Source organism: Colias eurytheme, chromosome 11, assembly GCF_061535395.1.
Source record: "Colias eurytheme isolate Ceu_HAF_F1 chromosome 11, ilColEury1 Martin Lab GWU primary, whole genome shotgun sequence".
NCBI classification, from domain to species: Eukaryota; Metazoa; Arthropoda; class Insecta; order Lepidoptera; family Pieridae; genus Colias; species Colias eurytheme.
This window is the reverse complement of record NC_142990.1, coordinates 9,926,384-10,070,562: the sequence shown is the minus strand read 5'-3', so window position 1 is coordinate 10,070,562 and position 144,179 is coordinate 9,926,384. Positions and strand designations below refer to the sequence as shown.

General features: G+C 33.5%; 10 protein-coding genes, 3 long non-coding RNA genes and 2 other non-coding genes across 16 annotated transcripts in view; 9 read left to right on the top strand and 6 right to left on the bottom strand.

Moving 5' to 3' along the window:
* LOC149904825 (uncharacterized) overlaps nucleotides 1-3,592 on the top strand; it is a 7,471-nt gene extending 3,879 nt beyond the window's left edge. Inside the window, exons 2-4 of the mRNA XM_090107014.1 lie at nucleotides 2,450-2,663; nucleotides 2,791-2,852; nucleotides 2,927-3,592. Coding sequence (XP_089963140.1) covers nucleotides 2,450-2,663; nucleotides 2,791-2,852; nucleotides 2,927-2,967 — 317 coding nt within the window. The 3' untranslated portion in view covers nucleotides 2,968-3,592. The remainder of the gene's footprint in view (nucleotides 1-2,449; nucleotides 2,664-2,790; nucleotides 2,853-2,926) is intronic.
* A 1,127-nt stretch (nucleotides 3,593-4,719) lies between these two features.
* On the top strand, nucleotides 4,720-4,838 carry LOC149904824 (5S ribosomal RNA). Its single transcript, XR_016457290.1, has one exon. It is a non-coding gene; the product is annotated as a 5S ribosomal RNA (ribosomal RNA).
* A 24,017-nt stretch (nucleotides 4,839-28,855) lies between these two features.
* On the bottom strand, nucleotides 28,856-28,974 carry LOC149904823 (5S ribosomal RNA). The gene has a single exon (XR_016457289.1). It is a non-coding gene; the product is annotated as a 5S ribosomal RNA (ribosomal RNA).
* A 10,140-nt stretch (nucleotides 28,975-39,114) lies between these two features.
* On the top strand, nucleotides 39,115-51,396 carry Hakai (E3 ubiquitin-protein ligase Hakai). Its single transcript, XM_090106779.1, has 8 exons — nucleotides 39,115-39,553; nucleotides 39,889-40,076; nucleotides 40,433-40,507; nucleotides 40,729-40,830; nucleotides 41,074-41,175; nucleotides 47,480-47,632; nucleotides 50,494-50,626; nucleotides 51,167-51,396. The coding sequence occupies exons 1-8, from the start codon at nucleotides 39,343-39,345 to the stop codon at nucleotides 51,310-51,312; spliced, it is 1,110 nt and encodes a 369-aa protein (XP_089962905.1). The 5' UTR covers nucleotides 39,115-39,342; the 3' UTR covers nucleotides 51,313-51,396.
* Nucleotides 51,397-52,440: 1,044 nt separating this feature from the next.
* LOC149904819 (transmembrane protein 115) lies at nucleotides 52,441-62,165 on the bottom strand. The gene is made up of 4 exons (XM_090107297.1): nucleotides 61,626-62,165; nucleotides 61,140-61,335; nucleotides 54,176-54,352; nucleotides 52,441-53,928 (listed from the first exon to the last, which is right to left on the bottom strand). Exons 1-4 carry the CDS (start codon nucleotides 62,161-62,163, stop codon nucleotides 53,709-53,711), a joined length of 1,131 nt encoding a protein of 376 aa, XP_089963423.1. The 5' UTR covers nucleotides 62,164-62,165; the 3' UTR covers nucleotides 52,441-53,708.
* LOC149904821 (uncharacterized) lies at nucleotides 56,198-56,796 on the bottom strand. The gene is made up of 2 exons (XR_016457286.1): nucleotides 56,633-56,796; nucleotides 56,198-56,291 (listed from the first exon to the last, which is right to left on the bottom strand). It is a non-coding gene; the product is annotated as an uncharacterized LOC149904821 (long non-coding RNA).
* Nucleotides 57,203-58,379, top strand: LOC149904820 (uncharacterized). The gene is made up of 3 exons (XR_016457269.1): nucleotides 57,203-57,457; nucleotides 57,607-57,780; nucleotides 58,118-58,379. It is a non-coding gene; the product is annotated as an uncharacterized LOC149904820 (long non-coding RNA).
* A 1,755-nt stretch (nucleotides 62,166-63,920) lies between the features above and the next one.
* Nucleotides 63,921-65,989, top strand: Naxe (NAD(P)HX epimerase). Its single transcript, XM_090107142.1, has 4 exons — nucleotides 63,921-64,100; nucleotides 64,204-64,415; nucleotides 64,575-64,898; nucleotides 65,645-65,989. Exons 1-4 carry the CDS (start codon nucleotides 64,065-64,067, stop codon nucleotides 65,871-65,873), a joined length of 801 nt encoding a protein of 266 aa, XP_089963268.1. The 5' UTR covers nucleotides 63,921-64,064; the 3' UTR covers nucleotides 65,874-65,989.
* A 475-nt stretch (nucleotides 65,990-66,464) lies between these two features.
* Nucleotides 66,465-71,719, top strand: LOC149904817 (DNA sliding clamp PCNA). Its single transcript, XM_090107136.1, has 7 exons — nucleotides 66,465-66,605; nucleotides 66,854-66,978; nucleotides 67,253-67,359; nucleotides 67,743-67,900; nucleotides 68,307-68,423; nucleotides 68,956-69,131; nucleotides 71,520-71,719. Exons 2-7 carry the CDS (start codon nucleotides 66,865-66,867, stop codon nucleotides 71,628-71,630), a joined length of 783 nt encoding a protein of 260 aa, XP_089963262.1. The 5' UTR covers nucleotides 66,465-66,605; nucleotides 66,854-66,864; the 3' UTR covers nucleotides 71,631-71,719.
* A 1,309-nt stretch (nucleotides 71,720-73,028) lies between these two features.
* On the bottom strand, nucleotides 73,029-85,117 carry LOC149904816 (uncharacterized). The gene is made up of 10 exons (XM_090107364.1): nucleotides 84,913-85,117; nucleotides 84,049-84,364; nucleotides 83,176-83,422; nucleotides 82,523-82,848; nucleotides 80,828-80,994; nucleotides 79,910-80,038; nucleotides 77,207-77,318; nucleotides 75,799-75,939; nucleotides 75,024-75,182; nucleotides 73,029-74,536 (listed from the first exon to the last, which is right to left on the bottom strand). The coding sequence occupies exons 2-9, from the start codon at nucleotides 84,338-84,340 to the stop codon at nucleotides 75,043-75,045; spliced, it is 1,554 nt and encodes a 517-aa protein (XP_089963490.1). The 5' UTR covers nucleotides 84,341-84,364; nucleotides 84,913-85,117; the 3' UTR covers nucleotides 73,029-74,536; nucleotides 75,024-75,042.
* Nucleotides 85,118-89,440: 4,323 nt separating this feature from the next.
* Nucleotides 89,441-102,757, top strand: omd (integrator complex subunit 5 omd). Of its 2 annotated transcripts, none has more exons than XR_016457229.1 (17): nucleotides 89,441-89,714; nucleotides 89,981-90,128; nucleotides 90,502-90,612; nucleotides 90,908-91,080; nucleotides 91,409-91,529; nucleotides 91,838-92,014; nucleotides 92,321-92,479; nucleotides 92,787-93,105; nucleotides 93,415-93,592; nucleotides 93,874-93,988; nucleotides 94,790-95,013; nucleotides 95,563-95,721; nucleotides 96,296-96,412; nucleotides 99,431-100,809; nucleotides 101,429-101,568; nucleotides 101,866-101,950; nucleotides 102,560-102,614. XR_016457229.1 is itself a non-coding variant. In XM_090107174.1 (17 exons), exons 1-17 carry the CDS (start codon nucleotides 89,499-89,501, stop codon nucleotides 102,697-102,699), a joined length of 2,751 nt encoding a protein of 916 aa, XP_089963300.1. In that variant the 5' UTR covers nucleotides 89,441-89,498; the 3' UTR covers nucleotides 102,700-102,757. The 2 variants fall into 2 exon arrangements, 1 of the variants encoding a protein (XP_089963300.1); XM_090107174.1 differs by having other exon boundaries at nucleotides 99,431-99,599; nucleotides 102,560-102,757.
* Nucleotides 102,758-103,304: 547 nt separating this feature from the next.
* LOC149904813 (GPN-loop GTPase 1) lies at nucleotides 103,305-120,484 on the top strand. The gene is made up of 9 exons (XM_090107555.1): nucleotides 103,305-103,436; nucleotides 103,509-103,634; nucleotides 103,873-104,040; nucleotides 104,228-104,424; nucleotides 118,130-118,321; nucleotides 118,549-118,601; nucleotides 118,804-118,892; nucleotides 119,202-119,348; nucleotides 120,353-120,484. The coding sequence occupies exons 1-9, from the start codon at nucleotides 103,394-103,396 to the stop codon at nucleotides 120,433-120,435; spliced, it is 1,098 nt and encodes a 365-aa protein (XP_089963681.1). The 5' UTR covers nucleotides 103,305-103,393; the 3' UTR covers nucleotides 120,436-120,484.
* Nucleotides 104,450-105,617, top strand: LOC149904814 (uncharacterized). Its single transcript, XR_016457283.1, has 2 exons — nucleotides 104,450-104,979; nucleotides 105,082-105,617. It is a non-coding gene; the product is annotated as an uncharacterized LOC149904814 (long non-coding RNA).
* A 126-nt stretch (nucleotides 120,485-120,610) lies between the features above and the next one.
* On the bottom strand, nucleotides 120,611-123,892 carry LOC149904812 (bifunctional FAD diphosphatase/FAD synthase-like). The gene is made up of 4 exons (XM_090107557.1): nucleotides 123,820-123,892; nucleotides 123,205-123,561; nucleotides 122,820-122,941; nucleotides 120,611-122,575 (listed from the first exon to the last, which is right to left on the bottom strand). The coding sequence occupies exons 1-4, from the start codon at nucleotides 123,886-123,888 to the stop codon at nucleotides 122,374-122,376; spliced, it is 750 nt and encodes a 249-aa protein (XP_089963683.1). The 5' UTR covers nucleotides 123,889-123,892; the 3' UTR covers nucleotides 120,611-122,373.
* Nucleotides 123,893-129,215: 5,323 nt separating this feature from the next.
* On the bottom strand, nucleotides 129,216-130,855 carry LOC149904811 (tRNA (guanine(37)-N(1))-methyltransferase). The gene is made up of 2 exons (XM_090107554.1): nucleotides 130,680-130,855; nucleotides 129,216-130,602 (listed from the first exon to the last, which is right to left on the bottom strand). The coding sequence occupies exon 2, from the start codon at nucleotides 130,596-130,598 to the stop codon at nucleotides 129,297-129,299; it is 1,302 nt and encodes a 433-aa protein (XP_089963680.1). The 5' UTR covers nucleotides 130,599-130,602; nucleotides 130,680-130,855; the 3' UTR covers nucleotides 129,216-129,296.
* Nucleotides 130,856-144,179: the final 13,324 nt, after the last annotated feature.

The following is a 144,179-nucleotide window of genomic DNA, read 5'->3' as shown; positions in this document are numbered from 1 at the left end:
TCTTAAAGGATAGGTTGAATATAATGGGGCAACATTCATTATACGTACGTAAGTACTTTATATCAAATGCTATCAAATGCATTGGTATTTTGTTATGAAAACTATCAGTCCTTTACGGGCTTAATTATTTTATTCCAGAAACAAGTTCTACGAGTATGCATATGTATTATGCATTATTTTCAACATCCCAAAAATATACAAAGAAAATCTTCAAAAGTTGCAGCGCAACAGTAAAATAAGAAGGTGAACTAGAAATAGTAGTTTGAAAAGCTGTAAAACTCTCTGTAAGTTACACTTTGGCATATATGAAACTAGTGACCCGCCCCGGCTTCGCACGGGTGCAATGCTGATACTAAATACACTACAGAAAAACTGTGAACGTTGTATATGTCACGGCTAAAGGTAGGTGAGAACATAAACTTAAGATTAGCCGGCTAAACTTAGGTTTATTTTCGACGAGGTGTTAATGTTAGTTTGTTCTATCTTTAGCCGGCTAAACTTAAGTGTAACCGCAGGCCCGTGGCTAAAAATGTCGGGGTGGGTAGATTTGGTTAGCGCCGGGCCGGTGGAGGGCTTGAGGGGCCCGCACAGTGCCAGAAAACACTCGCCCTGTTCCTTACATGTATTATAGTAACCAAATCTACCCACCCCGACTCAGGGCAGAAAGCTGGTGGCTAGGTTAGGTTAGGTTAGAACTCTTAAGACCCGCACGAGCCGAGCGAGCGCAGCGAGCGTGCTGCGGCAGCAGCCGGCGAAGTGCCAGAAAACACTCGCCCTGTTCCTTACATATATTATAGTAACCAAATCTACCCACCCCGACATTTTTAGCCACGGGCCTGCGGTTACACTTAAGTTTAGCCGGCTAAAGATAGAACAAACTAACATTAACACCTCGTCGAAAATAAACCTAAGTTTAGCCGGCTAATCTTAAGTTTATGTTCTCACCTACCTTTAGCCGTAACATATATAAAAACATAGCGGCCCGGCCGGCCGGTACCGCCACAAATGCTACGTCCCGCAATTTTTAAATCTGTAATATCTTAGAAAATATTCACTTAAATCAAACGGTGTAAAGGGCCATATAGATCTATATTAAATGAACAATGTATTCAAGGTATTTAATTGGTTAAGGATTAATGCTGTATTGGTGAAAATCGCTTCGAAAATTAGCTATTATTTGTCGTAAAAAGTAAATGACAAAAAAATGTTATTGTGGGTTATCCATAAGAGATAGACATATACCATCGCGGACTTTTCTGTAGACCTTTTCAATGTGTATAATACTTAGTACATTATTTTGATAAAACTCGTAGGGTTCAGCCTGCGTTTGCAATATAAGCGGAAAAAATGTAATTTTTTACGACATCCCATTAGAAACCTCAAAAATAACAGTACTTCTCCACTATTTAATGGATGTTATTATACATATAAACCTTCCTCTTGAATCACTCTATCTATTAAAAAAAACCGCATCAAAATCCGTTGCGTAGTTTCAAAGATTTAAGCGTACAAAGGGACATAGGGACATAGGGACATAGGGACAGGAAAAGCGACTTTGTTTTATACTATGTAGTGAAGTAGTAAAGTATCTTCACGAATACATATTGTGTCAATTAGCATACTCAATCGATAACAGTGATCTTTCTGGATACAATTTGTCATATTTATAAAAGAACTGAAATTAGGTTAACCTGTAACAAATAAATAAATAAAGATATTACAATATACTAGCTTTCCGCCCACGGCTTCGCCCGCGTTTTTAACGAAAAACCCGCACAGGTCCACCGTCCAGTTCCCGTGGGATTTCCGGGATAAAATCTATCCTATGTGTTATATGCGTGCTAAATTTCATTGCAATCGGTTCAGTAGTATTTGCCTGAAAGAGTATAAAACCTACATACATACACATACATCCATCCTCACAAACGTAGGATAGGATAGGATTAAAAAAGTGGTTTAGAGGTGAAAAAGAAACTGACAGACAGTCGGACAAGCAGAAGCTGTGGGCATCAGCTACTAAAGAATAAATAAACAACTAAAATACGACCTCATCTTACAAATAGAAATGCATCGAACCATGATGTGTTAAGGTGATGAATTAATTTTTCTAACATTTACGGCCCTTTTTAAACCTTCGTAATTTTTATATTATTAAAGTTGTCGTGATGAAAATTCTTGACAAGAAAGTTCAATAGTAACACAATACGTCTACCGTTTTAGAAACATGATTCCATGATATTTTCTCGATAGAAAAAAAATACAAAGTTCTCATTGTTATTTTTTTTTAATCTCTGGCATCTTCAAAATAACAAACGTAAAGTTACGACTTTTTGGATATTAACTATAAAATATACAACCTATACGTCTACCGTGTTAGAATTTTGAAATATGCGATGGTTTTGAAATAAACAAGAAATACTTGAAATTAGCGCCTGACCAGCCAATATAGCGAGAGCCGCCCTGTACCTTCCTACCGCGATCGCTGCACGAGTCATTCCCGCTACGGCCGTCACACGGAGAACTTGTGTCGCTCGCGCAATCGTAAAAAAGGGTGACAACACGATAAGACAAAATGAGACAAATGGGGACAATAAAGAAAATAAGAAGAAGAAACATAAAGGTTGGAGGAAAAAGAATGCTTACAATTGGAACAAATTAATGAAGTAAGTTGGTTTTATTTTAAATTTGATGATAATTGTATTATAGACGATGTTTGATATGTACCCCTGTTTTAAGTACATAACGAATGTGTAAGATTTTTTTCATTTATAGCATAAATAATCTTTTCAGAAATCCGGAATCCAGTAGGAAAATAAACCCACTGATTGTTCACAATGTGAACCCACTCCTTCGTAAGTACCTTTATTCAGTCAAAAATGTATGTTATCAACGCTCTACTGGTTTTATCGCATGATTCCATTTTTAGCAAAAAGCAACAAAGTGCAAAGAAATAAAAAATCATGGTGAACTTAGTGGAAGTATGGTGGACGTAATATGGAATTATGGAACAGGAGCTCGTTGGAGTAGTATTATATTTTAAAAAAATACGAAAAAATTTCAAGAATTTCTTAGTAGGTGGTAGATAAGTATGTTGTATAAAGAATTTGATGTTGATATTTATTTCATTTATACTTACTACACCTGTGCGGGAAATTGCTTAGTACTAAAACCGGTTTATATTTATATTTACATAGTAATGTGAGTTTTCATTTCGAAAAATTTTGTGTAAGTATATTAAATTGAGTTCCTGGGTGATCTGGAAACACAATTGGGCCCGGAGGATGGCGCTGCAGTCACTCCTCCTAATCACATGAACCGATTTGGATGAATATTTGTGTGCACATTTCATTGTTGTGGGATGATTGGTTGATTCGTTTTCACATTAGCTAATATTATGTATTTTTGTTGTTAGAAAGTAAACTTAATTTAATGTTTATAATACATTATTATTGGTATAAATAAGCCAGTGTTCGTCTCACATTGCTGTACCTGCCTACCTATCCTACCAGGGCCTAACTTTGTTCTGGCTATTTTATTTTGATTATTTGTAATGAATAATTACAATTATAATAGAGTGCAAAAAATAAATACATGCGTCTTTTATTTAAAAATATATCATTCCGACCGCGGCTTTGCCCGCGTGGAATTAGGTTATATCGTGAATCCTGTTTTATCCCACAGAAGTGTTCAGTTCGGATAAAAAGTATCCTATGTGTAAATCCAGGCAATTAGCTATATTTTATCAAAATTGGTAATGTAGTCTTGACGTGATTAAGTAACAACTAACAAAAAAATATACAAATTAACATCCAAAGTTTCGCATCAGTTTTACTGTATTAGCGATATCTTCCACTCTTGACTTTGACTGAGAAGAATTAGGGTTTATAACTTCTTTCAGAAATAGTACCTTTCATTTCTGGGCATGATGTAATATCTACGTCAGCATCAAATTCTATCTAAATCAATTCAGTAGTCCGCGTAATTAGGTACCATTTCATTTTTTCAGAGTAACAATATTTTTTGTTATTTTAAAGATTATTTATAACCTGTATTAATTTGTAATAAAGTAAACATTACGAAATAATAATAATTTAATTATTATTAATAATGTCTAAGTAGTTGTTAAAAAGAAGATAATTTTGTGTTTATAAGCAAGAAAATAAAACCAATAAATCAACAATTAAATATATGTATAACAATATTATAACTGTATGACGACTCCATACATGTTTGTCCCGAGTCGGCCAGCGGCAGCGCGGCGAGTATGCAAGAATGACTTCGCGCACACCCGCGTTCGCGATAGCGAGCTATTAGACTCCGCCCGCCAAGCAGTGGATTTTTTTTTGTGTATCGTCTTAATTGAAATGTTTTCGTCGCTCTATGCTTATTGCTTTAGCGTACTTATATTTTTTATGGAATTTTTAGTATTTGCGCACTCATCTTGTTTACGTAAAGTAGAAGTTGTCCAGTTGTCTAAATTCGACCTTAATAATATCTAACTAGCTAGAAACATGAAATCAATATCAAGTCATAGACATTGTTCACTGCTGTATGTACATATGTTACTGTTTAATTTAGATGGACAGAAATGAAAATAAATCGTTAAATTTATATTTTTCATAGAATATCCACCATGAAAAAAATAAGTTGAGAGGATAAGTTTAGTCACGTGGTTTTATCAGAATGAAAAATCTGAACATTTTTTTAATACAGGTTGTCGCCAACGTCCATACCACGTTGAATACACCGGTTCTCGTCCGATCACCGAAGTTAAGCAACGTCGGGCGCGGTCAGTACTTGGATGGGTGACCGCCTGGGAACACCGCGTGATGTTGGCTTTTTGTTGTAAAATAAAATTGTAATGGGAGAGAAGAGAAAGTGAAGTTAATTTTATGTTATCACAATCTATACTAATAATATTATTAAGCTGAAGAGTTTGTTTGAACGCGCTAATCTCAGGAACTGCTGGTCCGATTTGAAAAATTATTTCGCTGTTAGATAGCTCATTCATCGAGGCTATAGGCTATATATCATCACGCTAAGACCAACAGGAGCGGAGCTACGCGGGTGAAACCGCGGAGCGCAGCTAGTTTTTAATAAAGTGTGTAAGTATTCGGTCTTACATTGAATTAACCCGGTGAATTAAATAATACATAGGTACTTTCAAAATATTTATACTGTATAATATAATTATTTATATAGTGACATCGACCTACAATATTTTAAAGTAGATTGTAGTTCTGCCTACTTCTACAATAGAATAAAATAATATTGTTTTATATATACATTAAGTAGGATACACCTGAAACTACTGTTCTCAATTATTTAACAACAATTTAATAAAGACATATTGAAAAACAAAATTTATAAATTCTACGTAATTGCATGGACTAATAAATATATGTAATTGCAAGTAAATGTTAAATAAAACCTCGAATCATCGAAATCCTAGGTCAATATGCAATTTATCGTTTCTTCTCAATAGATGAGTCCCCAACCCCATGCACAAAGCAAGCAGTCTCCCGAAGCAATTGCTGCGCGAAGCGTCTTAGACCTTAGTCAATAGTCAGTCTGGACTCAAGACCTGTGCTTGGAAGAGAAAATGTTATGTGATGCTGTCATTTTCCTTGACAATCTGATTATTGGACACGTTGATTATTTTCTCAAACTATTCATTTTTTAGTCCGCCACTTGAACAAGTCCTGGTAACAACAGTGACGGATTTATTGATTTTCTTTCTAGTCACACTTTTGCGTGTCACATATTGGATTGATTGGTAAATGATCATGGCATGCAAATTTTACCAATATTACCAATATTTTTCACACAACCGTTTAAGGCATTACATTGAATATCAGATATATTACTTAGAAGCAAGAATCATCTCGAAGCGATAATTTTACACAAATTACATTCTCAGACGTTTTGGCATCTTATTTTTGAATCAAAGGTTTACAGTTTACACACCTATAAATTCCTTTTAATTAATGATGTTTATCACATCTCGTATACTTTTATTTAAGCTTTTATCTGGCTTCAGATTTGTTTTAAAGTTAATTTTGTAAGTTTATTTTTAAGTCGGAACTATATTGGTACATTGGTCGACCGTGGACTAATAGATGCTAATAGGTATCCCGTCTGAACAAATTGAACTTGATGTGTTACTACATAATATAGTGAGATGTATAGTTTAAACTTTAACCGCCACAAATGAAAGCTTTTAAACTACCATAAAATCTCCAGCACCCTAGAGGCTAGAGCCAACATTCGTACACGTTGTTTCAAAAATGGCCAACTCTTCACGAATTTTACATCTGTTACACACCTGTACATACACACAAATAAAATGTAAATTAATAAATATGTTCATTCATTGTTTGTTCATAATGACTCATTTCGTGTCGCGGCACGGAATTGTAAATTGTAATCAAGTAACAGTCATTGTCCAATTTGAACACAATAGGAATTTGCATTCATTTTAGAATTCTAAATTTATGCTCCGAAAATTTCATGGTCTTTTGTCCGCTGCTTCATTACAAATTTCAATGAAAAATATAACGAGCCTTTTTAGCCAACTTAATTTTATACTTATTTTATTTTATTTTATGAAATAAGTACCCTTTGTAATTAAACGTAACTATATGCAACAAAATTAAATTTGTATTTCCATATTAAAAATTTGATTATAAGAACAATTTCTCATACACAAATCCGAAAAGCAAAACCTTGCTGTTTTCATTGAAGGACATGACCTATATTTCAACAACCGCCCATCACCTAATTGTGAGGAAACTTCACCATCATGAAGCATGGAGTTGGATAATACAATCAAAAACACATCGTATTAATTAGGCCACAGAATTAGGAACAGTTATTTTTAGAGTGGAGTATATTGAAAGTAAATGTTTGTTTTTATAGCTACCTATTTCGTGATCTATAACCACAAGCTAAATATTGTTATGAGGTAAGTAGATAGAGTAGAGGAGAGACCTGAGTCCTAAGTCAGCTATTAATTTACAAAAATGCTTCTTCTAAGAAAATACTGTTTATTACAGATTTATTAGGTTTAGAAATGCGACCCTGGCGGATAAAACAAAATATTATCACTAAAATATACAACTCTTAGGCACCCGTTACACGCTCAATCCAGATCACGATCCAAGTCAGGTGACGGATTGACGAGTCTTTATGTGGATCGTCGCGACATTAGATGGTCAATCCAGATCATATCAGTCCACTGTTCGACATTGTCAAATGCACACGCATTCACAACCACTAAATGGATCTGAATAAGAACAAAGCTTGTGCAGCAATAATTATTAGTCCATTGAAATGTTTTTCAGGCCTAATCTTGCGTTTTTAGAGGACGCAATTTTATTTTTTTTATATGTAGGGGGGTCAGTGTGAAGCTAAAACCAAGTTTGTGGGGTCGCCACCCTTGTCCCACGACCGCCATCTTGAAAATAGCGGTTGAAATGGTTTTTACGATATATCTCTTAAACTATTTATCCGATAAAAAAAATGTTAACATTATTTGTTGCAAATTAAATTCTCTACAACTTTGGTCCAGTAAGTTTTTGTTGTAGAACTATAAATAAAAAAGTTATAAGCGAAAATGTTCATTAATTAGACTTATTTATATTTTTCAATAAAACTTTTTTTATCATTTTACGAAGAAATGATAAAGACCATTTTTGTAGATTATTTTTCGAGGAACAACTTTTATTTACAACATTTTTTAGCTGCAAAGCTAGCCAGCACTTGTGGCCGGGCCGGAATATCGTCGTTATTGTCGTCCGACTCCATCGCGCTCCGAACGCAGACTGACGTAATTTGACAGCATGTTACATTACACGATCAATCTGGATCTCGATCAAAGGATCGAGATCGTTGATTTCAAAAAATCTAGATATTTTCTGATCAGATTTTACGATCCGTCAATCAAATACATTACACAGTCAATCTGGATTGAGATCAATGATCATGATCAAGGACAGTGTTGCCATATATACAGATTTATCTGTATCTATACAGATTTTAAGACCACTATACAGATTACAGATTTGGCTTTACTTTTATACAGATTTTAGGTAAAGGACACTAACTATGATAAAATAATTGATAAGCAAAGTAAATTTTATACATTTGTTAAAACCTTTTTTGGATAATGACACTACTATGATAAAATAATCCATTATCTAAGTATATTATTTTTATACAGTTGTTTAAATCCGGCAACATTCATGGCGTACATCGGGGATTTCCCTCAGAACAAACAAACAAATTGTATATTCTTCTGGGGATTTCCCGAGACATGTATTTTGTTAACGAATGAATGTATTTGTTTCTTTTTAATGTTTGCAAATCAATCATCCGTTCATTACGATGATTACGAGTCGACTACGTTTTCTGATTACATGAAAGGATTTTTTCATCTATTAATTTAATTAAAACAAAAACTAGGAACCATTAGGCACCGAAACGATGGAGGGGCTAATTTTGACAAAACAATTATTGAATAACGAGCCATGTTTTAAGCTCAATGTTCACAAGAAATTGATTAATAAAATGAATAAAAGTATGTATTTTTTTAATCAATAAAGTTTTAAGTACAATCCAATGTTTTCTTTAACAAACATACCATTCAGATTTTAAACAGCTTACGGTTTGATTTCATACAGATTTTATACAGATTTTTAGACTACTATATCCAGATTTATCGATTTGGCATGTGGCAACACTGATCAAGGATCACATTCTAGATTGAGCGTGTAACGGGTGCCTTACTCACAGTTCACAGATACAACTTTTTTATGTAGAATAGTTGTCAAAACTTGCACTATATGATACCTATATACTTCTTTATAAGGTAAATAAACAGTACTTATCGTGTCATTACTCTGGCAAGGGACACGCTAGTCTAGTTTTTATTGCAGGTCACGTGCAAATATGGCGACGGCCATGTTGGTTAATGCTAATACTGTTCGAGAATCTTCGAATGCTTAATCAAAATTGGTATAATTACAATGATGAACTAGAGATCGGTTATGTATACATATGTAAATCCATGTTACGGTTAGTGTGGTTAAATTTAAATTATTTATTCTCGTCATCGTTCATATTGATTTATCCGGTTATTTATTATACATATAGAGTCGATTCTTCAAAAACAACCATTTACATATTATTATTATTATAAATAGATCGCGTGGCCCAACACGTGGCACACTAGCTTCAAATAAAAATAATACCTACTCTGTTTGTCCATTATTTTACGTGTTCACGCCCTAAACCTAACCCATAAAATAATGTTTGTTACACAACATAATATGTAATTACTTACTGTCAGTTTTTGTGTGTTGATAGCCACGTCCACAATATATTTATTACTATAATTTATAACATATCTTTAAAATTCTTCATTACATTTCTAAAACCCAACCAGAATTGACTGAACAAAATCTACCTAAACAGGAAGATGAGTTGAATATTACCTAGGTAATTGCTGTGTATATTCTTCGTAACTACCAGATTCTGATACATCGTACTTGTAGAGTCCTTAGAACATTTTTTTAGGCGGTCCGTAATAAAAGAACCTGATAATTAGGCATAGGTACTATCCCGTCGAAAAAAAAGAAAGTCGAAAAAACTTACCAATGCGGCCGAGCGTTACGGAACCGAGGGTCGACAAGTGAAACTAGTTTCAATATACATATATTTTATAAAGCCTTGAGGTTCATAATATATTTGTTTCTAGGCACATTAACCGACATAAATATGCATAAATATTGAACGGTGCGGAAACAATCGAGTCTCCAAATATTGAATTAGATGTCCGTGTGTTGTTTGGCGTACGCCGTACTTTTCCACTTATCTCTTAATATGTACTTGAATTTCAATCTGTTTTCAATTGGTGAATTATGGTGATTGAGTATTTTTTACACACGATAATCAAATGTTAACTGTCTAGCAAATTTAATCACAAACGTAATAATATTTCATAGGTTTTACACAAGAACGATGACTAATATCTTTATTAATTGTAAAGACTGATAATTAATATCAAATCTTTAAAGTAATAACTAATAACTAATTAGTTTGCAATCAATTAGAATTTAATCGGTCATCAAAACTTTTCATTCGTCGCTTTTCAAGACTCAAGTCAAATGATGAAGTAAACCTAAATTTATAGAGCGTGATTATTTTAAACCGTTTTTAAACACGTTCCTTTTGATTGTAGGCATCTAAATAATGCGCACTTACACGTTTTGCAGAAATAAATCCGTAATGTTTTCGCAGTATTGCTTGGCAAGAGGTTAGTTGGCCTTACCATCGAGGCACACATGTATAACTAGCACATTTTTTTCAATACTCGCTGAACGATGAAGGTCGGAGTTAGATATACATATATCGATTCTTAAGAAATTGAGGTGAAACATTTGAAGAATCCAGAAGTTTCTGTGTTTTATGTTCTTGCAAAATGCGGTAAACTGTTACTGTTTGGAAAATTGTTTCATGTTTATACTATAGACAACGACGGGAAATTAATTTTAATTTACTTAGTAAAAAATGTAAAGAAATAAGACGTTGTAAAGAAATACATCAGAGATTAATAATTTAACTACCTAAGTAGGTACAATTATTGTACTTTCATTTAATTTTCTTGCGTATCTTAAAATCCTAAATAAAAAAGCAGTGAGCTAATTATTCAAACTTAAATATTCTGCAGAGGACTGCTTCATAGCTTTAATTTTTTAAACGTTTTACTGCAAGTGTAATTTAAATACCGACTTTAAATGAGAACGACTCCGTCTCAGTTTTATTTACACCTTCAAAGACTTCTATGCTATCTACAATGCATTTAAATTCATTGTCGTCATTATTTTGAAATAGGTACGCTATCAATAACCATTAAAATGACAAATTTTCAATAAAGCACTGATAACATCAGCTGTCTCGTTGTCAAGAGAATATATTATTTATCTGGTTATTATTTAATAATAAATAATTGTTTGTCTACTGCGCAGTTCGGTAGAATATTGGCTGAATGGCTGATAACACTGGCATTCGGGTTAATCGTTGTTAATCCACTCATTTGTTTTATGGCATTTAGTAATTCCAATCAGAATAGTAGATTACAAGAAAAACATTCTATAATATTATACCTACTACTTTGTATAGACGAAAACTACGACTTAATGTTTCTGATATAAATCCTTAATAATTCAAGGCATAGGAATTACCACAGAACATATAAAAGAGGAATTACAGTCACATAGACAGTTCAAGGATACATTATTTCAATTAACAATATGTGCATATTGTATACATATATATAGTATACATACATACAACTACATAATAATTATTTTATATATAAAATAAAATATTAAATTAATAAAACATTGTGTGTCTGTGCATTGTACAATAAAGTGTTTTTATTTAATTTATTTATTTAAAACATCAAAGAGATCACATTCTATTTTAGCACTGTAATCTTGAAACGCTTACAGTTCCAGAGTGAAAAAAAGCTTATAAATGTATAAGGACAAATTCGTCCATCTGTAGACTGTAATGACGTAAATACATACATACATAATGTGACAAGCATACACAGTTATATACCAGGCGATAACATTGACCTTATTTTAGCAAGTTCATGGCTGTTTTTCGCTGCCAATAAAATCAATAAAGTTTTATAGCTGGATATAAAGATTATAAGCGAAACATAATATTAAAATGTACACATGAAAAAAATTTAAATGTATTCAAGAGAACAGCGCCTGCTGTAGCCTGTAGCTCGCAATGAATGTAGAGCCGAGAGTTCTAAGTTTGCAGTAAGAAAGAGCCTTTAAAATTTTATTATTTTCATTTAACCCAGTAAATATGTAAATATACAATATTTTTCCACTTTTATCGTATTTCTTTATTTAGTGATATCAACTTCTGCTATAGCCTATATAAGTATATACCAACAAAATGAACAAACAAAAAATACGAAATAACGAACAAAATTGCATTAACGAAAGTACAATACTCGTTTAATATATAAATTGAATAAAATAAAACCTTTATTATTCAATTTATTTAATAAACAAGGTTTATTATGAAATAGGTTATTTATACCCCTAGTTTTAAAATAAATTATTTCACCACCACCTATCTAGTTGCAATGTCCCGTCACCGTTCGAATGACTCAACAACGTTGGAAAGAAATTAATTTTCTACTGTACAGGCTACAGCATGAGTCAAAAGTTAAAAAATGTGAGCATTATCACGCTATATTAAATTTTACTATGACTAACACTTTGATACACATTACACACATAGTTTTGGTTTTATTGATTTTTAAACATTTTTAATAAGTGATGCAATAAATCTGTAATTTCATTTATATCATTCCACAAATTCGTTCCATGCTTTCATATACATATAACAATTAACGAGGCAGTGTCCATTGTAATTTATATTAAATGCATGTCCAATAAATTATTTTACATTGCATTAAATTATTTGTAGTTTGTAGTTCGTAAGAATTTTGTACCTACTCATGAATATTATATAATGGTTATCTAACTAATCAAATTCAAATTCACTTCACTTATATTCTTTTTAATTTTATATGGGAGGCAAACAATACAATAATACGACATAAAAAAAAAAACATATATGTACTTATATCTATCACATCTCATATTTCGTTTACAAGACATTCACATGAAACGGTATGCAAAATTAGACGCTCAGTCAACTTAAACCGAATCGTGTAATTACTCAGTCGAGGTATTGAATAGTCATGTTCGAGTTCGCATGAATCGTCTAGCCGCCCACTTGTTTATATCCCAGCTCGTCTCATGAGTAGAGACAATGACCGTATGATGTCACAACTCACATGTAAGTAGGCTTCCTAGATAATTGTAAATTGTAATAAATTGTCAGTTTAATTAGTCATTTCCTTGAAACTGAAGTTTGGGTTAATCTTGCATGATGTAGCATAGATAAAATACATAAAGTACCTACCTTGAATTTTTGGTAGAAATAATATAAAAAAAATGAGCGTGTGTGCCGAGCACATCACGTGACGATATTGCCATGACGCTACCTTGAACCTAAAATTTTACTCTCAACGCGCCTAAAGAAGTATCAATTAAAAAAGAACTTAAATATTTGTTTAAAATTACAATAATCCCAGTAAAGGTTTTTAATTTCTAAATTAATGAAACAATTCAAGTCAACACATTGATTTTTGACAAAATCCTACCAGACAGTCATGTTTACATAACTTTCGTTTTGCGTCAGACTCGGTGTCGCCCGCGCCTACGCCGACTCAACATAAATTATGATCATCACACAAAAACAATTAAAATGTCGTGGATTATTTGCTAAAATTTGTTTGCATCGCATTGGGAAACAGGGATGATCACTCTCGAAGACCCAAGGAGATTTATTTATTATTTATTTCGAGTTTGGTCTTCCTACAGTGCGTTCTATCCATTTTCCCAAATCAAAACCAGGGCAAGCTCATCTACGTTGTATTGGCTCAGAGCCTGGGAGTGTCACGCGCCATCGAACTTCGAATTGTTATTGCTTTTTTTATAAGCAAATCAACGACGTAGAAAGCTATAATTAGGAAACATTTGTTATCTATAATTTTCTATTTTGCCAATCTTTACGCCGATTGTAAAAAAGAGTATTCAGCTATTATTTTACGAGGAATAAGAAGTGCGTTTGTTAATTTAGTTGATGGAAAATATAATAGGTGGTATCGGATCTGTGATAATTCGTTACTCAATTTACTTTCAATCACATCAAATTTTGATGATGCATTTCAATTAATATATCGGAACAATTGGTTTTAATAGGATGCTGGAATTTCAGTGTTAACTATGTAAGTATAAATCTAACTAGTTTTAAGTCGTTCGGACCCAATTTAACTGGTTAGAAACAAAGTCACGTCAATTTATTTGCTGCAAGGCTATAATCAATTGGTACCTACTGCCACAGCTACTAAACGTAAACTACTTACGTTAGAGCTAAATATGATTATAATGATTAATTTATATTACCTGAGAAAAAATCACCTTAAAGTTTAAACTAACTTAACTAATTGGTAAAGATTATATTTTTAAATAAAATTACGCACAGATGATCGAGCTAAACGTAACTCGTAAGTTCAGTTACTGGTACTTACCTGTATGTTTCCCTGTTCAAGCAGTTTCTGCAGAACTAAATGGACAATTTGGTTACAGAAAGTGTAGTACCTATTCTTATTAATAGAAGAATATTAAATTTAAGATAATATAAAACCTTAAAACCTCCATCTTGAATCACTCTATCTATTAAAAAAACCGCATCATAATCCGTTGCATAGTTTTAAAGATTTATGCATACAAAGGGACATAGGGACAGAGAAAGCAACTTTTGTTTTATACTATGTAGGTAGTAATAAGATAATATACGATCTATTTCCCATGCCTTCTGTCATTCCGCCTATCCATACTAATATTATAAATGCGAAAGTAACTCTGTCTGTCTGTCTGTTACTCAATCACGCCTTAACTACTGAACCAATTTGCATGAAATTTGGTATAGAGATATTTTGATACCCGAGAAAGGACATAGGATAGGTTTTATCCCGGAAATCCTACGGGAACGGGTTTTTCTTTGAAAACGCGGGCGAAGCCGCGGGCGGAAAGCTAGTCATCTATAAAAAATATATCATGTATAAAAAATGTGAATTTCTTTATACATATATTGGGTATCGTTGTAATGCGCTCTGTAGATACTGTCTTTTCTCTTGTATGAAGATATTAGAATTTAAAATACACATAACACGACAACAGGAATCGTGGACATTATGTCTCTTGTGTTATTTCAAATAAATATACATTAGACACACATAATATTGTACTAATCCTATTTTTTCCAAGAAACCAATAGACATCACAGAGCTTTGACCGAAGATTTGCGTCAGAGCATGTTCCGAAATAGACTTAAAACTTTGGCACCGAATATCGCTGCAGGAGATATGGAAAGTTTCTTTTTAGGAATAATTAAAATGTTTATTTTGTGGACAGTTGCTAAGACGTAAATAAGTACATTACTCCTTGATGTATGAACTTCGGAACTATTATAATATGATACGTAATACTTACACGTATTACCTACGCACAGAAAGTTGGCAACTTCTTTTTCTAAGAAAGTAGTGGTTCCTGCAACTCAATCTGGGTGCTGTTTACTCATCTGCTTCTTGTTAATGCTAATGAAACTTTGTCATTTCTTCGTAATTATTAGGATTTTTGACCATCTTGATCTTGCCCATGAAAACTGTTATTATAGAGTTTGTTAAATTGATCAGGCCCTTGATTACAAGTTATGAAATGGTTAACAAACCTAACCATTAGGTATGTTAACCATTTTATAAAGATAAGGTAATTTGTATTTTAAATTCATATATTAAATTAAAAGCATGTAAGATATATTTGATAGTATTTATTTTAATACATTTTTATTCTTCGTTCTTACCAATTCATATAGTTAAGAATACGTATGCGTTTTCATTGTAACTTTTAAATTAAAACCAATGCATATTATCACAGCTACAACAACCCAGAGATCCTTAACATGCATGCATCTAGGACGTACATAGATTACACAATACAGTTCATTGTATCAGGTCCATGACACACAGTCATCGACACATCTCAAATGAACTTACGTTAAAATAGATTTTTCTAACTGGTCTATTACAAAGTCGTTGATCCAGTGGCTTTCTGCCAATCGTTTCTGGAAATTGCAGGAAGTTGTTACTTTAACTGCTGATGTTTAAGTCATGTGGCAATACTGAGCTATATTGTTCATTGGAAAACTACATTCTTGTAAACACAATTATGATTTTATTCTGGTAATAATCGAGATCATGCTATCATCTCCTATCATGCCGAGATTTCATGCGCTTGATTTTGAGAGCTCAAAATATTTACAAAACAAATATTGTTTGTAACTTGAATATAAACGGATGGTAATTATCATGAACGATGAGTAGTAAACAGTAAACTATTTGAAATGTATCTTGTACGAATGTTAAACAAACCTCTGAAATGTTTTTTTGCGAGAAACACGATGTATATTTTGTATAAGGTATACAAATATTTATCAAATAGCGTGAAGTGTAAACCTCATGGTAAGGGAAATCCGGATAAATGCAATAAACACTTGGATTATTTGGAAGATACCCAATAGTCTTACTAAATATATTTTTCTTCTTCGAATCCGTGGGTTTTCATAACAAAGTGAACTGTTTGTATTTGCAACAGACACTCGATAGATTGGTATTGAACCAATATCAATATTAATGCACTGCATACAATTTTTAACGTACCATACCTACAAGACATGCTATGTGCCAAGTGCAAAAATAAATATTACAGTTTGCAAATATTTGACTCCCAATTCAAAATAACTAATTATAATTCATTGGTCTGATGAGTATTTTTTTTGCATTAAAACATTATTCAGTCTACTATTTTAGACTTCTTGCCTTCAGGTTCAGACCATGTCTTCATATTAAGGCAGACCAAATTCTGATGTTTACCACGAGAATATTGGATGGATTCCACGAGAGTCTACAGACAAACGGTCTGCAAGTATTCAGTAGGATATTGACACTTACAACGTAGGAAGATTTTCAAACCATTTATTATTATATTTTGGTGTAGCATCATCATACATATACCACGATGGATGGCAGATAGCAGATTACAGATGGAGAGGCGGTAGTAACAAATAAGAACAACAAATAACAAATTCTTATTGTATATTAGAATAGGTTGTAATATGTTTAAATGTAAAAGTATCTATAGGTACGTACTTACTATCTAACCGTATACAGAGTACTAATAAAACGTTTCGGTTTTAGTTTTTAGCATCTTTTATAATGTAATGAAAATATACTTTACAGAGTAAAAACACCACATGTAACTTAAACATTGAACAGGAAAAAAATTGAAAAATTATAATGTTCAGAGTATAAAAATCGGATTCATTTTAACATTGAAATGCGGATGGTGAAAGGGGGTGGAAATTTACGGGAAACGGCGTACGATAATATGAAAACAATCTAATTCCCTGGAGGAAAGTTTCTCAAACAATATTTTTATGATACCACGAGAGGCTCAACATATCCGTACACAAATGGATTTGACGCAAAATTGAAATTGGCTGGGCAAAGCTCCAAGCTCATCACTCAAACAAACATTAGAGGGAACGATGTGTATACGGAGACTAAATTACCATTTAATATTTATTAAACAAAAAGATTTTCCTAAACAGGTCACGTCTTCGAATTCTAGAACACTACCACTGAGTCTCAAACATTACCTATTGTCAATCACTTTTAATAACACAGTACATATTATACAAGCACACTAATATTGCAATGCAAGTGCAACAAGTGACAGTTCAGACAGGCTACATAATTCATTCTACTATTCTTGTGGTAATGTAATGCATAACGTGGACTGTGGACTTCAGGGTCTGTTGTGGAATGGGGATGCTTCTCTTGTAAAGTCTTGGGACTTGTTAGTTTTAAGACTCTTAAGATATCTTATGTTAAAAATGTAGCAGTAAACATCGGATAAGTTCTTGGACCTGGGTAACTAGGTACATGATCATAATCAGGTCAAGTACATTCCCTCGGTCATATAGGCATATTATGATGATATGATATAATCAGGCGATCGTTTTCTCATAGTGGAGGATTTTCTTTATTTTTGAAGTGAAACTTCTTTATCGGGGTTGGAAAAAAATTTAGTGCAACATTTCGTTACGCGTGACATTTTTCCGTTACGCGCCATCTTTTTCTTATCCCTACCACGCGTGATTCGACATATTTCTATAAAGTTGCATATAGTAAAAATAAGGTCATAAAGAAGTTTCACTTCTTACGTGTGTACACAATAACACTAGTACACGCGCAAATTTTTTTTTATTTCTCATTTTCTCACCAATCTTTATAAATTAAAATATTATGGAAATTTGTTCTGTCCTGGATTGATACGAAATTCCTAACATTTTAATAACAAATCGTAAATAATAAACCAAGACATGCTATTCTTCTTAACATTTTATTTTTCTTCAAAAAAAAGAAATGTTTTTGCCATCTCATCGTGCAATATATCTTTGAGGCCTGGCTATATCGAATAAATCAGATAGATTTTGGCAAGAACACGGTCGTTATTTACAAGATACCGTAAAACAAGCGTGTTTAACCTGAATTTCTGGTCCTTGTGACGTTCAATCTAAAATAGTATTCTGTAAACGCCCAGTTAAATTTTACAGATAGGTATAATATTTCCCTTACTTCGTTAGCATCGGTTTATTAATATGTTCACACGTGAAATAATTCATATTCACCCAGAACTAACATCAAAGTTAAAGAGGTGGTAGCACGCACTATACCTAGTCATCAAGTTTGTACAATGTACATATTATCGATCTATATGTTTCTTATCCTACTAATCCTACTCGTTAATATTCTTACAATTTATTGCTCTTTCAAGCAGAGTCTACAATGTATATTTGGCTGAGAATTGGTAAACAGATAAATTATACAATATCTCTTATTATATTTTCGAATAATAATAGGCCACAAATTACCATTGTAAAGAAACTCGGCTACAAAGGCTCTAGGCTAATTTCTTTATGAAATTTATATCTGCGAGAGTTTCACATTGTAAGCACTTATAATTTATTATATATTGACTCATGTTAGTCGATTGATATCCAACAATTATGTGATTATGTGATCTGTATTTACTCTGGCTTTCTCTATATTTTCCGAGTACCGAATCAAATAAATAGCTCATTATTATAACGGTAATTATTACCTACTTGGTATTTAACACCCAAACCCTATTTTGCTTTACAAAACGTTATAATTAAATACAATTTACAATCAAAACAAATAACTTTACCAAGTAGATTAGAGCTGGTTATTTCGTTCATTTGCAAATTATTTCACTTTATAATATTCCGTATTATAAATTATAAGAGCAATAATTCTGGGACAATGCCAAGCGCACCTCTGGTTTATGAATAAATCAAGATTCCTTAAGTTGTTGTCTTAGTTTTGTTTTAAATTAACATCTAAATGGAGTAATGTCGCAAAGTAAGTAAACATTTTTTCAAATTTATTTAAATTTAATTCTTTATTTATGTTTCATAAAAAACGGATATTGTTGTAGGGACTTTATATTATACGTAGGTATTATCTACCTACATAACTACATTTAAAATTTCATGATCTCAGGAAAGCTTATGAATATTAAGAAGTTTCTTCAGTGAACGCACCTCAAGAATCATTCGGATTCTAATAGTAATTTAATTTGGTGATAACCGAAAAAAAAAACATTTGATTCTTATGAAGGTTTAGGTCTTTTGTTTATACTTAATCCTTTTGTTTGAATCACGGGTGACTCTTCCTAGAACTTGTCATCTAAAAACCGTTCAAAATTGCATAGAATAACGTGATTGTAGAGGTTCGTTCTGATGCATTCTATAGTACACCTTCTTTGTCACCTACAGTCCTCCTAAGACTGTAGGTCATAGGTGGCATTGCACGGTGCACCCATTTTAGACAAATATTATGAATAGTTTCTTCATTATTACTTGACAGTATTTACACAGTTATTATTATGCACTACGAGCTACAGTTATTATTATAACTACGATGCTATACTAAAACGAATTCAACAGCTCGTTTATTATCATGACGAAAAATGACTTGCACGTTCCTCGAAATATTGGCTTACTATACGGGAAAATAAACATTGCAAAAAATACTTATGGATCGATCTGCGCGAGCGCTAACACGTAGATAAAAATCAAAATAGACTTGGCTAGGCGCCGCGCGGCGTACACATTTTAAACAATGTTAGAAATTGGGTCGACCATGTGTTACTGTGTCAAAAATGCGAACAAACCACTGTGAAGCGTTCATTGTTTAGAATCACGCAATGAAATCCGAGTCGCGGTACTGTATACAAAGGCTATCTCTCCCAATTTATTTTAGAATCCCTCTGAAAGCAAATGTTTCAAACAATAGGTTCAGGATCACCCCGTCAGACTATATAGTAAATCAAACCCTCTTTTATTACCAACTGTTCATAGAGACAGATAAATTTGAAATAATAAACCGTGCCAAATTTTGGTTTTAAAAAAAAAGTGAAAAACCTTACATGACCTCTTGTCCTTTGGCATAAATTTTATTATGCGTTCCTTGCACATGTATTACGAGTATGCTTATGTTATACATTTTAACATAAAGCCCATCAAAATAAATCTTTCTGTAGAGTCTGGGAATATGGATGTGCATGCCTCTGAAAATATGACAGCTACGTTTACAATGATGTAACATCGTACCCAAATAGCTAAGAACCCTTTTCAATTAAATGAATATGCGCAAGTATATGATATAAATACTAACTATATCCATGAAAATCGTAACAATTATTCATTTAATAGCGCAGCATTTAACATTCAATTAACTCCAATCGACACTAAACACATCCTACACTGCACAATTATCTACGAACAATGGAATCATTCATCTCGCTTTTTACACAGTAATAAATTCCCTTATTTATTGGTAATGTCAATTTTACACTTCATTATCACTATTCATATCCGTTTAAGGAGCCACATTTTTACATATGTACAAGCGATTAAAATAACGAAATTAAGCGTCCTCACAGCCGGCAGTCGATAAATATACAACACATTGCTTTTTGTCAATTGGCGCATCCTAAGTGTACTTCCTACAAGGAATCGGCGATAAAATAAACGACCACAGAGGGAGAAGTGACAATTATAGTAGACATAAAATCACAGTATTACAATATTATTTCCTACAGTAAGGAATCGCCTTTGATGTCGCGCGATGCCGCCGCCAGCGTAGGTACTTACGCTGCCACACGAAAATACGCTAGGGTTGCAACAAATGGGAAATAAAACAATTTTGATTATTAATATTATGATGAAATCATTTATTCATATGTACATTCAAAATAATTGCGATTATTAAATCTGATGTAATTATTTGTTCATAAATATATAATTACAGATATTGTACTGCTAAATATTATTTACGTGGACACTTTATTTTTGGATGTTCTTAATTGTATATTATACCATTTAACTAAGTAATGCATTCGCATTGGGATGTACAATCTGATTAGAAAATAATGAGGACAACATATACATAGCTTTGATTTTAAATTTTTAATTCAACAGATACAATTAATACAATCTTTCTGAAATATTGTTTCCTTCTGGGATTTCATTGTAGATTTACATCCGTAAACGGAACAGTTTTTGCGCGTCATAATAGAATATGTAAGTACCTATGTATAATAAAATTATTACACAAAAAATACGACTGCGTCGTCCTTTCGCGATAGTTAATGCAAACTCAGCGTGATTGCATTAAGCGGCCCGCGTCGCCCGACCCCCCGCCAGTTCCCCTCCGTTTCTCTGCACAAGTACATTCGTCGCCATACTGTAGGATGGTAATACTGTGCATAAAATATTGAACAGATTCTTGAAGTGAGTCAAATGAATCCTCAACTCCCACGGCCTACTTCCGCGAGAATGAGGCCGTTGGCATAATTTCGCTGCACACTTTACGGGATAGAAATAAGCTGACGGGTCACTAATGGTAGCGAGAAGTACTAGCCACTATCGTTTAAACTTTAAAGCTTTTTAAGCTATTGTTTATTATCAGTATTTATTGTACATACAAAAATTGCCTATAAATTGAACAAGTTTACAGATTCCACAGCTTACTAGAGTTGTCTGCTGTAGGTAACATCATTATTAACATTCTTATGATTGTATGCATGATATGCATCCTTTTAAGTGTATGTAATACTGTTAATAATAAAGGAAGTATGAAATAAGTTTCGAAAAATATAACACAAGTTTTCTGATTTCATCATCTCCGTATGAGGAAAAGTAAAAATGTCATATGTCTTTCTTCACAAAACAGTCATACGACATGAAAGTACGCTCTTACACATGCCTGCTGATGAAATAAACGATAATTTCATGAAAGCTTATCGTATTTCACAACAATTGTACGACTTTACATAAAAGTTATTGTTATAGTTACTAATCGAACGAAAAGAACCTATCGAAGAATACAAAAATATCTTCAGTCGTGTGAAATCTAAAGAATGAAGAATTACTATAAAATTTACCATAACAAAGTCTATTCTACTCAACGATAAAACATGTAAACAATCTAAAGACGTAGTTAAGAATATTTACTTTATATAAAAGGTGAATAATCAATTAACGTGAAGGTTACTAAGTAGAGTAAACTGGAAGTAAAACTGTTTCATCACGCCATTAGTCACTACATCACACCATATTATGGCCGAATACGGCATAGGTACATCATTAGCTGATGAAATATATGTGTATTTTTTTGTCATTAAATTATTCTAGACATTATTATGCAATATCCGAGATATATCGATCAATGATTCCGTGCCAAAAGCGGAACATGACAAAAAGAAAGGTGAGATAGGATTGTCAGTTAAAATTAGTTAAATTATCCTACCATTTTATAGTTATTTTAGTTGTATGTGTTAGTTTATATTCATCTTCAGTTAAATGCCTGTTGGACGTTGGTACATTATATATGTATACATATTACATTGCCTGGCCTGAAGGAATTACTGTGGCAAAGGGAAGGACTGTAATAAATATTTCAGAAACTGGAAAACCCTTACAGATGCGACATATAATCACGTCTTTAATTCAACTGGGAAAAAGTTGCGTCACTTTTCAAAATTTACGACTTTAGTAACCATACCACAAATATATAACAGCGACGAATATACGGTTTGGCGATTATGGGGCAAAAATAAACACGGAAATCCATTTTTTTTAATCTACCGATATTTTTTAGAGCTATTTATTTTGGCACACATGTCCTCCAAATCAAAATTTGTTGCGCAGCTTACCTACGCGTGAAATAAATTGTCGCCAAATTTCTGTGGGTTAAATAGAAATCTATTATTAGATAAATTGTTTCCGTATATTTTGCTATTTTATATAAATTATTCATTTGAGAATAATTTATAAATTTTATTAATGCGAGGTCATCGAAGGGCCGTGTTATGTTACCATCACACGCAATTTTCTGTTGTTCTTCGTATTTGTGCTGATTCATCATCATTTGTCATAATAGTACTTAACTATTACAGTACAAACGGGGCTATCAAAGTGATATTATTGCTGAAATTTAATATGATTATTCTTGGTTGTACGATTTACCTATACTTTCATACTCTTTTCGACAACATTTCTGAACTAGGTCAGTAGTATGAAAATATTAAAAAAATAAATGATCTCAAAACCTTTTTCACTCCTGATGGACAACATACTGTAAACAAAATGAATAAGAGAAATGCTCAAAGTAATATAGCCACTAATTATTGTGCAATGTATTTTCGTGTTCTACAGAAAGTCGCGTGAATTAGCATGTGCCATTCCTATTTTTACACTACGCTGTAAACTGTTTTCCCTCTATATCACGTTTGATCCGGCGTGGAATTAAAACTTTCGCATTGAAACCTACAAAACACTCTTGTGAAATGCTTGTGAAACGTTTTTATGATTTTTAATGACTTCTTTAACTATTATTTGTACCAATTATCCTCAAATTGCTGTGTTATTCTAGCCAAATTTTGTTATTGTGTTCGTAATCAATAATTGATATTGTGTTATAATTCATCGCGAAAATCTTAAATAAATGATTACAATATAAGTATTATCAGATTAGAAAATCCAATGTATTCAAAGGAGAAGTAATGAGGACTTAATACCTATTACCTCTAATGCTGAATCAAAAGAAAAAAAGAATCTAATGACAAAAAAATATACCAGCCGAATTGATAACCTCCTCCTTTTTTTGAAGTTGGTTTAAAAATTGATTCAAAACTAGATAATTTTTTTTTAATTTTCGCAAAACGTGTCAATGTATTAAACTAATTCATGACGTAGATAATATAGTTGCTTTAGTTGGCTAGACTGACCATTTTATGGCTTCTTAAATACCAGTGCGCGACAACAATAATGGCCGACAATCGGTTATCGGGTCAAGGAAGAAACGGGTTTAGATTCAAGGTGACCGTAATCGTAATGTGCTAGTACATGCTCCATGTACCCTGGGTGATCCTGTTTTTCCCTATTTTATTTCAAAATTATAAAAAATAAAAATATCTTGTTTTTCTTAAAAATAGGTGGAAAATGCAATGAGTAAATGCGTGTTCTAATAAAATTTACAAAAATTACACTAAAATGTATTATTTTAGTGTAATTTTTGTAAATGCATTTTTAAATTTTAATAAAGGAAACAAATTAGAAAGATATCGTGAAGAATTCGGCTAAGGAATATGCGTAAATCTAAGGCGTAAATTCAATACCTACATTTATTGTTCACTAGCTGTTGCCCGCAGCTTCGCTTGCGTGGAAAAGATAAATTTTCATGGTATAAGTTTTCATCCCCTATTTTACCCCTTTGGGGATGAATTTTCTAAAATCCTTTTTTAGGGGACGCCTAAGTTATGACATCTACCTGCATGCCAAATTTCAGCCCGATACGTCCAGTGGTTTGGGCTGTGCGTTGATAGATCACTATATCAGTCACCTTCGAGTTTTTAGCTGCTCCGCGCGGTTTCACCCCCGTGGCTCCACTCCTGTTGCCCGTAGCGTGATGAAATATAGCCTATAACCTTCCTCGATAAATGGGCTATCTAACACCGAAAGAATTTTTCAAATCGGACCAGTAGTTCCCGAGATTAGTGCGTTCAAACAAACAAACAAACAAACTCTACAGCTTTATAATATTAGTATAGATTTGAGTATTAGGTACCTATAATAAAACATTGTACTTAGATGTCTCATCATTATTCAATAATTCTTGAAAATAAGTAAATAAACATCAGAATAGTCTTTAATCTAGATTATTTAAGGAATATGGATAGAAAATAAAATAGTTATTATCTAATCTATTTACCTTTGTAAGTAAATTACGAATACGAAATTTTAACAATTACCTACCTACGTGCGCGTGCCTACCTAATCCCAATACTTGTGTTTATGTAAATAATCGGAATTCGAAAGTCAAGTGGGTCAATGTCGGTCGGATTATCGATTCAATATCGATCATTTCTGTAAACACAGACAAAGAATGATTAAATAAACTGGAAATTATCAAGTGCGTTATGAATGTGTTTTGTTTTTACGAGGCTTTTAGATTTTTCATTTGTTATCGTTGAGTTCTATTTGAGTAGAGTAGAGTTAAATTTATTCCTATTAATTGACTTCGGTGATCGGACGAGAACCGGTGTATTCAACGTGGTATGGACGTTGGCAATTAGTTATACAAATTTTGTAATCAGAATTTAAGTTGTCTATTAAACTATTTATCAGATTAACTACCGTAAAAATGATAAACAAAATTCACAGGCGTGTATTATTCTAGCCTAGACGGGATTTATTCTGATACATAAGCTACATCACTGTCAAGTCTCATCAAAATCCGTTCAGTGATTTGCGCTTAAAAGAGTAACAACACAGACTAATATACTAATATAATACTACGTATACAAGTAACAAGCAGACATCCCATCCATACATTTACATCCACTTCGTATTTATATGTACAGGCTATAATATGTCGATAATATATTATTTAGATAGTAACATACAATGTGCCGCGGCCGGTGCAAACACATAATATTATATTGCGTCAGTTGGCAGAATATAGAAAAGGTCATGACAAGTTAGGTCTAGGGTTAACTACAAAATACAACATTATCTGTATGGAACTATATTGCAATTGAATCAAATTATTGCACTAAGCCGAAGCTTTTATTAAACATTTTGAATTTATATATAAACATACACTATCTCTACGATAACAACTGCAGACATAATATTATTATACTTAGTCAGTTTTGGGGAAATTACATAGGCTGATCATTTTTAATTAACCCATCTATGGTTTATAAATTATTGAATTGAATTAAATCACAGGTCAAAAATCAACATAGGCAAAGACTTAACATCATCAGGCCTTAGAATTGTATCAAGAGAATTTGTTAAAATATGAAGTACAATAATTATAATAGAATGTGCGAAAAGTCAAGAGCACTCTGTATTCCATCATTCTGATATTTTGATGTGATGTAAGACCGAAAAAATCTACGTATTTTTTCTGGTTAATAAATATTGTACCTACTGAGGCTAACAAGGCAAGAAGTATTGCAACTTGCAGTATTATTGACGCTTTCGGGTCGCTAGAGTGTGTTTGATATACGTAATCTCATCATTTTCACATAGCAACCATTTCCCATGCCTGTTTCTACTGATTTTTTCACCCTCTGTAAGTTTTTGCGACAAAAAGCAGCCTTTGCGCGTCTCTAGGTGTATGTACCTATCTCTATGTAAAAAAAAATGTGTGCGTGTAACTACTAGTGTACGCACGTAAGAAGTGAAACTTCTTTATGACCTTATTTTTCAAAAAATAATTTACTATATGCAACTTTACAGAAAATAGAAATACATCGAATCACGCGTGGTAGGGATAAGAAAAAGGTGGCGCGTAACGGAAAAATGTCACGCGTAACGAAAAAATGTTACACTAATTTTTTTTTCCAAACCCGATAAAGAAGTTTCAACCCCTTACCGCATACAAAGCCATATATGGACGACGAAGTTCATGAATTTTTTATAGGCTAACTATAAACAATATCTAAAAAAACTACCTTACATCTTAAACAGCATTTCATCGAGAATTGGAATATAATTAATTTATACAGTGTAAATATTATCCATCAGATATATTATAGATTTAGTCTAGCGCGTGCGACGGTTTGGGTGCGCGGAAAAAACCGTGCTTTTCAAATTAAGATTTCAATATCAAAAAGGTGAGTAAAGCCATGAAAAAAAATATTACTTCATACTTTAGTCTTTCTAAAATAAGGTAAAACATTTGGTTTGATTGTTTTTTTGCTTAAATCATGTTTTTTTTGTACTTTTCCAAATCTGTCATATTTGGCTTCGTATGCATTCCGTCCAAAATATATTATGTCATATGTGGCTTGGTATGCATTCAAGGATACTTTCACTGATTGTTCCAGTATCGATCCTGGACACTTTTATCTCACTACTAAGCATGTAAATATCATATCATCATCAATAAATATAGACTCATGCTATATGCCACTGTATGATTTTTAATTAGCCGTTTCAGAGCAAATGCGAAAGTCAGGGAAAGCTCTTATTACGAAAAGACGTGGTCGTCTCTCAAAAACTTAGGAGCATCGGTATCTCTGGAGTCTCCTCAGTATTCCTGACTCGCCAATTGCCGCAAAAAAGCTACGAAAATCTCTTGCAAGACATCTAGATTTTCACTTTGATTCTGTACGATCTGATGGGATTAGTCATTACCCAATTTGGAAGAAGAACACCCGTCAGCTATGCCTATATTGTTCCAATTTCGTTCCTTCACGTTATGTGAAAAATATAACGTGTTTTTGTGTTATAATGACAAACGTAATTAATTAATTAATTGTTTTAAGCAATTTCACGAAGTATAAGTTGGCTGTGATTCTGGGTGTTATTTAGGTATCCATATAAAGTACTAACATTTCACCCGCAGCCTAGCCCGCTTTTTCAAAGAAAACCCCGCATAGTTCCCGTTCCCGTGGGATTTCCGGGATAAAACCTATCCTATGTGTTAGTCCAATTTACCCTCTATATTATGTGTGCTAAATTTCATTGAAGTCGGTTCAGTAGAATTTGCGTGAAAGAGTAACAAACAAACACATACACATACATCCACCCTCACAAACTATCGCATTTATAATATTAGTAGAAAAGGATTTATGTAAAATATATGTAGTATATCAGTTGACTTAGCATTCAGGATACAAGCCTAAGCTTAGTTTGGGGCTTAGCAACCATGTGTGTGAAATTAGTCCAGTATATATTTTTATTTTATTAATTAGTTACTTTTTTCTAATTGCATACGAAGCCATATATGACAGAAAAAATACAACAAACACTGCATACGAGTCCATATATGGCGCCGTTTCATATTTTCTATAATATAAGTAAATAATTTTTTTTCTCAATTTGATCTCATAATGTAAGGTCTAATAAACACTTTTTTGCAAAAAAATAATTTTTATTTCATCTCCTTAATAATTCATGCAATAAGGGGTTAAAAAAAATTGTCGTCGAGTCAACCGTTGGTGTATTATCATAAGACAAAAACTACTAATTACTTGCTGCATCTGATGCATATTGTAAAGAGGCTTATTTGTTGCTGGTGTATGAATAGTATGCAATTAAAAAAAACGAGTATTTTTTTCTTATTGGTAACTACCATATGGGGAAAACCGTTCGACAACAAATAAATACATACCTATATTTTTTCTCAAATATTATGTCCAGATGTATGTTATGATTTATGAAGTTATATTTGCGAGGAAGTAAGTTTTTTATTTGAAACTCCGTGAAACGATCTGATGAATTTTAAAGAGAAGGAATAGGTTAGCGGCCCAGATTGTAAGGCTACCTACAGACACGAAGGAACAGACCTTTATAGTTTATTGACTTCAGGGCCGGTCGTGCACGATGAACTTCATAGATATTTTATACTAACTGTAGTCTGTAAGCCCTCATTAACTGTTAAAATAAATAATCCTTGTTACAAAATGATGGTATAAAACGATTTTTAAAAATATATATGTAATTTCAAGAAAATGAAATGGCAAAAAGCCAACATCACGCGGTGTTCCCAGGCGGTCACCCATCCAAGTACTGACCGCGCCCGACGTTGCTTAACTTCGGTGATCGGACGAGAACCGGTGTATTCAACGTGGTATGGACGTTGGCGATGATGAAGAATAAATTAATCATCACATTAACTACTATAATATTGTTAATTAATCTAAGGTTATAAGTACTTATATATATAAAGCTTTATGCTGCGAATATTGAAATCTTTATTATTGTCAAAAGCTAGCTATTGAATGGTGAAAATTATAAGATTTGTTAAATAAACAATGCTTAATGTGTAACTTTTATTTCCTTATTTTCAGCTACAACTAAGTTTATGACGACGCGTCGTTGAAGTAAGTATTAAGGATTGCCCAGCAAGCACAAAACACCATTATAACAAACTTATGATAGCACGAGTTCATGTACAAAGCATTATAACCAAATCGTATATCGGCTGTATTTCTTTTATACGACTCTTATAAGTAAAATTTGGGCCCCCCCTTTAGACAGCGTTGAGCTATATAAAGGCAATTTAATAGCATTATAATTATCGTATTAAATCATTAATTAAGTCAGTTATGAGCACATGAATAAACAAATGACATTTTTTGCGACTTCATTACAGTCATTATATAGCTTTTAAAATTACAATCTGTTATTAAAATTTCATAACAATGCTAACTGTTGTAATTCCTTTGTACAAAAGAAAATCTTATTGATTTTAAAAATATATTGATCTGTTTTTGATCGTGCAACGTTATGTGGACTTGAAATATTTAAATGTGAAAATTAATATTGAATGATGGGTAAGTACCGCCTGTATTTCTGAATGTTTTGAGTGAAATTAGCTGCGCGCATCAGTTTGTCGGGTGAAATATACATGTTATTGAGAAAGAATACACGCGCCCTCGCTAATATACTTTATTAGTATATTTTTTTTTTATAAAACATAACCTATTTTTAACAAATATCACAAAATTTAGATTATAGTAATAGTTTTAACAATTAAAGTACCTTATAAATATATTGGTACAAAATACAAATGATTTCATTCCCTTTCTAGTCAGATCTTAGTAACTTGTATTATTTTTGTAAGATAGGAAAAGGAAAGCAAATGGCGACAAATGAAATTAAAGCTTTAGGCATTTCACGATAGCATAATAGTGCTGTTAATTTTAATATGGTTTGTCACAAAAATTAGAGCTCGTATATAGTGTAATACAAGACACTTATTATGTTCAGCCATATAACAGCACTTCGGAAATATGTTATGATGCTTAAACTCATTATACGTATTAGAGACTGATTTTTATCGAGCTTATCAGGGAACCGTAATTAGTTAGGTACTTGGTATAAAATAAATAAGCCAAGATTTTTAATTAAGCCATTTAAAAAACAAACTTGCTTGTTCTTTTCAGAACCAACATGCCCTGCAAAGTAAAGCGTTTCCCAACATAATATGAAGATGCCGATGAAGAATCTTTTTTTGTTTACTGCAATTATTAATAAAATCAGTATACTCGTTTTTAAGTTTTCATTTGAATCCGCCTGTTTTGTAGTTTTATTGAAAGCCTATTTATCCATTAACCAAATTCAAATTACGATGTTATTATTACTCATAGTTCTAACAATACTTTTATTTCGATCAATATATAGCTATATACTGTAGAGATGAATAGATTTGAAAGAAAACGGAGCAAAAGCAATAATTGTTATAAATTCAATGTTAATATAGGATTAGTATTAAATTAACACAATAATGGACTATTATAAAGCTTTTATTCTTTAAAAAACCAACATACGTTCAAAGGCACTATAAAATAATTTATTAATGCTTATTTAGAGCGTAACGTTATTAAAATTACCAATATAAGATAATAGTATTACTATAAGTTTGAAAGCTGTTTTAGAAGCTGTAATTTAGAATTATCCTACGTTTATTTAAGATTTTTGACATTGTAACAATTTTTTGGTAACCATAATATAACAGTTAGCATTATTTGATGAAGCAAATGCCTTTATAAAGTACTTATATTTGGATAGTGACGATTTAAATAATTAATACAACTTCAAGTCATAATTCTGTATATATTTTTGGTTAATATACAATTTATGTGCTTGCTGGGTGGTCTCCGCGCGCGCGCTACGACTAGATACCGCCCACTACCGCCCCACCTAAAAACAATAGCTCTGTGAGTGCGGCAACTCATTTCTGTAGTGTGTGTTAGGCAATTTGTAAAGACGCTAGTGTGTGTGAAGAATTGGGCTGCCAGCTCAATCGAATCGAATCCATGAACGATTTGAGTCGCATGACTCAAATCCACTTGCGACGCTACTATACCACACTATAGTCACAAAGGTTGTTTAAAAGTAAAAAAGCGGAAATAAAAAAAATAACATTATATGAGTCAGTTAAACATTTTTAAACAGAAATAAATTATTGTTATTATACTCTTTTATATATGTATTAGTAATAGCATGGACTAATAGAATGTAATAGTATTGAAAAAAAAAGTTCAAATTATTGCTAAAAGATTTCCTCAACCACGTGTATTTTTTTGGATATGCAATACGGCAACACTGAATGGCGTCGTATTTTCGTAGAAAAAAATTTCGAAGTAAAGGAGAAATTTCGAATAATACGATACTTAGTGATGGTACGTGATCCCAGTGTCTTTCTTATTTTTTGTTGTATTATTTTTAAATAGTTTTATGGCACAAATAGGCATTTTACTTCAGATTTTGTTCAAAATCTTTATAAACTATCGGTTCGCCCTCTCCACACAATGCTTGTGACACGACTGGCTTGGGTACGCCGAATTCGGCGTACTTTTAGTTGCCGCATTTTTCAAGTACGCCGGCCGCGGCGGCATCTAGTCGTAGCGCGCGCGCGGAGACCAATCCTTAATCTAAGCTTATAACTTTATTCTGTAACGTGACGTGATGTGTCTCATTGCAAGTCAATAATGCAATTATTACAATGCAGCGCAGAAAAAGTACTTTTCTTTTACAAATGTCCTTACAATTAAATCGGAAACGCTGGAAAAAGATTAATAGAATATAGGAACCACTTTGAAAAAAAAAACTCTAACTGTATACCTATTTAGAATTTAGATCATTGTCATTCATCATCGTTCATCATTGTGATCATTGATATACTTACATAGTAGGTATAATAAGAATTATGCTATAACCAATAAAATTATATCGATGGTTACAAATTTTAAACGTTACCTATTTAGTTGAATTACCTTCTCTTAAATTTTCAGCATTGTTAGGTACTTTAAATCTTTTGTGCCTTTTAAATCATAAACAATTGAATTAAATCTGTAATAAAAGAGAAAAAATTACAATTGTCGCAGCTCTTGTAGGTACTGTAGTGTCGTCTGAAGGATACGGTTGTTCGAAATTGTGCTCTTCGTAAGGTATTGTTTCGAGGTTGTTATGAGCTGGAGTTTTTTGAAACACTCTTTTTTGACTGCCTCATTCTGAAGCGCTATTCTCACGAAATAATGACGGAACTTTGTTACCGCGTGCCCGAAATCTACTAGAATTTATTAAAATTACTTTTGGATGAATAAAAATCCTCATTTCAGTGAATAAGAACATGGAAATATTATTTCTATTATAGCACAAAAATAAAATATGTCCTGTATAGGACAAGTGTACATAAACTTAATACATAACATCCTAATAGTATTATAGTATTGTATTATTAGTGGTTCGTGGTATTAATACGTTCATGCCATAATTTTCATTAACTCGATTGAGTACCTAGGTAGATTTACCTAGGTACTTATTTTTAAAATCCTTAGATTGTGTTTGTCTAGTTTAAATAGGTTCAAGGTATTTTACAGTTCAACTGCACTTTATTCGCTCAATGCCAAACAATTTCCCATTTAATAATAAATCAAATTCTAACAAAGCAATATCACAGTATTACCATTATTTCCTACAGTAAGGAATCGCCTTTGATGTCGCGCGATGCCGCCGCCAGCGTAGGTAATGACGCTGCCACACGAAAATACGCTAGGGTTGCAACAAATGGGAAATAAAACAATTGTGATTATTAATATTATGATGAAATCTTTATTCATATGTACATTCAAAATAATTGCGATTATTAAATCTGATGTAATTATTTGTTCATAAATATATAATTACAGATATTGCACTGCTAAATATTATTTACGTGGACACTTTATTTTTGGATGTTCTTAATTGTATATTATAACATTTAACTAAGTAATGCATTCGCATTGGGATGTACAATCTGATTAGAAAATAATGAGGACAACATATATACATAGCTTTGATTTTAATTCAACAGATACAATTAATACAATCTTTCTGAAATATTGTTTCCTTCTGGGATTTCAATGTAGATTTACATCCGTAAACCGAACAGTTTGTGCGCGCCATAATAGAATATGTAAGTACCTATGTATAATAAAATTATTACACAAAAAATACGACTGCGACATCCTTTCGCGCTAGGTAAAGCAAACTAAGCGTGTTTGCTTTACGCGGCCCGCGTCGCCCGACCCCCGCCAGTTCCCCTCCGTTTCTCTGCACAAGTACATTCGTCGCACTACTGTAGGAAATAATGGTAATACTGTGGCAATATAGTGCACTAATAGGTAAGTAATAATATTGACCGACTGGCGCCAAATTTATAAAACATCCGATGCGTTTGTTTATGTAGTAGGTATGTTCGGAAATTTAATCGTTTGAGTGGAAAATCATGTTAATTGCTATTCATTTAATAGTCAACAACTCATTAATTTATGAATCGTCGTATTTTAGGAGTACTTGGGTAGGGATCGTGTTTATTCTTCACATCTGTGATTCACATTCTCAATTTATATCTAGGTACATACTTAAAATATTTTGATACTAATTACTTTCTATGAATCTTGTAATTTTTATCTCATAATAGTCATAGAATTTCCTTGTAAACTGTACTAAAATCTTATAGTATGTCCGTAAAATAAATTCAATCAGTGATTCAATGATTTATAATGCATCACTAGAAAACACTGTACTTCATACACAGTATTTAAATTCTAACACAAGTGCTATAACTATTTTGGGTGAAGTGGTTATTTATTAACAATGAAATTAAAATGGAGCTAAAAAATAAACAAATGTTTAGTAGCAGTCAACAAACTTGCGTGATCGTTTTACTAAGCGCTGACCTCACTTGACGGTTCAGTTATTTCTATGAGGACATTGGAATATTAATGCTAAGAGCATGAGAAATACTACACCTGAATACATACACATAAAAATATAATTAATAGAAAGTAGGTACGTATTCTATTTTAAACATTAGAAACACAGAACACTGTTATTAAGTGCCTAGCTATTTAGCTAAGTAGGTACTAGGTAGTAGGTACCTACGCACCTAGCCAACCATCATTTAAACATGACTGATTTAACTTCTTTATATTTTTAACCGACTTCAAAAAAAGGAGGAGGTTATCAATTCGGCCGGTATGTTTTTTTTTTATGTATGTACACCGATTACTCCGTGGTTTCTGAACCGATTTACGTGATTCTTTTTTTGTTCGATGCGGGATGGTGTCGAATTGGTCCCATAAAAATTTTATTCGGATAGGCCCAGTAGTTTTTATTTTATGAGCATTTTTGTCTGTATTTGTAAATGTTGCAAGTGCAAGTTTGAAGTCGGTTGTTTTTAACGCAGTTATTGACTTGTTATGTCACTTAATTACCTAATTCTCCTTAAGTCGACACCAAACGGTAAATTAAAGAGTTAGTAAAAAATGAAAAGTAAATTGACAAAAAAACTATACAAAATATTGAAAATGTATGTTGTTAGCTGTTGTAGTTAGTAGGCACTGCCATAGGTGCCACTGCACTGGTGCCACTACTAAATGGTACAGATTTTTAACACTTGAAATCTGAAATGACCTGCCCATGACCCATCGGCCGACGGCCATCCTATTACTTATAGGCACAGTATTACAATATTATGGTAATACTGTGTTATAGGTATTTAGTTCTCGTATAACAGAGTGATCAAAACAGGGCAGTGTTCATGGTAGGATGTACGTGTAAACTGTAAATACAATCATAATAAAAAATTATTCCAAACAGTCATGAGGCAAGGAACTATTCCTTCGCGAATGTTCTTCAGTTCAAGGAAATGAGAGTTTGCCAAAACGTATTTTTATTACTGACTATTATTAGTTTTAACTTTTCTTGTGTACACATCTGGCCACTGATAAAGATTACTTCCTATAGTTGGTAACCACCTATACATTAATATATTATTTAGTTTATAATGTTTTGTATCAGTATGTACTATAGAAGTATAGAATATTTACCAATCGTATGGCTCTGTTTTCAAATCACGAGATGATTCGTTATTTTGTAGTGTACGTTGAAGCCTGAAGAAAAATAAGGGCAACATGTAGAAATGAGTGGTCCCGTTATTTGGAAACACTATTAAACTATTAAAAGCTTTAAAATTAATTATATTCGGCTCTCCATTTCACAAGTTGTGAAGAAAACTACAAAATATTGGCGATCTAGCTTTAACTTAGGCTATTTAATGCTTTATGCTTACGCTTTGTATGACTAGAAGGAGCAAAGCAAAATATATGCTTAAATTTTGTCTGTTATAAAACTCTTTCCTGTAATCTTTATCGAACAAGATCATACTGTACGGTTTGTACCACCATCCTAACAAAACGACTTCAGAGATCGTCAACCGGCCGTGACCGCTTTGTGGTCGCCATCTACCTCTTACGATGCACGTCACTTACGTAATACAGGTATTTACTCATTATTTACTCTATAGACTGATGTGTGGGTTAGAATACTTCGTGATATGATTACATGTGGATATGGAAATACAATATACATAATATACATAAGTAGACGTATGATTCTGAAACGACGAATGAGTTAAATTCTACGCTAAAACATTTTCATTTGTAAGTACCTACGTTTCTAACGGCTAAACCCAAAAACAACATTTTCACCTATTTTGAAATTTCTTCTTTTACCAAGGGAATGTTTTCATCATTTCTCAATGACATAATGCTAGTTACCTATTTTCTAGTTTTGAATTTTCTGGTCGGTCTGGTCTAGTCGACTGGCGGAGCAGGGTTGAGCCTAGCTAGAGCCTAGTATCTAATCTGTGGTTGAGAGGCTATATAGTTTCACAAATACGTAGTAAGGTACCTTCTATCCTTTTATATCATTTTAGATAGACAAATTCACTTAGTTCTAAAAATACTATGCGGTAGCTGTAAATTCAACCTTGGTCCATTACTAACGTTTCTATAACTCAATTAACGTCAATATTAATTTTAAAAGGTATGATTTCAGCCGTAGTACGATCGAAGAATACCTTGATTTAAAAATATAATTCGTTTAGACTAGCTAGCAAGTCAGTGATCCATTTTTATTAGAATATTCGCAAGATTATATTTATTAGGAACAGTTTTACCCACCCACTATTAATTTATGTAACATAGGTCAGTCACCACAATTCTGATGATAACTTATAACAACGACACCTCATAAATCACAAATCCGTCCAATCAAAATCGACCAAACAAAAAACCAACAAAAATGGATGTAAACCACAGGACAGTTCTTTGGCATGTTATTACAATACTTATATGTTGTTACATATGTATTTTGTAAAATTGTAAAACTGACATGATTTAAAAGAGCAACTATGGAGTTTCTTGCCGGTTCTTCTCCGTAGATACTGCTTTCCGAATCGGTGGTAAATTTTAAAATATGTAATGACGTTTCAAAAGTGCTTCTTTAAGAAGTCTAATTGAATAAATAAATGTTTGAGTTTGAGTTTGAGTTTGAGTTAAGGCATGCCAAACTATACACTCGAAAAATATAACCCTTTTGACTCTTTCTTTCGCAGTCGGGAAAAATACAGAGTTCATAATATTTTTTATTAGGTATCCACTTGGGTATCCAGTATCGTGCTTACTTTGAACTGGATTGTAATTTTTTTATTTTATTTGGGTTGTAAGTATGCTTTTAAAAAGATGTTATTAATTTGTCTATAATTTTATTCAATAAACGTACCGCGACATATTTTATTCTAAAGTTTCTCTTCTTTCTTAAAAATGTTTTATTGTAATACATTTATTTTATTTGAATGAAGCTTAGAGTATATATAGTATCTATACTATAGAGTCTTAGATCATTACTTAATGATCTAAGTATAGAGTGCGAACATCCAAGTGGGAACAGTAGGCACAGGTGGGAACAACACGACGTTCCCGCCGCGCGCGCTCGTATTGTGCAATACACGCACTCTATACTACTGTAATATACAGGGTGTAATCGTTAAGTGTGCACAAGCGATTATTCCGTAACTATTGCAGATATCAAAAAACTTTAAACTGATATCGAAAGTACTTAACCTAATGAGTAAAATGGCCATAATAAATTTTTAAAAATAAAACGAGAAATAACCAAAAATGTTACATTAAACGCTCCCATACAATTTATTTCCCATACATTTTGTATTCATAGTAGATTTTCGAAGTGACGTCCTTATTGTGCAATACTATGAGGAGGTCTATTTACAGTTTCTAAATGAACTTCCCTCCAAATTTGCGAAGTAATTAAAGCAGAAAACCAAAAAAACAAAAAAAAAAGCTAAAATCTTTCATATTAAATGTATAGGTTGATCCAAAAGTAATGATAATTGGGTATTTCCTGTGCACATAAAAATATAAAATAAATGTTTTATGCTTGCTCATGTAATCACTAAGTTATCACAAAAAAATTATATCTACAGGCCACGTTTCCAAGTATTAACATTAATTTTAATGTGAACAGTGCGAGCCAGAATGTTTCCCGACGAAAAGAAGAAACCACGATTTGACATTTAGAGAGTGAATTTCTAAATTTTTAATGAGATCAGGATAATTTTTTGTCACGATTTGTGACCATGGGCGTTACCTGGGTTCACCATGTTTATGCTGAAACCAAGAAACAATCAATGGCCTGGATGCGAGCTTCCAAAGTGACGGTGAAGATTTTCAAAGTGAAAATTAGTGGGATAGATTAAAGCCGTAGTTTTTTGGGACGCTGAAGAAATGTGGAATATTTTAAGAAGGTAGCCACTACTACACAGGGCTCTTACTACACAGACCAAATTAAAAGATTGCGGGTAGGTTAGTAAGAAAAAGAGACATGGCAAACTTCGGTCTTGAATGTTGGTTCACCAAGACAACGCACCAGATCACAAAGCGTCAGTTGCGATGGCTGCCAATCAAAAATCGGCATTGAAAATGCTTGAACGCCCACCCTGTTTGTAAGATCTAGCTCCTAGTTAATTCTATCTCTTACCTCGGCACAAGAAACACCGTCGATACAAGAAATTTTATGACGACAGCGAAGTGATGGCCGATTTTGAGGGGTTTTTGTAGATGAAGTCAAAGTTTTTTTTTTCTAAGTTAAGGAAAAAAAATATCGAAGTATATTATCTAGTAAGAAGACTATCTAGAGAAATACATAATTATTTTAACTGTAATGACCTTGTTTAATATTGATTATCATTACTTTTGGATCAACCTATGTACATGGGATATTCATATCTCATACTAAATGTATGGGAGGGTTTAAAGTTAATTTTTTAGATATTTTTCGTATTATTTTTAAAAATTTATTAATGCCATTTTACTCATTAGGTTAAGTACTTTCGATATCAGTTTAAAGTTTTTTGATATCTGTAATAGTTACGGAATAATCGCCTGTGCACACTTAACGATTACACCCTGTATACTCTATGGGCGTATTCAGAAAGAAAGCTTGAAACTTATAAGCGCTTATCGGCGCTTATAAGGGCTGGTAACCCACGCAAGAAAATATATGAACATGCGCTTATAAGCGCTGATCGGCGCCGACAAGTTTGTTGAAACTTGTTGGAACTTGTCGGCGCCGATCAGCGCTTATAAGCGCATGCCGCATGTTCATATATTTTCCTGCGTGGGTTACCAGCGCTTATAAGCGCCGATAAGCGCTTATAAGCGCTTATAAGTTTCAAGCTTTCTTTCTGAATACGCCCTAAGATGGGAAGACATTGCAGCTTTTCGAGAAGCAGTGATTTTTATCAATTCATATTTAAAAATCTGTGATATCTGTTTAAATGTCATGACAGTTGTCATTTTGTACTCTGTGAATACCTATTGACGTCTCACATATGACATACGTCAATACTCCGTCAATATTACTAAAATTTCTCCATGGTTGCGTCCTAAACTGTCATTTTTAAGAGTCTCACTAACATTCTTCATTTGATGTACAAATTCTGATTTTCGAAGCTTAAAACGTTAAACTCTAGCTTCTAATTCTTTTAATTCTTATCAAGCAACTTGCAGCAGTTACGCATATAGCAGCAATATTTCATAGACGCATCACCAAGTGAGGTTATTGTTATATTTTGTTAACATTGCTGTTTCATCAATCTAAATGAACAGTGAAAAGAGAAATGCCCGTGGAAGGGGACGGGGTCGTGGCCGTGGCCGTGGGCGAGGGCGTGGCCGCGGTCGAGGCAAGAAAGTGCCCAAAGTGATGTCTTCTGACGAAGAAGAATGTTCCATGGAAGAAACTGCACAGGAACAAGAAGAACCAGTTCAGGAGGAAGTTAAAGAGGAAAACGAACAGAATGTACCGCCAAAATGTAAGTAAAACTCTTAAGAATTGTGTAATTGTTACATTTTTGTAGTTGTTTGTTTTTGCATATAATGAGTATGAGTCCAGTTATGTATTATTATTAAATTTACTAACAAGCAAGTATTATAACTATTTTTAAGTTGAAAAGCTTATACATGCAATGCTAAGTCACAATATTTTCTTTGCCTATTAATTGCAGAATGTAATAAAAGTAATTACAGACTATGACTTAATCTAATTCGCATAATGTATATGTACAATATTAAAATGACAATTTCCACGACTTACTTACTATACTTAAACAATAAAAATAATCTACTATAATAAATATCCTTTTTCCAGTGGAGGTTCCCTCTGACATATCACAGTTAGAAGCACCAGTGTTCACAACAATACAGCGAGGTCCCCCAGAGCCGATGCTGCGGCTAGAGTGGGACCACAGAGCCAACCTCATTGGGGAGAAAGTGCTCAACCCCATGATATACTGCTGCGATACTTGCTCTAAACCCATACTCATTTATGGGAGAATGGTAATTATATCGGTTAACTAGCTGTGCCCTGTGGTTTTAACCACAGTGCTCCGTTCCTGTTGCTCTTAATATGATGATATATAACCTATAGTCTTCCTCTATAAATGGGCTATCTAACACCAAAAGAATTTTTCAAATCAGACCTGTAGTTCCTGAGATAAGCGCATTCAAACAAACTGTCCAGCTTTATAATATTATAGTATAGATTTTCTAGAGTTTAATACTCAAGTTGACATATTGATTTGTCTACCATTAATAATTATTGGCAAACTAGAGCTATGTGACTTTCTGAATAGGAATAATATTCCTATTATAACTGAAAAATTCATAAATTAACTGAAATGTATTGTTTTCAGATACCATGCAAGCATGTGTTTTGTTTGACATGTGCAAGAGCGGACCACACACACTGCCCAAGGTGTAGAGAAAAGGTATGCATTTTATTTTTTAAGTATCTAAAGTTATATTTGTCATAGATGTATATTCTACAATTATACAAATACTACTTAATCATTTTTTAGACTTATTTATGTCTGGATTAGAATACTAGGCATAGTTTGCAAGGCAACTACCTTATTGAATTTAAAACTATTTTCCTTAGTTTTTTTTTTTTTCATTATCTGTAGTTTATATGTGTGAAATGGTGTTTAAGGTATTGAGAGTGGAGCAAACAGGTTTGGGGACTGTGTTTATGTGCACACACTCAGGATCGAGGTACGGCAATACTGGCTGCAGAAGGACATATTTATCTCAGGTATGTGTATTTAGTGTACTTATAATTTTTTTATAATATGAGTTTGCCTTATTTTTTTTGAGAATTGGATTTTTTAATAATAATATGAGTTTGGCTTATTTTGTTTAAGAACTCCATGGAAATTAAAATATTAATGATTGTAGTTTTAATATATTATATGTATTTGTGAATGAGTTGAGCCTTTATAATAATTGTGTACAAAAAGTCTAAGAGTATATTAATTCATTTTACATTTTATTCCAGAGAGATTTGCAAGCACACATAAATCACAGGCATGTGTCTACTGGTGGTGAAGCGAAACCTGAGCCCGAACAGACCTCTGTCAACTTAGTTAAACCATTATCTGTAAGTATAAAAAAATATGTTTCATGTACTTAAAATTATTTAATACTTTTCATTGTCATTGTTATTTTGTTTTATATAACAGAACATTTCCGCGCGTGAAATCACCCGCTTTGTAGAAAAGAAAAAATAACTATGTTAAAAACAACCGACTTCAAAAACGGAAAAGTAAAAAATGAAAAAGATCTGATATTATTAATTACTACATATTATTTAGATGTGCTATTTACTAAATAGGTTTGATGTCGGTGCACGGGCTTAATACTAAAGGCTTTGTCAGATAGGACGCGTATTTCAGCGCTGCGTAGTAGCGCTGCAGCGTCCTGTTTTAACGTCGCGCGAGGCTTCGTCAAACAGAACGCTTTAGCGCGCGTTAGGACACAGCAATTGATATTATTAAAGCTGCATGTTGTTTACATAATTATTACTTACGAACAAAACAAGGTACAGCGATATTAACTCCGGAGTCGGAAGAATTTTTTACTTACCAGTTTCATTAATTTCTTCTCCGATTTGTGCCCACAATTTTGCCTTTATTGATATATCTTTATAGTTTATATGAACTATCCTTCGTATTATATAAGCATGGATATTTTCTAAGCAATTCTATCAAATTTTCGGTCAATATGCAGTATTTTATTATTATTTTACGCCTATTAACTCCGACGCTAAAATAAAATTTGTAAAGGCTTTGTCAGATAGGACGCGTATTTTAGCGCTGCGTAGTAGCGCTGCAGCGTCCTGTTTTAACGTCGCGCGAGGCTTCGTCAAACAGAACGCTTTAGCGCGCGTTAGGACACAGCAATTGATATTATTAAAGCTGCATGTTGTTTACATAATTATTACTTACGAACAAAACAAGGTACAGCGATATTAACTCCGGAGTCGGAAGAATTTTTTACTTACCAGTTTCATTAATTTCTTCTCCGATTTGTGCCCACAATTTTGCCTTTATTGATATATCTTTATAGTTTATATGAACTATCCTTCGTATTATATAAGCATGGATATTTTCTAACCAATTCTATCAAATTTTCGGTCATTATGCAGTATTTTATTATTATTTTACGCCTATTAACTCCGACGCTAAAATAAAATTTGTAAAAAAATACAACACCCGACGTTAAAGCGTCCTAACGCCGCGACAGAGCGTTACGTACTGCTAGCGCCGGCGCTCTGTTTGACGGTATTCTACGATGGTAGTAGAACACATCTTAGCGTCATATCGCGGCGTCAACTTAACGCTCTGACGCGCGCTAAGTACGCGTCCTGTCTGACAAAGCCTTAAAAAAATACAACACCCGACGTTAAAGCGTCCTAACGCCGCGACAGAGCGTTGCGTTCTGCTAGCGCCGGCGCTCTGTTTGACGGTATTCTACGATGGTAGTAGAACACATCTTAGCGTCATATCGCGGCGTCAACTTAACGCTCCACAGTATTTTTTTGACCCTTCTTTTGCGACAGCCTAATTTTATTGAATGAATGTATGGATATATACATGACAAACGCAAGAGTAAAACTCCCATGAAGCTCACTATCATACTTTTCGAAAAAATTCAATCTGAATAAAAAGTACCGGTATTTTATATAATTCAATTTTAATTTTTTATTAATTTTTCTACCATTATAACACATTTTTTTGCATTGCGAGCGTCAAGGCTAGCCATAGGGCCAATTTTCGATCCATTCGGGGAAGAGCTGTGACTTCGCAATTTCGAGATAATCGCATAAATAACAAAATTTCATTTCTTTTTTTGTGACTGAACTTTTAAGAATAGGCAAATTATTTTTACTTCAAAACATAGTTATATGTATGGACTACTTCCACAAAAAAAACCGATCGCGAAAAGAGCGGGATTCGCGAGATATTAATTTCTGAAAAAGTACCGGTTCTTTAACGATTTTTTTGTATAAAATCCTAAATCACACTTTATCAATATTTTTATTTCATACTTTCATATAAAGGTAAGTAGGTACCCCAATTACTATTTCTTTTCTTTATTTATATACTTATACCACATTATACTATGAAGAGGATTACATAAATTTGTAAGTTTCCTTGTTTGTAAAATTATTAAAATAAACTTGACCTTGGATTTGGCAGGAAAAAATATGTAGCTAAGGGAGTGAAATGAAATGTGAAAATGTCTAAACTAAAAATACGTCATTTTCATTTGTTAGAATGAGTGAACTGTCTTCAATTTCAGTACAATATGATTCTTCTTCGTTGTGTTCATCTTCTTCTTCATTAAATTGAAATGGTTTCAACATTTCGATAACAGCAGAGGGCAAAGGCAATTTTTTCATACTGTTTTGGCGCATACTCAAACGTGTATTCGATATAACTGGATCGGACGATTCCAATGCCCTATGAAATAAGTCTTCCATTGTGTGTTTTCTGTCGTCTTTTCGGCTGTGATGTTCGCGGTCATATCGCCAATATTTATTTCTGGACTCTCCAGCTTGTTCGGATAAAACACCTACGGGCAGTACCGAGTTTTCTATAATTTCTTGGCCGTGAATAAGGATTTTGTGCATTGTCGTCGTCATGGGGTGCCAGTTGTAATTAGCTACATATTTTTTGGCTAAATTTCTGCAAAAAATTCCGAACTTCGTTGAGTCTACCGGTAGACCGCAGTTAATTGCCACTAAAATTACGTGTATGTCATCTACAAGCCATCTACTTATTCCTAATATGTCTGCAAATATGCCGCGACTTTCCTCATTAGCGAAAACTCTTCGAGCAGTATTTCCGTCATTAGTTGTTCCAGAGTTCGGACGTACAACATCTACTAGTATACCCAGACGATCCCGTATTTGCGCCTGAATTGTTTTTTTTCGGTCTTCAGTAATTATGCCCGCAGGTGACAACTTTGAGACTCGCCACTGTCTTACTCGGGGGTCATTTTTGTATCCCAAGTGGAGTAAGAACTCTAGAAATCTTATAAATGCATGAAGAGGGCTCAGACCATTTTTTATAGCTTCTTTATTAATTTGTGTAGAGAACGCCAAATCCAGGTCATTGAATTTAGTTGCTGTCAACCCGCAAATTGGACACCTTAGTTGAGAAAAGGTATTGTTGATGATATTGTACACCTTGCCATCTATTATACTTAATGTAAGATTACAAATAGTTTTTACTATGAAGCCTTTTGATGTGGCTGCTGCGATAGGGGACAAATTTTTTAATTGTTGTTCAACGTACTGTTTTTCTCTGAGAATAAGAGACTTTGACTCTTTTCTATATTGAATATGTAGAGGCCTGCAAGAGCGATATGATTGAGGTGTTGGATTTACCCAGAGAATTTGACTGCTGCACGTTTCCATGACCTTTAATGGTACGAAGGTTGTGGCAAATATAGTATTTTCATCATACAAAGGATCTTGGGGTGCCTTCTGCTTATATAATGATTGGCCTGTGCTGCCGTCAAAGCCCCAAGAGCCTTCAAATTTACAAGACAATTCGTCCAAATCCATTCGTTCGCAATACGCATTAATGACATCATCACAGAGACTTACAATTCTTTTAAATGTGTGTGCAAGCAGACCTTGTAGCGAAACAGAAGCTTCAACTTCATTTGCCAAGACTCCATCCTCTGGGTAACACTCCAGTTTTGCTTTTGCTACAAGTCTGTACGGTGGAAAAGCTTTAAAACCTCTTTTATTTAAATCTTGTTGTAAAAATTTATATGTTTCGACACTATATTTTCGGTCAATAAGTATACCAAGCGCTTCTTCTGGAGAGTATGGATTACTGTACTGATTTATTTTTGCCAACACTTCAGTTGATTTATTTGCAGACTCCAAACATATCTTTATCACAGCTTCTAAGTCATGGGCACTTTTTTTGCTTAGTTTTTTGTTGTCATGAGATTTAATGACTTTAGTAAATGATGAAATCAGTTTTGCTGATGGTTCATTCTGAATCAATAATTCTAGTGATTTTTGTTTTCTAAGTTGCGTTCGTTTATGAAGTTTTGCATATTCTTCATCTTTATTACAACAGGCAATTTCACGCAAGACCAAGCGATGAGGATCGGGAACTATTGGGTGTTCATCGGCTACCTCAGATGGCACGTCCAAAACCATAGGCGATACATCCAAGACGGCAGGTGGTACATTCACAACCTCAGAAGGTTTCGAAATGACATCTTGAGGAAGATCATTTATAAAAGGCTTATTCAACCAAGCGTTATTTTTTTTTCGAAATTGTGACAAAATTCTGTTGCTATCGTTATATCTTTTCTCAACTTTGTTGATAAAACGGTTTATAGCAATGTTAAAATTTTTCTCCTGTGGTTCTGAAAGGGGTGTATTTAATATAGTTGCAAAAATCGATTTTACAAAAATATTCCTTTCCGATTTGGATAAGTCAAACGGTTTTCCATAGCGACCATGGAGTTTTTTACTCTCTTGATCCAGATATATGTATATATCATATCGAGTTAGTGTATGGCAGCCTGTTTCTACATCTAGCCTGTATGAGGCCACCTCCGAAGGATAAGAGGTTCCAGCTACAGCGTTATCCATAGCCTTTACGTATACAAAACTGTATGAATGGCAGTGAAAGTATTTAATCAAATAAAATAATTGGATTAAAGAAATTAAAAAACAAAGTAAAAAAGAAAAGTCAAAAATCAACAACCAATAAATGGCTTTACAAAACGAAATAGAAGATTTAATTAGGGTTTTGACCCACAACCAACAAACTGAAACGGTTGGACCGATAAAACCAACCGATTTTTCGTTTAAAGCGGATAAAACGCTAATTCAACCAACCTTACTTTTCAAACTACCAACTTTACTTTTTTTTACTTATTTCTCCAAACCAATTAACCCAACTCATGGAAATCAGCTTACATCTTATATGTAACTAACAAAACATTTCAATAGCGCGATTCAGCGCGCAAAAGCGCCCTCTAGTCTGGATTGCGAAAACTCCACACACCCCGATAATGTCAACTAATAAGTTGAAATAAATAGTCGTAATCTTGATATCTAGTGCCTAGAGAAAGCAATTTCAATTGATGGATGAGTTGAATAAAAAAAATTTGAACTATTTATTTTTATTTATCTAATTAAATGTCATCCGACCAAACAAATAGAGAATTTATTGAAAGTCTTTTAAAGCAAAAACATTTTTATTATAACACCTTATGTCGCGATAAACGCTAAATAACATCAATAAAAAAATAATTAAGATTAATTTGTAAATGATGTAATTTTACTGCATAAAGAAATTTTGTTTAATTTTAACTCAATTTTTTTTATAACTTTTTTATTTTTTATATTTTGTTATAGACACTTCAATTTACTAACAATATGTCTCATCAAATTTTCTGTAGTATTCCGTCATCTGAGAAACGCAACTCTATATAAGTTCAATTTATATTGTGGATTTTATACAAAAAATTCGTTAAAGAACCGGTACTTTTTCAGAAATTAATATCTCGCGAATCCCGCTCTTTTCGCGATCGGTTTTTTTTGTGGAAGTAGTCCATACATATAACTATGTTTTGAAGTAAAAATAATTTGCCTATTCTTAAAAGTTCAGTCACAAAAAAAGAAATGAAATTTTGTTATTTATGCGATTATCTCGAAATTGCGAAGTCACAGCTCTTCCCCGAATGGATCGAAAATTGGCCCTATGGCTAGCCTTGACGCTCGCAATGCAAAAAAATGTGTTATAATGGTAGAAAAATTAATAAAAAATTAAAATTGAATTATATAAAATACCGGTACTTTTTATTCAGATTGAATTTTTTCGAAAAGTATGATAGTGAGCTTCATGGGAGTTTTACTCTTGCGTTTGTCATGTATATATCCATACATTCATTCAATAAAATTAGGCTGTCGCAAAAGAAGGGTCAAAAAAATACTGTGCGCTCTGACGCGCGCTAAGTACGCGTCCTGTCTGACAAAGCCTTAAGTATTAAGTCATCGAGATCAGACAAAAATGTTCATAAAATAAAAACTAGCGGGCCTATCCGAATAAAATTTTTACGGGACCAAAAAAAGAATCACGTAAATCGGTTCAGAAACCTCGGAGTAATCGGTGTACATACATAAAAAAAAAACATACCGGCCGAATTGATAACCTCCTCCTTTTTTTTTTAAGTCGGGTAATTAACAAATTATATTCTAATACCTTCCTAAAGAGCCACTCATATCTATTTTAAAATCTTGTGTTATTAATGAGAATTGTGTTGTTACTTAGGGACGGAGAGACAATTACATTATTTTATACTATGCAATGTAGTGATTTGTTTAAAAAAGCTTATTATGTATAATAATATAATTTTTATAGGTTCCAAACAAAGCTGGAGACCCCAGATCGCACAACGCAGGTATCGGCTCACACGCACACCCTCATTCAGAGAGGCCAAGGGCTTCCAGGGCTAATCTAATCGCGGTGCCGATACATGATCATGAACCGCACAATTATTATAATTATTATCAGGTTAGTTAAACATTGTATCAAATTGTTAATAATTAATATCAAATTGTTTGTATTATGGACATTGTTTCACTGCTTCACTTTCGTTATGTGGAAATTAAAACTATGTGCTTTGCTAGCTATGACTGCTGTTTATACAATACTTTAAATTTAATTCAGGACTTTTCAGTTTTTCAATGTCATCATTTCAATTCCATTTCACTCCACATATAGTCCATTGAATGAGTCCCTCCAAGGGGGGTCTAGAGTGCGTGAGTTAGTAACGTAAGATATTTCTTCGGAAACATGTCAAGAGTCCCTAGGTAATAAACATACTAAAACCCCGGGCCACTAGGAGGAGCCCCGGAGTGGGGGGAGGGGGGAAATGGGTCCATTTTTTTCATTTTTCGCTTAAATCTCAAAAACGGTACATGTTAGAGAAAAACTTTCAAGGAAAAATTGAAAGGCCATAAAATTATCTACAAGTTGTACCTGAATCATTTTTTCCTATATCCTACCGTTTCTGAGTTATACGCAGTAAAACATGATTTTGGCTCAAACAATTTCAACATCAATCGATCAAAAAATATTTCTTTCTTCCAAAAAACTCAAATGTGCAACTTGTGACCAGTACTGATAGATTGCTCTTAATTAGTTCTATAATTGGTAAAATAAACACATTCCTCCATGGAAGCCTTTAGGAGGAATCGATTGTCAAAATATTATATTAGGGCAGTTTGAGTTACTGAACTTGATCTTTTTATTTTTTTCTTCCAAAAAACTCAAAAGTGCAACTTGTGACCGGTACAGATAGATTGCTCATAATTAGGTCTATCATTGCTAAAAATACCAGATTCCACCACGGAGGCGTTTACGGGGAATTAAATTTTATCAGGGTAGTTACGATACATGAACTTTTTATTTTTTTCTTCCAAAAAGCTCAAAAGTGCAACTTGTGACCGGTACAGATAGATTGCTCATAATTAGGTCTATCATTGATAAAAATACCAGATTCCACCATGGAGGCGTTTACGGGGAATTGAATTTTATTAGGGTAGTTAGTTAAAAAGTTCATGTATCGTAACTACCCTAATAAAATTCAATACCTCCTAAAGGCCTCCATGGTGGAATCTGGTTTTTTTATCAATGATAGACCTAATTATGAGCAATCTATCGGTACCGGTCACAAGTTGCACTTTTGAGTTTTTTTGGAAGAAAAAAAATAAAAAGTTCAAGTATCGTATCTACCCTAATAAAATTCAATTCCCCGTAAACGCCTCCATGGTGGAATCTAGTATTTTTATCAATGATAGACCTAATTATGAGCAATCTATCTGTACCGGTCACAAGTTGCACTTTTGAGTTTTTTGGAAGAAAAAAATAAAAAGATCAAGTTCAGTAACTCAAACTACCCTAATATAGTATTTTGACAATCGATTCCTCCTAAAGGCTTCCATGGAGGAATGTGTTTATTTTACCAACTATAGACCTAATTAAGAGCAATCTAACAGTACCAGTCACAAGTTGCACTTTTGAGTTTTTTGGAAGAAAAAAATAAAAAGATCAAGTTCAGTAACTCAAACTACCCTAATATAGTATTTTGAAAATCGATTCCTCCTAAAGGCTTCCATGGAGGAATGTGTTTATTTTACTAATTATAGACCTAATTAAGAGCAATCTATCAGTATCGGTCACAAGTTGCACTTTTGAGTTTTTTTGGAGAAAAAAAAATAAAAAGTTCAAGTATCGTAACTACCCTAATAAAATTCAATTCCCCGTAAACGCCTCCGTGTTGGAATCTGGTATTTTTATCAATGATAGACCCAATTATGAGCAATCTATCTGTACCGGTCACAAGTTGCACTTATGAGTTTTTTGGAAGAAAAAAATAAAAAGGTCAAGTTCAGTAACTCAAACTACCATAATATAATATTTTGACAATCGATTCCTCCTAAAGGCTTCCATGGAGGAATGTGTTTATTTTACCAATTATAGACCTAATTAAGAGCAATCTATCAGTACCGGTCACAAGTTGCACTTTTGAGTTTTTTGGAAGAAAGAAATATTTTTTGATCGATTGATGTGGAAATTGTTTGAGCCAAAATCATGTTTTACTGCGTATAACTCAGAAACGGTAGGATATAGGACAAAATGATTCAGGTACAACTTGTAGATAATTTTATGGCCTTTCAACTTTTCCTTGAAAGTTTTTCTCTAACATGTACCGTTTTTGAGATTTAAGCGAAAAATGAAAAAAATGGACCCATTTTCCTCCTCCACCCACTCCGGGGCTCCTCCTAGTGGCCCGGGGTTTTAGTATGTTTATTACCTAGGGACTCTTGACATGTTTCCGAAGAAACATCTTACGTTACTAACTCACGCACTCTAGAACTTTTTATTCAATGGACTAATAGCTGTGTGATGTTAACCTTTTTAAAATCTTGCACCAACATTCTCAAAATGAACAATAAATGTGTTATTAATTATTATGTATATTAATCCGTCAGTCCTCGGATCACAGACACAATAGAAAATCTATTGTGTCTCGGCCCGATCGGGCCGCTCGGTGGTCAATGGGTTAATAAATGCTAATTTTATTTTTTCTTTTCAAAAAAATTGTATTTACCATTTATAAGGTTATTTTTTGAAGTTAAACTTCTTTATCGGGGTTGAAAAAAAATTTAGTGTAACATTTTTTCGTTACGCGTGACTTTTTTCCGTTACGCGCCATCTTTTTCTTATCCCTACCACGCTATTTGACGTATTTCTGTAAAGTTGCACATAGTAACTTATTTTTTGAAAAATAAGGTCATAAAGAAATTTCACTTCTTACGTACACTAGTAAACGCACACATTTTTTTATGTTAAATGTTTGTTATCTGTAGCAGAGCCCGCAGCCGGTGCCGCCGCCCGCGGTGCCGGTGTCGAGCGTGTCGGTGCTGCACAGCATGGCGGTGCCGCCGCCCTACTACGCGGCGCCGGGCTACTCCGCACCGCCCAATAGTTATGTGGGACCCGGTATGTGATATTTTTAAATGTTTTCCGAATCAAGTGTAATTGGTAAAACTATGTTTTGTTTCAAAACTGCTAGCCTAATTGAATAAATAAATAAATAAACGTTTGAAAGAGGTTACTGTTAATGGTACCTATAATGTTTTTAAAGCCATAGATATGTTATACACACTCTGAAGTGGTAATACGAAATTCGGGTAATTGCCCGACTTTTAAGCGAACGAGGTGCAATCTGATTTATGCGTGAGAGTCAGAGAGCGGAGATATTGCCTAAAGGGCAAAGGACAATATTATTTGTGAATAATCTGTCTATCATTTTGATATGCTATTGGTGTTTTTATTTTTTTTTTCAAGGTGTATAAATACTATCGTCCATATTGTAGTCTGTTTCAGTATCTCACAGTCCTATACGGACTGTGACATACTGAAACAGATCTATTTTATTTTCTTTCGTATCATTCAGTTTTTAATCTGCTCATTTTGGTAAAACTTCGCCACACAATTTATTATTCAGTCATATAAATTTGAATTTTCTCTTTCTAACAGGTACAACAATGACAACAAACGTGTCTGGTGTGTCACCGATGCCGACAGTACCTATGCCAGTAAGCAACATGGACACTTCCCGCTGGCCAGACTCTTACCAGCAACCCGCCTCGGTACAGTGGCCGCAGAACCACTACTATAGGTAGCATACGGACGATTACTACGATGAGAACTATGGATAGATATTGTGGTATGAAACAGTTGGCAATATAGAATGTGATGGACTTTGGACTTGAAGTTTGTCTGAAGATTGACTGGTTTCACATAAAACTGAAAGAATAGAATAAATTCGATTGCTCTGGCGGGTCACGAGTGGCTGAGTTGGTCAGGCATCCGCCCCGGAATGGCGCGAAAGGATGCGGGTTCGAGTCCCGCTGAGTGATCGAATTTTTTCTATTCTTTATAAATTTATATTGACTGGTTTCAGTTTGTAATTGTGTACTGTGCATTGATAGTTTTGAAACTATAGAATACTGTTTGAAGTGTCTTGAAGAAGACAGCAAAGTCGTTGACTGTTCAAAATGATATGTGATTGCTTCCAGACTGTTAACTACTTATACGTAAAATTTAAAAACTCATTCACTCAATTATAATTATTCTTCTTTGCTCTGCAGTAAAGAAAAATGAAATAAACCATTTCTAAGTTTAGGAATATCTCCATGTTATATTAAATACTAAGGTTTATCAAGAAATGCATCACTATTGATGCATATATTAAAATATGTATAAATAAAACATACATTAAAATCAATTAGTTATTTATTTAACACTATATTATAATATTTACAAACATACATCCATTCACAAATACCATTAACAGACATTACAACAAATGCAAAAATATTAATACCACAAATAACTGTATCAGAAATATAAATAATTTCAGTTTAGAAAAGTATTTACAAAATGTAACACAGTTGCAATGTAGGACTTTCGTTCTTACAACGAAATTTAAGATTTAATTCTATTCTTATTCCACAAACATTCTATGTATTTAATTGTGATTTCATGAAAATATTTGTAACAAGCTTCATTCCTAATCTATACAAATATTATAAAGAGGAAAGGTTTGATTTTTTGTTTGTTTGTTTGTTTGTATGAATTGAATAGGCTCCGAAACTACTTGGCAGATTTGAAAAATTCTTTCACTGTTGGAAAGCTACATCATTTCTGAGTGACATAGGCTAGGTATTATCCCGGAAATCCCACGGGAAAGGGAACTATGCGGGTTTTTTTTTTAAAACGCGGGCGAAGCCGCAGGCGGAAAGCTAGTCTCATATAAAAAATTAACTTAAGACAAAATCCTTATCATGTTGTTAATTTTTATCTGCAACTAGCGGTCCTCCCCGGCTTCGCTGGTGGTACATATTGACGTTTTCTCTACCATAACCATCCTCGTACTTCAAGGAATATAATAAAAAAAAAAATATCGAAATCGGTTCACGCGTGATGCCGTGACCAAGGAAAACGGGTTTCATTTTTATATAAATAGATTAAAGATTAATAAAAATTATCTTTACAGATTCCTCTTTTACAGACATTCGCAAATGTAAATATAATGTAGCTGAACCTAACAATAAATTATTATGTATCATGTAATAAATACACAAAGATCAGATATCAACACATGTTACACTGTATTATTTTACTATTCAACTTCAATTTAATAAACAATGTTAATAATTAATACAATTTCTACTTGTTCAAATCATTTTTCATTCGCTTATTTATATCTTGAACTAGCATTCGAGACCCATCCTTGTACTTCAAGGAATATTATAAAAAAAAACAACGAAATCGGTTCTGCCGTTATTGAGTTTTGCACTTACCGATTGTGATTCATTATTATTATATAAAAGATTAAATGCATTATTGACGTAGCAATGAGTTCCAAAACATTTCCTTTCTCCCCACATTTATATTAGGGCTCACTTAACCTATCAGTCAAATTCCTGTATGATTTCACAACACTCACATTCCTACACTGAAACTGTGATAAATGTAAACTTATTCAATAAATATAAGGAATCTGACGAAGTAACTAACCAATGACTATGATCACAGTAATTATTTTGCGTCATTCATCATTTATATATGTGCAGAGATTAACAATGGAAATTACTATACGGACCCCTATAAAATCGTAAATAAATTGTAAATAATTATTTATAATAAGGGCCGATTTTTCAATGCTTGGATAAAACTTATCCGTCCAATAAAGTATTACACGATAATATTAAAATATCACGTAAACTGTCAAATACGGGCAATTAGAATACGTTTTTAAAATGGTTGTTTTATACATTATTCGACGAATAAGTTTTAACCAAGGATTGAAAAATCAGCCCTAAAAGAAATATAATCTATTTTACTAAGCGACAACTCTAAAGAAATACTCAAGTGTGAATTCATTAAGTCTATCCCACTATTAAAATTTGTTAATCGTTTTACAGAGGTCATAATTACAGTTGAAAATAACTGAAGGACACAGTTAACCAAGCAGTTAACCAATCTATTCAATATTCTAATTAATTGACGTCGATCATGAAGTTTTGGTGGTTGGTGGTGGCTCGTTTATATCAACGAGCGTGGCTTCTGCAGGAGGCGGGCTGGTCTCCGGTTCATTTGGGAATTGCGGAATGACGTGTGAACTTTGCATCTTCCTCACTGCGTCCATATTGACTTTAGTAGATAAGTTCTTTTGCCTTGTTTGTTCAGATGTCTTGGATAATCTCTCACTAAGCGCCTTGAGTGCTATTTGCCTAAAATTTCAATTTTCATTTGTATTTTTTTGTTGCTGATTTTTTATTTTTAGTTTTATAGCATTAAAATGCTTTATTAAACGTTATATTATTCTCTAGATATCATTATTGTATAGATACTGCAATAAATGATCTGTGTCAATTAAGCTTGAAAAAACGTAACAGCTATATAATTTTAATATTGTATGGAAAAATATGTTGGTACATAAAATTAAGAGTCAACATTAAATAAGGGTAGTAAGTTTACCGTCGCCTCTCCATATCCTGCGGCTCGACCCCCGGCATGGATATAGTGACGCCCCGCGGGCTGAGCGCGAGGTGCACGCGCCGGGGGCTCGGCGAGCACACGCCGATGCGGACGCAGCACCTGTGCACCGGCCCGATCACACCCCGCACGACTGGCTGCAGGACTGTTGGGAAGAAACTGGAACGAGATAGTTTTAAAGTGAAACTTTTATTACATCGTCTCAAACTTTTTGGTTTACGAATTTATGATCAATAAAACAGAAACTACTTTTGGTTGCCTAGTAATTGGTCTACAACCTCAATTGATACAAGCTATTAACATCACTACATAGTATAAAACAAAGTCGCTTCATAAAGCGTGATATTGGTACATATAATATTCAATTCACACTCAATTCAGCTCAGGGGGGTAACCGGCACCTTTAGAATAACAGTCTTATTATGGGTACGTTTTGTTGCGTTCACAAAATAATCTTACTTTTTTGGCACCGGGACCTTCTAAAACATATGTAAACCAATTGCAACAAGACTGTTTCGAGCGGTTTCGAGACGTCAATCGAAAAATTGGAACCGGCACGCTCTCTTTGACATTTAGCATTCTTGTTATAATGTCAATAATGACAGTTTTAAGCAATTTTAGTGAAGTTGTAAATATGGAACTTTTATAACATTATTTTGAATATTATTAAAAGAATACACATCAAATTTAAGTGAAACGTATGTAGTTGGAAATCTATTTAATAAATGAAGCTTTTAAAGAAGATAATACATTTATTATATTAAAAATGCAAAATTAACATAACTACATCGGGTTGTTCCAAGAAAAGGCTTCAAACCTTTTGATTTAAGAAGAATCGTGTAAATAATTTATTATTGCGAAGTGCGCAATCATCACGAGTCTCTATGAGATATGGGGGCATCATATGAACAATCTTAAAATACAATAATTATAACCTACAGATTTATCTGTGTAAGATAAAAGTAATGTAAGTACCATACCCAATGCAAATCTTAAGAGTATATTTAAAAATACGTTTGTTTATGTACACATTCTCCACTTGTTATTTCTCTATATAATAAAATGCAACCCTACTTATTCTCTAAACATAAATTTTATCTAATACCTACTTAATGTAAATCTATAAAAGATTGTTTATTATTTCTTCTTGATTCAATATATTTTATCATGTTATATTATTTATATAATAAAACACTTAAAAGTAAATCTACACTCAAATGCACTACCCATATTATACTTATGTTAGGGATCTCATTTAATTTTGAGAAATAATACCATTATTTATTTCCAGATTCTACAATCAATTCCGAGCACTAGGGATAAGATTACCCAGCGTAACCACATGGAAGCATTGATAGTATTCAAGAAGCTATAAAGTGGCAGCGCAACATATGAATATATTTTTTTCAATAGGAAGCAATATCATGCTTTAAATGTATTAGTGCAATTAAAAACATATTTTATAAATCCAAAATCTTTATTTAGTCCTTTTTATTTATTCATTGACAAAACATTTGCTCCTTTACTTCTCTTGATAACATATATATATATAATCTAAAATAATGTAATAAAACATGGAATTATTTGAAAATAGATTCAATTCTATTTTGATTAAATATTAATTAAAAACAATTAGGTATATTACTCAAATCCAAATTTGTAAGTAAATAGCATATTAAAAAGACCCTTGATTAAAAAAATAAAGTCTTATTAATTATAATACCAGCCTTTAAAACTTAAAATGCAATAAACAAAAACTTTATATTTACATCACAATGAATAATTCCTGCACTAACAGTTTAATGGTATTTATATTTTTATTTTAAATTTAAATCAATTATTGTATTTGCATAATATAGAGTAGATAAATAATTCAAAAACTTGCAGTACTTATGTATACTTTTAATTTCATTAAACTTAAAATGAAAACAATGTAGGTACTATATTAAGGTACAATTAAATTTTTACATTTTCTTTGAATATTTTAAGTGTAGACATGGTGGCGCCTCCCCCAACTTGAAGTTCTCACTACCACATGATCATCTCCCAAGCCGGTACTTCCTTGTTCAATGTTTGGGCAAGCCGGCAATCAACACAACTGTGAAAGATAAATTGGATTTAAACTGATTCTTTGTTGCTTTAAAATTTAATAAGTACATTTAATATGTTTACTTTTATTATTAAAGGGCTTGTCATGGTGTATGTAATTTAAGATGTTTTTTTAAACAATGTCGGTATAGTTTGTTAAATAATAAATACTTTATTTGTTAATCATTTTTCAAGTATTTTAACATTTTAGTTGTTTATCTTGCAATTCTTAATATCGTATTAAAAAAAAAGTTAAATGTGTAGGTGTGTAATTCCTTACAAAACTGTTAATATAAGTAGCTTCTAACCAAACATAGATAGGTTTGCTTATAAATTAATATAAATATTTACTTTTGACCAGCTGCTCTAGTTTTTGTGAACTCCCAAATCATTTGCACTTAAACTTTCAGCAGAGAATTCTATCAACTTCGTCTCATCATAACTTTTACCTCGTTGGGAGTTATTCATGTATCTATCTTTGTCTTTGTAATTTCGGGGTCAGGGAGCTTCGCGCACTCTGCACAATGTTCTGCTGTAAGTTAAATAAAAATTACTGCAATTAAGTAACAATAATCAAAACAGACAAAATCATGCAAAAACCAAAACTTTATTCGTAAAAATATATCTCTGTAGTCTGTTATCATAAATCGTCCTTACTCGTACTTTATCTTACCTTGCTATTTCAATATTGCTTTTAGGCACTTTCTCATTTATCCAGAGATGAGATTCACATATTTAAGTTTAATTACCTAGATATTAATATGAATTATGAGGACAGTGACATGACATTTTGATTTTTGACGTTTAATGTTCGATACAAATCATTACGACTTGGCCTAAAAGCCTCGTAGCCAAGCCATTAATCTTAAAAAAATAGACAAAACTTCGGAATTCATTCGCTCATTGGGAGCTCATTGGACATTGTAGGCAATCGTATAGTAATCATGTTGAAAAGGCTCCCGGTACCAAAATAAAGTAAGATTATTTTGTGAACTCAACAAAACAAGGTTGTTATTATAAAAATGGCGGTGATTGAAAATTAAACGTCAAAAATCCAAATGTCATAATCACTGTCCTCGTATTATTATCTAAAATTTGGATAAATCAAATTGAAAAATTGCGAAAGATAAGTAATATGCATTAAAGAATGCATGAAAGAGCAATTGAAATAGCAAGGTAAGATAATATACGAGTAATAAATATATCTAAAACATTGGACGATTTATGATAACACAGATATATTTTTACGAATAAAGTATTGGTTTTTGCATGATTTCGTCTGTTTTGATTATTGTTAATTGAAGTAATTTTTATTTAACTTGCAGCAGAACATTGTGCAGAGTACGCGAAGCTCCTTGACCCTGAAGTTACAAAGACAAAGGTACATAAATAACTCCCAACGAGTTAAAAGTTATGCTGAGACGAAGTTGATAGAATTCTCTGAAAGTATAAGTGCAAATGATTTGGGAGTTCACAAAAACTAGAGCAGCTGGTCAAAAGTAAATATTTATATTAATTTATAAGCAAACCTATATATGATTGGTTAGAAGCTACTTATATTAAAAGTTTTCTAAGGCATTGTACCTACACATTTAAGTTTTTTTTTAATACAATATTAAGAATTGCAAGATAAACAACTAAAACGTTGAAATACTTTAAAAATTATTAACAAATAAGGTATTTAACAAACCATACCGACATTGTTTAAAAAACTTCTTTTTAGACGTTTACATACACCATGACAAGCCCTTTAATAATAAAAGTAAACATATTAAATGTACTTATTAAATTTTAAAGCAACAAAGAATCAGTTTAAGTCCAATTTATCTTTCACAGTTGTGTTGATTGCCGGCTTGCCCAAACATTGAACAAGGAAGTACCGGCTTGGGAGATGATCATGTGGTAGTGAGAACTTCAAGTTGGGGGAGGCGCCACCATGTCTACACTTAAAATATTCATATTTGTATCATACATCTGAAAATGTAAAAATTTAATTGTACCTTAATATAGTACCTACATTGTTTTCATTTTAAGTTTAATAAAAATGAAATTAAAAGTATACATAAGTACTGCAAGTTTTAAAATTATTTATCTACTCTTTATTGTGCAAATACAATAATTGATTTAAATTTAAAATAAAAAATATAAAAATCCATTAATCTATTAGTGTAGGAATTATTCATTGTGATGTAAATATAAAGTTTTTGTTTATTGCATTTTAAGTTTTAAAGGCTGGTACTATAAATAAAACTTAATTTTTTTTAATCAAGGGTGTTTTTAATATGCTATTTACTTACAAATTTGGATTTGAGTTATATATATCTACCTAATTGTTTTTAATAAATATTTAAGCTAAATAGAATTGAATCTAATTTCGAATACTTCCATGTTTTATCACTTTTTTTTATATAAATGATATCAAGAGAAGTAAAGGAGCAAATGATTTGTCAATAAATAAATAAAAAGGACTAAATAAAGATTTTGGATTTATAAATGTTTTTTATTGCACTTAAACATTAACCTTTTAACCGCCCGACTTCAGAACAGTTGGCGTGTCCCTAGCGCCCGGCACAGTGAATCGAAAATTAAATACCTAAAAGAAAGAGGGATGTGCAATACTTAACTTTGTGATGTCGATATTTCGTTTTAATAACGACATTTGCATTTGCGAGCGTGGTTAACTAACAACTACATCTCACTAAGCTAAGTTTGCACCTCGCGTCGTTTACGTCACACTGAGGCTTAGGTAGGTACGGGCTGTAAAAAAGGATTCGCTATGACTTTAAAAAAGTAAACAAATGTTTGTTAGATTTTACTTTGCATTTGTTGTTTTTAACATTATATTATACGGGTACATGCCGCATTCCAGCGAGGTGTTAACTTAGCTTGGTGGAGATATAGGTACCTACCTACTTGAATACTACTTAGGTACCTTACGAAATTATTCGACATTTTTCGCAAGTCAGTAAAACAAAAAGTGTTTAAAAATTTGAACGATTTATTAATTATTATTTATTACTTAAACTATTCACAATAAAATCAGTCCAGAGAATTTATCGACATACGAACGTAAAACTTCATGCACAAGCACAACACTGATGGAAAATTCCAGAAGTCGGCACTCGTTTATGACGTAAGAAGCGGTCGTCTTTATCCGACCGTAGCGCAGGGCGTACTAACAAAGTAAGTTTCGGAACATGTAGGCTAGGGATGGGAACCATCAATTGAATCGATGACATTTCATATGTAAATTTACTTAATTTTAAAGGAATTAAATGAAATACTCACAAATATTTGTAAACAAATGTTTTATTAACAATTGCTGTATTTGTTTTAAAGTTAATTAGTCAGTATAACGAGAAATATTTTGATTTATGTTTATTTTTGTATCGCATATGTCCCGTCCCTCATGTCGGATTTTGTCGTCATGGGCGTTGTACATTAATACAATTTTCTAAAAATAATGTTAGTAATTCATCTAACTTTGGACATTATTTTTAGGACTCCTAATTAAGAGGCTAAAGTGTATTAAACTGTAAATGATTACTTAGTTAACTATTTGCCTAATATAAACATATTTTTGATAGAATACAGCGTAATTAAATAAAAAAGCTGATTAAACGAGCAGTGATATTTTGGTCGTAAATATACGACTCTGGCGAAATGGGCCCGAAAATATTTGTCGGATTAATCCGACGTAGGCGGTTAAAAGGTTAAAAGTATGATATTGCTTCCTATTGAAAAAAATATATTCATGTTGCGCTGGCACTATGGCTTCTTGAATACTATCAATGCTTCCATGTGGTTACTCTGGGTAATCTTATTCCTAGTGCTCGGAATTGATTGTAGAATCTGGAAATAAATAATGGTTTTATTTCTCAAAATTAAATGAGATCCTTAACAACAGATTACATAAGTATAATATGGGTAGTGTATTTGAGTGTAGATTTACTTTTATAGTCTTATATTCTATATAGGTAAATAATAACATGATAAAATATATTGAATCATGAAGAAATAATAAACAATCTTTTATAGATTTACATTAAGTATTAGATAAAATTTATGTTTAGGGAATAAGTAGAGTTGCATTTTATTATACAGAGAAATAACAAGTGGAGAATGTGTACTTATACAGACGTATTTTTAAATAGATTTGCATTGGGTATGGTACTTACATTATATGGTACTTACACAGATAAATCTGTAGGTTATATTGTATTTTCAAATTGTTCATATGATGCCCCCATATCTCATAGGGACTCGTGATGATTACGCACTTGTTTACTATTTAGGTACACGATTCTTCTTAAATCAAAAGGTTTGAAGCCTTTTCTTCGAACAAGCCGATGTAAAGTTCTATTATTATCTGATAACTGTCAAATTGTCAAATAGATCGCAGTTCGCACCGGTCCCAATAATTGAGTGAACTATTACGAGTGACGTCATCAAAATTGCTAGAAAAACAAAATCAGTTTAACGCTGCAACAAGCTTGCGTTAAGGGTGTCACGGTACGAAAAGACATAGTAATGTTATAATAAGCTTGCTATAAGAGATGCCGGTTACCCCCCAGTAGTGGCTGACATCTGCTAACAGTATTTGGAAAACAATATTCATACAGAATAAAACTCATCAATAACAGTTCTAAGAATCCATTTTACTTCAGTATGTTTCTACGGCCGGTTTCTTGCAAAACATTGCTTCTTATTTCCAATCATTTAAGCCTTCAAGATTAGCCTTAATTTTGCGACTGCATAATGTAATACTTTACATATATACAAATAATAATTGAATATACAATTATATTCATAGAGACTAGAATACACAATTCATTTCATACACACATAGAATACTCACTTATCAAAACTAAAATTATCAGCCATATCACCCCTTGATCCATTGCTGTGCCTCTGCCAGAACCTCAAGTATATCCACGAGAGTAGAGTCCCACTTCCCCACATGCACGGGTAAGTGCCCTCCAATTCTCCCACTGCCCAGAAGATTATTGCCAATATCAGAATCAGCAACGGCAAAGATCTGTTCGTTAGTTTACCTGGAAATATGAACAATTACATTGAATACATAGTCAATGTATTTTGTATTGCTCATATGGGAACATTTGTTCACTAGTAAGTATACAGTGGAACAAGGATATGAATATTGAATCAAATGAAAGTTAATTAAAATGCTACATGCACTTCATTGGACTTTACATTGATTCTTCACATAAAACTAAACAAAGTAAAATACCTTTATAATTTTAATCTTAGAGAAGATCTTAATATATAAACAGAGCCTTTAATGTAATTACTAAACAAAAAGTATGCAACACAAAAATCTTACCAAGTGGTGTTTTTATCAACAAATGGTCTGGCAGTATTTGCTTTACAGCAACACACACTGCAGCCAGATAACCCGCAAGACCGTGAACGTGTATATCGAAGAGATACGAGGAGTCCTGGGTCCACGAAAATATAATCAAATAGTAAAACGTCGTCAAGAACGCAACTCCGATATTCGTCAGCATAAAGAACTTCATCATCTCTATTTGACCCCATAGTGGTTCTATCAATTTTCCACAAAGACCAACTGTTATAACGTCTATAATCACCTCCCACAAGTGTATTTCAAGAAACCAAAACGTGAAAGTGGACCACAATTGAAAAGATGGTGGTAATAAGTAGCCTGGAGTAACACTAAGTACGTTGACAACATCTTCGGAAAACGATAATATATAGCCTATGACTACAACAACACAAATAAATTTGACTGATGGCGATGTGTTTCCTAATAATGCTGAAAATTGCTGTCGTAAATACGGTATATTACGACTAAACACTCGAAGCGCAGCCATTTTTACTACAAATGTCAGTGATGTCATAATCTACAGTGTCAAAACATACAGATTATACTGCGAATGCAGCCTATAATATATTATTTGGATTTTGTTAAAACAGACATAGGAAAAGAATATTATAATTATTTATATAAAATAAAATTGTAAGCTACGAATTTGCTTTTATTAATAATCACAATCACGGTCTCGGTTCTAAAAATATTTGCTCGGTTGCAAAAATAATTGACAATTCAATCAATCAGTCAATCATCAATGTCATCGGTGCTCAGAACAAAGAAGAGCATCGGTGCCATTTATATTATTTACTAGCTGTCCCGGCGAACTTTGTACCGCCCTGTCAATGAATGTTGTGTTACCTTTTAGCTGAACTAATTTAGGCTTTGATGAACGTAATACAATGATACAAAATAAATATTTATATGGATTGATATGTAATAGTATTTTATTTTATTACTTCAAACACGTCTCAGAGAAAAATGACTGAATTGTAATAATTTGTGCAGCATGGATTAACTCTTTTCATTCTTTAACTGTTATCGACCACGCCATCGTTTCGTTTCACTTTAGTTGTGATAATAATTTTACCATTATCATTGGGCGATCGACGCTGATACAGTGGGTAACCATCGTTGCCTGTGATGGTGACTGCCACCAATTTTCGTGGATACCTTTTGGTACACTCACTGTCAACCATGCATGGTGATTGGTGGTTGATGGTGTCACACGGTCCATGAATCATATTCGTGATAACAACGTTATGTCGGTCTAGATCGGTTTCAGGATTAGCAATCCCCGCACACTCATATATTTTATCTGCCCGAATCCTTTCGACTAACCAAATTAAAATGTGTGCATGCTGCAAGCCAGATTGTTGTCATTCGATTGAATACATCCATCATTGAATAATCCCAAAGATGTGTTCCATTAATGTAACTCATCAGTGATCGGATTTTTTGCTTGAAAACACGTGTGGTGATGTCGTGCCGATCACTTGATATTTGTCCGGGAAGCAGCAGTTGAATAATTTCCATCCATTTCGGATTACATAAAAATGTAATGAATAAATCTGGCGACCATAATGACGAACATATTATTATGTCATTGCATCTTGCGCATATTCACTTGGGCTACCTGTGTATGTCGCCGGTAAAATAATCAATAGACCAACATTTTCTGCACCTTCTTCTGTGCTAATTGCATCGCATAAATGGATGTAATCTTCAAGACGCAATTTAGCTTGTTTATAGCAATTTGATAGCAATATTGTTGACGCAGTCGACGAAATCGCAACAAATGATTGTCAGAATTTTTACATTTTTATAGAATTTTTTAATAATTAATCGAACTAAACTTCTTGGTTAGTTTCCCCACCAAAAATACCTTATTAATTTCTGAAAACACGCTTAAACACAAACATTTGAGGAATTTTTATGTATCTGCTTTTATTGCACTTTTTAATAATTGATTTTAAAATAAATACAAACAATATTTATTCACCCTTTTTAATTTTTTATTATTTTACACATAATACATTTTTGAACGCATGAATGTCAAACATTATTTTCCGTATTTGACAGGATTGACAACTAATGATTGACATGTACGAAAATCAAAATTTTGGGAAAATATTTATTCGTCTAGTTTTTGTTGTTTTTATGATTTATTCTTCTTTTCTGGACGGAGACAAATCCAACGAATCTAAAACCATGAAAATTGGTTCAGCAGAACTCGAGTTATAAGTGTTGGAACATACAGACTTTCTTTTATATATATAGATAATATCAGCTGTCGATATTGGTCGATTCTTGTTGTTATTTTTTAATGAAAATATAATACTGAGAGGTTTTGTTAATAAATAGTTTATTATTTTTATAAATAAAAGCCGGTTAGATATTTAAGATAAAAGTATCGGTCAATAGGAGTAAATGTTATTCAATCGGTTTATACGAACTGCTTTTTTGGTATGTTTATATTCATATTAATAATGGGTATCGTAACTACTCTCACCAGCAAACATAATCTTTGTTTGGACTTACCTTATAGCTATATATCTTTATGTTTTAGTTAAGAGTAGCAAATACTTGGAGTTTTAGCGAAATGTCTTGCGCTGGAAATCAATGCAATGTCAAACGAGATATAACATATCTAAGCCAAGAAAATGCAGCAGCTTTAGACCAGGACCTATTTAATGAATACAAATTTAGTGTAGATCAGTTAATGGAATTGGCAGGATTAAGTGTGGCTACTGCAGTTGCTAAAGTATTCCCTACAACATCGTAAGTTAACCCAACAAAAAAATAATACAACGATTAAGAATTCAAAATTCTATTTAATTTTTGTAGCTTTAACTACATAATAACAAATGTAAAAATACAATACAACTGTTTTCTAAATGTTCTAATTATTATTAATCATGAGTATTTTTACTATTTCAGTCATAATTCAGCGTTAATAATATGTGGCCCAGGCAACAATGGAGGAGATGGGTTAGTAGCTGCACGACATATGACTTTATTTGGCTATTCAGTATCAGTTTACTACCCTAAACGCACACCAAAACCACTGTATGAGAACCTTCTATGGCAATGTGAGAAATTCGGAGTTAATATTGTAGATTCATTGCCTCCTCCAAATGAACTAAAGAACCAATATAAAGTTCTTGTTGATGCTCTATTTGGATTTAGTTTCAAACCACCTGTGCGGGAAGCATTGAAGCCAGCATTGGATGCATTAACTGATTCTGGGTTACCAGTTTGTAGGTAAGACCAGATACAGGATATTATAATATTATAATTAATTATCTGCTGTTAATTGTTTTATTTTAGTTATTATTGTTTCGATTATTAGAATTATGTTTTGTTTATAAGAGTGTAAGCAATATTAAATCCCACAATTTTCTGTCCCTAGTTCTGGTTTCTAGTTCATGTCTACTAGGAAAGAATACAATATTAACATTTAAAATGTTAAGTTTTTACTAGGGATGTAACGATACATGATTTTGCCGATACGATACCGATACCGATATTTGTAGTAATGTATCGGCGATACCGATACCGATACCGATATCGATGGCTTGGTAGAAAAATAAATAGTGAATTATGCATAAAAAGTTACCAGCATTTAACAGAGACTCAACTGTTAATCGTATTCTATTAAATAAAAATACCAAATCAAAAAACAACAAAACCATTTATTTTAGTATTATTATTTTACAAAGTCAGTTAAACTTTAAGTAATACACATACAATCAGTACCTAATAAAAGTTTACTATTGGTAGAGTTTTTTCAGAAAACAAAGTGCGCACGCGTGGGCGCCCTCCCGCATCGTTCATTGGGTGCGGTTTTTTGAATTGTTTGATATCGGTATTGGTTGTTTTATTATCGGCGATACCGATATATCGGCTTGCCGATTAATCGGCCGATATATCGGTATCGGTATCGTTACATCCCTAGTTTTTACATATACTTTATTAATAAAACATTAATTTTGCTATTTTTATTTCAGTGTAGACATTCCAAGTGGTTGGGATGTAGAAAAAGGCCCAGACTCAAACCATGCATTAAAACCTGCTTTGCTGATTTCTCTGTCAGCTCCTAAACTATGTGCAAAAAAGGAATTTATTCAAGATGCAAAACATTATCTTGGGGGACGATTTCTTCCACCTGGTATCTTGCAGAAATACAATTTGACTCTACCACCATACCCTAGTCAAGATCAGATTGTAGAATTGTAAAAAAAAAATGTTAATTAATAAATTGCTGGTATATTGTTTGAAATTGGGATAAGTGCAATGTAACTATTGGTGATGATTTAGTACTAAGATTGAATAAATTTTCATATTGTTATGTACTTATATGCATTTTTATTAACATTTCATTCCTTATCCCAGAATTGAAGTCTCATAATCATCTCATAATACCTATATGCCTAGGCTCATTATATAAATTAAGCTGGAATATATTTTATTTCGTCAACTTCTATAGGGGATGATGCTATTTAATATATTTCAAAAAGGACATAGGCCGTAGATATTGTTCAAATCTATCTAAAATAGGAACAACAACCTTTATAAAATATCCAGATTTATTTGACTTGCGCCCAAAAAAAAAAAGAAACTTAAAACTAGGCGCTTAGATTATTACAAGATTTACAATACGTGCAGATGAATTTCCATTTCAACTCATTAATTAGTCAACTATTTGATTAGGAGAATCTGAAAATAAAATAAATTATAATAAACAGTCCAATAAAATAATGTTGGCATAATGAATTGATAGTACAACTTTCCGATTGTGAAGTTGACGTTGACAGTTGTTTTTCCATGTTTCGCGGTATTTTTTCCCGCTGTCGCCGGCTTGCTGTCACATTTTGAAGAGGTCAGCGACTTAATTGCTTGCATTTCAAAAAATCTTATCGGTATTTAGTGCTTCCAGCGTCCAATATTTTACTTTATACTATAAACAATGTAAGTTCATTAATAATATATATATGAATCATATTGTTTTAACAATTTCAAGACATCCCATGCTTCAGACCACCTTCAAACTTTTGTTTGTTTGTAACCGATTTGCATGTTCAACATTGTTTCCGTTAAACTTCCTATGTGATTTCAGTTAATGTGCTTTGTATTATTCACTTAAAGAATAAAACAGTGGGCTTATTAATATTTCGTGACTGTTCGCACTATTTAAATAGAATCTTTCATTGAAACAGAATAAATCAAGATGTTTGAAGCACGTTTACTCCGAAGCTCCATTTTGAAGAAAGTCCTAGAAGCAATTAAGGATCTGCTCACACAAGCTACATTTGACTGCGATGACAATGGTATCCAATTACAGGTATAGTTCATATTAACTGAATTATATCAATACAATTTCATCAATTCACGATTCCAACCAACATCTATTTGAAAAGTCCCGGAATCATTTATTTATGGAACAATTACAATATTTATTTGATAGTAAATTTCAGTTGCAGTTTAATATAAATAAACAACCCAAGACAAAAAAAATTGGTATTCATGAATTTGGATGATAATTTGTAATAGTACAGTATCAGTATCAATTGGTAAAGCAGTGTTTGATACATATTTTATTATACTAAAATTTCCAGGCTATGGACAACTCCCATGTTTCACTGGTGTCTCTCTCGCTGAGGGCAGATGGCTTCGACAAGTATAGATGTGACAGAAATATATCCATGGGAATGAACTTGGGAAGGTAAGCTAGATAGTTAAGACTGTTAACTTAAATAAATGTATTGGAAAAATTGTAACCAAAAAATAAATAGCTTAGGTTCTTGATAATGTTTTAACATGAACCAGCGAAATCTCAATCTTAAAACAAGCTACATTGATGTGCAGATGATTTTATACACACATACTTTATAACCTTCATTAATATAAAAGTACTTTTTTACTGAAATTGTATACAATCATAGAGTTTCTCAATTAATATTTTTTTATTCCTTCGTTCCTATATACTGGCAAAACTATGTTAGTAATTCATAGTAATTTGTATATTTCGTGTTTATAACCAAGAAACATTTCTTTACTCCCACTTAAAAATTACCTCACATATTTTATTATTAACATTAATTGCAGCATGTCAAAAATCCTGAAATGTGCGGGCGACAAAGACACAGTGACCATGAAGGCGCAGGACAACGCAGACACCGTCACATTTGTGTTCGAGAGCCCCAACCAGGAGAAAGTCTCCGATTATGAAATGAAACTCATGAATTTAGATTTAGAGCATTTGGGTAAGTATTGCTTTGAAATTTACAAAAAGTATAATATGTTTTCTTGTATAGTATTTTATGTACATAGAATTTTTTAATGAATTTTTATGATTTATATGACAGGGCTAAATAATATAACACAAACTGTCCAAATTAATACCTAAAACTATGTTTCCTCATTTTTCTATTATTTAAAAGTGTATATTTCCACAATCAATCAGTGATTTATGTTGCATTTGCTTTACACCTACTGTAAAGGACTTAACACATTTTTAACAAAGTTTTTGTCATATAATCTAAATCCATACTAATATTATAAATGCAAAAGTAACTCTGTCTGTCTGTCTGTTACTCAATCACGCCTAAACTACTGAACCAATTTGTACGAACCACTAGTAAGTAATAAAATTAATTTTCTACATTACAGGAATCCCCGAAACTGAATACAGTTGCACAATCCGCATGCCGAGTGCAGAGTTTGCGCGCATCTGCAGAGATCTCTCACAATTTGGGGAGTCCATGGTCATATCTTGCACAAAGGAGGGTAAGTTTATTATAACTATTTTTTGTATTATTTTTTCTATTTACTAAAATAGCTTTTGATTACCAAATCCCACATAAACATTACTTTATAAAATTTACCAGCACTTACTAAAACTACTACTACTAATAACATTTTTCTTCAATTCATTTTATTGATTCTTTTATGAATAAAATAAAAAAAATATTGTACAGTACCTGAAAAAAAAAAATACACAGATGATATTATAATACTTGTAAAGTATTTATTTTATAATAATGTTCCTAGTACATAATTAATATCATCTATTTCAAAAAAAGAACTAAAATATAGTAAAAGTGAACTTCTGCAGATGCATTATACATCTGTTTCACTGATCGATTTTCTTTAGGGACAAGTAGGTGATCAGCCTTCTGTGTCCTAACAGACCGAGACATTTTTTTTTCTTTGTCTTGGAATCAAACCCAGGACCCCTCGGTTTAACGCTCACGCGTCAAACACTGTACCAAGGAGGCGGCCAAAATATAGTAGAAAACTAATAAATCACATTTTGCAGGAGTAAAATTCTCAGCGAGCGGGGACATTGGTTCAGCGAACGTTAAGTTAGCACAAACTGCGTCCATCGATAAAGAGGAAGAAGCAGTTATTATTGAGATGGACGAGCCAGTTACACTTACATTCGCCTGCCAGTATCTTAACTATTTCACTAAGGCTACTTCTTTGAGTCCACAGGTAATGTATATTTATTATAGTAAGTGATATAGAAATATATTTGATTTGTATTGAATATAAGAGATAATTGTGGAGTTTATAGATTGATATATTTTAAAATCTAGAATAAATCTATCCAAAACTAAAATAAATTTTTGGTTTGATTACATTTTACGTTTTTGTAAATGTGTTAAATTATATTGTTCAATGTAGCAAATGGATATTATGAAGTCATTTCCAACAATAAGTTACAGAATTACACAATAATCCTTACATTTCCTTTCTCTGTAGTTATCACTACATAGTATAAAACAAAGTCACTTTTCTGTCCCTATGTTCTGCTGTATGCTTAAATCTTTAAAACTACGCAACGGATTTTGATGTGGTTTTTTTTTAATAGATAGAGTGATTCAAGAGGAAGGTTTTAGTATATAATTTATTAGGTTTTAGACAAAGCGGGCGAAGCCGCGGGCGGTAAGCTAGTATGTTATAATATGCTATGAAGTCATTCACAACAATAAGTTACAGAATTACAAAATCACTACATAGTATAAAACAAAGTCGCATTCTCTGTCCCTATTTCCCTATGTCCCTTTGTACGCTTAAATCTTTGAAACTACGCAACGGATTTTGATGCGGTTTTTTTTAATAGATAGAGTGATTCAAGAGGAACGTTTATATGTATAATAACATCCATTAAATAGTGGAGAAGTACTGTTATTTTTGAGGTTTCTAATGTGATGTCGTAAATAATTACATTTTTTCCGCTTACATTGCAAACGCAGGCTGAACCCTACGAGTTTTATCAAAATAACAACGGGTCACCATGAAATTTGACTTTGTTTGCAAAGCATTAAATTTCGTAGTTTAGGTCGTAATTAGACGGAAAAAAAATATATGGCATGAAAAACTTTGCTTTTGTGCTTAGAAGACTGATTGAAGGAAATTTTTAAAAATCTCGGATTTTAATTTTTGATTGAAAATAAAACTATTGAAATAAAAATGTTTATTATTTTTATTGAGTTTTACTATCAAATTAGCTTACAGAAAAGTGGAAAATAACTTAAAAGTGCACACTTTTACTTTTTCTTTTATGTTCATAGCTACTTTCTCTCAATAAACCCCAAATATAGTCGCCTATCATGTTTTCATTGTATTGGCCTTGATAGCGTTGTTCAAAATTGATGATGTCCTGATGGAAACGTTCTCCTTGCTCTTCGGAATAGGCTCCCATATTGTTTTTAAATTTATCCAAATGAGCATGCAGCATATGTACTTTTAATGACATCCTGCAGCCCATGGCCTTAAAATTTGTAATTGGAATTTGCCTTACCTTCCAAACACCTTTTACAATATCTACAAGCAATATGTGGAGCCCATGGCTTATCTTGATTCCGTACAGGACAGTCAAAATATGCTTCATAGGCTTCACAGAGAACGTGAGATGTCTTTAGTTCATATTTCACGTCTCGAACTTTAATAAATTGACCACATATAAAACAAAATGCATCAGCATCGTATTTGCACTTTCGTGACGACATTTTAAGTTATTCTGGGCTTGAAAATAATACCTGATGGTTGTTTATCACTCGGGTGCCATCTAGCGGCACAGTGTAAACGTTAATATCCCACTCTCACCGCGCGGTCTTTTTAAAAATATTAAAATCAATTAAAATTTATGAAAATATTGAAAAATTAGTATAATTATTATAACTATCACAAAAGCAAACTTTATACCGAAAAAAGGTATTTTCTTTTCGTTTTTGTGCATAACTAACTGGAAAATAATAGTATAAACTTTAGGACAAAGAACGAAAATTTTTTTGTTGAATAGTGTAATGTACTAAGTATTGTACACATTGAAAAGGTCTACAGAAAAGTCCGCGATGGCATATGTCTATCTCTTATGGATAACAATAACTTTTTTTTATCATTTACTTTTTACGACAAATAATGGCTAATTTTTGAAGCGATTTTAACCAATACAGCATTAATCCTTAACCAATTAAATACCTTGAATACATTGTTCATTTAATATAGATCTATATGGCCCTTTACACCGTATGATTTAAGTGAATATTTTCGAAGATATTACAGATTTAAAAATTGCGGGGCGTACCGTTTGCGGCGGTACCGGCCGGCCGGGCCGCTATGTTTTTATACTATACAACGTTAAAAGTTATTCTGTAGTGTATTTAGTATCAGCATTGCACCCGTGCGAAGCCGGGGCGGGTCGCTAGTAATCTGTATATTTGCTTACTACAAAGTTATAAATAATAAAAATAGAAAAATTAAGCATTTCTTATTTAGTGATTAAATAAATTGGGATTATATTACACTTAATTATCACCACACTTTTTCATTTTCATTACAAAAATATGTATCAAAAATATAATATTTCTGTTTCAGGTGCAATTATCAATGTCAGCGGACGTGCCCCTCGTTGTGGAGTACCGCATTCCAGATATCGGCCATATTCGCTATTACTTGGCGCCGAAAATCGAAGAAGACGATAACTAAAATATCTAGTATTCCGTACCGATGTGCCTATCATGTTACTTTTGTATAACAATTAAATTGTGGTTAAGATAATAAAACTATTTTTCAAATTTCCGTATTTTATTTTTCACATGCTATTTTACAAAGTACAAATGAAAAGAATACAGACTGCATATTTACATATGACTAAATCAATTAAAATCGCAACTACAGTATGCTGTAGGGTACAATTTTTTTGTTCAAAAGGAATGTTTAGATCGAAAATACCTCATACATTCATAAATGCAATGCTGTTTATTCAAACTTAAAATTAAATTGGCTAAAGCCAATCACAGTTACTACACACAATCCACTGGCAAGGAACTTCAACTTGCTAAAATCAATTGAAAACTTTCCACTGACTGCAATTTTTACAAATACAAATGCAAGTCACTTGTTGCATAGAACTTCCAGCAAAATCTTTGATCCGTTTCGAAACTAATTCATTATAATATGAAAAATCAGTCATAGTGCCAAATTTTATAAAAATACGATCTATTGTGTTGTTAATTTATATCCTACTAATATTACAGATGTAAAAGTTTATTATGAACGTATAATTTTTATTGTTTCACGCGAAAACCAAGTAATATGCAAACCTAAGATGCAAACCAATGAATTGATTTTGTTATTTAGCTTACATCAAGAATTAACGCATAGGCTACATAAATAATTTTTAGTATTGATTTATGCCTGAAAGTGGCTCGAACCGCGGACGGGACACGCTGTTGAAAGTATGGATATTGTTTCATTTAGTTGTAGCGTGGATCATGCTTTACTATAAATTTTAATTTTGACACACATGATAAAAAGTGAATCCAGCCATTTGGTACTTATGAATTTCCAGCCAAAATATTTCTTGCACTCTAACTTTCTTTTAAAATGTGCAAACAATATAAGGACTCAAGTGGTTGCTGCAAGTTCAATTTAAATCCATTAGTTATAGTTTCTAATCCATGTGCAAAACAAAACTAACTCGGTCATGATATGAATAGATGTAATTTTTTTGTATAAGCTTATATTATAAGGCCAAGTTTGATGTGTGCCATGTGTATGTGTGTTTGTCTGTCTGTGGCATCAAATCTCACGATCAACTGAAACGATTACAATTTAGTTTTTTTTTTACATTAAATGCGTACACATAAGTGTGCGGGTGTCCTGAGACATATATTTTCAATTTTGTTGAATTAATAGTTATGGGGGGTGAAAAAGGGTAAGAAAAACTGAATGCTCACAAATATACTCGTGTGGATTCGTGTTTTTTACTTTTTAAAGCTCATATATTGTGTTGGGGTTTTTTTTTAATTTTTAATGTATACGTACATATACATTTAACAAAATAAATTGTAGTTAAGAAAATAAAACAAATATTTTTCTTTCAGTATTTTATTCTTCGCATACTATTTTATAAAATAGTACAAACATTAAATCATACCGACTCCATGTTACACATGAGTATTTAAATACAATCGCAACTACATTACTGTATCACACAAACGGAATGTTCAAATCAAATAAATTAATTTATAAATTCAAGAGGTATATAACATAAATTATTCTTCTATTCTAAAACCTATTTAAAATTACAATTAAATTTAGCCAATCACAAGCAAGTATAACGGTAAAACTTACACTACTACTTAAGTTATTTAGGGTCCATACTGACTAGATATATTACCATTGAACAACAATAAAACCAAATATGAAATTTCTTATCATATGTATTAAAATGCGGTTTAAGTGTGTTTACTGTTCTAAAAATATTTAGTATGAACCCATAGAAAATCTCAAATTATCTTTGGATATCAGCTACATATTTTGATACTGAGAAATATTACCTATGATTAATCCTAAAACTTGCTTGCATTTCCGACTGACTACATGTTTGACTTAAAATTAAATCTTTAATTAAAAGAATGAGATCTAGTTAAGACTAGTTATAAAAAATAAATACACTCTTATAAAAATAATAAAATTAAAGGAGGAAGGGCAGGACATGTAGTAACGCAACACTTTGCTACCCCTACATAGACGCTTTTAATTTATTTTTGACACAATTCCAATCACATTTAAATGTTTTCAAAGATTTTTTTTCTTATGGCCGTGTGTTCCATCCATGGTAAATAGAATTATAACTATGAATTTTTTGATATTGACATGATTTTGCTAGAACAATTTCTAACAACAGTTATGGAATAGTTTAATTTACTATTATGTAAAAAGGTATGTATCTACTAATTATGTATCTATTGTTCAATGAGACATTCAACTTTACGTGCTGTACGTTTTTAGAACATCCCATACCGATGCGCATGACATAAGCGCGTCACACACGGTGAAGATACTATAATATTTTATGTTAAGATCGACCCGAAATTTTGTGTCAGTGTTTTGGGTCTACAGGGGTCTTAGTACGCAATGACAAAAAGAAAAATGATGGTTAGAACGCTGATTCCGGATACCTTAAGATACTGTAATATTTTATATTAGAGAATCTTAACATAAAATATTATAGTATCTTCACCGTGTGTGACGCGCTTTATAATCCGATATAATACACATCAAATACAACCAAAAGCAGGTTTGATATTCATAACCAATATTACTGGCACATAAGAAAAAAGAAAAAAAAAACTGAAACGTCAAATTTCAAACAGCCACATAAAAAAAGTTGAAACGTCAAAATTCAAACGTGGAACGTGTCAAGCGCCGCGGGTAGCGTGTCGCGCACTACTTCCACTTCTTGGCGGAGAAGAGCACGGCGCGCTGCTTGAGGAACAGCGAGTAGCTCTGCTTGCGGAGCGCGCTCGCGTCGGCCTTGTTCGCGCGCCGGTTGGCGGCCGCCATCGCTAGCGTGTACGCGGAGCGGGGCCGACCGCGCCCTCTACCTGTGAGACATACAAAAGTATCATCATCATCAGCCCATTAACGTTCCCACTGCTGGGACACGGGTAGGCCATAATCCACCACGCTGGCCAAGTTTTTTTTTGGCGGCTGGCACACGTCGTCTGGATTCGGTCCCCACGCTCAAGGCGCGCGATAGAAGCTATGCAATAGCTTAAAAAATCCATATTTCAATATATACCTAACTAATACATTTTTAATTTTTTATGCACTTTTATAAAAAGTTATATTTTTAGTTAACCATAATTATGGTTAAAATAAATGTATATCTAGAAAGAGAGTTTTCGCACTTCTCTAGACCTCTTTAACTAGAATGCTACAGAAAATTGGGGTATTTAAAATTATATATGTATGTTTATCAGCCATCTGGTTTCCATAACACAAGCGAAAGCTTAGTATTGGAATTTGGATCAGATCATGCCGTGTGTGAAAATAGTCCTGAATATTTATTTATTATCTAGTTATGCTCACCTGCCCCCCCTCCCCTGGCTCAGGCCTCCCGCTTGAGCTCCGACGGTCCGGGCTCGTCGGGACTCACCACGTGGTTGTGCAGAGTGCGCAAGTGTCGTAGCAGGTTCGATTTCACGTTGAACCCTTTGTTGCATAACCCACAGACGAACGGGCGCTCGCCTGTAGGATTAATATAATAAATATTTCCACAGATAACAAAAAAAAATCTTTACTAATCTTTACTAATATTATAAAGCTGAAGAGTTTGTTTGTTTGAACGCGCTAATCTCGGGAACTACTGGTCCGATTTGGAAATTCTTTCGGTGTTAGATAGCCCAATTATCATCACGCTACGGCCAACAGTAGTGGAGCCACGGGGGTGAAACCGCGCGGAGCAGCTAGTCGAAAATATAATGTGTCGCCGGAGAAATGGGCGGTTTTATAACGCGTGGTGTTTAGGTGACGCGACTACGTCGCGTACGCGTTATAATAAAAAGTAGGCAGTCATAAAAAAAGATGATGATGTGAATTTACAACTTAGATTTAAGTACTAAAATGTTATAACATTATTATAATTTTCTACTGTATGCGAACTTTAAATTAAAAAAGTTAAATTTGGTATTTCGAACATAAAAATTTGAAATGATTTTCAATGATGACCCTAAATTTTTGTTAAAATCCGTTTTTTATTGAACTGATTTCCACCCAAATATTTTGCTAAAATCTTTTCACCCATTTTCAATGTTCACTTTTAAATATTTTTTTTTACGTTTTATAGAAAAAAGTCCACACAAACCTGTGTGCGTGCGCATATGTATGAGCATGGAGGCATGCGACGGGAAGTTCTTGTTGCAGTGGCCACACGTCTTGTTTTGCTCGCCGTCTGTGAAACGATTGTGACGTTTTGGTGCTGCACTGTTGTTTGATATGGCCAATTCTGGACAACCGAACACCGAACCGACGCTTAGATATACACTATCATGTGGACTATTGGGGCCCGCCTTGCAATCAACGTTGCCAATCATAGTACACGATTGAAAATCACAAAAAATCACAAAAATTAAAAAAAAATTGACTTTTTTGCGCGAGTTCACATTTAAGCATAAGCATGCAGTACAACATTTAGTAAGTTCATTCAAACCGAGGAAAAAAAAACAGAAAATTAAAAAAAAACTAGGTAAGTAAGTAATTTGGGAGTAAAAACATCGCAAATTGGCAACACCGATGAATTGCAAAACAAAAACTCCAAGTTTACAATGTCAACATAACTGAAGTGATTATCATGACTGCGTTTGTGCTGCTAAATAAAAAACACTTATAGCAAAAATAAAACACGGAACAAGATAGAGAGAATAGCGTGGAGTTTTCAATATATTTATTATTATTTATGAAAAAATAGTTGAGTTGATGTTGTGTCCGTCGAGAATTAGCCACATACATAACAATCAATCAGCTATGTTAGTATAACAATGGTATATAGTAGTAGCACATCATAATATCTGAAAATAATATTATGAACATACCAAAATATTTGTATAAGAATTATTATAAATAATAATAAATTAAAAAAAAAAAAAAAATATAAGATTAATTGATAGTATGATACTGCTAAAAAAATTTGAAAGTGCAATTATTTTTTTATATAAAATAAGATCACTCTAGGTAAAATAACTAGGCTATTTTAAGATACTATTTACTAACTAGCGGTCCTCCCCGGCTTCGCCCGTGGTATATGTTTACGTTTTCTCTACATAAAAACCATCCTCGTACTTCAAGGAATATAATAAAAAAAGAATTATCGAAATCGGTTCAGCCGTTCTCGAGTTATGCGCTTACCAACACATTTTGCGATTCATTTTTATATATAAGATTTCTAATGGTCGTTGCATAAAAAAAATCTACTAGTGAATAGGCAAAAAATTCCTCTTAATTCAAATATCAAATCAGAATAGTGTCATATTATTATTAATAGCATGTGCTATATAATATAAAAAAAAACTTTAATAACGTTAATCAACTATTTTTTTTCTCTAAATTTAAATTTCGATCTAGAAAGTCGTAGTAATTACACCATTTATATCTCAAGAACGGATTTAATGATTATTTGGTTGGATTAATATATTAATTAAAATTGTCAAAAAATAAAAAATAACCCGATCAGAGCCGGGTTGAGCAGCTAGTTATAGAAATAATTTAACACGCACCAGTCTCAGTATGTGTGCTCTGTATATGTCGCACCCATTCCGCTGGATTCGGGAAATGCTTCTGGCAGAGATCGCAACGTAGTAGAGCTGTTGTTTCTTCTGTGTCGTCGCTCTGAAATAAGTAATAAAGTTGAAAACACAGGGCAGGAAATCGTATTTTGATGTATAAGAATTAAAAATCTGCTATTAGCAAGCGGGAAAATATACAAATACTGTGTAAAATAACGAAAAGGTAGGTCGGTCTCGCTCAAAATGCTCTAGCTCCATTTACAGTTTTCTCTGCGTGTATGTATGTTAGCAGTACAATTAAGAAAGCTGCTCTCGCTCTTCCTAAGGCCGCCTTTACACCTGTAAGTTACTTTCGTAAAAATTATGTAACTGACTTACGGTTGCATTTACACTTAAAATAAACTTACAGTAAATAATGCTTACGTAATTTTTGTGAGTTTAAACTTACATAAATTATTACACGCCCGTTTACATTAAATCAGTAAAAAAATGCCTCGAAGACGCCACGTTCAAGCGGCTGCTGCATATATAATTTTGTCCAATAAAAAGCGACGGAAAAATAATACTGAAAGAAAATGCTGGATAAAACCTTGGTTAGAAAAAAGAATGGCACAAGGTGCGTTTGAAAATCTTTTGAAGGAGTTGACAATGGAAGACCAACACGGATTTTTCAATTTTATAAGAATGAATACTACAAGTTTTGAATTTCTTTTGGAAAAAGTTGCTCCAAAAATTAAAAAAAAAGATACAAAAAATATTGTAAATAAAATTTTGTTTAGAGGACATTGTTTTGGTGAGTTCTCAACTTATCAAAATAATTCAATAAGCTGCGAGTCGCTTCCGTAAGCAAACTCGAACACGTTTAGACTTGTAATTTTTAAATTTACGAAAGTTGTAAAAAATTACAGTAAGTTACTTACAACGAGTGTTTACACTTGAAAATTTATCGTAAGTAGCTTACGTAAGTAAGTGACTTACGTAAGTAAAACTTACAGGTGTAAAGGCGGCCTAAAGCTTGCACTGCATGTATGTTATGTTAGCTGCAAAAGATATGATGCTCATCTCTCTACCTAGATCCGACACTGCGTGTTTGTAGCAGCGCAAAGTATGCTGCTCTACATAGAGTGGGCACTGCGAATAAATTACGCTCTTGCTCTACCTACAGCAGGTACTGCATGTACATAATATATCAGCAGCTCAAAGTATGCCGCTCCCCCTCTACCTAGAGCAACACCGCACTCACGTTATCAGTATAAACTATAAAGTATGCTGCTCTCTCTCTACCTACAGCCGGCACTGAGTATATTATGTTTGATATTTAGCTCTACCTAGAGTGGGGACCAAGTGTGCTACTCTCGCTCTACCTAGAGTCGGCACCGCATAATATGTATGTTATCACAGTAAAAATAAGCTGTTCTCGCTCTACCTAGTGCTAGTGCCAGTCTATATGTATATCATGCACTGGCTCTACCTAGAGCCGGGACTAAGTAAACTGTTCTTGCTCTACCTAGCACTGGGACCAATGTCTATACTCTTCTCGCTACCTAGAGCCAATAATTATTATGTAATACATTTTTTTTGTGTGGTGTTTCTCAATGTTAGCCAGAAGGGCTTCTACATTTTAACGCGGACGCGGGGGTGAACTGAAGGTTCACCCTGGTAGCGACATGCGCAAGGGCGTCCCCCCGCCACGGGGATCTCTGCCGCTTGAGTGGAGGAGGCCGGAAGGGCCCTAATAGCCCGGTTTACACGCACACTGTTTACCGCGTGATTGAGTGCGCGGGATCGAACGCGGGAAAGCACGCGCGCGCAATCGCGAGGGATTGTTTTGTCACGTTTTTTATGCACTTATTCTTTAGAGCGCGATTTTTCGTGCGAGTGTGTGCGGAGTGGATGCGCAATCTCGTTCTCTCTGTCATTGTTTAAATGCTTGCTCTTTCCCGCGTGAAAGCCGAATCGCGCGCGAAAGAGCGTGCGTGTAAACAGGGCCCTAGTCGGACGGGGTATGTAACTCACAGCAGAGCGCCGCTTGCGTTTCCTCGCGTGCTGTCCGTCGCCGTCCGCGTGCTCCTGCACGTGGCGCACCCACGCCGCCGGCACTGTGAACACTCTCGCCCATATATACTCACAGCAGAGCGCCGCTTGCGTTTCCTCGCGTGCTGTCCGTCGCCGTCCGCGTGCTCCTGCACGTGGCGCACCCACGCCGCCGGCACTGTGAACACTCTCGCCCATATATACTCACAGCAGAGCGCCGCTTGCGTTTCCTCGCGTGCTGTCCGTCGCCGTCCGCGTGCTCCTGCACGTGGCGCACCCACGCCGCCGGCACTGTGAACACTCTCGCCCATATATACTCACAGCAGAGCGCCGCTTGCGTTTCCTCGCGTGCTGTCCGTCGCCGTCCGCGTGCTCCTGCACGTGGCGCACCCACGCCGCCGGCACTGTGAACACTCTCGCCCATATATACTCACAGCAGAGCGCCGCTTGCGTTTCCTCGCGTGCTGTCCGTCGCCGTCCGCGTGCTCCTGCACGTGGCGCACCCACGCCGCCGGCACTGTGAACACTCTCGCCCATATATACTCACAGCAGAGCGCCGCTTGCGTTTCCTCGCGTGCTGTCCGTCGCCGTCCGCGTGCTCCTGCACGTGGCGCACCCACGCCGCCGGCACTGTGAACACTCTCGCCCATATATACTCACAGCAGAGCGCCGCTTGCGTTTCCTCGCGTGCTGTCCGTCGCCGTCCGCGTGCTCCTGCACGTGGCGCACCCACGCCGCCGGCACTGTGAACACTTCCGCGCACAGCTCGCAGGACAAAGGGCTGTACAGCTGGGAAAAAATATTAGTTAATAATGTATTTTGTAAAAAAAATTGTTTTAAAACAATGTATTTTGTAAAAAAAATTGTTTTAAAACAATGTATTTTGTAAAAAAAAATGTTTTAAAACAGTGTATTAAAAAAATTGTTTTATAACAATGTATTTTGTAAAAAAAATTGTTTTAAAACAATGTATTTTGTAAAAAAAAATTGTTTTAAAACAATGTTTTTTGTAAAAAAAATGGTTTTAAAAAAAATTGACTGGAAACAAATTGTTTTTTTATAGGAATAATAAGACGCGATATCTTTCTATATTTCATGTTTTTCATGTTATTTTGAAACATAACTAGACAAAACAAAACAAGTTTTGAAGTGAAACTTCTAGGCGTGTTAAGAGTAAAATCTCAAGGTCGCGACATGGCAATACAGTCACGTCATGGAGTAAGGCGGCAATTTTGATATCTTTGAATCTTGCCAAAGAAGTTTAACTTCTGACACGCTCTTTTTTGTGATATGTGATTCGTTTTGTGATATCGCCACACAATACAACAATAAAAAGACGGGTTGCACTCCGGGAGTGCCGGCAGAAGTGAAAACTTGATTATTAACGTTGAGCATGTTTGATATTTTGGAATGGTAACTATCTTTCTTACGCATGGAATATAAGGGCTAAAAAAAAAAAAAACACATCCATCTTACGCTTTTTCGATCAGGCCACGTGTCCTGACGCGAGTTTAAGATTTTATACCCAACGCCGCTAAAGAAGTTTTCACTTCAGTAAAATGAAAAGCAATAACTAACCAGTCCCTCCTCCTCGACGTCTACCTCGTCACAAGGCTCGGACTTAACACTCATTTCCGCTTGAAACATCTCGGCTATTGACCGTTCTTCCTCTTCAATACTACTTGCGTCCCAGTCTGGTTCTTCTTTAACTTGGACTTCGACGGTACTGCTTTGGTTTGATTTCTCTGTGAGGTTTGTATAGTGAGAAAAATATGGTAGAATAATAGAGACTAGACTACTATTGATATTATTGAATATAAAAAAGAAACATTTTCTATAAGAAACAGTTGAGAAACCAAGCAAAAATCAATCAAAGACAATTTAATGGGACTTAAAAAATTTGGATAATAAAAATCTATACATAATATATTAAATGGTAGAAGGATCAATTCTGTACATTGAAAATATTGAAAAAATAAATAGCAGGGGGTGTTACTGGATCGAACCCAAATATGTGATTAAAAAAATTTTTGTCTGTCTGTCTGTATATGCTGACAATATCACGTGAAAACTAACGGTTCGATTTCGATGAAACTTGGTATAATTATACCTTATTATCCTGGGCATAAAATAGGATACTTTTTATCCTGGAAAAATACGTGAAAAAAAAATCTTAATTTTTCAGTTTTATTCATAGACGATGTTCTGTAGAACCGCGAACACACGTTGCGTTACCCGCAGTGGATTATTTTTTTAAATAAGATGGCATTGTCAGAGTTACTCAAAATGGAGAAATAAACCATCCACGCGAAGACGGACATCCGCGCGGACGGAGTCGCGGGCGGAAGCTAGTCCAAAATAAAAATACAAATACATAATTTAACATAACTGAATAATTTTGCTATTTCTTAGATCATTAAGTAATGGATAACACTCGCAGGCGTTTCCCCTTTTGCCGAGGTATAAGATTATTTTCATCGAAAAATCTTATCCTTTCATAAAAACTACTTGCGTAATCGATTACAAGCACTCTGCGTATTCGTAAAACGTCGAACGGACGTCTGCGAGTGCTCCGCTAAAAATGCCGTTTTGTACTGTCAAGTCTTGCAGAAGCAATTCAAACATGTCGAATATTAAAAAAGATGGAATAACCTTTCATTTGTGTATATTTTTTTATTTTTTTAACGTACATTTCTAATAAAATGCAATTTCTAATAATCGTCGATGTATCGTTTAGCGATATGATCAAGAAAAATAATCGAGTCATGTTTACTCGATCATTGATGCGGCCCCACGAGACTATCATGGAAAGAAAATATACAAATTTAATCTTTATGATCTAGGAGATAAAGTTGAATTTAAAACGCCTTAATGAACCGCATTCCTTACGAGACTATCTTGTAAAGAAATACAAATTTAATCTTTATGACCTAAGTGATAAAGTTGAATTTAGAACGCGATATTGAACCCCACTCCACATGACTATCTTGGAATGAAATACAAATTTAATCTTTATTATCTTAGTGATAGAGTTGAATTTAAAAACTCGTCGCTTAAAAGGTCGTAAATTTTTACGACTTTCGTGACACAAATTATTTTTGTGAATGTGTGATTATGTTTCATTGTGTTTCATCAGTGTGAGTTACCCTCCCCGCACCAAAATCAGCAGAAAGTTTAGTTAGAACATTTGCCAGCGTGCTCCATCCATTACTTAATGATCTAAGTGCTATTTTAATACTAAACTTAAAATTAGCATATAAAAATTATACTAACTTGAACTGGTGGAAGCTGCATCATCATCCTTCCCCTCGTCAGCGTCAGTCTTCTGTTTCTTCCCATACTTTCTTTCATTAGCATTCCGTCTCAACACTCTAGTTGGTATACTGTCTTCACTATTATCTTCCGTTGCCATGGTAACTGTGGATGTTGCCATGGTAACCGTGGATGTTGCCATGGTGATTGTTGAAGTGGTCTCTGAAGACGGTGCAGGGGCGACCAGTATAGTTTGACCCTTGGGTACACCTGGACGTATGGCTGCTTGTGTGGTGCCGTCACTGGTCTTGATGAATACTAGCTTTGGTGGGCCGATGAACATTGGTCTGGAGAAAATTATAAATTTTTATTAAATGTAGATTTGTAGTGTTTCCTCTATACAAAAATACTAAAAACCTTGCAACATCAAGAGAATTTAACAGTAATTAATTTATATTAAACATTAAAAAAAAATTGGTTAGCATAATATTATGTATAATTGTAAATATTACTTGGTGTGGTATATTAAATTGTTAAATAAATAAATAAATATTGTAATACCTATGTCTGTATGTATAATAAACTTTTAATCCATCTGTTTCTATACATATTCAAATTGTAATAATCAGTAAATAAATGCTATTATTAATTATTTACTTATTAATTAATCTTACCTATTCCCCTGCCCTTGAACAGGGTTAAAAGCTTTGAGTAACTTGTCATCCTTTTTCAAAGTTATTTTCGGCACTTCTTTAGCTTTTTCAGGTGGTTTATTTGCAGTATTCGCAGTTGTAGTGGTCTTCTCAGCTGGAGTGGAATCTCCCCCAACTTCATCTGTCTGTCGCCAGAGACCCCTGATTTTTAAAACCTCCCCAGCTTTTAGTACAATATCTAAAACCTCATTAGATACTGTTGTTTCACCTGAAATAAATGGATATAATAATTACAATCTGTAGTTTTTTTTTTATATTTGACCTTGAATATAAGTAATAAATCGCTATAAGCATGTAGTTAAGACTGAACTAAACTAACTTAAATTTAACATGTACCTAGTTTGTTTACCATTAGGTATCTTCTCTTATATATAAAAATGAATCGCAAAATGTGTTGGTAAGCGCATAACTCGAGAACGGCTGAACCGATTTCGATAATTCTTTTTTTATTATATTCCTTGAAGTACGAGGATGGTTTTTATGTAGAGAAAACGTAAACATGTACCACGGGCGAAGCCGGGGCGGACCGCTAGTAGAATATAAAAATATTAATGTATGGATATTTTTATCTTATATATAAAAATGAATCGCAAAATGTGTTGGTAAGCGCATAACTCGAGAACGGCTGAACCGATTTCGATAATTCTTTTTTTATTATATTCCTTGAAGTACGAGGATGGTTTTTATGTAGAGAAAACGTAAACATGTACCACGGGCGAAGCCGGGGCGGACCGCTAGTAGAATATAAAAATATTAATGTATGGATATTTTTATAAAAGACTCAGGAGTACAAATAATTTTGTTAAATCAGTATGAAAGGGCGGATCAACTTACCCTTATACATATACTCCACAAGAATTTTCAGCGCCTTCGTAGATATTTCCGAAGGCAGCACGACATACAGCATGCCACCCATTCTCGTTACCGACCGCTGACCTTCGAACAACGTGCTTAAGTACACGCTGCAAGAACTTAGGATGAACTTGTGCGCCGGTATTTGCGATCCATCCATCGTGCACAAAACAACATCCGTAAATCTCTCCGAGCGAAGCAATGCCGCCACAGAACCGTTCAAATGTGAACTGTGCGAATGCCATTTTAACTGATACGTATCAGTTGACGTCATTTTGCCGCTTCAGATTCACACCATCTGTACCAAAAAACATTATCTTTCTCCACTCCAACTGTATACGAACAACATTCAATAAATTATAAGTTAATTAGAAAATAATACAATTCTCATTGCAAACATCGAAAAGCCCGCCAATAGGCAATGACAAACGAAAAAAAAAATTCTCATTTCGTTTATCAATTCGGCAAACATGTTCGCTAACAAAAGCGTTAACTTTCAAAATATTTAAATTCATTTCATATAATGCATGAATTACAATATATGTTTTTATGAATCATTTAAATGTATGTACCTACGTTTTAATAAATTAATAATTACTGAATAAGTTGTAACATATAATTATTGGTTTATCTATGTAACGTTTCTAAACGCAAAGTCGCAAACATCAACAATAAATCCCGATTATTTTTTAAAAAAAGTGCACGAATTTAAACATAAACTTAACAATCGTGAAAATAAGTTGGAAAATAAAACATGTCAATATAAAGCATTTCTGATCTTATATGCTTTATATATACGGTATACGTATGTGTTTAATTCAATGAACATAATATTAAATAAATTACCTCAAAACACTTCGAATCTAGAATATTACGAACATTTGGATAGCAATAGCAGCGATCTAGATGAACATAATTATAGCACAATTTTCAGCTTCACACATTTTAAATGATAAAACACGCGCAACCACCGCTTGCGACCCTCAAGTTCGGTGTGCGGCGGCTGCGGCTGTGAAAATCGATGGATATGGTATTGATTTAACGCAAAGCGGGGTTGCGCGTTTATCTCATCGATCCACGGTTGACGTCGCGATTCGGGCACGCTCGGCAGGGGCTACGCGTAGCGTCGGTTGCGCGCGCGTGCGCGTATGCGGCAGAGACTAGGGGAGCGCCGCGGCCGCGCATAGGTTTGGAGCGGCGACGGCCGCGGCACCCACCTTTCCGCCGCGCCGCGCTCCTACCCGAAGCCACCCTGTTCACGCGCAAACTCTCTTACCAAAAGCTCGGAAAATAGGGTCACTGATAGAATCATCGAGAATTCATAAAATTCTGGACATAAAGTCTATATTTCAACAAATAGGAATAACATTCACTTCCTGGAATTTCGCTTTTGCATTCATGTATGCACAATGCATTTTACCTACCTACCTATGATAGATTTTATTGATTTTCAAATTGACGCAACGCGTCAAGGTCATTGAACCTGAAGAAAAAAATATAGCGCTCTGAATGTTTTATCATTACTTGACCAGCTAATTTTATAAAATAAAATTACATTCTTTTTGACTCGCAAGCGTAAATATAAATTTAAATTGTTCGAAAGGATACTAATGCAATGCTTGAAATTATTTCCAAAATAGGTACCTCCAAAAACTGCGAGTGACATAATAGGTACTTACTGCACAAAAGGCTTTTAGTAAATACTAAACAGCTACATCTAGATAGCTTTTAAACCCTGAAAGCTTACTTCAAGAGGCGGTAAAGACGCATACGCACTGAAAGCTAATAGATACATTTTCGAATGCAATGCTTTGTTTATAGCGATACATTTTTATTTTGAAGTTATCATTATAGTAAATGTTGTTTTCATTAAAGCACTGACGATCTATGATTAGTTATAGGATATCTAAATTTCAAAAAGCTCTCAAGTCTGATCTTAGTCTGATGTTATTTCCAAAGAAAATCGATCAAGCTAGCTCTTTTTTTCCCGTCTCAGTGTGTTCATACCGGTTTAAATAAGATACGTAATTATTATTTTCACTCTTCATCAAAATTAGAGTCGTAAGGAATAAGGATTGTGATTTACTAAGGTAAAATCACGGAATACTTAATAGTACATAGTTAGCTAGTAAAACAAAATCATAAAATGTAGATATCGACATGTGAATGTAATGTAAATACATACTATATTGTAGCCTGTAGTAGGTCTATGGTTAAAAAAAGCTTTAACATAGCTAGGTAGTAGGTACTACATATTTAGCATGCTGTAGGATGTCTTTTTGGTGCAAGAACGCGCGTGTATACCTATATTTTCGTGTGTCTTATTTTTTATTTCCGAGAATTCGTTTAAATTACGTAGAAAATAAGAACAAGAATAAAGTGTGCTTTAAAAGCTTTAAGTACACTTACAAACGTATTAATATAGAGTATCGGAAGAAGGTACCCGTCTTTAGCAATTTCCAAATAGGTAGATTAAACATATTTATATAAAAATACTGGATAAATAAACACATCGAAGGGTTTTGTCGGCATACAACTGCAAGCTTAATGAAAGCTCCAAGGGCGCTTGACTTACACATCGGCATATTCTAAAATTCATTATAACTACATGAAACTATGTGAAGATAACTTGAAAAATAATACAGGAGTTTAGGTTTCGTAACAGAGACATATGATGAAGAAAAGATAAATTCTTTAAATTTTATACATCCACAAATAAATACGACACAATATGCACAAATAATAATTATTAATGTCTATTTGGAGCATATACATATTTTTCTGATTAAAATAAACTCAAGAGAACTCAAGTACTTAATTTAAATTAAAATGTAGGCACACGTACCTTCTGATTAATACTCGACATAATATAATTTATGAAAATTCTATGAACAGCTGGTTACTTTTTATCGATTGAGTTGAAAAGGTCCTTTTATCATTTCTTATTTTACAATGTGAAATTTATCAAAATAATCATATAGAGCTTTCGTCGTGTATTATCCGTAATAGTCTATAGTGAAAATATTTCCATTCTATTGGTGTATGCGTTAGTGCAAGCCAGTCACTACAGGGGTATGCGTGGGTGCAGGGAGCGGGGGCGGGAAATCAATAAATTCTGCGCACGCGATCAACGTCACCCCCAGGCCATAGGGTGGAATAACTATTAATAGATATCTTCATAAATCCACATATTATGCAATCGTGTTTAAATTCGACGAATAATTTTTGCTGTAAGTTATCACTTATCACTTATCAACTAGCTGCAGTTCTACTGTAGGTAATTTATTTTTGTATGTATCTATACCTACTGGTTTAAATTAAATATTCGATGTGTTAGTATAGTTGTAGATAACTAATGTGTTAAATTGTATTTATAGCATCTAGAGAATTTTAATTTATCCCAAATCATCTCGAAACAGCCGAGCGAGTCATAGCGAGTATTATAATAATGGTGTGTAACTACAGGGTCTACAGATTAGAGGCATGTTCGAGTATTTCTCTTTACGGCACGAGGGTTCCGTAAAAAAGGAACTTACTTAGGTTTTTAAAGCAAAAAGGAACCCTAAAAACAGTCCCCATGGTATATCGTTTAGGGCAGGCCAAGAAGCAGGCACATATCTCTTTAGCCAGATAGTAATGTCACTTTCGTTTTACATAAGGCCAAGAATCAAACCCTTCGTTTCTACACTTAATTCAACTTTACCGTGACGGCTCATAAAGTAAAAGTTAAAACACGATAAGAATTTTAAAGCAGAGCCTAAAAGCGTTTTGATTTATTAAAAGAAAATCATTTATATACCCTTTCACAGATCATTTTCAATAATCGAAACATAAAAATATCCAACTTATTGCTAAAGCTCAAGTTCCTACAACATAGAGTAGGTAGGTGCTTTTCCATCACAAACGGTCAATTATAACGTCTAGAGTGGATTGCAAAACTTTCATAGTTCTTGTGTGGCAATGAGTAACCTTTCAGGTTTCACATATTGTCGTCGAGGCGGTCGAGTGTGAGGTGAAGTGGTGAGGGTGGTATTTTTAGCTTTTGCTATCATTCCACTTACGTAAATAGTATTGCCGTTTCACTGTTCTGGTATAAAATAATTTATTATAAATATAATACATAATAATTGATGTCAATATGCATACGAAAAGCTTGTATTGTAAACGTATAGGAGCTACCAACGTTGACAAGAGAGCATTTTAGTATAGTTGGTTCTTTGATATACTGTTCCTCTTGCTATTTCGGTTAGAGTCCGGGCTGTCTGACTGGTCGCAGTGGTTGCGTTTATTAGTGCGCATCTTATCTGCACAGGAAAATATCCTTAATTTAAAGTCATTTTTTAACGCGTAATTTTTAATCTTTTGCTTTTAGATAGATCCATGAGACATAATTTTTTTATTGCAAGACGTTTTTTTCGTTGTTAAATAGGTGCCAGACGCAATTTTTTATTTCAAAATCATTAAAATGTCATCGAAATAAGTGAAATTCCATCAACATGAGTCCCCGTGAAGGATATACTGTGTATAATATTCATTTTACTATTTACAATTTTTAGCAACAATCTACCATGGTGCCTCCTTTTCCCAACGAATCTCAAATAGGACGTTAATGTAAACTTGATAAAAACCAAATATCATCAAATTCATATTAATACCCAAAAGTGTAATAAATATGAAACCATCTATTAAAAATATTATTTTACTAATTATTCAATATAAGTATTAAAAAAGGATAATATAATATAAGTAATAATAAAGTTATTACTTACCTTTTAAGCGGAATCATGTTGATGTAATTTCACTTATTTCGATGACATTTTAATGATTTTGAAATAAAAAATTGCGTATGGCACCTATTTAACAACGAAAAAAACGTCTTGCAATAACATATTTATGTCTGATGGATCTATCTAAAGGCAAAAGATTAAAAATTACGCGTTAATAAATGACTTTAAATTACGGATACTTTCCTGTGCGCACTAATAAACGCAACCACTACCGCCAGCCAGACAGCGCGGACTCTAACAGAAATAGCAAGAGAAACAGTATATCAAAAACCCAACTATACTAAAATGACTTTTTTTAAAACGTTTAGCTCCCGTACCATAATTAAAAATCTGATTTTAATCCCGCCTTACATTCAAAATATCTTTGCTTTTGTTGAAGGTAGGTGAGACGAATTTAGAAATGAAACAAAACCCGTAAAATTAAAAAGATACATAATAAAATATGTTCAAACAATATTATAATAATTTCTTTAAAGTATTTAACTAAGAAATATTTTTGTTAATGAACGTTATTTTTTTGACAGTATGTTGACAAGCTACATCTACAAATTGACATTGACAATTGACATAGGTATTAACACATCGCCTCGATCACTTGTTGTCGGCGTGAGGATTTATTTATTTTTAACTGAATAATCAACAAAAATGAATAACCCAACAAAATCTACTTCACTGTCCAGTGATTTAAATAACTTCATATATGGAGTTTCAAGAAAAAACTTTCAAAATGCTCCAGAACTGACAAAAACTGGCATATCTTTGCTGAAATCCTTCCCAGCAGCTAGAGATGCCGTTTTAGAATATTTTGCGATGGTTTTTCATGATGCTGTTAATATTTCAGTGAACCAAGTTGATTTTGAAGTAAGTGTTTTGCCATACACATAATTTGTACCTAAGTATTTGACATCATAGATGAAATCATTACTTATTTACCTTCACTTGAAATTAGCTAGTTTTACACTGAATACTCAATGCTTATTCAAATGTATAAGCATTAAGTATTATATTTTTTTAATATACAATTGGGAATTCTTAGTATCCTAAGGCACATTATTATACTAAGTTTTGTTTTTAAACTCATAATACTAATTTGGAGAATCTGAAGCTATTTACTTTATTTGTTTCAGGTTGATTCCAATACAAATGGATCCTTAGAAGCTGTTAGTATGATTGGCCCAGAACTATGTAGTCTTGGTGAATCTTGGGCCCCTTTTGTAGCTCCTTGGTGCATTACTTTGATTATGGATATTGCTACAGACAAAGCTAATTTACCAAGTAAGTTATGTCAGTTATAATTCCAGTACTATTCTAGGAGAATTCCAATAAACAAAATAGAAATGTTTATCCATGTCTACAGTCTTCATCCATACTAATATTATAAATGCGAAAGTAACTCTGTCTGTCCGTCTGTTACTCAATCACGCCTAAGCTACTGAACCAATTTGCATGAAATTTGGTATGGAGATATTTTGATACCTGAGAAAGGACATAGGCTACCTTTTATTGCGAACTATGTACCACGGGCGAAGCCGGGGCGGACCTCTAGTTTTAAATAAATTTGTAAGTTTTTCCTGAAGTGGTTATGCTTTTGTATTAAATTTTTCTGTATATTATGGTGTAGTGTTATATTTTTGATGACCTCTTTCAGACTCAACTCTACAAAACACAGAGCCAGTACGGATATTACTTGATATAACAACACAGAATCTGATGCTTCTCAACTCAGAAGAAAGAGCAAAGTGCATTGATATGATGTTAGGTAAGAAATATATCTGTTTTCAATTTATGTTTCTAGTAGAAACCTTGATAAGTAGTAGCATTAGAAATGTAAAGGGAATAGTCTCTGTATAAAAATAATGCCAATATTTAGATTTAAAAATGTTTTTATTATTTTACTTTTGTAGGAGGTTTTACAGTTCTCTTAAATTTTTTTTTAATTTTTAATTTCTCCTATAGGTGTGGCTGTACTAACCATAAATAAAATTAAGTATAAAAAAAATTGTAAAAAAATATTCTTATTATGTAGGTAACTCAATTTTATAATATTTTCACAGGTTGCCGCGCGTGTTCCTGGGCAGTGGGGTGGGTTGGTCGCGCCGAACCTGGACTCGTAGCACCAAGAGCACTAGCACTAGGCGCAGAAGCAGCTAGAGCTGTGCTCGCTCATTTGGCGAACCACCCGCCAGCATTGTTGCATGTTAGAGCTGCGCTCGTTGATTTGTTTCAAGTAAGTGTGGAAGGAATGAGCAGGCAAAACATAATAGCAGTAACAAATATTTTGGAAAATTATCATCATGAAAGTACCTTTATAAATAAGTTATGAATTGTAGTTAAGATTAGATGAATTGTTTTTTAATGTTTTAATTAATAAAACAATGCATAAGATCACACAATAGCATATAAAAAAGTCCGCAATTAATTTTTAATAATACATAATACTTGTATACGTAGTATATTATTATTAGTCTGTGATAATACTATCAACAAATACTAATACATTATTATAGGTATTTAATATAATATTCTCCTTATTTATTTCATTTAAAAATTTGCAGGAAGCAATAAAAGAAGATCCAAAATCAGATAAAAAGAGAGATGTGATCCCATACTTATTAAATCTGGCTTCAAAGTCTGATATTGTACTAAAAGCTCTCATTCAGGACATAGAAACAACTTGTAAGTAATAGACATTTACTATTTTTTTACCTAACTATAACAGAAGAATTGAAGAGTAATGTTTATTTCCTTGTAATTTTGAAAAAATAGTGAACAAATTAAGATTTGAATGCAGTCTGGATTTTTGATATTTCCATGTTTACTGCAAATATCTTACAATTAGATAAGGGGATAATTTTAAATATTTGTTTTATATCCAAACCTACATATAAATTACATAAACTTTGACAAATAAAGTAACTTTTAGTAGAATAAAAAAAAGAATAAATGACAGACAAAAACTTAACTAACTAAATTTTATTTTATAGTGACAGACGCAGTAATGGATAGACTATATACAATATGCTCAATTTACCGTCACAGTGGTTCATGGGAGGGGGTCGGGCCGGCGTCATTGGTGACTTTGTTGTTACGTACCGATGTTCACTGTTTTATGATGCTGTTGAAATATGCGCAGACTAATCTGTTTTGTAGACATTTGTTGGGTGAGATTTTAGTTTCTTTTAATTAAAATAAGTAATATTTTTTTATTGAGATAAACCCGGAATTGTTATTAATTGAATTGATTGATTAAATTTTGATGAAGTTTAAACGAAAATGCGTATACGCGTAAAATTGTCTAAATCAATGAATGGCGAATACTTTAAAATTGTATTATTTTACCCTCAAATAATATAGAAATTTTAAAATAGTCTACTTGGAGTTCCTAAAACGAACATATTCTTCTTGAATTTTTAAATTCAGTTTTAAATTCCTTATTATAATATGTCACCTATGTATTATGTTTTTAGAATACCTTTTACAAAAACTTGAATTTGAAGTAATGTCTCCTGAACGGCCAATTCCGTTATTAACAAGTACTGCAGAGGAAATAAATATTGTAAGAGAAAAGCTATTAGTGGGAAATCAGTTGGAACAGTATTCTATAGCTAGAATACTCATTTTAGTCTGTAAGTATTGAAGAATGATTTTATATAAGCCTAGCTTTTATTAAATTAACTATGGTTGAAAAATTGATTGTATTGTAATTTTTTTTGTATATGAGACTGTATTCAATAATAACACATCATATTGTATTTGTAAGTAAATTAAAAATGTTATTTCATGTATTTAATAAGTGATTTCTTGATAATGAAATGTTTGTAATCTTGGTATTCTACAGGGTACTGTACTAGGTCCTCATAATCAGATTAAGATAATGTTTTATACTAGATTTTTTTAATTTGCTATCAATACAAACCAAGTTCATTCTTTTAGGTTACATTCAGCCATCTGAATTTGTCACCACAATCAGTTACCTCCTCCAATATTCTCGAAACGACACAACGTTATCGCTCCTTGTTCGTATAATATCTGGTACAATAACAATGCATACACCAAACGACTCCACGGATTTAAATATGGATACGGAAAGATACCAGAATTTCATCAAAACAGGAGTGGAATATGCGTTACGGGATTCTATGCTCTCTGACGAACAGATTAAGAAGTGTTTTGTTGTGAACGAACACGAAATGTCGATCGACCAGAAGACGTATATGCATCATATTTGTTTAAATATCACTAAATTGTTGAGGTTCGTATATGTGTCGAGTATATTAATACTTTTTATTTTTATGTTCACAATGTATTTGTTTTAACTTTAGAAAAAAATTGAAACTCCTTAATTTTGACATTGACCATAATTTTATTTCACCTTTACTAAAGTGTAAATGACGGAAAAAAAAGGTGAAACAATGATTTAAGATGCTAAATTTGGCAATTTTCGTCTCGTAAAGTGAACGAACTTTATTCATATGTAACCAAAAACCTTTTTTTTACACCAAATTTGCACTATTCAAATGTATTGTCCCACTATTAAAGTTTTTCCTACACATTCACACAGGTGGGAGAACTCAAACCGCGTGTCAGCGTTGCGCACACGCAGCATATGCCGCGCGGTTGAAGCGAATTTATATCGTATTGGTGACGCATTGCAACACTACGCGTCGTTGCTGCGCGCGCGCACGACCTGCACTATGGCAACATTGTATGAAATGCCCACCTGTCATGCTATTGCGCAGGTAAAAAAAGCGTGTGTGCCTAGCTCACGTGTCAGAAGTGAAACTTCTTTGGCAAAATTCAAAGATACCAAAATCATCGCCTTATTCAATGACGTGACGGCATTGCCATGACACGTCAAAGAAGTTTCACTTCTAAAATGAACATGCATGAATATTAACTTGTTTGTTTGGTTTCCATAGGCGACAATTTTTATCAGTTGGTGGCGAAACAATGTTATGTGTACCCGAGAGATTATTGAATCCAGCATTCTTTGATATCTCATATTTTCCATATTTTTCAGGTATTGGATAAAGTCGATCTATCTGGAACAAAATCTCCTCCACCTAGTGTTGAAGTTATTTTGAAAGTTGTTCAGGCGGTAGTTAAATACTTCTTCAGATGTTTACATGAAAAAGGTAATTTTTAAGAATGTTACTCAAACTTCGAATGTGTAATGAGATTTATTAAAACGCTAAGAACTAAGAATGATTTTCCTAAATAAGACGCTGATTTCTCTTAGAGCTATTACGCACTGTCGACCAGTCGCTGGCGACTCAGTCGCCGGCGACTGTGACTTACTATAGTTTAAATAGGGGCTTGCGCACTTAGTCGCCAGTCGTCCCGGCGACTCGGCGACTCGCCGCGTTGTGGCGACGCACAGGCGACTGGCGGTCGCCGGCGACCAATAGAAGCACGGCTTCAAATGGGAGCGTTCGCACTGCAAGCAACTGTCGTAGCGACTCTTGTAGGGACCGGGTTCAGCACGAATGTACTTAGAATACTGTCGCTCGGCTTGGTTTCCTGCCCCTAGTTTCTCTGTTTTGGTCGCCGAGAGACTGAGTCGCCGGCGACTGGTCGACAGTGCGTAATAGCTCTTATTGTGTTAAATGAACAGCTACAATGTTGTTATTATTTTCAAATTCTTAGTCAGAGCGTTATTTAAGGCGACAATTTCTGTTACTTTTGACCTATACTAACAGCTACAACAGCAATATGAAAATGAAAATGTTTTATTCTAGTTTGTTTATCTATTTTTATACTCAATAAAGAAAAGTCAACGTTATTTACTTGCTCTTTTTCTTAAAAAATTCAATTTAACATGTATGTGTGTACAATACATGTCCGAATATACCCATTATCTTAATTACAATAACATAAATATATCACTTACCTGCACTATTTAACACAATATTTCTCACAGAAAAATAAAATTTCAGACCTAATGGCTAAACTCCGCGGCGTTCAGTCCGCCAGTCGGTTACTCCGGAAACTCTGTATTCACAGCAAGCTAGCTCGTGCGATCGCGTTACGGGATCTCTTAGAAACTGCCATGTTCAGGGAAGACAGGATTTTCGGCAGTAAACCTGTTATACCGAATTTATTGGCCGCTTCGAAGGAGTGGACTAATGATGATTTATTGATTTATATGAATCAGAAACATGTGAGTATTGTTCATTTTAAAGTAACAGATTTTTTTATTACATTCAGAAAGTCCTTTTTATACGGGCGATATATAATCTATCTAAAGATTCTAAACTAATGCAGTTTAGTACGTTTAGGACTCTTTTGAGTTTTTTATTGTTGAATTAGATATTATGTTACTCTTATTCTGTTATGTAATTGCATTTTGTAACTTGTAACTTCTACTACAAAGTTGATCCAAAATAAATTAAGGTTTCTATTTATATAGGTCTTCAAGTTTTACAATGTTAATATTTTTTTTCTATTTTTTCACGTATCTTTACTGTTCAAATTTAATATGTAATTCTTTTACAAATGTGGGTAGAGTGCAATATTTTTTTTCATGTGTCTCGTCATCAAATCACAGTGCCAGCCATTAACAAAAAAGAGCGTGTCTGAAGTGAAATTTATCTGGAAAGATTCAAAGATACCAATATCGTCGCCTTAACTCCATCACGTGACGGTATTACCATGACGTGACCTTTAAATTTTACTCTCAACAATAAAATTTATTATTAATTTTATCCAGGGTCCAATAACGCAATTAACTCAAAGCCATACATCAGTATTCCACGCTGGTATTATCGGCAAGGGTGTGAGGAAGCAAGGCAGTCAAGATGACAACGAAATACCACCTATATTGACTACTAATAATGAACTCTTGATGGGAGCTTTGATGTCTTGTATGGTAAGTTACGTTACTATTGAATTTAGGTGCTAAGATATAATGTAGTCTGGGTTAGAACTGGCTTATTTTAATATGACTTACAAGCTGTGGCTTGTTGATAAAAGATTAACGTCATAAAACATATGACCCGTAAAGGGTACAGCCTCGGAGGACCAAACAGAAATGTTTTTGAATTGAAAACTTCTTTAGCGGCGTTGAGCACTTTTTCTGTAATGGGTATAAAATCTTAAACTCGCGTCAGGACACGTGACCTGATCGAAAAAGCGTAAGACGGATGGATATCAAACATGCTCAACGTTAATAATCAAGTTTTCACTTCTGCCGGCACTCCCGGAGTGCAACCCGTCTATTTTTTTTTAAACAGTTGATTGATAATAATGATGAATAACTATGTCACACACACACCCCGAGTGTTTTACAGGACCCTCGAAAACGTGTTATTCGAAACTCAGTAACGACGAAATTTAACTGTGATGAAATATCATCGTGTAAAGCATATTTATTATTTACTACAACACAAAGTATATACAAAAACTGTAACAATACTTATTATTTAGACATTTTTTATCATTAGGATGGCAACAGCGGCATTGTTGAAGGAGCAACGTCAGTTTCCTTACTATTAGTGGAGTTAGTGTCGCCAGATGTGATGTATAATGGCTTACCGTGGCCTGATGAAGATTTTACGAAGGTATGTATGGATAGATAAATATGTATAGGCAAAATAAAAAATCTTCGAAAAAACTTGATTTTTGAAACAGAAGTAGAACAACACAGGAGGAAGAGAGTTATTAGAATGCGAATTTTCCCCAGAATAAAGTTATATTTTGTTAGCTTATCATAAACTATTATTTTCATGATATTATTTCGATTTTATACACAAAAAAAAAACTTGCAATAAAACAAAATAATTTTATTAAAATTACTGCAAATAAAACGAACTGTACCGTTTTGCAATAAACAACAGGAAAAATGAGACAGAAGCACCAATACGCGCAACAATTAATATAAATAAGAACTCTTGCAACTAAGCAATAAAGTTCAATTCAGCTCGTCAGCGCTCCGTGTCTAATGTGATTTTCACCTAAACATTGACTCGCTTCTAACACGTCACTTTGTTCCTGTCTGGTAGTAGTAGTAACGTCCTAGCTTTCCGATAAAATAGTTTTGTTTTTATATTTTATAAGGGCCGATTTTTCAATCCTTGGTTAAAATTTATCCGTCCAATAAAGTACACACGAACATTTTAAAATGTCGCCTGTAAACTGTCATATACGGACAATTAGATAACATTTTTGAAATGGTACTTTAATACGTTATTCGATGAATAAGTTTTACCAAGTATTGAAAAATCAGCCCTTAAGGGTGCGTATAAAGCAAAATTACCAATCTTCTATTAGATGATACGTGTAATATTCAAGACCAAATCTAAAAAATAAAATATATATCAAACTAGATGATATGTTCAACGATTCTGTTCAATCAAAAACATAAAATATTAAAATGGACTCGATAAAAAAAATCACCAAGTTAGCTCTAATTTTCACACTTTTACGTTTTCTACTTGACATGGTAATACTTATTATGATTTTTTTTTCATAAACAATTATATTAAAACATTTGACCGGAAGGAAGTTAGCGCGGAAACTTTATTTTTTTTAATTATTAATATCTCAAAAAAATTGCTCCTTAAATGCTCCATCAGAATCTGTAATTGCTCCACTTCTACAATTATTAGTTTATTTATAATTAATTTTTTAAAAAATCCAAATACTGAAAACTTGATTTCCCTATAGAATGAAAAATATTCACTTTTCATAAAAAAAATTTTTGCAAAAAAATTGCTCCCGATTTGCTCTATCAATTACAAAAAAAAATTATTTAATTTTGATAATTTTTACAATAGTTGACTGAAAAACTATGTTTACATAGTAAACTACTGCGCTGTGACGTCATCAATTATTGCTGTTGCGACGCATAAGGGCCATATTTACATGTATCAGCACTGCAGCGATATCTGTAGACCTTAATGTTTATGTTTTCTTATTTATATTATTTACTAGATTTCTGCCCGCCGCTTCGCCCGCGTTTTCAAAGGAAAACCCGCATAGTTCCCGCAAACGATAGCAACTTGACACCGAAAGATGAAACAAGCGACTGAAACACAAATTAATTAAAAATTACTTGAAGTTTTAATAATACGCATAAACGTAATATGCGAGTTTAGGGATGGGTAGGGAAATGTTTATAAACATACCTATGATAAGAATGATTTTAAATACTTACATAATAATATCTGTTTCTTTCAACTTTTGCTAGATGAAACTCAATAATTCATTTATGTAATAAGTAAAATTTTTATGTAAAACCTATTGTCAAAAATAATTCTTTATATAATTATAAAGAATTATTAATTATACTCTAGTGAAAAATTTTCAGGTGATTATTATATAAAAGTAGGGCTCAATTTTTTTCACGAACCCTACTTCTAAATAATTACCACTCTTCAATAATTTAAAACTCCTTGACTGAATCCCTTCACACCCTGAAATAAAAAGTGCATATTAATTTTTCTTATAGAAAACAGAAATTCAAATTCAATTATTCAATACTTTGATGATGATTGACAGTAGAAATATTTATTAATTGTTCACTATTATTGAATAAAATAGTACTTACACTTGTTATTCAATTGTTGACTCAATCACTATCCATACTAATATTATAAATGCGAAAGTAACTCTGTCTGTCTGTCTGTTACTCAATCACGCCTAAACTACTGAACCAATTTGAATGAAATTTGGTATGGAGATATTTTGATACCCGAGAAAGGACATAGGCTATCTCGAGAAAATGACGCAATCCCGGAAATCCCACGGGAACGGGAACTATGAGGGCTTTTCTTTGACTGCGCGGGCGAAGCCGCGGGCGGAAATCTAGTAAATAATATAAATAAGAAAACATAAACATTAAGGTCTTAATAGATATCGCTGCAGTGCTGATACGTGTAATTACCTATGACCCTTATGCGTCGCAACGACAATAATTGATGACGTCACAGCGCAGTAGTTTACTATGCAAACATAGTTTTTCAGTTAATTATTGTAAAAACTATCAAAATTAAATATATTTTTTTTTGTAATTGATAGAGCAAATCGGGAGCAATTTTTTTGCAAAAAAATTTTCTATGAAAAGTGAATATTTTTCATTCTATAGGGAAATCAAGTTTTCAGTATTTGGATTTTTTTTAAAATTAATTATAAATAAACTAATAATTATAGAAGTAGAGCAATTACAGATTCTGATGGAGCATTTAAGGAGCAATTTTTTGAGATATTAATAATTAAAAAAAATAAAGTTTCCGCGCTAACTTCCTTCCGGTCAAATGTTTTAATATAATTGTTTATGAAAAAAAAATCATAATAAGTATTACCATGTCAAGTAGAAAACGTAAAAGTGTGAAAATTAGAGCTAACTTGGTGATTTTTTTTATCGAGTCCATTTTAATATGTTATGTTTTTGATTGAACAGAATCGTTGAACATATCATCTAGTTTGATATATATTTTATTTTTTAGATTTGGTCTTGAATATTACACGTATCATCTAATAGAAGATTGGTAATTTTGCTTTATACGCACCCTTAATCCCTTTTTTTGGGTGTGCATGTTAATCGTGTATAATAAAGTGAATTAATTCGGTACGAACAGCAAGTGAGCATAGAGCGCGAGCTGTACATGCGCGGCGCAGTGGAGCGGTGCGCGGTGGCGCGGGCTGCGCTGCGGCGCGTGGCGCTGGCCCGCCCCGCGCTGTGCCTGGCGTCCGCGCTGCTGCGGGCCTCGGCCGCCACGCTGCTGCACAGGCTGCGGGCGCACTTGGGTCAGTGTTGTGTGTTGTGTGTTGCGGCGCGTGGCGCTGGCCCGCCCCGCGCTGTGCCTGGCGTCCGCGCTGCTGCGGGCCTCGGCCGCCACGCTGCTGCACAGGCTGCGGGCGCACTTGGGTCAGTGTTGTGTGTTGTGTGTTGCGGCGCGTGGCGCTGGCCCGCCCCGCGCTGTGCCTGGCGTCCGCGCTGCTGCGGGCCTCGGCCGCCACGCTGCTGCACAGGCTGCGGGCGCACTTGGGTCAGTGTTGTGTGTTGTGTGTTGCGGCGCGTGGCGCTGGCCCGCCCCGCGCTGTGCCTGGCGTCCGCGCTGCTGCGGGCCTCGGCCGCCACGCTGCTGCACAGGCTGCGGGCGCACTTGGGTCAGTGTTGTGTGTTGTGTGTTGCGGCGCGTGGCGCTGGCCCGCCCCGCGCTGTGCCTGGCGTCCGCGCTGCTGCGGGCCTCGGCCGCCACGCTGCTGCACAGGCTGCGGGCGCACTTGGGTCAGTGTTGTGTGTTGTGTGTTGCGGCGCGTGGCGCTGGCCCGCCCCGCGCTGTGCCTGGCGTCCGCGCTGCTGCGGGCCTCGGCCGCCACGCTGCTGCACAGGCTGCGGGCGCACTTGGGTCAGTGTTGTGTGTTGTGTGTTGCGGCGCGTGGCGCTGGCCCGCCCCGCGCTGTGCCTGGCGTCCGCGCTGCTGCGGGCCTCGGCCGCCACGCTGCTGCACAGGCTGCGGGCGCACTTGGGTCAGTGTTGTGTGTTGTGTGTTGCGGCGCGTGGCGCTGGCCCGCCCCGCGCTGTGCCTGGCGTCCGCGCTGCTGCGGGCCTCGGCCGCCACGCTGCTGCACAGGCTGCGGGCGCACTTGGGTCAGTGTTGTGTGTTGTGTGTTGCGGCGCGTGGCGCTGGCCCGCCCCGCGCTGTGCCTGGCGTCCGCGCTGCTGCGGGCCTCGGCCGCCACGCTGCTGCACAGGCTGCGGGCGCACTTGGGTCAGTGTTGTGTGTTGTGTGTTGCGGCGCGTGGCGCTGGCCCGCCCCGCGCTGTGCCTGGCGTCCGCGCTGCTGCGGGCCTCGGCCGCCACGCTGCTGCACAGGCTGCGGGCGCACTTGGGTCAGTGTTGTGTGTTGTGTGTTGCGGCGCGTGGCGCTGGCCCGCCCCGCGCTGTGCCTGGCGTCCGCGCTGCTGCGGGCCTCGGCCGCCACGCTGCTGCACAGGCTGCGGGCGCACTTGGGTCAGTGTTGTGTGTTGTGTGTTGCATTTTTGGGAACTTTAAAAATGATTTTTTTTTAAATTGTGTGATAGGGAAGCACTTGACCACGATCTCGCCTTCTGGTAAGCTGAGATGTGGCCTATGATGGAGCGCGCTTCCCTAGAAGGTACCCGTTCACTCTTCGCTTGAAGACCCCCATATTGAACTCTACCTATATCAAAAGTTCCCGACATATAATTTATAAAGAATAGAAAAATTCGATCGAGAGGCGGGCGAGATTTTTCTATTCTTTTTTAAATCTTAAATCTATATTTATAAAGCATTTGAATTCTATAAAACCAGAAATATCAAGTTCAAGTTCCCGACATGTACAATCGGGGTCTTACTGGCCGACCAAGAAAGGGACTGGTCGATTATCCTCCCTTTTTCGTTGAAGGAAATAAAATTTATTTCCTACACACATGTCTAGATAAATATACACCTTACCTATTTTTAAAAATTACACTTCAAACGAGAAATGAATTCAAAGCTTGTAATTTTCAAATTTCATTTACCTACTTTTAAAATAAATACACTTCAAACTATGAGAAAAGTGAATTCATTGCTCGTTTTCATAATTTATAATCCCATTTGTTTTCAGATCGGCATACACAATCACCAGAGTTGGCGCGCGAATTGTCCGCGTTGACAGAACTGCTGTCAATAATGACACTTGGACAATTGTTGCCACACCCACTGAGTCACATGTTAGAATTGGCGCCAGAATTGACAGCTAGTGAGGTTAGTTAGGATATTTTATTACAGAATTTTATATAATTGTTGGCCTAAGAAAATTTTGTTTTAAGCTATTGCATAGCTACTATCGTGGGCCTTGAGCGTAGGGGACCGAATCCAGAAATTCCGTAACGAAAAAAAACCTCACACTCCCCACTCCGACGGGCACGGAGGTGTGGCTGAAGTGAAGGCATGCTATGCAATAGCTTTACCGCGGCAATCCCCGAGTGCCACACGTCTTTTTTATATTAAAGGATAACATTGTTAAGAAGCCTCGAGTAAAATGATTGTTTTTTTTTCTAGCTTGTTCAAGTATTGCGAGATTGTTTATGGAACTACACGAGAGATCACGTGCCGTCGCCTGCATTATTTACTTGTGATGCTACAGGTATGCATAAAGAAATCCCTAAATACATTTTTTTTATGATAAGTACCTAAGTATTTAATAAAATAATCACAACAGATTAAAATGATTACTCTATTTGTTTAAATAGTTTTACAATTCTCACAGTCTACAACTCTAGAATTAGTGTTATTGGATAGAAAAGTATATTTTTACTAGCGGTCCGCCCCGGCTTCGCCCGTGGTACATATGAAAAATAGATGTTGGCCGATTCTCAGATTTACCCGATATGCACAGAAAATTTCATGAGAATCGGTCCACCCGTTTCGGAGGAGTATGCAGACTAACATTGTGACACGAGAATTTTATATCTATATACAATCTATACATCTATACATCTATACAAATATTATAAAGAGGAAAGGTTTGATTTTTTGTTTGTTTGTTTGTTTGTATGAATTGAATAGGCTCCGAAACTACTTGGCAGATTTGAAAAATTCTTTCACTGTTGGAAAGCTACATCATTTCTGAGTGACATAGGCTAGGTTTTATCCCGGAAATCCCACGGGAACGGGAACTATGCGGGTTTTTTTTTGAAAACGCGGGCGAAGTCGCAGGCGGAAAGCTAGTATAAGATATTTTTGTTATTCACAGGTCTTCATTGGCGGGATCCCTCAACGTGCAAGCCTCCTACCTCATACACGGATACGTTTCGTATTATTATACAAAAAAGAATATCAAAATTAGGTCATATGTATCCAATTATGTTCTTAAATCTCGAAAAAGATGCTTAATTAAGTCATCACTTTTGTAAATATTGTAATTAGTAGTTTAAGTAATAAAGTGCCTGTAATTAGAACTTCTATTTTGTTTTATTTATTCTTCTTGATTTACAATTAATTTTAAAGTTGAATCTTAAAATATGGAAATATTCATTTTTTCATAACAGCCTACTAAGCTACTTTGAATTTTGAGTTGTATTTCATACTAGCATTGCCCGCGACTTTGATCGCATGTGCGTTGCTTAAAATTCAAATCAAATTCTCCAAAATGAGAATAATTAATTAATTAAATAGTAATATTTGCATGAAATCGGACAACGGTCTTACACAATTTTATTTTTTGTATTGATTGTGACTTCGAGATCGGTTTTGGATTTACAATTCGAAAGCGAGCGAAGCCACGGGCTTAATTACTACCACCTACTACTTTTTCATCAAAAATTTCACCTGATTTAGCGTGGTAACTGGTAACACATTACATAATATTTTGATCATCTGTGGTCTGACATTCCACTTGTCATATGTCAAAATAACAAAGTTTCAAGTTTGCGATTTGCGATGTTGATGTGATCAGTGATGTTGATTCGCAAATGTATATTCTAGTAAACATTTATTAATTATTATTTATTACATTTAATTTGAAATCCATGGAAAATTAAAATTTTTGATATTTTTTCTACCATTGAGGATTTCATTTGATTAAGCTATGGAAGAAGAAGCGAAGAAACCAGTATGCCTAATAATTTTAGGTTAGTTTTGTTATTATTTTGAATGTTTGTGTTTGTTACATTGTATTTTGGTTATAATCAATCTTTATATAGGTATGGCTGGTGCTGGGAAAACTTCATTTACCAGACGACTAGCTGGTAAAGTGATAAATGGCTCAAGACCGTATTTAATTAATTTGGATCCGGCTTGTCGTGAAGTCCCATATCCCGCTAATATTGGTAAGTTAAATGTGTAAAAGTAACTACGTTACAAAAATATATTACGTACATATTGTTACATCTACTTATAAAGGCCTTTTGATGTATAAAGGAATACAAATTTTGCTACTGTGAAAAACATTCACATTCAGGATTCGTAAAGTTTGTTTTTGAATTTATTCTTCCATAATCTAATAAATGATTGCAAATTTTAATGAATTTTCGTATCGGTGCACGTTTCAACAAAAAAATATTTCAGATATTCGAGACACAGTTGATTATAAAGAGGTAATGAAACAGTATGGCCTTGGACCTAATGGTGGTATTGTGACTGCTCTTAACTTGTTCACTACAAAGTTTGAACAAGTTGTGGAACTAATTGAGAAAGCTGGCAAGAAACATAAGTATTGTGTTATTGATACACCAGGTAAGTGTTTGCTTATTTCTTTTTATTCAAGTTTGTACTCATTTTAAAGGAATTGCAAATTGCTTGGAACAAATGACATTAAACAAATATTTTGGAGCTATAATATTAAATGCTAAGCATTTATTCATTCATAATATTATTCATATATTTTAAACATTATTTATTGTTATTGTTCCATAATATTCAGGTCAAATAGAAGTATTCACATGGTCAGCGTCAGGCACCATATTGACAGAAACCTTAGCGTCTTCATGTCCTACTGTGGTTGTGTATGTCATGGACACAGTGAGGAGTGTCTCGCCAGTCACATTTATGTCTAATATGTTGTATGCTTGCTCTATATTGTATAAGACAAGGTTGCCGTTTATTGTTGTTATGAATAAGGTAAGTCTTGACTGTTTATGTAATAGCACAGACTAATAATAATATACTACGTATACAACAGACGGTGCACTCCATACAAAAAAAGTTGCACCATGAATTTACGCAATTAAAGCGCCAGTGGGGAAATAACGTACTACATGTTCGATTATATCTCTTAGTCTTTTGCTTTTAACACACTAGATGGCACGTTAAACACTGACTTGATGTTCTTTTCCTTCCAGAGCCACTAGATGGCACTAATGTAAATATATGTACACGTACCTTTTATTTTCAAGTCTTTGGCGTCAAGTGTCAACTGTCAACTGTCAACATAATATTTTGTACCTACTCGGATGCTCGGATTTTTAATTAAACAAAGCTGACTCACAGAGTACCTACATTATTATGACTGGTATTTAGTTCAGTTTATTTACGAGATTCTGTCAAAACCAAAACGAGAAGCTTTGTTTGTTTTCGTTTTTAATTGTTGAAAAATAAGTGCTAAATATGAGTGATGGACTGTCAGGTTATGTAGAATCTACAGGCAGAAAAACGGCAGAAAATAAGCTTTATATGGTAAACTGATATTTTCTCTGAACATAAATTTTTACAAACATGATTTTTAATGATTGGTTTAGGTATGGATTTGTAACCCAATATAAGATTGTTTTATTACAGACTTATTGCTTACGTTCGCAATAACAAATTTGTTCAAGAGAGGAGAAGAATTAATCCATCCCAAATGTAAATACGATTCTCCACAAAAACATTGTAGACACAAGAAAGGGATTTCTACATTTGCTACTAAGAAGGATATGGGATCATGAAGGATTTCATCTGTTTTAATACCAGTAAAATGGAATGAGCGCCGTGGCCGTGACTGTGTTTGGTACATAAAGAATGACAAACATTCAACTTAAAATTATTATGAGTGCATTACGGGCAAACACACAATAAGTTGTCCTTTGACTAAGATGTACTTAATTTTAAGGAACACTAAAATGGATGGCTAGAATAGGTATAATCGCATACATAGTATTTATTTCTAGTCTGTTGTATAAATAATCAAAGACTACAAAATATATAGTGAACTATGTCTTTAATATTAATTCTACAGTTTACAGTGTAGTGTGTAATCTATTGTATGTGTGCGTCTAGAATATATAGTCCTGTTGTTCTACAGTTTAAGCAGTTCAATACAAGCTTACAGTCGAGTCAAGTGTTTCATTAACCACCAACCATTGCATGGCAACCCTGCCAGTTTTGTAAATTGTAGTCTACCTAACCTGACTGTTGGTTTTGATTTGTATCACACAAAGAATACTATACCAAATTTCAAGAAATAAGAATTAAATATTTGATCTGGGGGCACGGTAGTGCCCCCGCCAAGACAAGCCAAGCGAGGCGCACGGGCACTACCTACCTTTTCTCGAAGCGCTTCGACGTTTTTTTGAACCCTCATAACTTGGGTTTGGATTATGCTAGATCAACAAAATTTTCGGGATATATTGTCAATAGCGGACTTATTGAACATATTAAGTTTTAATTACATTAGCTTTTATACTTCAGATTTTATTTATATCTAAAAAACGCTAATTTCGTCACTGACTCACTGATGATCATCAAAATTCTTAAGGTATTTCCTAATGTCCTAGAAAGCTGAAATTTTGTATGTAAGCTAGTATTAGCACACAAACAACAAAAAAATTATAAAACTTGTAACTTTCATCCCCCAACCCCTTAAACTAGGGGATGGGAGTTTGTATGAGACCTGTAATTTTAAATTAAATTTTGATGACGCTAGAGGTCTAATCTAATAATCTAAAACTTGGTTCCCCTAGATATATATATGTATAGGTACTCCTTGTTAAAAAAAAAATTGTTACAAACAACCTACAAAAAGAAATGAAATCCCACCAAAAACATTTTCATGTAAAATGTTGCCAAGACGAGCCCATATGACTCGCACTGTCAAAAAGTTATCAGATCTCATGTAGAGCCAAGCTTCTAACACTACACGCCCTAACTCTACAAGGCCTAACTTCACAAACTCTACACCTTAGTCAAAATATGTGGCTTGGCCGTTCGTTACTACAAGAACTATTGTATAACACAAAAGTAATGAACAGTGAATTAATTTTTCACCTTACGCCGATGTGAATGTAGCGAAATGGCCAAGCCACATATTTTGACTAACGTGTAGAGTTTGTGAAGTTAGGCCTTGTAGAGTTAGGGCGTGTAGTGTTAGAAGCTTCGCTCTACATGAGATCTGATAACTTTTTGACAGTGCGAGTCATATGGGCTCGTCTTGGCAACATTTTACATGAAAATGTTTTTGGTGGGATTAACTTTTACTAATATACAGGAGCTTATACATCAAACAAGACCAAAGCAGGGCTTTGGAGAAAGTGTGTATGGACAAAGACCACAATACATATGGTGCGGACAACTGCATGAAAAGCATGCAGTAAGGGACATTAAGTAAATAAATAAATAAAACACATTTATTATCAAGATCACAACACGAGATACATTTATAAACGAAGGAAAAACAAAAAGAAATAAAAAGAAAAATAATTAAATAAAAATAATCTTATTCCTAAGAACTGTAATGTGGCAGTGAGTGACCTGACAAATGGAGCCAACTCAGTATATGATGGCAAGGTGATTAATACCTCACCACCACTGATTTTCAGTGACCCCAAGTGACTATTGGAGTTTCAGTCTAGAATTGTATATAATGATAATTTAACATGAGTATATTATGTGAAAGATATATTTCTATTAATATCATAAATACTAATAAATAAATACATCAGTTAAAACATGATATACATATATATACATATATATATTATGTATAGGTAGATATAATATCAGTATGTAATTATGTATATACTTAATGTAAATAAATAAAATTATGTATATGTTACCGGAAATGTATGAAATCAAGGAATTGTATACAAATCCTAGTGGTCTAAGATCCGAATATAAGTCGAAATGCAACGGCGTGATAATAGAGTGAGACCAATTTTATAATAAATTACTTAAGTGTATTAAAAATGGTTTGACTGGAAAAATCCTGGACAGGATATTTTTTATTAATTATTAAAAAAAAATTATTTTCATTTTTTATTAATTGCAGTTTCGAGATAATAAAACAAACGTTATTTGAAGACTTTTTAACGAATGGGTCTCAAACTAATAGGAAATGTGTACAATGCCGATGCCACTTGGGAAATGTATAAAATATTGTTTAATAAACTATTTAATGCATACATATCCTAGTAAATGTATAATCTTCCTTGGAATTATATATAATTCCAATATCGTATTAGGAAATGTATATAAAGTAAATGATTTCTGTAATAAAACACGTTGTTATTTTTTTTTTTTATTATACTTAGCACTTATTGAGACAATCGGGTAACAGTCTTACCGTAAAATAATAATAATATGTTCATATTATCTTACTAATTAACATTTCTTAAATCAACTTATATTCAATCAAATCAAATTTTCATTTATTTAAGGGTGCTATTACCGATTTTTAACAAAAAACGCTATTTTACGGTACCATTTTAACTCAAAGCAATTACACGTGAGAACAAAGTAATATATTAATTTAAAGATAATATATTCAGATCTACGATCATCTTATAAAAATTGTACGACGTCATACAAAATTGTCGCTGAAATACGATTTTCCCAGCACAATGATCGCATAAAATGCAAAAAAAAAATGGGGTCTAAAACGGTACAATTTTAAGAAAATTAAAAGCCTAATCTATCTTCTTACCTATAAATTATTGAGGGATATATTATAGTCCTTTATAGATTCTGATAATTTTTTTTGTATCTAAATCAAAATTTTATTTCAATTATTAGCTAAATTAAAAATACTTCTTGATTTCTTCATACATTTTGCTCTCGCGGGTCGTCAGACCGCGCTCAGAAGCGCTCTTGGAAGGACGGGTGTATGATGTATCGCTCCTTGTCCCAAAAATAAAACGAATTAGAAAAAGATTATTGTGCGTGCACTGTCGTTTTCGTGATTTGAAATATTTGATACTTTTCAGATGCTCTTTTTTATGGGTTGTTGAATAGATTGGTGGGGTAAAACAATTCAAGATGGCGTCGACGAAAATTTGACTTTTTTTCGTGATGGGTGTCATTTTCAAAGTTTTTGGGGTAGCTATTAACGAATATGAGGTCAAAACTGAAATCCAAGATGGCGCCGACAAAAATTGTACATCTTTTCGTCATGGGTGTCATTTTCATGGTTTTTGGGGTAGCTATTGACCAATATGAGGTCAAAACTAAAATCCAAGATGGCGCCGACAAAAAATTTGACATATTTTCGTCATGGGTGTCATTTTCATAGTTTTTGGGGTAGCTTTAACGAATATGAGGTCAAAACTGAAATCCAAGATGGCGCCGACGAAAATTGTACATCTTTTCGTCATGGGTGTCATTTTCATTGTTTTTGGGGTAGCTATTAACCAATATGAGGTCAAAACTAAAATCCAAGATGGCGCCGACGAAAAATTTGACTTTTTTTTCGTGATGGGTGTCATTTTCATGGTTTTTGGGGTAGCTATTAACGAATATGAGGTCAAAACTCTAATCCAAGATGGCGCCGACAAAACTTTTACATCTTTTCGTCATGGGTATCATTTTCATGGTTTTTGGGGTAGCTATTAACCAATATGAGGTTAAAACTGAATTCCAAGATGGCACCGACGAAAATTGTACATCTTTTCGTTATGGGTGTCATTTTCATGGTTTTTGGGGTAGCTATTAACCAGTTTGAGGTCAAAACTAAAATCCAAGATGGCGCCGACGAAAAATTTTACATCTTTTCATCATGGGTGTCATTTTCATGGTTTTTGGGGTAGCTATTAACGAATATGAGGTCAAAACTATAATCCAAGATGGCGCTGACGAAAATTTGACTTTTTTCGTGATGGGTGTCATTTTCATGGTTTTTGGGATAGCTATTAACGAATATGAGGTCAAAACTAAAATCCAAGATGGTCGTTGAATTTCAAGATCGCGTCATGGTAATACTGTCGCGTTATGGAGCAAGGCGGCGATTTTGGTAGCTATGAATCTGACACGTTTTCTCGGCACACACGTTCTTTTTTATTATTATCTTCGTTTAAATGTTTTAGATAAACTTTATTTTAAAAAAAGTTTAGCGAATATATTTAAAGTAAATAATATCTGTCAGAATATAAACACAGATGATGATTGCCACAGAGTTGTGTTTTATATTACATTTCTAAATTCTAATATTTAGAATTTAGAAATGTAATATAAAACACAACACACAATTTTAAAGAACATTGAAATGCATATGCATTTCAATGTTCTTTAAAATTGTTTTTTTTTAAGACTTTCTACAAAACTGTAGTTGTTAACGTTTTAGTTATTTTATTTAAGTTTACTTTAAAGGAGTAAGAAAAATATACCTAATTATCGACGGTTACATTGGGGATTTGGTAATACCTACATAGCTGTCTCAAAAACCTTGATAATGACACCCATGCCGAAAAGATGTAAGAGTTTCGTCGACACCATCTTGGATTTTAGCTTTGACCACATATTGGTAAATAGCTACCACAAAAACCATGAAAATGACACCCGTGATGAAAAGATGTAAAATTTTCGTCAGCGCCATCTTCGATTTTAGTTTTGACCTCATATTGATTAATAGCTACCCCAAAAACCATGAAAATGACACCCGTGTCGAAAAGATGTAAAATTTTCGTCGGCGCCATCTTGGATTTTAGTTTTGACCTCATATTGGTTAATAGATACCCCAATAACCATGAAAATGACACCCATGACGAAAATATGTAAAATTTTCGTCCGCGCCATCTTGGATTTTAGTTTTGACCTCATATTGGTTAATAGATACCCCAATAACCATGAAAATGACACCCATGACGAAAATATGTAAAATTTTCGTCCGCGCCATCTTGGATTTTAGTTTTAACCTCATATTGGTTAATAGCTACCCCAAAAACCATGAAAATGACACCCGTGTCGAAAAGATGTAAAATTTTCATCGGCGCCATCTTGGATTTTAGTTTTGACATCGTATTGGTTAATAGATATGTTATGGACCAGGTGATTAATGCGGGCATTATTTATAATGCCCGAGCATTATGAATAATGTCTAGCTTTATTGGGCTAAGTGATTAATTACTATCTTAACTTCATTATTTATCACATTGCACGGTTATTATTATAATGCTACATGACAATTGGGCAATTTGATAATAAACCAATTTATTATTAGTTTATAACAAGAAACCAATTTACTGTCTGCAAGGAAAGATTTGTTTCGCCTGAAGATGTTCCAGAGACACAGATTTCGCTGAGAGAGTGTTGTAGAATGTCATTCTATATTTAACCAGGACATAGAGAATATGCTGAGTACGTGGTTGGAGGATAACAACACTAAGAAATGGTCGGAAGGATTACGTTTTGTACAATTAATGAAAAATAGAGCCCATCACACAGGTATTAACTGTACTCCATATGAAGCCATGTTTGGAACGAAGTTGAAAGTAGGGCTTAAAAGTTCTTCTATACCACATGAGGCTCTGCTTGATATTAATTCTGAAGAAGACTTAGAGAAACTATTATCTACTGAGAGCACTATTACTGAAAGGAATCAAGTGGTTGTCAACGAAAATGATCAAGAAGAGTCCGCCAAAAATGATCAAGTAGAGTCCGCCAAAAATGATCAAGTAGAGTCCACCGAAAATGATCAAGTAGAGTCCACCGAAAATGATCAAGTAGAGTCCGCCGAAAATGATCAAGTAGAGTCCGCCGAAAATGATCAACTCGAGCCCATCGAAACTGACCAAGTGGAGTCCACTCAAAATGATTCAAACCCAATACCCACAAACGAAAAGGAAAACCTAGAGCGCAAAAAAGAAAATGTTATGGCAGTTAGGAAACTAGCTTTACAAAATTTGCAGAAACAAGCAAATAAAATGTTGGATGTATCAAGCGCTAAATATCCCATGGCTGCAATTGGTGACACTGTAAGAGTCCGAGTTCCCGATGTTGATCGCGCTCGTAGCGATGGAAGAAATATGCTTGCTACAGTTTTTGAATTAACAGCCAATAACCTTTATAAACTGGGAACAAAACAAGGTGTTTTAAACCAACTATGTATATTCAAGAAACCAATTTACTGTCTGCAAGGAAAGATTTGTTTCGCCTGAAGATGTTCCAGAGACACAGATTTCGCTGAGAGAGTGTTGTAGAATGTCATCTAGATGCGGAGGGCAAGGTTATAATAGATGTGGTTGTAAAGGTGGTTGCAAGTCGGATAAATGTAGTTGTCGCAAAGCCAAAAAGTTGTGTACCTCAAAATGTCATCACAGTGGCAGTTGTTCTAATAAATAAACCTGTTACTTGCTACATTTTATTTATTTATAAATAAAATGTAGTTAAACTTAAACTTTAGTTTATTTTATGTTTCATAATAGTAAGTCATTTCTATAAAACAAAGGTACGTTGTGAAATTTTTGTTTTAAATTTAATTATATTTTATGTTATATTTTTAATATGACTTTCCTTAAGTTTTAAATGCAAAAACTATTTATTTATTTATTTAACTATTTATTTATTTATTTAACTAGTGGATTTTTAAGGTAGAAGTCCTTGGTAATTAATCCAAATAATGAGCCTGATTGTTTAAGTGGTTTAATATTTAGTTTATTTTAAGTTAAATGACAATAACAATAAAAAAATAGTAATTAAATATGTTTGTATTACTCTGCCCAAAAGGTGATGGGCAATATGTATAATGCCGGGTCAATTTGATTATTTGAATAATTATTATCAAATTGCACTCTCATATTGGGCATTTTTCATAATGCCCGTGCATTATGTATACTGCCCAATTTATCACTTGGTCCATAACAGATACCCCAATTACCATGAAAATGACACCCATGACGAAATGATGTCAAATTTTCGTCGGCGCCATTTTGGATTTGACCTCATATTGTTTAATAGCTACTCCAACTCCTTGAAAATGACACCCATGACGAAAAGATTTCAAATTTTCGTCGGCGCCATCTTGGATTTTAGTTTTGACCTCATATTGGTTAATAGCTACCCCAAAAACCACCCACATTTGCAAATGTGTTTGCTACTTAGGAAAAGTTCAGATTTAAAGATATAGATAATGTGACGAATTTAATTTATTTAATTCCGACTGTTTCTCGGAATAACATACCTACATTTACTAAGAATTGCATACAATGCCGGGTTTAATATATTGCCGGTAACATAATATTATGTATGATAATAATTCTTAAAAAAATATTTTATATATTTCTTAAAAAGCTTCGATATTGTATACAATAATACAATTCATATTCAAATTGTTGTAAAATAGTCCCACTTTTTTAAGTTGGTTGAATACACTAAAATACTTATAAGGATCGTACCTACTAATAAAAGTAACAAAATGAATTTTTTAAAGTTCCCAGTAATCTTCTGGAATCAATTTCAATAAAAATATAAAAAAAAAAAATATCAAGTATGAAAATGGTCTATAAAATGGATTGCGCTATGTTTACGTGAGCGTGATGTCCCGCGAACCACGTTGCGACGTTAAATACCTAAATTTGAGTAACGCAGATTTGTGACAGCGCTGCAGCGTCCTTAAGGTAATCAGTCCCCTCGTCCTGCTGTCCCCGTGTACATGTCGCAGTTGGATTATATAATCCGACGTATTACAAACGGCCGGCATTTTGTAATATGCCAAAATTCGTCTTTTTCAAACATTCTACAAAAAGACGGTCGCGAGCCGACGGAGCCCCACTTCGTGGGGCTCCTATTTCTGTATAGTTCTAAAAAACACGAACCTAACCTAACCCACCCCCTTATCCAAACCAAAAAATTCTGATTACGAATTTTCGGCATATTACAAAATGCCGGCCGTTTGTAATTCGGCGGATTATACAATCCGATTGCGACATACATACCCCTCGTCCCGCGTACCTTCCAATATCTTAGATGTTTTACATTTCCGACTGTTAGTTAGGAAATGTATGGATTTCCTAGGAAATGTGTACTATAAAATAATTTATTTCACACATTTCCATGCGATTTTAGGAATTACATACATTTCCGTTAACATATACATACTTACAATGTTTATAATTATAATGATAAATAGGCAGAAAATAACGGTCTATATAATGTTATGTTATATTATAACCAGTAAATAAAATAAATATTTAATTAAAGTTTATGTGTAAACTGTAATTCGATACAAATGCATGGTTAGAACAGGATTTTAAAATATGTCTCCGGTATTGGAAACGAAAATTATTAATATTTGTCAAACTGGTTAAATGGTGGTGGAATATTGTTCCAACACTTATGGCTCTTTCAATTTATGCGTTTCGTATCGGACCGCTAGTCGCTACAGTGCCGAAGCTGTGCGTTTGTCGTACGGCGCACGGCCGGTCGTTTGTTTTCATACAAAATGCACAGTGCGGCAACAGCGCGGCGTCCGTACCGCGAACGCTCGACAGCAGGACGGCAATCTACAGATCACCCATATTTGGCAATCTCGCTTCACCTAATGGCCTTGTCTGTTCAAGCCGAAATGAATTAACCTTTTGACCGCCAGAGCAAAAACGCATCGCCGTGCCCTCCACGCCAAGCCACAAATTTAATGAGATAACCTTGAAAATAGTAGGGATTCCAAAATGTTATCGATAAACATAATAATTCACGTCTGAATATTTGAATAAACAGCTTATAACACAAAAATAATATTTATTTAACCTCATCTCCTACTGTAAAAACTTAAGACCACATTTATAGCAACTATCAACAAAAAAAATCAACCTTTTGAGATACAAAAATACATATAAAATTGCAGCAAGTTACAGCACTATTCTCTATCAGTTACGCCCCATTGGCATGTATACATGCCAATGGCGCGGGCAACCATCCTTTTTTTTATAATCTCTCGCTTCTGATTAGGGATGTGTAGCTGTATATTATTATAACTTATCGAGTTTATTTATTAAGTTTATATGAACTATAGGTATTATTGTGGAGTGTTTATTTGTAAATATCAAAACAACTATTACCTTTAAATAAAGGGAATTGCATTAAAACTACATATTTATTTTCCAATCATTTAGTTTAATACTTGAGTTATTACAAATACTAATTATATGTAGGTACCTATTTAGGTCAATTACCATATTTTGATATGACATAGCGACAATTTGTATCATAAGAATATTCTAATAAAGGCACTGATTAGATAGTTCTTCTGCGCAATAGTTCTTCTGTACTATAAAACTCTTCACTTGCCATTTTTGCGATTATAATATTGGTAGATGCCTACTCGATAAAATATTTTTACAACTTTCCGCACTTAACAACACGGCACGCGCTTACGACGTCACCAGTCCGACATCTATTCATGTCAATGGCGCAGAAGGGATTGCATATCGATACTGTGCTAGGGATGCGCATGATTGGCGAAAAGGAAAATATTCAAATCAACAATATCCACAATATAGACAATATGGTATTATACCAAAGAATGTAGTATTTACCTTTTTTCTCAGTGACTAAGCTTATATATTTTTTTTGTAGTTATTACAAAAATTAAGCGAATTAGAGTAATTTCGCTGAAATTTTAATGAAGTTACTTGAATATTACACTACATCACTAGTAGGCACGTATACATGTCATTGGCGCGAGAGAACATGCTTTTTTAGCCATTAATTAAGTTATTTTTTGTCATCAAATATTTGAATAACTACTTGGCAATTTTGTTTTCTGTGTACAATTATGTAATAACTGGGGATTCAGTTCATAAACTGTATAAATAAAACACGTAAAAGTAAAGGTTTAATATGTTTATTTTGTATTTATCTATGATCTGTTTCTTGGCATGTATAGGTGTCGTTGGCGCACAGGGCACGATTGCACATGACATCTATAGATGTCATTGGCGTTCAAAAGGTTAATTACCTACTGCAAAAATTAAATAATTTAGATTACCTGGAAAAGACAAGGAAAATAAACTTTAAACAAGTGTTCGACCGATTATTACCAAGTAGGTAAATAAATTAATGACAAGACAAGGTAATTAATGCTAATAATTTCCTAAAGAAAACATTTTTTTTTCAAAATTTTCACATAATAGGTACTAGTACCTAACTAGACTCAAAAGTTTATGATAAGGCAATGAATGATAAATAGAATATGTTTAAGTAAAATGAAGTAGTTTATTTTACAATAAATTAATCTTATAAATTACCAACTTTCATTCTACGGCTTCAACCGTGTGCCTTATTCAATCCCTGTTCCTACACCTTGAATCCAACTAATATTTATGCAACAAAATTGAGATGTCCTTTTTCAACGTAGGTATGTACCGTGTATGTATATCGAAATTTCCGTCAAAATCGGTTCAGACGCGTGCGGGAATACCTATTTTCTCGTGGTCCCACTATTTTCTATTTTGTCCTACTATGACGGAGTAACTTTCGTATTTATCTACAAAACAGAAATGATTTGATTGTTTGTTTGTTTGTATTGGATAGGATCCGAAACTACTGGATTGATTTGAAAAATTATTTCACCATTCGAAGCAAAAATTATACCTACCTGATGAACATAGGCTACTTTTTATAACGGGAAAATACTTCATTCTTATGGGAATCGATGTCGAAATATTTAATTTTAGGCGCATAAATAAAAAAAACGCAAAGGATCATTCAAAACCTTTTCTACGGTTTAAATCTCAAAACTTTTTGGTTCATACTTCATATATAGGTAATCTGATAGGATTATTTAGAAAATAAAACAAGATGACGTAGGTAGGTATTTAACTTTAGTTTCGATTTATTATCATTATGATGATTTCTTGATATTCTTAACGACGCGGTTGGCGCAGAGGTAAAGTAACTGCCTACTGAGCTGACGGTCCCGGGTTCGATCCCCGGTCAGGGCAAATATTTGTGTGATGAACTTGATTAATATGTGTTTTTGGGTCTGGGTGTTATCTATATATGTATTTATAAAATATTAAATTATATTTATCATCGTCTATACTCTGTCCATTATATTATTTGCTTTTTGACAGCTTCACGCCTATGAAGGATTGTATTGTCTATGTTAAAATGTCATACAAATAGTGATGTCTACACAGAATTATTCAATGATGGGTCGATAGATTATAATAATCGATAGAAATACTCTGTAAAATATATCCGATGCAGAATAACTCTTCTATTATGTTATATAATTTAAACGTAAAGACAACCAAATTGTAAGATAGAAACCAATAAATAATAAAATATTAGTTTAGTTTAGTTTTAACATACAATGCATAGATATGTGGTCTTATTATTACATATCTTATTAGTACGTTTACGTTGTAATTATTATTTACGTACCTGATTCGATTTATGATAATATTTTTAATTTATAATTGAAATGGTATCACAATCGATAATCTTTTGAACATCACTTCTGGTATCACCCGTCGAGCTGTCAAAAAGCAATTCTTATAGTGGACAGACTATAGTTCCCACAACATAAGCCTTAATTGAGATTACTGTGGGACTAGGTCGATTTGTGATACTTATAATTAAATGTGACTAGAAATAATATACTTACTACGGTTTAAGTATAGGTTGTATAATGTATATTATTTTGTAATGAGATCTTGCAATCAAATATTCACACAATCTCGCAAGTTTTCCGACAATTCATTTTTCGTATGAAAACGATCAATACACTAGGTACCTACCTAATATAAGCCGCTACAGGAACGCAGTTAGTAATAATTAATAACGGCTTTATCCCATTTACAATATTTTTTATAGGTACTGCAAAGGCAATGAGGTTATGTATTAAAAACGTAGTACATATATTATTATTAGTCTGTGGTCTGTGATATTATTATTAGTCTGTGTTAAAAACGTGAAAAGTAACGTAAAAACGTCATAGTGCCATCTAGTATTCGTTTAGCATCGCCAAATCGGAGGAGAATAACTTGTTTATAGTAGTTTCATGAGATGGCGTTGTTTTGAATATAAACTTTTCTGTAAAATTAGTTAAAATCGAGTGAAAATTAAATTAAATAGGTAGGTTCCATTTACAAAAGTATGTAAAAAATTATAAAAAGCAATGAAATTGCAATTAAATCTAATTTTGTTTCTTGCTGGTTAAAATGATACACTTAGCGGCATCTATTGGTAGACGGATGGCATTAATCGACTTTTGTATGTAGTGCACCAGACATGGTAATAGCATACACTATTCCTGATTGTTTAAGTTACAAATAACTCATTATTAACTAACATTTATTTATTTATTTATTTGGCTTGCATAAAAAGCTTATAGGAAGTATTTCACAACTATTTTGTTGTACTATATACTTCTATAGGAATAAGTGGTAGATCTTTTTTGCCTCTCCATACAAAGAAGTATGATTTTCTTACCAATTATAACATTCTACTTGATGTTCATTTGAACATGTTACAATTTCAAGTCTTCAAAACACTGTAAATTAACCACACAATCACTATAAAACATATTTTAATGAATTTTAGAAATGACTACCATATTGTTTACTAACATAACACAATAAATTGTATATTTTTCTTAAATTTCATTGCTAAAATAATATCTCATCCACAATTCCAGACAGATGTAGTAGACAATGCCTTCGCAGTAGAATGGATGCGCGATTTCGAAGCGTTCCAAGAAGCACTAGACGCAGAGGGGTCAGGGGAAGGCAGTTCGTATGTGGGCAACTTGACTCGCTCCTTGGCACTCGCGCTTGACCACTTTTATACGGACCTTAGGTGTTGCGGCATTAGTGCTCATACTGGCGATGTGAGATTTATTGTTATTTAAGCTATAGAAAAATATTAATTAGCTCATCATACACAATTTATTTTTGAAAGAAAGAAAATATATTTATTTGTACCGTTAACATATAAATACAGTTATTATAACAAGAAAGTTAAAATCGATTTTGAGTTTCCTTCTAAACCACACTTTTATCATCATGAAATTATATGAATTATGCAATTAATGTTATATTTTGATTCTATTTTAAGGGAATTGATGAGTTCTTTAAACTGGTTGATGAGGCCGCTGAAGAGTATGAGAGGTAAATACTTAATAATAATAAGTGGTATGATATAAATATCTTCTAATTGTAAAGTTTTCCAACAATTTACATTATTAACTAAAGTGGTTATTAATTTAAATATTACGACAATTATGAACATATTATTATAGTGGTATAGAGAATATTTCATGATAAATACATTATACTTAGTTTATTTATTAATTTCTCCTTTGAATTGCAGGGAATACAAAGCGGACTGGCTGAAAATGCGAGAGGAAAAATTGGCAGAACAAAAGAGGAAAGAGGAGGAATTGAAAGAGGATAAACAAGGTATGATTTAATATTTTATGATTTTTGAAGTGAAAACTTCTTTAGCGGCGTTGGGTATAAAATCTTAAACTCGCGTCAGGACACGTGACCTGATCGAAAAAGCGTAAGACGGATGGATATCAAACATGCTCAACGTTAATAATCAAGTTTTCACTTCTGCCGGCACTCCCGGAGTGCAACCCGTCTTTTTTTTTGATCTTGATTCGTAGATTTTTAGTTTCGAAGTATTAAAAAGCTTCATCAACGAATAATATTTTAAAGAATAAATTTAATTTCGATATTTTATTATTTTTCATCATTATTTTTTAGTTGATGACAAAGACACAGTGATAGACAAGAAGAAACTCATAGAGGAAGTGATGGTTGGGAGGGAGAGAAGCGATATGTACCTAAAGCATCCCGCCAATGAGAGCTCTAGTGACGAAGAGAGTACGGAAGACCAAAAACCTGAGATGGGTATGTTTTTATATAGATAAATGTTATTCTATGATGTATAGACGTAAGGGCTCTTTCAATTTATGCGTTTCGATCGGACCGCTGCCGCACGTTTTCCGTGCCGCTAGTTATAACCCGCTGCCGTGCCGTTGCAGTACGGTAGCAGTCCGTTACCAAACGCTTAAATTGAAAGCGTATCTGACTGCCGTGCGTTTGTATGCTAGTGCTGTTTTAAATTTATTTGACACCAGTTAAGCCATGGACTCGAAGAAACATTACTGTTAGTGCTCTTCAACTGCCCGTCCGTATTATTACCACGACTGACTTATATAGTATTATAACCTCAAAACGCGCGTATTTCTGTACTTGAGTACCCGTAGAAATGTAAGATGATTGAATTAGATAAGACCAAAAAAATTTATTTTTAGAGCACGAATATTCTCTGTCAAATCATACCGATATATCGATATTTTTAATAAAAATATCGATATCGATATTTTCAAAAAACATCGATACGATATATATCGATACTTTATTGCATTTCCGACATCCCTATGGGACTTGCAACGTTGCCGTCCTGCTGTCGAGCGTTTGCGGTACGGACGCCGCGCTGTTGCCGCACCGTGCATTTTGTATGAAAACAAACGACCGGCCGTGCGCCGTACGACAAACGCACCGCTTCGGCACTGTAGCGGTCCGATACGAAACGCATAAATTGAAAGAGCCCTAATAGTTTGATAGTTATTGTTAGGACTGGCTTATAAATGATGAATTTGGTGAACATACAAAAAAATAAACATTTGAAATTAGAAACCACCCTATTTGAAGCTGGTTATTTTAATTCTTATACAGGCATTTCTAAATATAATTAGTAAATCTGTTAGACCAAAGGTCCAAAATGGCGTATCACGTCGGAGCCGGGGCAAGCAGCTAGTAAATAAATATAAATGTCAAAATATCTATTATCTGTTTTTATTATTTAAAAATGTATTTAATTAAAGTAATTAATTGTTGTCGAATTTCAGATGACAAGCCAGAAGATGTGTTAGCTTTTCAAGAATTTATCAAGAAACATGTAAAACCTAATCAGAGTGAAAATAATACTTAAAACCATTGTATATAAGCGGTTAATAAATATGTATAATGTCTTTTTATAATTTAGTTTCTTTTCACTTTATCATTGCAATGATTTTTCAACACAATTTATTTCATCTGCATAGACATTAGAAGCGTTAGTTCTATAAAATATATGAAGATTTAGTATAAGTTTTATTAAAGTTAATAAAGGCATGATAAGAATCTCATATCTAATGTTACATGTTTATTATTATGTAATAATTCAGATAAATACTTTGGAAGGCGTATTAGTTAATAAATAGTAAAAAAATGTTAAATATCATTTGTAAATTGTAAAAGATTTAAATAAGTAGTCAACAATTTCGGTCAAATTATATTTATTAAAACTCACAGAGAGGTTGGCATAATAGGAAATTGCATATACCATTATTAATTATTGGATTTTGAAAATTATCAAGTTTGCTTAATACCATCAGAAATGTAAGAGTTGTATTTTATTTAGTTAAGAAAAAAATGATACCTAATATCTTATAGGTATTTCTATAAAACTTATATACTTAAATGTAAATAAAATACAAAAATCGTGATGTAAAAAAATTATAATTATTCTGAGCTCAATATATTGAGACAGGATGTTATGAGTCTTATATGTAACTTAAGTATAAACAATTAGTAAACAAAACTATTTGTGATATTCGTACGGTGAAGCCTTAAATCTCTGATGGTATTTGCTGTCAATAAATATAACAATTATCTAATTATAACTAACCTAAATTCGAGATTGGAACTAAAATATACACAAAATAAAATGCATTGTTAATAACAATCTACTATCACTAGGATTTGATTCAAACAATTGCTAAATGTTCAAAGTGTGATTTAAAAACTAAATTACAAAGGTACGTTGGATACAATCAGTAAAATTAAGTGATAAAATCATAAATAAATAATTACTAATGTGTAATTAAAATAAATCCCTGTTCAACGTAAAGTATAAGTACGCTAGTTGGCCGAGTAGTTACAAAAATGTGATACTAAATGTGTGATTAAATAATAAAAATAAGTTTAACGGTTAAACTAGTAACCAAATAAACAACAAAGGCAGAATGGATAAGAAAACTGCTGTAATATTATAAAACTAATTTTTTTTTTAAAACTCGCAAAAAAAATTTTAAGTAGATAGTTGAATGTTACAAAATAATGTTGAATAGCAACATAATATCATAATAATAATTGTACACAACACAGAACAGTTATTTTCAGGTTCCAAAAAGCATAGGCAAAGGTGAAAATGTCTATCGCTTATTTGTAATTTGAACTGTAACAGATCCTACGCGCTCAATTTCAGAACTTAAAATAAGTCAGTTAAATTTTAATAAGTACGATTAAATAACTAAACACGTATCAAACGTGCAGTATAATTTAACGAATCTGCGTATATTTTGTTAAATGGAACTAATCATTGACCTACAAAAATATCTCGGCTCAATTACCACAAAAAATTAATTTGTACCACATATCATGAGCCTTTGTCTAAGAACACAACATATTGCGAGAGTATCACAGGTTAATTATACAGGTATATTCCGTAAAATACGTATATTAAGTCACTTTTGAAGTATATATTTAAAGCTACCTCTTCAATTAATAAGTAAAGCGAATGGGCAAATTCAAAAGTTGTTTATTCATTTTCAAATTCGCAAAAATATATAAGTCATTAGACATAGGTAGATTTGACTTATTACCTTTTTTACAACTACCAAACTTTGGTAATATGTTTTGTTACCGAAGTATTAGACAAAACATATTTTACACTAGATTTTAAAAGCACGGATTTATAACACGACAAAGAGTTATTCAATAGGTACCATATTTACCGAATCATACATAAGTTGTGACATTTTGTAACAAGAAAAAAAAATATTTTATACAGCATAAAGCCAAAAAACAAGGCAGTCCAAAGGTTTAACTATAATGTCTGTGCTGTTTGACCATTACTAATAGGTATATTGTGACCATTTTGTACACTGGGTTGTGTGGACTTCCTTCCCGCTCTTTCTAGTGTGGGGTCGGTTAACAACCAAGCTGGTCGATATGCTATGTGACCGTTCACGTGGTACGCTAGAGACGGGTTTGGCAACGTGTTATATGTATTACCTATTGATGTGTATCTGAAAAAAATATCAGTAAGTATATAAATTATTCTGGGTTTGTTGGCGATCTTAACTACGCTAATTTAAGTTATAATTGCTGCAATAATAATATAGATGGTTATTTTATTCCAATTTCTGGCAAATTCACATTAATACGTAGTATTTTGGCAGTGAAAATTTTTCAAACCAATGAATGTTTGAAACTATATATATTTTTATCAGATCTATATTTTTGAGGGAGCGTTGAGTAAAAATATCTTACCCTATATCGTAAAGACTGCAATAAGGCACATGTCGCTCGTGAATATACGTCCAAATTTGATGATAACTCCAATTTAACAGTGGTGATACTCGAATTACTTGAGGCCAGGATGGATCTGTTTTCTGAAAAATTAAGGAGGTTTAAAATGTCGGTATAATATGATTGAAAAAAAAAAATACAAACCTTATGTTTGCATACCTACTAGATGTATAATTGCGATAAATGATAAATCGTGTACTAAATATTAGCCCCTACAATATCTATAATTATTAATTAGATATTATTATTATTAATGACAATGATCTCATTGTTTTTCAAAACATTTGCCTTATCTTTACAAAGTAATTCGTGACATCAATAGAAAGGATATTTCTAATAACAATACCTGTAGAAAGTTCATATTTTGACTATACGGATCCGTCCTCCTCGTTCCCATTAAACAGGCCTTGAGTCTTCTATCGTTTTCTAGAATATTTTCTAAGACGCTTTTCATTTCTCCCTCAACCACTAATAATTTAATTTTATAATGCGCTTCAATTTCTTCTATAAACGTTTCCATTTCTCTAAAGGGGCCATTTGAACGCATGTATATGACTTTCAGATCTTTTGCTACTTCTTCTTTGTTAAATATATCCTTTAATATGTTTATTGTGAGATCTAGTAGAACTGTGCAGTCTTTCCCGCCGTTGAACGATAGGAAAACTTCGTCTAACCTGAATTGCGAGAAGCATTGCCTTAGTATCTGCAAAAAACTAAGTATCATAGACTAGACAAGTACAATATTATTCAATAAGAATAAAACTTCTTCAATAAGTAGGTAATTAACAATGGAGATAAAATTTCTCTATTCTCTATCATCTTTACATATCTATAAGTATTCGTACAAAAAAAAATAAAACACATGACTCTACAAAACCCCTCCTGCAGCGTAAAGCTTTGCTATCTCTTAAAGCTCGATATTCCTAAATTAAGTTTCGATAAAAATTAAAAATTTACGCACCTGTTCAGATTCTGCTATCACAGTTGCTGTGTCCTCATAATTTGTAATCACATCGTCTCGCTTCGGCATTTTGCGTACTGGAACAAATACCAGACTGTTATTACAAAAATAATCACAAACTGTGATCATTGCGTCAGTCAACTGTAAAATATATGACTAAAATGAACATTGCGCCAAAAATCAATGACTAATGCATCTAGATTAGATTATTTTTTTAAAACAATCCCAGAACCATGGACGTATAAAAAAAGACGGACGCCGTATTACGAATAAACAACGTGAAGCCACCATAGTAAGCTAGCGATCGTGTAAAGACAATAAACACGCACACACTCTCATCATAGTAAGCTAGTCGGCCGCCATTACGTCGTGAACTACCGACTGATTAACTGCGTCACTGTTTCACAAAAAATATTTAAAATGCCGTCTTGCGTGGTTAAATGGTGTCGCAACAGTACAATTTTAAATAACAAAACACAAGGGATTACATTCCACAGGGAAGCAAGTTATTTCTTTTATGTTTTAATGACAAAATTACTACGGCAAGATTTATAGAAAAAAATACAGCCGCCATTGTCATCAGGACAGCTGTTGCCATGGCAACATGGCACACACATGGATGTTTCGCCGCCATTACTAGGCTTCACTCAATGTTTAGGCGATATACCGTCCGTCTTTTTTTATACGTCCATGCCCAGAACGTTATAGAAAAAAGATTTAATCAGCCGTTTATACGAAAGTTAACGTTTACTCCAGGACATCGATTTATAGGACATGTATTTTTCAAATTATTATTTAACCGCTACTGTTGATTTTCAGTGCAGAACTACGAAGGTCAAGCAATTTTAATAACACGTTATCTGTTCTTCAAATATAGGCTCTTGGAATCTGATAAGATTAATCATTTTCTTTTCCACAGATCCAGTCGTCAGTCGATATATCTGTAATAGACTACAAGCCCGCATAGGAAAAAAATATGGGTCAAATGAACCACCAGGGGACATATCTAGAACGATAGAAGAGCAAAAAATAATAAGATTCATCACTATGCCGTCACTTGTAAGCTGTCCAACTGAGTGCAGATGAGAATTGAAAAGTACAGGTAGACTCGGTAAATTTTGGTCATATATTTTTGTACGGCATTCTTAACCATCGATAGATCCATTAAAAATAATAAGAAACCGCTCAGTGCCGTACAAAAAAGGTGGTCCACCAAGTCGGAATTTTTATTTAATTTCCGAGAGTTACCGGGGGTAAATTTGGTCATTTGACCATGTACGGCATCTGTGTCATACTATTGCTATACTGCTTTTAATCCATTATTCCGCAACGCCGTACAAAAATCATGGGGACAAGGGGAAAAAAATCGAGAGTTGTAATCCCCTCTCTTTCCCCACTCCAGGGGGTCATTTGACACAACACGAAATAAATTTATTTTTAAAGTATTTTACGCATAGATAATATTTTTTCATGTGCCGTACATTTTCGTTGGTTCAAAGGGGAAAAATCTGAAAAAGAAAAAAATCCATATAACGAAATGTTTGCTTTATATTTTGATAATAAAATATAAATATACATTAATATTAAGAAGCTCGAGGTGGTTAATTATCACCTTGGAAAGTCGGAGTCAGGTGGAATGGACTCCGTTAAATTGATGAACTAATAAAAAAGCTATGAACGAAAAGATGTGAATTATATGCAATCAGCCCATGAATACAGGTAAAGTCACAAGCAAATGCTAGTAATATATACATATTCAAAATGTACAAGTAAAGCGCTTTCAAATGATACCAAACACGGCATATTTATCTTAACTTTATTTTTTTACTCTGTATGTTTTGTCCGCTAGAGGGCGCCACATTAGACTTTGTGAAACCCCATATAGACTTTAGCTAGCTGGTCGCTAGTTATCCAGTGAACAATTCAGACGCTTCTAATGATATGTCATTTGTCGAATTCTGATAAGTAGTTTAGAAGTTACGAGGGAATAGATGAACATACATACATGACCTGTCAAAACCATAACCCTCCTTATGCTTTGCCGTAGTTGGGTAAAAATATGTTAATGCCGTACTGTATCAAATGGCCATAAAGCACCCTTAAAATTGTAGCTTTCGTCGCTTTCATCAGCCTAAAAGATGTGGTCTGCACAAAAATGTACGGCATCGTTTTTTCCTAATTTATCTATGTTAATACTATTTAAAACAACGAATAAAGTGTAGAAAACTATTATAATATATCATTAATCTACGATGTTTAAACTTTAACAAAATTTCTGGTTTTGCATTTCTCTATAACTTTTTTTAGAACGGTTTCTTTTGAACGGCAATACTATACAACAATTGAATTTTACAATATCATGTTAAAAAAAAGTTCCCGTACAGGGTCAAATGACCTTACAGCTCTTTATATCAAGAATTCGATGAAATTAAGATGATTATTGGTATACATTTAAAAGAACAATTATTTTTTGACGGCATTGTTTTTAATAGTACTTTTGAGTGCTAGATAATGTTTTGGAACCGAAGCCGTACTTAGTCAAATGACCCCCTGGAGTGGGGAAAGAGAGGGGATTACAACTCTCGATTTTTTCCCCTTGTCCCCATGATTTTTGTACGGCGTTGCGGAATAATGGATTAAAAGCAGTATAGCAATAGTATGACACAGATGCCGTACATGGTCAAATGACCAAATTTACCCCCGGTAACTCTCGGAAATTAAATAAAAATTCCGACTTGGTGGACCGCCATTTTTGTACGGCACTGAGCGGTTTCTTATTATTTTTAATGGATCTATCGATGAATATATGACCAAAATTTACCGAGTCTACCTGTACTTTTCAATTCTCATCTGCACTCAGTTGGACAGCTTACAAGTGACGGCATAGTGATGAATCTTATTATTTTTTGCTCTTCTATCGTTCTAGATATGTTCCCTGGTGGTTCATTTGACCCATATTTTTTTCCTATGCGGGCTTGTAGTCTATAACTATAAAATTAGCAAGCAATCTAAACATTAATGGACGTCCTTCAATACTCATCACTTTTGTTCATCATGCATTGAAATCTTAATAAGTATGTAAATTAATGCTATTATCTTCATGAACGCATTACATTTTAGTGCATTATTATTGAAACAACTAAAAGAAGCTATATAGGTGCGTCTATCCGTGAGTTCTAAATTTACCTGCATTATCAGAAATAAGGAATCACGAGAAAAATAGTTAAAATACCATATCACATCGAAAATGCCATTAATTTTAGTAAAATTGGATTTTCATCTGTGAAAAATCGCATAAGTTCTGGTGCATTTGTTCTACAGATTAATTCGATTCAAAAATAAATAAGAGATATAGAGCAAATAAATAAGTATATATTAAATAATTTTCCTAATTAATTTAATAAGCGATTTAGGTATTTCCTAAAAACTATCTATATAATATTTATCAATTTCAACAAAAAAGTGTATAAGTAATTTGCACTTTTGAACATGTCTTATCGATTACCACCGGTTCGGGAAGCAGTTTTTACAAATATCCAGAGAAGAAGCAGGCAAGAATCTCTGGAGTTGTTCTTTTAAATAATTTTACATAATATGCATATATTATGTATGATATCATCTTTAAAGTTAAAATTAATACGAGGATTTAAGTAAAAAATTACTCTTTCAATAATTATTTTACCATGTGTATGTGGGCTACTCATTTCATTACAGGTCAAGCGGCAAGACAGGCACGCGGTTGGTTACAAATAAATTAGAAATCACATACCTCCCTGAAATTTATCGATACAAGAAAAGGTACCACGTCAAATTACTCTTTGATAGCAGATTGAAGATTTAATATCTGTGTGATGTCAGTCTGTAATCGTGGATTTGATTGAATCACGCGCTGATTGTCGTAATAGAAATTGATAAGTTTAGTTTCATGGCCATGGACACGAGTAAATAATTTGACGAAAAAAAAATTGAAATTAAATAATTTATTTAATACATGATTTAAATTTTAAGTATTCTATTGCATCTTATTTTATTTTTGGACCTATGAAATTTTGTCAACAGCAGAGTGCTGATATGAGCTGGATACAACACACAGGCAGAGGTCGGAGAAGCGGAACTTGGAGATGTACAGATGTTTTTTAATAGGACACAATATTTACATTATAATTTATATTTAACTTATATCGTCATGGATTTTCCATTGTACATTTTCAATTTATGTACCTACTTATATTTTTTTATTTAAAAACCTCCACAAAGATTAAGACAAAATTTATAACAATGATGCATATAAAACCAGAATATAATTTTACATTGAATTCAACTATGTACATATATCATTATCTCTATAATTCATCTTAGTCTGTCTAATTTCAAAATTAAATGGAATGAATTTTTATAAAATTTATTATTGATTTTCTTATACTTAGGTACCTATAATTATAATAAACTAGCGGTCCGCCCCAGCTTCGCCCGTGGTACATGTTTACGTTTTCTCTACATAAGAACCATCCTCGTACTTCAAGGAATATAATAAAAAAAGAATTATTGAAATCGGTTCAGCCGTTCTCGAGTTATGCGCTTACCAACACATTTTACGATTCATTTTTATATACAGTATAAACTCTATATAACGTCACTTAAGGGACCGTGCATTTTTCGACGCTATAGAGAGTGGTCGTTAAATGGAGAGAAAGGGAATTGCATGATTGGTCCAGAGACAGGAATATTATTTTGACATTGCCTATGAAACCATGTTATCATCGCTTGATCAAGGTCTTCATATTGAGGTTTCTTCAATTTTTTGGCAGATCGTCCATCTTCTTCGGCATGCAGAATTTTTTCTTTATTTTTCTACAACTGCATTTCTGAGAATCTTCGGTATGTCAGTAAAAAAGAATGTAAACAACTACATTTTCATTGATTTCGGCAACTTAGTCAGTACTTCCTAGTCCTAGTTCCTAGTTGTAATGTCTTATTGTGGTCGTTAATTAGAGTGAGCGTGATGCTATATGGAGTGTATTATTGTATAGACAACAATATAAACCAACCAAAGTCGAGAAATCTTGACGTTATACGGAGTTTGACGTTAAATGGAGTGTCGTTATATAGAGTTTACACTGTATATAAATTATGTAGTCATAGTCATACAGTAAAAACATATATGTTATTGCAAGATACTAATGGTATTATGTGTGAGATTAAATTAAAGAAAATGGTTAAAGAAAACAAGTTTTAATATTTCTTACACTTAAAGTAACACTGAATGCTTTTTTATTATAGCCATTTTAGACTCCTGGTTTACTGATTTTAAATTACATTTACATTAATGAACTTTAACATTACCTAACAACTTTCTTCACTTTTGGCTTTATATTTAATTGCACAATCAATAATTATTCTTATTTAAAAATATAACACTGTATTAAATGCTTAACATTTGTCAAATCCATTACAAAACAAAATTTATTAAAATAAATTTAAACACATAGTTTTTTCACTGGTGGCTCATCACTTTCCACTAAAACCTTCTTACTTAGCACCTCTTTAGTGAGTTTAAATGTTACTCTCATCATTTCTTTTTTCGGTGAAACATTTCTCACATTGAACACATCAATTATATTCTCCGATATGTCCACACCAATGTTTGTTAATACCATTTCCTTAGCGGTGCTCACTGGATTGTCCCCAGTTGCAAAACAATACACATACACTATTATATCATTGGGTATGTTCTCACACAGTTGTTTATCAACCAAACCATTGAAATACTTCAGAAATTCAACAGCTAAGGCTGGTAAATTCATTGTGACATGAATCTTTGCTTGGCTCTCTAATTTGTGCGTACCATTACATAAATCTATAATGTATTGTTTGAAGATATCAGAAATAAAATCTTTGCCATCCAAATTGTACATTTTAATGAGGGATTTGTCAATTTTATTCTGTTTTGCATTATGTTCCAGCCACTTGTAAGAGTCGGGATTCAAATCATTTGCAAATACAATACTATGTCGCTTTGCCGCTGGTATAGCAAATGGGCCTACACCGCAGAACACGTCGAATAGAACATCTCCTGGCTTTAAGAATGACAATATCCTTTCATGCTCCTTTCCCAATCTAGGGTTCCAATACACCTTGGAAAAGTCAAACTGAAAGCTACACCTATTCTCTTTTACAGTCACCAGAAAGTCCTCATCTCCAGCAATTACCTCCATTTTGAAATTGCGATATGTATTGTCTATTATGTTGCTTTTGTTTACAACTGTCCTGCACAGCTTGATTTTGTCGAGAAGAACTTGACCAATGAGTTGCCTATATTCAAGCAGATGATCTCTTAAATTCAAATGAATGATATGCCCGATTTGAGAAAAACTACTGACTATTTCTTCATTCTCTGGCAGTACTGCTTTAAACACTGTATCAATCTTCAAATTGTCATAAGTGAGCTGAACATCTTCAAATAATAAATAATCTTCACTTACTTCGTTTAGTTTGAGAGCAGTCCTGTCTGTCTCAGATATGTCTGTCCATTGTGCAATTTTTTCTGGATGGCAAAAAATTTTCTTCTTTTTAATCGAATCGTCCATTACGTAGTCTTGTACGGGCTTAAAATTTTCCATTTTGAAAAAATAATTCTTCATTATTTTACTTGTTTTGGCAATCTTGTCTTCAGTCACAACAATCACTGGCACACGCACTTTTTGTATGAACTTTTCACGATCCAAAACACGCATACCACGAACACCAACCGGCATCAATGAAACCTTCGATTCGCACATTTTGCTGGTAAAAAAACGTAAAAAGTTTCGAATGTGGGTTATGGTCATAACTCAAATGAATATAACAGTTAGCATACTAACCTAGTCCAAGGTCAACACACTTGATTAATATCAGCCTCTCATTGAAGATTTGTCAAACAGTAAACACACTGTATTTATAATATTTCAGAAGATCGAAATAAAGTTTATTTGAGTAATTTTAAAATAAACACCAAGCAAACCTAGAACTTGCGTGAAACTTCGACTTGTCAATTTGATTTGAGTATAAATTTGACAAATGAGTAATGACAGATTGTACAGAATGAGACAGTTAACTTTAATATTGCCACCTTGCTAAGAAAATAATTATGAAATAGTAGAAAATTGCAACAAATATTTTTTTACAAATGTACTATGTACCCTTTGAGTTTTAATTTAAATATGTAAATACTTAAGGTATGATTAGCGGTGTGAATAATAATTATTGTGATAATATGGCATGAGATTTTTTTTCCCTGTATCGTTTCCGGGTGGTTTCCGGTAACCGGTTACAGTGTTTCTAAATACAAACTTCATTCTGATTTGTTAAGGTTGGGTCGCCTAAGATCGGATGTGACATAAGATCGGATGCATGGAATAACTCGCAAACTAGGCAATATTGCACGCCTCATAAGCGAAGCGTTGAGGTGGGTACTACTGTCACTTCGCGCAAAACATCTGATTTTTCAAACTTAAAATGTCTTTATGTATCATACATTGCACTTGTAAGATAATACATACACACACATATTAAGAAAAAACACTATTTTTAACGTTCATGATATTTTTGATGTCATTTTTGTTATTTAAACTAGTTAAAAAACAGTTTAAAAAAGTTCTGTTTTGGACGTCCGTGTGTCTGTATGTGCGGATCCTTTTTCTTGTTAACACGATAGCGACCGAAATACTTTACTAATCGAGTCTTTTTTTTTCTCTTACGCTTGAGTATGCTCAGGAATAGAACCCTTTCATTTTTCAGGGTCTGATTCGATGTGGTTTAATTGTTATTAAATAAACAAAAATAATAATTAATAAATATTTATTAAAAAAAAATTATGAGGCGTGCACTTTTGGATTTTCCAAATTATTCTCTACTGCTACCAATACTGCTACCAACACTACTAGATCCGCCATTTTGTTCTGCCCCTCTCTTCACTCTGCGGCCGGCCAGCGACCAGACGGGACGTGTACACAGGTGATTCAGCAGAAAAGGTGTATTTTGTGGCGAAAATCGTCGATCCGATCTTACCTACAAAATTTTGATGGCTCATTGTGGAGAGTACTTTCATTGAAATAATGTAATTAATTTTTTTGGGGCAGAATTAGCGAATCCTCTTTCCATCTGTATACTTTGATTACGCCTAGGACTTTCACAACCCAAGATCCGATCTTCCCTCCCAATGCCGAAGATCGGACCGAAGTTTAGCTCTTGACTGCGCCTTATGCAATAATGCGCAATAATTATTAACTTTTAATATATTTAACTATCCAATGAGGCTATGACTATCAGACCTTAGGTACATTTTCATTATTTAGTCCTAGAACACGGAGGATAAAAGTTTGAGAAACTTAATTAGGATGAGGAGGGAAGACCGGACTAAAAAAACGCAATAAAAGAAAAAACTTCTTTGTCAAATTTTTTGAGGAATTTCCTGACTCAATCATTGATGCTCTATGTATGGGCGTATTCAGAAAGAAAGCTTGAAACTTATAAGCGCTTATCGGCGCTTGTCATGTTCATATATTTTCCTGTCAGTGCTGTCAACCCGCGCAGGAAAATATATGAACATGACAAGCGCCGATAAGCGCTTATAAGTTTCAAGCTTTCTCTCTGAATACTCCCTGGACGTAAGTCCGGATGTTTTCCTAATGTTGACATTATTATTAAACGCATAGAAGTGAAGATACTACATAGTCCGATCTTCGGCCGAACTGTTATTTTCTTCACTATGGTAAGTCGAAAAAAGTCTGCTTTGGCTCTAAATTTGCTTAGATAGATAGCATCTACGCAAACCAAAAAATTAGGGGTTAAACAATATTTTTTTGTCATCAATTAAGTTGACCGCAACAGAAAAACGACATCGAATCATGAGAAATAAAATAAAAAATACAGTACGTATAAAATTTTCGGCATATGCGTCCGATCTTAGGCGACCCAACCTTATTTTTAATGCGTTGAATGAATTACTTACCTATTATTTATGTTAACGCCTATGTACGGTTTATAATATATTTGTTGGTAAGGTTGTATTGGTGCTTTTCTTGGTGCTTTCTAAGAAGACATGAAGTTTTAGCCATTCGCATCTGTAAGTACTAGTGCTAATAATTTAAGTTTTAACATCATAATATTATAAAATCGAACAATTACAGAAGAATATTTACTCAGAAACGCTCATAATGATAACATTCCATTGAATAGTAATGTTTTATATTTAATAGATTTATAGATAGCAGTTTTGTTTTATTCAACTTGAAATATAGGTACGTATCGTGTACATAATATCAATTACGATATAATATAATAAAATAGGACTGTAGGCATATATGTATTTATATGATAGATAACATCCAAATTATTTCGATTCACAACTCATTTGATAATTTGAATCTAGGAGTTTGTTTACGTGCTTAAATGCGTAGAGGTATTTATAATAATAAGTATGTATCGTTAATTTTAAATAAATGGTTGAGTTGTGTAATTTTATAAAATGTACCGAGCACAAAGTAATCAGATTTTATTCGCATTCACGTTTATTACTTATTTATTCCGTCTGTGCCAAATTTACGCAACAATTTGGCGCGAATTTATGTAATTTATTCTGCATCGAAAAGTCACTGTTTGTTTACGTACGCGGATTATTTATTTTTAAAATTTTCGCTCTTCCATCGGTTAACGAATGCTATATAGACAATATAATGTAAGCAATGTGTAAATTATGAAATTGTGTGGTGTTTTTTTGTTGTTTTCGGCGGAATTCGTAATTGTAGTGACTGTGAATTTAATAAAGAGTTTGTGAAATGAATAATTACTACACACCAAGCTACACACACATCAGTCTTAATTTGAGTCAGAATAAAATATGCTCTACAATTAACTTTATATTATCCTGTGTGGTATTTATGTCCTTATAAAGGTTTCATTTCCTAATTTTAATTCTACTCATAATAGAAATGTGCATACTTAGTCGTTGTTGACAGCGGACTTTGCCGGCAATTTCGAGAGTTCTAGTGCTTAAAAATAAAGTACCGCCAAAAAATGTAGAAGAGATTAGATATCTAATAATTATTAAAGTGAAACTTTTATTACATCGTCTCAAACTTTTTGGTCTGTGTAGCGCATGTCGCGTGACGGTCGGCTGCCGAGTAGGTATAAAGCAGTGTTCGGAACCGTACGATAATTATCGTACAAATACGATAATTTTGTGCCTAAGTTTCACTTTTACCGTGGTTTCATAAAACCACACAACATTTTTTTTTCTCTATGTTAATCATTGCTTTATGATCGACGCGATACCTATTCATGGAGGAAACAGGCGAGAGCTTTTTCATGGAGAAAATATCGAGCGCATAAGAGCCAAAATTATAAATTATTCACCAGATTACTATTACACATTATTATTAAGTAGGTTGGAAGGTCTGTGAGCACTATGCTAACAGAACGCCACGTAAGTATCCAATTTCCTTATAAAAATGTTTACTACATCAGTAAACCAGAGGAACTCTTAATAAAACGAAGTAAAGACGGGATAGAACGTAAAAAAGTTTATAAAACCATTATTGTGGGTTATAAACTGATACTTTTTCTAATGCAGGTAAAAATGAGATTCCTTATGATTTCATTTTGCCATTGGTAGGTACTAGGTACTTGTATGTTGTAAAGAATTCACGAAGGTTTGAATGATTTTTCATCAGCGTTCGTGTATTGGCTTCAAGATAGATAATAATTTCATAAACTTCCTGTACCATCATCTTGTTTTAAAAGCCAGTAGCGCGAGAACGAAAACTATCGTCAAAGTACGTTACATATCTGTCATCAAGAGCATGAATTTTTACTGAATGAACTAGTTTACAGTCTTAGTTTACAGTTTACTTTATATCATTAATTCGGCGATGAAGATTAAAAAAAATATCATGAAAACAGTATGTATCCACGAATGAAACACTTTTTCCACGTACGAAATAAATCATTTTAGAGTTTCAGTTATAACTATAACAAAGTTCAAGAGCTTACAGCTAGGTACGCTTAGGTACGTATATGAAATTAATTTCAAGTTGTTATTTCAAAGAGAAATCTCATATCTCAAGGGGCAGGACTTTGACAGACAGACGGATGACATTAAAATGGTATTATACGGTTCTACATTTTAATTTTGTATTCTTTGCGCTTTCAAATAAAATACAACATACTTAATTGTTAGACTTATTGTGTAGGTATATCTTACTTAATTAATGTACCTAATTTTTGTTCTATTTAAGAAAAACATTTCGTAAGGATCCATACGTGATCCATACAATGGACAATTATTTTCAAGATGATTAATTAAGTATCCTCCCCGGATTATCAATTAAAGTTTTAAAAAAAGAGTCAAAAAAAATAATCTATGTATTTTTTGTCTATGATTCAAACTCTATAGGTACCACAGTTCACAAAAAAGAGAGTAAAAAAAAATCTATGTATTTTTTTGTCTATGATTCAAACTCTATACCACAGATCACGTCTTAATAATTGCTCCAAGCGTCATAATAGTACTGAGTGGTACTCTACCTTCTTTACAAGTAAAAATAAAATGGAATCATCGTGAAATAACAAACTAATACAGAATACATTTTCCGCAAATGCACAGACTTCAGAATTGAAAATTTTTCGATTACTTTTACACGCCATAGAGCGTGTAGTAAAAACGTTGATTCATTTCAATAAACGGCGGCAAACAGTGCAAAAAGAGACTGGCAATATTGCCCCATGTCAACATTTGCGAAGCCCGCTGCAATGGTATGAGTTTCCTCTAAATAAACGATATGTGGCTGTGGATAGCTATTCGTGTCTTTATGGCAATGTAATGAATTACGTGACTTCGCTCCTTAAATATGTAATTGTCTGTGATTAATATGGAACGTTAATTATTTTTTTATTAGAATGATAGTCTCGATTAATTGATGATAAACGCTGAAATTAATACAATATTATCTGGTATATGAAATCTATATTATAATATTAAAACAATTAATTAGATTTTGGATGGATAGGCAGTAATTATTGCCATCAATAATAATATAGGTACCTACTACGTTTTTCACGCATCGCCTATAATTAAAAAGAAATTATTCTCTAAAATGAAGATTTGTTTCTCACACTTCTCATATAATTCGTAGCAAGTGCTACGAAATAAACATTGGCATCACCCATTGATATATTATTATTTTTAGCTTTTCGTGGCTTTTTAAGAAAGATGATTACGAAAGAAATATTTTTTTCGTATATTCTGTAGATCAAAGTCGACTAATCCTTAAACTCTTAAGTAATACCTATAATATGTGTCCTGGCGGAACAACATTTACCCGGGCCCTAGCCTCAATCTAACAACTTATACATCTACTAGCTTCCGCCTACGACATGCATCCCCGTTTTTCCCCGTTCCCGCAAAAATTTCGGGAAATCCTTTCTTAGCGGATGCCTACGTCCTAACCTGCATGCCAAATTTCAGCCCGAACGTCTAGTGGTTTGGGCTGTGCGTTGATACATCACTATATCAGTCACCTTTGAGTTTTATATATTATAAGAATTATTATAAATAAAAATAGCACTAGCAGGAACTTAAGAGCAAGAATATCAAAAGGTACCATATAAACAGGTCGACCACGTAAAATTACGCACAATTACAGGTTTCATTACCCAGCAAAGGGTTCATTAGTTGTAAGATTGCGGTCGGTGGTTGCGCGGCGTGCAATGGGGCAGCAAAATTGTGATTATGCGGTATCTTCATTATCGATCAAGCGGTGTTTCTTGTATTTGTGGTGCTTTGTAATTACACGATATCTAAACATATGAGAAATGGATGCAATTGTGTCTGTAGCGTCAGATTTTGCTAAACTTAATCAGGTCAATTGGTTCGTCTGTTCGCAAACTATGATGCCGCGGATTTTACATTATGAGTATTAAAAATGGTTATTTTATGTACCAAAATTGGGCGCCATCATGCCAGGATAAATAAAAGCATATTATGTACTCAGATAAAATCTTAACACGCATCAATCAAGGATTCGAATTTCCAAATATTCCATTTCAACAGCTGGTTTTAAGCTTTAAAGGCACAACAATAAAGTTGTATTACACGAAACAAAAAAACTAATATAAAAACTCCTAAATTGTGTAATGTTCGTGCAAAAAACCTCGAATCATACATCATCCAATGTTACCGTATAGAAACATCTGATACAAAATTTTATCGTCGTGATTTATACTACCATTAACTTCGAATAAAAATCATAGTCGCTTTTGTTTTAATGTAAATGGCCCGTTTTTATTGCGATACATCGCGCTCGAATAAATATTTTCATATGCTTTTCACATTTAACATTATTTTTGACAGTAAGAAAATTTACGCCCAACTGGGTGCTACGCAGCGTAGATTCAGAAATCAGAAATTTAAGTGCAATATGAATTTCTTTTGCTTTTTTCCGTCACTTTTATTACTCTGGCTATAATAAATGCATTGAACATGCACAATATATGCAGATGAGAATGGTGAATACCATAGTCTTGCTGATCCATCTCTTACATAGGTATCTTACTAAGTGACTAATAAACATAAAACAATCAATATTATTCGTTGAAGATAATACAATTATCAAGGAAGTCTATGTCGAGATATCATGTAGCGTAGGTATCACCATCCTGAACTTTACATTCCAATCAAAGTATACTATCTAAACTTAATAAAAACCCAATTGAAAAGGCCTTTTCAATTCCACCGCCTGCCCGATCACGTCTCTAGATAGAAGTCAGCGTGTTAATTATCCCCACCTGTACTTCACCCAACACGTAGAAGCGTTTATCCGCAGTTCCTTCCTATATCATCCCGTCTGGAACTTACGTTTTCCCTTCTAAATTGTCCGCACGTGATCCAACTGCCATATCACCATTATCTATTAGCGATACAACAAAGTTTGCACGCGCTGTGTCACCTTAATTAACAGAACTTTTTCTGATGTAACGCTCTTTCTCTTTGTTGATCACGACTCGTGATGATAGAAATCATGTCACGTTTATGTTATAATTAAATTGTTAGCATTACTTGTTTGTATTCTCTTATGTATAAATACATTTTAAGACACGTGTTTGATTGGCCCATTAGATACAATTAGTGCGAAAGATACATACATTTTCTGTTATGTTATCTACTTCTGGAGCATGATCTGCTTTTCAGTACGATATATATATGTAGGGAGATTCAGTATTGCTCTCTATTAAGCACTCTACATAAAAACAAATGGAAAAACAAAGGAATCTTGGCACTCAATAATTAAGAAAAACGGTTAGACTTATCCCGGCCCAAACAATACCAGTGTGAACATGACGCGACAAAACGGCGTGTTAACGTTTCCCGCTATTAAATACATTGAACAAAACAAGGCAGTACTAATAACCCTTATAAAGATTCTATTAATTCTTTCAGCCGGGACGCTCCCACGTCCCCTAACAAGCCGTACGTAATAATTTCATTGCGGGCTGTAATTAATTGGGGAATTGGGCCCTCGAAGTGTTCTCCATCGACAACTTGTGGGCTGAGGGTTAAGCTATAATTTAACAGCCCTTTGTGGATATTGTGTAAATATTATTGTAAGCGAATGTTGCCGAATGGAACTAATAAATAAAAATAAATCTCTATTACCATTTCCCAGTTGAGATTTATGTTCGGGGCTCGGCTAACGCTTGAATTATTGTAATGATTGGGTTGTAATAGCTGTTTATACAAATGGTGAAGGAATTGCTATTAAAGGTCTTTCTGATGTGATGATAGGTAAGACAATTACCTATTATGTTAAAAAATAATACTTTGACTTCAGCTATGAATGCTATAGCATCAGCAGGAATTTAGTCATTTTCGTATGCGGAAAGAGTTTATATGAATAATATAATGATAAAGAGTTGGTATGCTTTCAGCTTGATGTGCTCACTAATTTAGGAATTACACCGCAAATATTTGTTTATTAAATAGTTTTTAAGGCTGCTTGTGTCAATTCCAATTAGTGAACCAAATAAATAAAAAAAAAAAAAATAAGACATTAGTTGAGCCCATATTTCCAGCTTATTTTTGTTAGGTTCTTCTATCTTCTTAAGGGCCGATTTTTCAATGCTTGGATAAAACTTATCCGTCCAATAAAGTATTACACGATAATGTTAAAATGTCACGTAAACTGTCAAATACGGGCAATTAGAATACGTTTTTAAAATAGTAGTTTTATACATTATTCGACGAATAGGTTTTATCCAAGCATTGAAAAAACGGCCCTAAGTCCGTCAAAATGTTTATATGCACAGTAATTCTGTCTGTGTTATATAATAGATACTGAGCTTGAACCATTGGACGAATTTAGATTAAAATTTACATAATATACAACTTTGTATTTATCAATTGAATGCATGAGGAATGACTCTCTTACAGATAATACTCAACAGCAAAATGCTAGAGAAATTAAAGTTAGTTACAATGAAGAAAAAATATTCATACAGAAATGAATTTTATTGTAAACAAGTGGCACTTAGAGAATTAATTCAAATGGCAAAGGCAGGCTATGAAAATGGTCTTAGCCCGCGTAAGCACATTTACGCAAACGCGAATTAGGGAACGGAATATTACACGTTGTTAACAGTTTCCGTATATGAAATACTGTCCGTTTGTCAGGGTCCTCGTAAAGCATGTTTATGGGCTAGTAAATTGACGGCCGGGTCTACTTACATCGTAGACCATCCAGTTATAGTAGTAGTTACTTCCATATGATGACTGACAAAATGATTATCTATACGCAACACTCGTAGGTCTCTCTGGTATTTATTTGAGTATCAGGGTTGTTTATTTCCGTCAGTTGTGTAGTTAATACGACATTGTTTTCATCCGATTTTATTACTAGAGATAATTTGACGCAGTAACATTCATATTCAACAACATTCATATTGTATTAGATTAAACAAATACCTGCGCTAAAATTCCTCCTAATTTAGCATCCTTTTTTCTGTTAGTTTCTTATTTTATCGTATTATTATTTATTTAATTTTATTAATTGTTTACCTTTATTTAATTGGACTGCGTAACCAGCGCCATGATTACTGCAGTTTATTTGTGTTTCTTATACAGTTTATATTACCTAATACAATTTTACCTTGTGTACTAAGAATATGATTTGCTATTCAGGGTTATTCCTTACAATATGATTAGCGTTGCGCAAAGTTTCATAAACCTAAAGGGATTCTCTGATTTCAAAAGGTTTGTGAGCAACGAGAACCACAAAGGCATGAAATATTAGTATTCAAATGTTTATATATCATTTGTATCAGTTATAGGTACGTTTATTTCAGATATTTAATATCTAGAAACGTACTTTGGGTAATAGACTGGGGTAGAAGCCTTTGAAAATAATGAAAAGATAAAAAAAATCGCAGTCGGATGAAACCCATTAGAAAAGGAGGGGAATATGATAAAAATGTAAGGAAAAATAAATTACGGTCAATCCGAGTTCGGGAAGCGGGAGGGGGGAGCTTTAAAGAGAAAAAAATGGTTTCTCTCGATTTCCGACAAAACTACAAGTCCTATAGAAAAAAGTTCAATCGCAAAGTTGTAGGTAATTAAAAGTTCTACAACTTTTGTATTCACAATTTTTTCACATAACCTAAAAATTTAGGTGAAAAATTCAAAAAACCAAGTTTTTGGTCTTTTATTTCTATCTACTTCAAAATTTATTTTTTTTCTACGAAATTTGGTGGAAACTTACTTTATTATGTCCCAAATACACTGTAATTTATTTGATTGAAAATATTTATTTTTTCGCCTTATTTTGAATTAATACCAAAAAAACAACCTAATTTTCAATCGAAATGTCACCCGTCAAAATATCAGCTTTTTTCAAAAACTTGGGGTGCCTTTTATTCATTGAAATCTCTACTTTCATATGGTGTAAAAAAAATAAACACCACCATAGTAAATGTTCTCAGGAAATGCATACAAACAGTCTGAAAATTAGCTTTTACTAAATCAGGCACACTTCTTGAACTCTATATCTTCTCTTGTATCGGCTTTTCGGTAATATTTCAAAAGAAAAATAATTATCTGTTCTAAGTTTAATATTTTACAGCATATTCAAAAGCAAAATGATGTCGATAAAAACATTTCAGGTAGTTCGAGAAGTGTGCCTGATTTAGTAAAAGCTAATTTTCAGACTGTTTGTATGCATTTCCTGAGAACATTTACTATGGTGGTGTTTATTTTTTTTACACCATATGAAAGTAGAGATTTCAATGAATAAAAGGCACTCCAAGTTTTTGAAAAAAGCTGATATTTTGACGGGTGACTTTTCGATTGAAAATTAGGTTGTTTTTTTGGTATTCATTCAAAATAAGGCGAAAAAATAAATATTTTCAATCAAATAAATTACAGTGTATTTGGGACATAATAAAGTAAGTTTCCACCAAATTTCGTAGAAAAAAAATAAATTTTGAAGTAGATAGAAATAAAAGACCAAAAACTTGGTTTTTTGAATTTTTCACCTAAATTTTTAGGTTATGTGAAAAAATTGTGAATACAAAAGTTGTAGAACTTTTAATTACCTACAACTTTGCGATTGAACTTTTTTCTATAGGACTTGTAGTTTTGTCGGAAATCGAGAGAAACCATTTTTTTCTCTTTAAAGCTCCCCCCTCCCGCTTCCCGAACTCGGATTGACCGTAATTTATTTTTCCATACATTTTTATCATATTCCCCTCCTTTTCTATTGGGTTTCATCCGACTGCGATTTTTTTTTGTTTCAAAAATTATCTACTCCAGTCTATAAAGGCTATTTAGTAATTAATCTGGTTCACGTTAAAAATTATTAAAATTAGTAATATACAAATGGACCTTTACTTCAACGATATTTTCCAGATTTTTGGCATAAGGCATTTACTATAACCACACACACACACACAAATACACAAATTTCATTACATACATATTTTCTTTCATTTTATTTAAGTAAATGCATCAAAAGAACTTTGTGTCCTTAAATAAAACATGCCTTGATTTTACTAGACTTTTTATCAATTCAACACATTTAATATATTCTATATTGGCTAGTTGTACGTATTTGGAATAAATTAAATTTCCACATTCGCTAAACTCTGAAACCTCCTCTGAGTCACTACTCACTATGTTCAGCCAAATAAGCCAAGTTTGGACCAATAAACCTAGATATACTGTAACCGCAGGTGAGTTCCGTCTAGGGTTACCAGATTTGAATTCATTGATAATAAAAATGTGACTTATTTTTACAGAAAAGTGAATAACTCTATGATTTTAATGATAGGTGCCTTGCGCTATAGCGATCATGGATATAAATTGTTATGCTATCCTAAAAAAGCTCTTATAATAAAATATTTTAAGAGTTATTTAACGTATTGGAAGCCCTAACGTTTCGAAACCTCACGTGTAGTTCAGAAATTTTGACCGATCGGACCAAATCTCTGCATGTGGTAGCCCTGTTCCCCTACCGTATTTTAGTTTCAAGTATTGACGTTTAAACTGAATTTACGAAAACACTTTAATATCGAAATGGATAGCTAAACGAGTCACTGGTTTTCAAATATTTTTACCAACATGCACATATTGATTACTAGAGCAACTTTTCCAATATCCATTAATATTTTGAAACGAATATTTATTCTGGCCGTGCTTTGGAATAGTTTTTGCGATGGGTGCCCTGATTTGATTTTAAAAGAATTTGATGCGATGACGATGATCAATATATTGCATATTTTAAAGTGTTTTTGATGTAGCAATGATCATTTGTATTTTTGCCTAGTTTTAGTGTTCTAATAGTCATGTTCTAGTCTTGTAGTCGTAGCATCGTAGCCGTACCTTTTTTGATATTTTTAATGGTAATGGATGGCAACTGGTGAAATATGTAATACGTAGTAAACACTACCCGTACGAAGTACAAGTAGGTACACAATATTTTATTGTACAAAATATTATACAACCTAAAAGTCAATTCCCTTTAGTTGTGGAAACATGCCCGAGATTTCCGGTTATTATTTAATATTAATAATGTAATAATGGTTCGCAAAATACTGCTACATCAACTGATAAATTTCCCAGAAACGTTCATTAGGAACGTAAACCATCTATAATAACCTTCATTAATACGAATTATTTTATATGTATTCACTTTCCAAGAGCGAGCCACGAAAATACAGTTGTGTGTAATATTATTATTTTTATAAAGAGTAGTTTGCACTTTGCATTGAATAGGTTCCGAATCTACTTGACCAATATGAAAAATTCTTTCATAATAAGAAAGCTATATACGTATATATATTTCAAGAAAAAGCAGTTATGATATAAAAAAATAGCCTTATCAAAAATTACATTCAACCATCACGAATTCAATTAAGAGCGTACTCTGCTCTGTACAACAGCTTGATATACAATAACTAGAATTGTGGTACAAAACATAATAATGCCACAGATAATATAATACTATACGTACATGGGTCAGCACAGAGTAGACAAAATTGGGAAACATGTGTTCAGAGCCATTTCGTGTCACGTGGCCCACGTGTAAGCCACGTTGTTTTAACAACGCGATTGTATAATTTGTATTGAATTTATTATAAGCTGAGTAAAGAAAGATATTGAATACGAGGAGATTATGAGATTACAGAATAGTATTGTTGTAGTTCGTTACTGTATTGTTAATCAGAAAATGTACAACAAATAATTATTGAATAAGATGTAGATTCAGATTTTTCTTGAGGTATGTAAAAATGTTTATATTACGTATATATTAGGGAAAAGTTCCTGGCTTTAAATTTCTTAGATGTGTTTAAAGTTAAAACCTTATTGAAAATTTCTAAAGGTAACATGATACGCGTCGATGCTACCAGCTACGCGACGGAGATCTGATACGCGAAAATGATCAAGTGTGAACCCACCTTTTCCTGAGGTTAAATGATACCTACTTAACTATTATGTATCGCAATTTATTAATATAATTATACGCAATCGTAAACTAAAGCATACTTTTAATATTAATAATTTGAATATCATATGCTAGTAAACATGGATTTAGCCTATTACGCGTAGCTCCCTCCTTACAAAAAATGTATCAAACATCTTGCCCAAAGCTTCTCTAACATATTCGTATCTCAATAATGTCGCATAAGACAGATCGGGTAAACAATTTATACAATTACATAACGCGTATCCATACATCAAGATTACTCCTGAAGGATGGTCGGATCCCTATTTGAGTAAATCCCGTCCGCTCTCGTCATAAGGGGACAAATCCCTAGAAATCCCATACAATCCCGGA

Excerpts from the sequence above, each read along its gene's own strand:
- Naxe (XM_090107142.1), top strand. The coding sequence starts at position 64,065 with ATGTTATTCAATCGGTTTATACGAACTGCTTTTTTG. Across the intron at positions 64,101-64,203 it reads TTATACGAACTGCTTTTTTG|TTAAGAGTAGCAAATACTTG; the intron begins GTATGTTTATAT and ends TTTATGTTTTAG. Across the intron at positions 64,899-65,644 it reads TCTGGGTTACCAGTTTGTAG|TGTAGACATTCCAAGTGGTT; the intron begins GTAAGACCAGAT and ends TTTTTATTTCAG.
- LOC149904819 (XM_090107297.1), bottom strand. The coding sequence starts at position 62,163 with ATGACATCACTGACATTTGTAGTAAAAATGGCTGCGCTTCGAGTGTTT. Across the intron at positions 61,336-61,625 it reads GTTGATAAAAACACCACTTG|GTAAACTAACGAACAGATCT; the intron begins GTAAGATTTTTG and ends TCATATTTCCAG. Across the intron at positions 53,929-54,175 it reads CAGGATATGGAGAGGCGACG|GCAAATAGCACTCAAGGCGC; the intron begins GTAAACTTACTA and ends TTGAAATTTTAG.
- LOC149904817 (XM_090107136.1), top strand. The coding sequence starts at position 66,865 with ATGTTTGAAGCACGTTTACTCCGAAGCTCCATTTTGAAGAAAGTCCTA. Across the intron at positions 67,360-67,742 it reads ATGGGAATGAACTTGGGAAG|CATGTCAAAAATCCTGAAAT; the intron begins GTAAGCTAGATA and ends CATTAATTGCAG. Across the intron at positions 68,424-68,955 it reads CATATCTTGCACAAAGGAGG|GAGTAAAATTCTCAGCGAGC; the intron begins GTAAGTTTATTA and ends CACATTTTGCAG.
- omd (XM_090107174.1), top strand. The coding sequence starts at position 89,499 with ATGAATAACCCAACAAAATCTACTTCACTGTCCAGTGATTTAAATAAC. Across the intron at positions 92,015-92,320 it reads GTTTTGTAGACATTTGTTGG|AATACCTTTTACAAAAACTT; the intron begins GTGAGATTTTAG and ends TTATGTTTTTAG. Across the intron at positions 96,413-99,430 it reads CTGATGAAGATTTTACGAAG|CAAGTGAGCATAGAGCGCGA; the intron begins GTATGTATGGAT and ends CGGTACGAACAG.
- LOC149904813 (XM_090107555.1), top strand. The coding sequence starts at position 103,394 with ATGGAAGAAGAAGCGAAGAAACCAGTATGCCTAATAATTTTAG. Across the intron at positions 104,041-104,227 it reads TTGTGTTATTGATACACCAG|GTCAAATAGAAGTATTCACA; the intron begins GTAAGTGTTTGC and ends CATAATATTCAG. Across the intron at positions 119,349-120,352 it reads AGACCAAAAACCTGAGATGG|ATGACAAGCCAGAAGATGTG; the intron begins GTATGTTTTTAT and ends GTCGAATTTCAG.
- Hakai (XM_090106779.1), top strand. The coding sequence starts at position 39,343 with ATGAACAGTGAAAAGAGAAATGCCCGTGGAAGGGGACGGGGTCGTGGC. Across the intron at positions 40,077-40,432 it reads TACTCATTTATGGGAGAATG|ATACCATGCAAGCATGTGTT; the intron begins GTAATTATATCG and ends TATTGTTTTCAG. Across the intron at positions 40,508-40,728 it reads GCCCAAGGTGTAGAGAAAAG|GTATTGAGAGTGGAGCAAAC; the intron begins GTATGCATTTTA and ends ATGGTGTTTAAG.
- LOC149904812 (XM_090107557.1), bottom strand. The coding sequence starts at position 123,888 with ATGCCGAAGCGAGACGATGTGATTACAAATTATGAGGACACAGCAACT. Across the intron at positions 123,562-123,819 it reads TGATAGCAGAATCTGAACAG|ATACTAAGGCAATGCTTCTC; the intron begins GTGCGTAAATTT and ends AGTTTTTTGCAG. Across the intron at positions 122,942-123,204 it reads AAAATATGAACTTTCTACAG|AAAACAGATCCATCCTGGCC; the intron begins GTATTGTTATTA and ends TTAATTTTTCAG.
- LOC149904811 (XM_090107554.1), bottom strand. The coding sequence starts at position 130,598 with ATGTGCGAATCGAAGGTTTCATTGATGCCGGTTGGTGTTCGTGGTATG.
- LOC149904816 (XM_090107364.1), bottom strand. The coding sequence starts at position 84,340 with ATGACGTCAACTGATACGTATCAGTTAAAATGGCATTCGCACAGTTCA. Across the intron at positions 82,849-83,175 it reads GTTCAAGGGCAGGGGAATAG|ACCAATGTTCATCGGCCCAC; the intron begins GTAAGATTAATT and ends AATTTTCTCCAG. Across the intron at positions 75,940-77,206 it reads GAGCACACATACTGAGACTG|AATTGGCCATATCAAACAAC; the intron begins GTGCGTGTTAAA and ends TCGGTTGTCCAG.